This window comes from Anabrus simplex, chromosome 5 (assembly GCF_040414725.1).
Source record: "Anabrus simplex isolate iqAnaSimp1 chromosome 5, ASM4041472v1, whole genome shotgun sequence".
NCBI classification, from domain to species: Eukaryota; Metazoa; Arthropoda; class Insecta; order Orthoptera; family Tettigoniidae; genus Anabrus; species Anabrus simplex.
This window is the reverse complement of record NC_090269.1, coordinates 255,632,192-255,776,370: the sequence shown is the minus strand read 5'-3', so window position 1 is coordinate 255,776,370 and position 144,179 is coordinate 255,632,192. Positions and strand designations below refer to the sequence as shown.

The window sequence follows — 144,179 nt, the reverse complement described above, 5'->3', positions numbered from 1 at the left end:
GAGGGAAGGAAGCGGCCGTGGCCTTAAGTTAGGTACCATCCCGGCATTTGCCCGGAGGAGAAGTGGGAAACCACGGAAAACCACTTCCAGGATGGCTGAGGTGGGAATCGAACCCACCTCTACTCAGTTTACCTCTCGAGGCTGAGTGGACCCCGTTCCAGCCCTCGTACCACTTTTCAAATTTCGTGGCAGAGCCTGGAATCGAACCCGGGCCTCCGGGAGTGGCAGCTAATCACGCTAACCACTACACCACAGAGGCGGACGCATATTAAGTTTTTGACATATAATGTAGATATACCGGAACTCAGTTTAAAAATTCACCCGCTTTTCCAATTCTTTTCAGCCCCTTAATTGGATTTTTTGAAAACAAAAAAATACGTCTTTCAATTTTTTAAAGGAGATTCCAAATACCAGTTTTCATGTCGGTACGTTCGTAACACCTTCAGTTTTTGAGATAAATGTATTCTCATAAAATTAATTCAACTTCTTCACTTCTTTCCACCCCTCTCCCGCCTTAAGTGGACTTCCCGAAAACAAAAAATATAGTTTCTTTATTTCGAAAGGAAATTTAAAATACCAACTTTCACGTCTGTAACAGCTTCAGTTTTTAAGATAAAGTACTCTCTTAAACATATTTTAACTCCCTGTACTTATTTTCAACCCCACACCCCTTACGTCGATTTTCCGAGATAAACAAATGCTTGTTTCTTTATTTTGAAATGTGATTCCAAATACTAATTTTCACGTCTGAAACATCTTCAGTTTTTGAGAAATTCAACTCCTTTTTCATCCCCCTTCTTACCCGTTAAGTTGATTCCCTCCTCCCCAAAAGTGCGTGTTTCTTTATTTTTAAAGGAGATTCCAAATACCAATTTTCACGTCTTTAACATCTTTAGTTTTTGAGATATAAGTATCCTCACACAAAGAATTCAACTAATTTTCCAATCCATTCACCCCCCTTAAGTGGATTATCCGAAGACAAAAGAACATGTGTTTCTTTACTTTGAAATAAGATTCCAAATACAAATGTTCATGCCTCTAACACCTTCAGTTTATGAGATATAAGTATCATCATAAAAAGAATTCAACTCCTTTTTCACCCAAGCCCGTTAAGTTGATTACTACCCCCCTTCAAAAAATGCGGATTTATTTTTTAACGTGATTCCAAATACAAATTTTCAGGTGTGTAACCTGAAGTTTTTGAAATATAGGTTTCTCCACATAAATAATTAAAGTTTTTCACTTCCTTTCAACCTCCCCCTTAAGTGAATTTCCCGAAAACCGAAACACTTGTTTCTTTATTTGTAAAGGAGCTTCCAAATGCCAATTATCACGACTGTAACATATTCAGTTTTGAGATATATGTATCCTCATAAAATTAATTAAACTCCTTTTTCACCACCCCCGCCCCCAAGTTGATTCCCTCCCTCAAAAAACGTGTTTCTTTACTTTTGAAGGAGATTCCAAATACTAATTTTCACGTCAGTAACATATTTAGTTTTTGAGATATAAGTATCTTCATATATCGTATTCAAATAATTTTTCAATTAATTCACCCCCCTTAAGTGGATTTTCCAAAGACAAAAGATTCCGTGTTTCTTTACTTTGAAAGAAAATTCCAAATATAAGTATCCTCATGAAAAGAATTCAACTCCTTTTTCACTCCAACCCCCCCCCCCCCCCTTAAGTTGGTTTCCCCCACCCAAAAATGCATGTTTCTTTATTTTTAAAGGAGATTCCAAATATCAATTTCCACGTCTGTAACCAACAGTTTTGAGATATATGTATCCTCGTAAAAGGAATTCAACTCCGTTTTCATCCCCCCCCCTTCCAAGTTGATTCCCCATCAAACGCGTGTTTCTTTATTTTTAAAGGAGATTCTAAATACCAGTTTTCACGTTTGTAACATCTTTAGAATTTTTGGTATTCATATACATTCTCATACAAATAATTCAACTAATTTTTCAATTCTTTCAACCCCCCCCCCCCCCTTTAAGTTTTTTCCGGAAACCAAAGAATATGTGTTTCCTTTCTCTAAAGGAGATACCAAAGACCAAATTTCACGTCTGCAACATGTTCAGTTTTTGAGATATACTGTAGACACGCTAATTTAAAAAATTCACCCCCTTTTTCAGTTCCCCTAAAGCGGATTTTCCGAAAAAAATATTTGTGTTTCTTTACTTTTACAGGAAATTCCAAATACCTGTTTTCAAATGTGTAATATGTTACGTGTCTGAGATAATTTGCATAGTCTTTTTAAAAATTCACCCCGTTTGTCACTCCTCCCCTATTCATCGGATCATCCAAAAGCACACAAATTCGTGTTTCTTTATTTTCAAAGGAAATTCCTAATTTCAGTTTTCATGTCTGTAACAGCTTCCGTTTTTGAGATATAAGTCTCCTCATAAAAGGTGTTCAACCCCCTTTTTCATCTCTCCTTAATGGAAATTTCCGAAAACAAAAAAATACGTGTTTCTTTATTTTTAAAAGAGATTCAAAATACCAATGTTTACGCCTGTAAACTTTTAAGTTTTTAAGATGTAGATAACCTCATTTTAAAAATTCACTCCATTTTTCACCCCCTTAGCGACGGAATATCCGAAAATCCTCCCTTAGCGAGCACCTATATTTTAATATGAATGTATCCCCAAAATTTCATTTCTTTATGCCCAGTAGTTTTGGCTCGGCGATGATGAATCAGTCAGTCAGGACAAGTTATTTTATATATAGAGAGAGAGAGAGATTTGTGATAGTTCCGTTGGCCTTTCGCGGGTGAAAATCATGTACAAATAACATGAAACGATACCTGAAATAACGTAGAGGAAATATCCTTCCTTTATGCTTGCTAGGGACCCACCAACCGGTCCCTAGAAGCAGAGGTGAATTTATGATGTAAGGGGCCCATATCATCGAATCCTTTGGGGGTTCCTTGTCTTAAGAAACATCTGGAAATATGTGCTACAATTTTAAACGGCCTATAAATAATTTCATCATTATGAAACCATTTTATAATGTCTCTTTATGTAATCAAGTGAACGCATTATTTTATTCACTTGCAAACCCAGCATCATGATTACAATGACGTCCTTTTAGCTTTACCTGCAACAGAAGTGTCAACGACTAGAGCCCTGAGTGGATATGCAAAATATTATCCACATCCGCTCCGCATCCGTACATCCTTCACCCGCATCCGCGACGGTTATCCGCGGATATTGTAAATATTTAACTGCAGTATATTACACCCAAGTTATTGAAACGGATAGACCTATTAACATAATACAATAGGCCTGACACCTGGCGCCAGAATCCCTACAGTCACAGTTTTATGAGGGATTTTCTCTTGAGACAACTACCGACGTATTGACCTTTGTTCCTTCCTTCTATTCATTGCGGGCAGGAGCCAGTTAGGCTTAGATCAGATTTACAGCTTTATGGTTTCAAGACCCTTTATATATCACCATTCTCCCATACCACTGTCAAGGGTCGCCTAACTGCAAGCAAAAATAACGGTATGCCTAACTGAAAATCAATAACCGTCATTATTTAGGAATTATCAGCAAAATTATCCGCACTGCCGTACAGTTTGTATCCGCCAGAACACTATCCGTGCAGGGCTCTATCTATGACTTCATCATCTGACTTCATCTTTAGGAGTGTCCGGCTCCAAGGCTAAATTGTTAGCGTGCTGACCTTTGCTCCAGAGGGTCCCGGGTTCAATTTCCGGCCTGGTAGGGGATTTGAACATTCATTGGTTAGTTCAAATGGCTCGGGGGCTGGGTGTGTGTGCCGTCTTCATAATTAGAAATCATCATAGATACGGCATCATCCTCAGAAGACGCGCAGGTCGCCTATAAGACGTCAACTCGAAAGACCTGCACCAGGCCTTTTCGGAGGCCATACGCTACACGCCACTATCTTTAGGAGTAATAGCAAAAATCTGTAAGCGAAAATCAAGTAATTTATTGTTACTATGCCGATGTATTAATACATAATAGTACAGTGTTATTTTATGTGAGCAGTTACCAATGGCGGTTCTCGGATAAATGCAAGTATTGTTGGTGAATCCAAACTTAAAGTTACTTGCATCCTCATTTTCGGCAAATTCAGAAACGGCATAACATTCAAAAAATGTCATTAAATCATCCACTTTATCATGATATTTAAGAAAATGATTTAATTTATTTGAAGGATACACTGGCGGAAAATGAAATTCCAACGCCAAGAAGACATTAATTTAGAGGAATGCAATTTAGGCTTAGCAATTGGTTACTGCAACCATACCACTCACGCCATTGCCCCATAGAACCATACGACAGCATCATTGTCCACAAAATTTCGGGCTACCGCCATTTAGCACCATACGCCAAGGCATTCGATAGTATAGTATCTTTTCAGTCTAGAGTCAAATGCCACCTGATCTAGAAAGCGAAGAAAAATCAACTTCAAAGTGATGGGTGAACAAAAGCTCTTTCAACCGTGCAAGGATCAACTGCACTCCTCCGTTCCATAGAATCAAACCAACGGCCTCCCAGGGCCACGGTGCGTTCGCGGGATAAGATTTAAATACAACATTAAACTAACTTAAAGGCATAAATGAACGGAGGAAAAATTAGGATGCATTTTTACGGCAAAATGATAAGCAAAGAAAAGTTTTTAAACCTATTTATTACACCTTGATGCACACAAGATTAATTGAAATCAATCCTGAATAATTCTACAATATTAAAAACAAATATACAATGTTCGATGGACTAAATACAAATTTGGAGATGTCACTCCTTTCATTGAGAATTTTAACAATTCATTATACAGTAGGCCCTATTTGATCGTTTAATCAGTTGATCGATCATTTCCTTTTTGACATGACAATTAGTACACCTGTATAGTTATTAATTTTAATGCTTATTAAGTACAGAAATATCGTAGTAAATGCGACTGTTATCATTACAAGCTTTCTTCACTATTAGAAGGAGCACACTATCTATGCTAAAATTGGAGACAACTTGGAGCGGTTGACTAACTAATTAACTACACTACTAGTTGATAAAAAAGAATAAGCTAACACTAGTGGGCAAAATCACAAACAATCAACAAAATTAGACAGATGTCGGGTCCGGAATCGAACCCACGTCGCAATGACCCGATGATAAAATAACGAGACAGAACCCGCTCTCAAATTCATACATAAAACATTAAACACATCTCAAACAGCATATTCAAAAATTATGTACACACATTATCAACAGAAGTATAAGCAATAAACACATGCAACGGGCTGTACAACAAAAAATAAACTTGTATGTGACCAAAATCCAGGGTCTGCCTTGGACTTCGAACCGGTGGTCTCCAGGATGCCACCGACAAACGGGTCTCTAAAAATTCCCTATCTCAATTATTCATAAGATCAACAAACAATACAATACTGGCGTTCCAGCTATTTAATTTCTTTACAGAAATAAACATGAACGAGTTAAAAAGAAATCCTTTAAATGCAATCGCATTTATGTGAAACCTCAAACATTCAGTACTGATGGACGGGCTTGAACAATACTGTTGGCAGTGTCCCTTCTTACAAGGGAGTGCTAACGCACCCTTTTAAAATCATAAATCACACTACGCAGAACCACAGCTAGTAATGGCTGGCCGGAGATCACTCCTTTTAAATACATTCAAGGCGAAACGAAACGTCTCCCTGAGAAAAACATCGTGGTAAATATATATTTCAACTGATATCCTCTTATCTTATTCAATAGCTCAATTGGCTTATTAATTCTCTGCCCGCTTACAATTCTTTAACTGAAAATCAAGCCACTATTCATCTTTTCAGTGTCACATCCATAGACTTATAATATCCAGGTTCACATCCAGTTGATTGCATAGAATAAATCAGCCTATGTTTTCCTAAAGTTTGAAATCAGACAAAAATCTGAAATGGATTTAAACGTACTTGTTGACATAAAGGAAAGCAATATCCAAAACTGGGAGGGCGTCCGTTCGTGTCCAGGCTTGTCACAACTTACACAAATAATGAATACAGCCATCTCTATATTCTACTCATGCAAATTGATTTTAAAACAAGAGTGCCTTTCAATGCCCATGATTATTATGCCAATACTGGCATTTTGAAGACACTATCGCCATGCATTACCAAAACAGGTTGAATATTCCATGTTAAAAAATATACATTTTACGGTTTGAAATCATCAATAAAAAATCTATATTTTGCCCTCCTAATCTAAAGCACTCTCAACCTTTCTAATATTCCATCATCAAATCACACACATGCGTTACTTTAAATTTACATTTTATAGGCCCGAAAATTTAGCCTGTATTACAGAATTTCCGTTCCCATGTAAATAAATATATTTAAAACAATATGGAGACCACTCACAAGTCTCTCCCTAATTGAAAAATACATGCAATTTACATTACTAACCTAGCATATGTGATCTAGATGAAAATAACCGTGCAATTTACTCAGGTAATATTTCAATTTGATGTACTCATCGTCATGTCGAGAAATCCATGGTTCGGGCCTCAGAAAGGTCCTTGGCGTCGTTTAGCCTCTCATGGTGCTGACGTGGATCACAGGTTCGAATCCTCTTCTGGTCCTGCTGAGCACGTTCATAATCCTGAGGTCCTCTTCTTCACTGTAACAAGTCTAATGACGATGAATTACGTTGCGTCATTCACAAACACGGTTTTCGAAACTGTAACACAGTTCTCGCGGTCACGTTAGTTAACATTTTCAAACATATTCAATACTTTAACCGACAACTTGGATAAAATTTTTCACACCGCGTGTTGGCAAAATGTATATTGGCACTCCCGAATACAGGTAAGGCCAGAACACCAGCGAACCGTGTGTCTGCCTTCAATCTTTCGCGCCAAGTGAATAACTTCCTCAACATGGTGGGCCTTTATATAATTTCACCCCTACATGAACAATAGATGGCGAACACTCCCCACCACATTTTGCATATCAGTGGTTCTACGGGTTGTGTGACAACTGTAATGCGCTCAAATGTGTGACTCAGACTTTTAAGTAATCTTCTTATGTGCGAGAAACAAATCGATCGGCGGTTTATCTGAAGTTTATTATCAAAATGATGCCTTTTCGGGGATCCACCGTCCGGAGTCTGCGTAGTCTTCTGGCGTGGGTACGCTACTGGTGCTTCTATAATCACATGGTGGCGTAATATTCCATATGTTGAAATTTTATAAACAATTAGAATTTTGGCAGAGGTCTATTATAAAAACTTATGACATGCCGAGGTTTCCCTTACTAATTAATATGAATATCTCGAAATCTTACAATACAAATCAAGCTTGCACTTTGGCATGGTCGAGTTTCGGCCATTTCTAGTGGGCAGAGTTATTACTATAGATTTTCTTTCCTTGTCATTTTTAATAGTTCGCTCTCTTTCTGGGGATTCCTTCTGCTATGACGGACTCATGTTTATACCACCAAGTCGGAGGCGTTGTGCAAACTGATGCAACCTAATGCAACTTTACTCCAATATGGACAAGGGAGTTTGACAAAAGTTTCCACCGCCTAAATCAATTTTTAATTTATTATGTGTACGACCGATACGGTCACATAACGTAACATATTTATTTGATGAAAGTTTTCAGGTCGCAGGTTTTAGTACGCACGAGAAGTCATGTGACATCGTTGTACATTAACAACCGAAATAGTCGCCACAATTTTGAATGCAAACGTGCAAACGTGCATGCACTATGTCGTACAGGTCCCGTAGTCATTTTTTTGGGATGGAGACCCACGTCTGTTGCTATTGGTCGATCAAATCAACAACTATTAAAGACGGTACTGGATGACGCAGAATTTTTCATCGCATAATATCCCATAAGTGCTCAATGGGCGAAAGGTCTGCTGATCTTTCAGGCCATGGCAATTCGCCACACTCTGTAGAGCACGTTGGGTAACCGTATGAGGACGAACGTTATCTTATTGGAAAACATTCCCTTTAATACTGCGAATGAATGGCAACACAACTGGTTCAATTCACAGTCCGACGTAAAAATCTGCTCTCAAGGTTCTTGGGAAAGGAAATCGCTCCCCAGACCTTCATTCTTCGTGAAGATTCAGTGTGTCGACGCCGCGGACAGCATGGTTCCAAGCGCTCACCTGGCCTCCTTCTTGCCAACCTACGGTCGTCATTGTCACCAAGACAGAAACGGATCTCATCTGAAAACACAACAGATGTCCACTCCGCCCTCCAATGAGCTCTATCTTGTCACCAATGAAATCGCAGAAGCCAGTAATTCGAAGTTAGTGGCATGAACACCGCTAAACCGTTTTACAAAAGCCGAATAATACAAACAAAACATTGCCAATTGCAATTTCTCCCTCACATCCCAAGTATCTTGAAGGGATCTTGACAACTCTACTAGAACGCGTAGTCTTTGGGTGTCGAACTACATTTCCAGTAGGCTCCCCTGAAGCAGCAGCTATTTTCCTATCCAACAAGTCTACAGAAGATCGCTGTCCTCATTACAGACTTCTATTGGATACAGTATCTGTAGTGGTCTCAGAAGTTCTGCTTTAGATGTAAAACGTCTTACAGTTCTTACAGATCCAGAGAACAATTCCACAGGGGCCAGTCCAACCTCTTAGAAACATCTGACCTTACAAGGACGACTTTACCTGTCGTAAACAAAGGAGTTGATCGATAAGTTGGTCTTTTAGGTGCCAAAAGCCCCAGATAATCCTGCCGGAATTTCTTCTTTAATTCCATCCTTAGGATCATAAAATAACGATTACGTCGATTAAGGCTTCTAGCACCCATCCGATTCCTTGGTTGAATGGCCAACGTTTAGGCCTTCGGATCAGAGGGTTCCGGGGTCGATTCCCGGTCGTAAAGAGGATTTTAATCGTGGCTGATTGATTATTCTGGCTCTTTGACTGGGTGTTTGTGTTTTACCAACATTCTCCTCTTCATATTCAGACACACCACAGTACCAACCACCACAGAAACACGCATTAGTGATTACATCCCTCCAAGTAGGTATCCCGTTGTAAAACAGGACCAAATCCGCATTTACGACATGGTCGCACCACCCGCAATACCGTAGGTGCGGGAAAAGCGGTAAAAGAAGAAGGAGGTTTTTAGCATCCAATGCATCACATTCCCAAATTCCAGATTCTTGATTGTCTTTTCAGGAAGCAGGCATGGTTGAGTGGACTTACATCTTCACATCAATTCATAAGCTACGTTAGTGGCCTTGAGTTAATTGTGGCTTCTACACTGCAGTAGTGTGCGGCGACATTTTTCAGAGAGGAAAAGCTGTAAGGACACTGACATGACACCATCTGATAAATTCCATCGCCGTCGGACGTTAGTCTTGGTTTTCTAGACCGGAGCCGCTATCTCACCGTCAGACAGCTCCTCAATTCTAATCACGTAGGCTGATTGGACCTCGAACCAGCCTTCAGGCCAGGTAAAAATTCCTGACCTGGCCGGGAATCGAACCCGGGGCCCTCGGGTAAGAGACAGGCACGCTACCCCTACACCACGGGGCCAGCTTATATAACACATATGCAATGCTTATCTCTACAGGTGAGGTCTTGCTTTGAGGAGCCATTATTTCGAAATACCAGCATGACGTAACTCATTGTCTATTTCTAGAATCTCTGATTTATGACCTTTTTCTAATTCGGGGGGGGGCGAAGCCCGCTCCCCCCGCGTGACCATCGATTCAATCTACATGGCCTCCGACATGCTATTAGTTCTAAGAAGAGAAAGCAGGGAGGAGTGGGAGTGTGATACTACAGGAGTATCTGCCTGTCCCCATGCTCAGCATGCTACCAGGCCAGATGTGGTGTTAGGTATCAATAGTAGTGTAATCGGGTAATAAGGGTCAGGACAAAACCACATAGGCAGAAAAAGAAAGATGCCAACATGTAAAACCTGACAGTTTGTAGATAGCACATGCAAGGATGTGGTTCTGGAGAGGTCCAGGTAATTTCTTTAGTTCGGAATAGGAATCATGCACAAGTCATAAGCCTACTCCTCGCCAGTCCAGTTATTCAGGGGATCAGTCCTTCTGAGTACTGCTGTGGCTAGCGCGGGCCTTGCCGGTTGCCGAGCCATGCGGCAATGCACGGCCCGACTCCCTTGGGGTCCCCCGTACCCAGTCTCCGATCCCGGAGATTGAAGCCAAGCCCGCCGAACATGGTTGCGAAACATGGCGCCGGGCCTCCTTCCTCTCTACCCGCGCCATGGCCCGGTATACTGGGCAACTGCGATGGGACGCCGGGTGGCCCCCCGCGCAGTTGGCGCATACCGGCGCCTCTAAGTGCAGCGCAGGCCGTGTAATGATAATCACCACCACGGCGGTTGCACCTCACTTGGAGCCCACAGCTAACGTGACGGTGGCCCCACCTCAAACAGCGGAAATACTGCAAGAGCTGCTGAGGGGGAGGTTCTGTTCTCACCTGTCTGCCGCTGCACGTCGAGGTCCTCTCCTGATTGGCTCCCCGTTCGGCTGCCTTCACTTTAGCAGTCCTGGGTTGCGGCTGGTTGTCCCTCTCCTGGTGGACCGTTGTCGCTGTCGTCTTCTTCTTCCTCCAGATCCGCGGGCGGTGTCTGCTTCCTGGCGGTGGTGGTCTCTTCTCGCGGGGGAAGGGGACACGTCCTGGGAGCGTTCCTCCTCTTGGCCTGGTGACCGTGGTGTGACGGGTGTCCCAGCTGCAAGGGCCGTCTTCTCTCTCCTGTCTGGCGGCGGCGTCGCTCGTTGCTGGTATCTCTGTGCATTCCCTGTCCTGTAGAGCGCATAAGGATGTCTACATCGTGAACGAGGTGCTAGCAGGCCGGGCCTGGGTAGCGGCCTCTGAACGCCCTAAAGGGTCCGTGTCCGTGCCGCATTCCGCCGTCCGGGTCGCCTTCCTGGTCTGCGCCCGGGTGGTGGGCCTTCCCTGGGTGGCCCGGGAAGGTGGTGGACGTTCCTGGTTGGCGGACTTGTTGGTCTGTGTGTACTTCGTAAAGTACAGCAAATCAACCTGGGTCGCGCCAGCGCAGTGATCGGGAGCGCCGCCGTCGTCCTCGTTCCTCGGCTCCAGAGGAGCCAAGAAGCGTGGGTCCGTTCCCACCTGCTTGTGCCTCTGCCTCCTGGCTGTCTGCGTCCCGAGTGTAGACGTCCCCTGTGACTTCTGGGTGGCTGTTTCCTGGCTGCCTATGCCGGTGGGGCAGTTTCTCTGTCCTGGTATTCGGGTGACCCGAAAGTTAGCAGAAATGCTCCTCTCGTAGCGGCTGATCTGGCTGGGTCCGTGGGGCGTATGATTATCGCCCAGTTCTCGATGTTCTCTATGGCGTCGGTGGAGAGATCCTTCCGTGCGGCCCCCTCCAGCATAGTGAGGAGCTCGTTGATGAGGTAGGCCTCCCTGTAGGTGTCGTGCCCCGGTCGGTACTGTACCAACAGAGCAGGGAGCGCCTGGTTCAGTGGGATGGTCCTGTGGTCGACCCACAGAATAATCTCCCCTACTGCTTCCTTGAAGTTTTCTGGTAGGTCTTCTCGCAGTTCCATCATTCCTGTTGCTTCGTGAAATAAAAAACCTGAAAAAGAAATACCACTAAAAAGTGCTTATTGACAAAGCTCACTGCGTTCTTGATAGTACAGACAGTAGACAATGCTCTTTCGGAAGTGTACGAACAAGTACAGCTGCCTGATTAGTACTTAGAAAGTACAGATCGCCTGGCGAGGAGAGGGAGAGCGGAGCGAGAGGCGCGTACATCCGTCCGCTACCACAGTCAAGCTCGTCCTCGATTTATGACCTGTGTGACCGGCATCTTGAGGGGTTCATAATTTCGCAAACGTTCTACGAGTATGTTGGGGTCGTTCCAGTACCCTATCTATGATAGGATACAGGGATCTGGACGACAAGTAGGAATGACATAAAATGTTAGTATTGAACTGTAGAAGTATTGTAAAGAAAATAATAGAATTAAGGAATTTAATAGACATACGTGCAGATATTTCTTGTAGCAATAGAGAACTATGTGACAAACCACTATATATCAAAGTTTTAGTAAGTTATTTTCGAGAGCAAAGGGATACGATGTTTTTATAATTGGTAGCATGCCTTGTTCTTGTGAATGAATAGCCTTCCTTTGATAACAGACAAGACACGCGCCATCCGTGCCAAACTGGTTTCTGTTTACGAGCAAATGTACTACTGTAACAGCTGAACGCTACCTAAGCACTGCCACGGGATGTTACGTAACATACTTGTCAAACTGGTTTTATTTTTAAGTGCAACTGAACTACGATAACAGCTGAAGGCTGCTACTAGTGCATGCCACGTTACGTTACATTCTTGCCAGACTGATTTTGTTGTTAGTTTTTAGTTTCCGTCTTAGGGGCTTCAGACAACGCTGGTCATCGGTTTCGGACCCTGGAAATGCATCGAATTGTCAGCGTTAATACTGGTTCATTTGCTGTACGTCCTTTAGGGGATTATGAAATCTGTGGTCAACAGCCCCACGGTGTATTAAGTATGAAAATGACCTGAGAACCTGTGTCGGTGCGGGACCTGTACGAGCGTGTGACATAATTATCGGTTGGGATAGGTGCCCCGGGATGTGAATTACGGTCCGATCCCCGTTGTGCTTTGCGTAAAGGTAGAAGAAAGAAGGCAGTTCATTACGCCTACGAAAACATGCATGGGATAGGATATCCAAATGCGTAGCATAGGAATTGAATTATCGAAGCACATAGAACGCTTTGTTTCAAACGAATAATGGACATGTTATACAACTAAATAAATTAAACGTACCTACATTTCGTGCCTACTGCCGGATTGAGTAACTCAGACGGTTGAGGTGCCGGCCTTTTGACTTCAACTTCACAGGTTCGAACCTGGCGCAGTCCGGCGGTATTTGAAGGTGCTCAAATACTGTACGTCAGCCGCGTGTCGGTAGATTTCCTGGTACATAAAAACTCCTGCGGGACTAAATTCGGGCACCTCAGGATCCCAGAAAACCGTAAAAGTAGTTAGTGGGAAGTAAAGCACTCAATATTATTATTATTATTATTATTATTATTATTATTATTATTATTATTATTATTATTATTATTATTATTATTATTATTATTATTGTAGCGGGAGGTACACCCCAACTCCGCGCATTTAAATCTAGAGCCTAAAAGAACTCCTCTACTGGAGAAACCGCGAACTTGAAACTAGACCTACTTATAACTTTACTCAGAAGATGTCACCACAGAAATCTGATATAATTTTGTTATTGTGAAGTTTCCAGTACTGTGTGAATTTCTACTTGCTTTGTTTGCCCTTCATCAAGAAGTTTGTACATTCTTCCATAGGTGTCACTGCTGAAAAACTATGATCATGCACCCTGGTGCGAAGTGAAAGAACTTTTCATTTAAAGAAATTTTGAATTCATAAGGTTTTTTAATTGATGCTAATTTATTTTTGGGTTGGCAATATTTATATTTTCTTTCCGCCAGATTTGAATCTAGCCAATCCCAAATTTCTGTAATTAATGTTCAACCTATCACTGCCTCCTTCTTCGATTTTGACTGTAACTTTTAAATCAACCAACAAATTGAGAGGGTGTGGCTGGTTTATTCGTGAAAGGTCACGAACTTTCCCCGTGGGTTCATAAACTGCGGATTTTCACGTCTCTTGGCCAATTGATCGTCATCTAACCTAGTGTGTGTGTCAAATAGGAGGCGGGAGGCGCCTCTTTCATCAAGCAGCAGTACACCGACAAGATAATGGCCACTTAACATCTTTATTTCTTGCTAGTTCTGCAGTTTAACCCGAGGGAGAGGTCCGAAACTTTAACTATGTAACCTACATTTCTGAAAATGTAACTTCGGCCGGCCATGTAAAAACTTCATGAAATCTTTAACTGTAAATCGGTGATAGAGTGTGATGTACCCTCTCGAGCTCCCCTTCATATTGGTTTGAAGTGACTACACTTTGTAACTGGTTTTCTTCCTTTCCGTAATGTCTTAATTTATTCTTATACGAGTCACCTCCATAGTTTGGGAATAGACCCTGTTTCATCGGCCTAGTGCCCTTTAGGTTTTAAGAATTCATATGTAGGAGTGTAAGTACACGCCTCCATTCAATTTGTGTTTCGGGCCATTTACTTAATCTGTTCTTTTCCGCTAAGGCCCAATAGGTTGGGTACTAGGTACCCCTGTTACAAATTTTGTAAGTTGTGCCTTGGTGGCGAGTGATGGTAATTTTCTGATATTGCCTTGAATAGGCTTGGAAAACTGAGAGCACGTCTGCTCTTTTCTAGTGTTGTTAAAGAGCCTCTGGGAGGCTTGATATTTCGAGTTGGGAGCAAGCGCTTCATGTATTGAGGGATTTCTGCCCTTGTGTAAATTTGTGCTTTTGGTACATTTGAGTTAGGAGCTCAAGAATTGTAAACTGAGGGGCTTGAAGCCCAGTTTTTTAAAAAACAGTGACTAAATTTTTGATTTCTTGCCTTGTGTAGAATTCGTCAGTGAACCTGACATTGTATTGTTCTGAAAATTTTGTTATTTAAGGAAATATAACCTTCAGTTTGAGTTTTATATTTTTCTTGACGTTGTAGTTAGACCCATTCACCCCGGTACCTTCTTTCACCTCCGCGTTCCACGGGTAACCCCGGATCAATTATTATTATTATTATTATTATTATTATTATTATTATTATTATTATTATTATTATTATTATTATTATTATTATTATTGTACTAGGTTTATACCCGGTAGCTTTTATGGGAAGAAGCGGTGGGCCGAGGGAATGGGGCGTAAAGGCACATTAAGTCTGCCAGATAACAACTTATTTTATAAATGGAAGCTATTGCATTACTTCGGTACACAATTTTTCAAACAGCCAGGGACATGTCCCATTTCAAAACCCAATTTACAAAAATACTATAAACACATGTACCTAGCACAATTTACTAGTTAACATACTATTCGCTACTAACGGGGGCTTAGCCCTGAATGCACAGGACATCGCCTTCACGCAAACACCAAATTGTAGGGTCTCTTGGTATCCCAGATTTCCGGGATAGTACAAGATAGTTCTGGGTCACGCCAGAATAATCTTAGACTTAGCAATGTTACGCGAAAGCATATGCCTCGAAAGTAAACTCATTACTAGAAGTTTAAATACCGAAATATTCGCCCTATTTACCAAAACATTCTGGTACTTTCTCATACTCAGTAACTATACCCACTTACACAGATCCTTTAAACTTCTCAGAAGGAAGGACTTTGCCCAACTTTAAATTTACAAACCGCAATTAAAAGTGATCTGTCCATATTCAAGAGACAAAGTAGCTAAGCGAAACACAGGTCGTAAGACCATAATATAAATCTAACATCCATACCATGTTTAAGAGTGAAGTGTACACGGGCCGAGAAGCCTTTTAAAACTTCTCATTAACTGGGGCTTTAAACCTACTCAACATATACATAGCTTAAAGATTTTGATCCGCTTCCTCAAACTCCTCATAACACAAGGGGGAAAATCTCTAAGTCTTACCTCCACGTCTGGTGCATACTCGGTTCGAGGCTGTGGCAGGACCTGCCTACAAGTGTGGAGCGAGCGAGATAATCAGCCAGAATGACAACATGGTGAAGCGAGCGCTACGCTGCCCGGGGAGGGGAAAGGCACGCGCAAGGTGATCCGCCTCTGATTGGCGCACCAACAGGAGCGGGGAGTTTTTCACCAGAACGTGGAGCCAAGAGGAAAATAGCCAACTTAAGGCGGGTAAATACTCCAGGACGGGAGGAAACTTCCCTTTAACCTGAGTCCATAAGCGGATGAGGACAAGACTTTATTTAAGGAAGACAAGGGCAATCCAAAGAATACATTATACAATATGACACGTACAATTAAGAACACAATTAAAACACAGCTTGCAAGCACGATCGCAAACGAAGAACACATATGAAATAAGACGAAGTGGGAGGACAGATAACTTTCTTCACGGTACAGATCTCCCCCTCCTCAAAACTCCAAATACGGTTTTTAAAGTTCCATAGAAAACTTTGGTCTAAGGTGAAGTATTTTTCGTTCAGGACTAAGTTCCAAACAAACACAAGGTGGTCATTCTTGAGACGAGCACAACGACTCGCCAAGTGTAACACCTCCCAGGATAACGTTCCATTTGATGTTCCGAAGAAAGGTTGCCAGCAACCTGGAGAATATGTTCCTATGCCCAGCAGCGCCGAGCGATGTAATTGTGCTTAATACAATAGCACGGTTGCAGATTCCATCAGGATCCAAGGAGCCTCAGAGCCGACCAAAGCTCCATCTGAAGAACAATCCAGCAACCATAGTATCCCTGGGGCTCAATACATAAGGAAGTGTCCATCAGTAGCCGTATGAAACGGCTGCCGGAGATGTTGGAGCCGACAAGAGGCTCAACCGAGGGGCCCTCTCAGAGAGCAAACGGCGGGGCAGAATACTCCGGGCAACTGGAAAATAAATGCAGAGCCAACAGCATGTTTCACCAACATCCTAATTCAAGGCGAGGGACGGGCAGAGAGACGGGAGAGCGACCGCACAGGGTATTACCGAGCACAGACGTGGAGGTAACGACCATACAAAACGCAATGGGGAGGGGGATGGTGGTACAGGAAAGGATGAGGTAGCGGAGGCATAACGAATTCAAACAGCAACTAAACGCCCCATAAAAGTAAACACAGTTCTCATGAGCAATCTCAAGAAACCCTTCTCTATAATAAAGAAGCAAGGCAAATTCGTTCCACAGTAAACAGGAGGCATAACTAGGCAGGCTTAACCTGCAAGAGGTGGACCCTAAAAATTCTTCCGTCCGTGGGGCCCCTAAGAAGTAGAGTGACGGGAGTAAGAAAATTCACCACCGTACAGGGCCCCCGAAACCGAAAAGCTAATTTACCAGAGGGGTGAAATTCTTCACAAATACACTGTCGCCGGCGGCGATGCTTGAGGGGCTAAGGCCCTGATTATAACGCTCCACTTTCTTCAAACGGTAGATCATAAGATTATTCAAGGGACGCTTCCAGGTGGCCCTAAATTAGGAGGATCGATGTTCTCAGGCAATAATTCACTAATGCTCCACAAGTTGCATAAGGCAGAATTAGGGACAAACGAAAACACTAAGAGAAAGGCGTCATCTTATGGGCCTCGTGATTAGCGGTATTAAAAGCGAAAGCCAGCCAGGGAATCGAGGTATTCCACCTCAAAACATCTTCATGGTGAAACGCGATGAGGGTGGAACGTAGATTACGGTTGACCCTTTCAACGTACGAGGGTTGGGGATAGTACGCTGAGGTGGTAACATGTGATACGGAAAGGCTAAAACAGAACTTCCTGAATAGGTTCGAAGTAAAGGCCTTAGCGTTATCCGAAACTAAAACCTGGCAGGGACCAAAGACGGAAAAAATAGGTTTCAAGCATCTTACCGTGGTGTCAACGGTAGCGAGTTTAGTTGGGAACAGCCACGTAAAACGAGTAAACCGGTCAACACAAACTAAAACGAACCTATTCCCATCTCCCTTAAATTTAGGTAAGGGACCCACGAAATTGATGAAAATTCGTTCCATGGGGCACGTAGCTTAAATAGAGGAGAGAAACCCTACCTTCGCATCCAGTGCCGGCTTACTAACTCTACAGATTTTACATGCCTTAACCAATTCACGTACTTCACCATCTAAACCTTTCCAAATAAAATTTTCCCTGATTTTCTCCCTCGTTTTGAACACTCCCAGATGCCCCGCAAGTGAGTCTCATGATAATATTTAAATATCATAGGTACTAATATGGTCGTGCCTAGCGGGACAACAGAGGGCCCCATTTCTCAAAACATACGGAGGGAGTTCCCATTCTTCAAATCTTGTACGATAGGACCTAACACCGGATCTTCGCTTTGAAATTTGGCGATATCATGGTACAAAAGCGTAGTGTCAGACAAAATCGCGCCTGTAAGTGTCGGCGAACTATCGACAAGGGGAACGGAAGGGCCGTCATCTTGAACTTCCGGATGACCAAACATACGACTCAGCGAGTCAGCCAACATATTGTCGGCGTCCCGAATATGACGGACATCGAATTGGAACGCCGAAATTCGAATCGCCCACCGAGCTAATCGACAAGTTTTACTTGGCCTACCCAACACCTAGCTCAAGGCCTGGTTAGCAGTCTCGAGCTCGAATTTTACATGCTCCAAGTACATACGGAATTTTTCAAGGGCGAATAATACTTCCAATCCTTCCAGCTCAAATCGAGTACTTAGATTCAAGGGGCGAAAGCGTCCTAGACGCATAAGCAATCGGACGTCTCCCAAACTCTGACTCTTGCAACAACACAGTAGCCACCGCAGATGAAGAGACATCGGTTTGCACGATAAAGGTATTAGAAAATTCTGGCATCGCCAAGACCGGGGCATTCGCAATGGCTAACTTAAGGTCGTCGAAAGCCGCTTGTTGGGACGGACCCCACTCAAATTTCACCCCTTTACGACACAACAAATTAAGCGGAGCCGCACGCTTAGCCAAATCCGGGATAAACTTCCGACAGAAATTGATCATGCCCACAAATCGAGCAACTCCCTTCACATCTGTCGGAGGACGAAACTCACGAATCGCCTGCGTAAGAGACAAATACAAATCAACAGAAACGCCCTCAGCCGACACAATATGCCCAAGGAACGACATCTGCGGTTTCGCGAAGGAAACATTAGACAGCTTGACGGTCAAGCCGGCGTGGCGAAGACGGGTCACGACTTCAAATGCCGCAGAGTAAACAACCAAATAGAGGCACAGATATTTGAACTTGACATCCGAAAAGAGCTTTTCCGAAAGCCTCGTGAGCACCGCGGCACCCGCGGAAATCGCGAAAGGAAGGTGGCAAAATTCGTACAAATTCCAATCGGTGGCAAAGGCGGTCAAATGGCGCGATTATTCGGCGAGAGGAATTTGATAATACTCTTGATTTAAGTCTAATACAGTGAAATACTTGGTCTTCCTAAACCACGAAAAGCACGAGTGTAAATCCGGGAGAGGAACCGACTGTAATACAATCTTCTTATTCAAGACCCTGCCATCAACAACATGCCTAACCCCCACCCCCATGAGGTTTAGGGACGAGGAAAATAGGTGAAGAATAGCCAGAGGTAGAAGGCCGAATAATTCCCTCCCGAAGCATATTATTGTCAATCTCCTTCAAAGCCTTCATCTTAGGAGGGGAGAGACGATATTCCAAGATGTTAGTCATGCCTAATTTTTCCGTGAATACATCAGAAAAGGTATTACACATCTCCCTAACACTCTGCGCCTGATCCTCAGGTAGATGGCTAAGATCACACTCCATCTCACCCCGAGGGGACGTGACAGAAAATAGAGAAGCAGAATTAACGATAGTTAACGGAATATTCACCGTATCACAGAATCTGAACCAGCAGGAACGGTCCTGGAGGTTCAAAATTAAACCAGAATAGGAAAAGAAATTCTTTCTCAAAATAACAGGGCACGACAATATTTTTTTTGCAATATAGAAGGGAAATCTCCAAGTAAAATTGGAGACACGGACTTTACATTTGACCAAACTTAAACTCAACTTTAGAGGAATTGGCGGAAACACCAAGTAATGGAACTGGGTTCTAAACCGGAAACTTACAAATAGTTTTATGAGCAATATACCACTCCTCACTAACCAGGGAGACTACACTGCCAGAGTCCAAGAGCGCCGAAACGGGCTCGTTCCCAAGTTCGACCTTGATGAAAGGGACACATCCTCTAACATTAGCGGAAATCCGCGAACACTCCACCGGACACGTAATAGAGCGCTGATTTACCGGGACAAATTTACTGCGGTTATCCAAGGGGGTTCCATCGGTGAACGAATCCACGGCGGTCCCCTATCCTAGTTAACTAGAACTCGGGGTTCCGATACAACGTCTCGCCACATGTCCAGCGAGCCCACAGCGAAAACAAATAACATTACCCCTGCTGGTGGAAATGTTCGCATCCGTCGTCAAGCGAGGCGGTCGCGCGCCTGGCGAGAGAGAAGGACATCGGTTTCGTAAATGACCAGTGGACCCACAGCCATAACATTTCCTGGAAGGAACCGGCTTTGGTAACATAGGGGTACTAACAACATTAGCTGGCAGGGACTCACTCCCCATACGTAAAGAGTCCACATGGCGAACCCCTTCGGCCGAGGCGACCATAGCCTCTAATTCAACGAAGGTGTGAGAGTGAGCCACGAAACACAAACAAGACCGATAGATGAGTGAAATCCCCTCCATAATCGTAGCAACCATCTGCTCCTCCGAATAATCTAGAGCAAACACCCTCGCATAAAATCTAATATGTGAGATAAAGGCAGATAATGATTCCTCCGTACGTTGTACCCTAAAATAAAACTTCTGAATAAAAGAATTGAGAGCCCGTGCTGGAATGTTATGGGTCAATAGGTATGCGTGAAACTGCTGAAGGGACCTATATTTGGCAATAGCGCTGACGATTTTTGAGAAAGAACTTCATCCGTGTGTGGATATATAATTTGTAAAACATGATCATGCTATAACTCAAAGACTGATGCATGATCTTGAAATTCAACGAAAAATCGAAGAAAGGACACCGCGTCACTAGCCGAATTGACAGAATACCGGAGAGCCCCCTTCAACATTAATGTCAGAGGGTGGGGAATGCTAGAAAAGGCAGACACACAAGACGGTAAAGTAAGCCGTACGGATTGTTGTTCGGTAAACGCCACATTCCCCGTAGGTTTACTTAGCTCCTCTCCAAGTAAAATAGAACTGGGATGAACCGACTTACACTACCGCTCATTAATTTCAATACACCCAATAACTGACATCTAGTTTGCTATAGATAAGGTCTAATACCGCGGGTACGGTTGAGGAAGCAAGGGAATAGTACAACAGCTGTACACATGTCATGATTTTTGTTTGTGGTCATCGAGATACGGACGGTGTTATGCATGAATTGACCAAGCGCCAAATTGTCATTTCGAGATATTGACGTGGACGCGCTTGTTAGCATATAAATTCGACTCGTGAATGAATTGGCAGATTTCTTTCACCATAGAAGGACTAAGGTCAGTTCTATTTACAGACCAATCACCAACTGCATAGCAAGTCATTAAGTGTCTGATTTTCCATAAAATGTCGCTTAGTCAATTTTAAATTTCTGAAGTACCGTAATTCATTCTTTCTGTTTCGCATCAACTGACCAAGTGACAATTTTGTCGGTTGGTCATGTGATGCATATTAATGTTATGCTTTTACTTATGTTTTACATTGGGGATTGTTACTACGGAAGGGTAATAATCTAGGTAAACAGACGTATAAATAGTTTTATGAGTAATATTGAACAAAACTTTTGTTTATTATTCTACAATACCGTTATCATACATACAAAAAAACATATTATCCACACTATTACATACTGGCATTTTACAGATGGGTTTCACTTATGCCGGTCTATCTACTTGATATCACTAACAACAGAAATTGAAATAAACTTCAGAATGTTCAATCTGACACAGGAATGGGAAGTATCATCAGCTTCATCTAAGTTTCCTCTTCAACAATGAAATCAAGTTCCTGGCAATCGAATCCATCAATATCTTCTTCAATACCCGGATGACTGCAGAGTTTACGATAAAAATCAGTGGCATCTTTTGGAATAAGTGACATCAAAGAGCGTATGTCGCTGAGCTTCGCTTCTGAAATGGGTTTTCCATTCGGCCACAGAGGTGTTAACACATTACTAAAATAGTGGGTCACGCCATTTTGTGAAGGACGACCAACAGCCTTCTTCTTCTGAATGTTTATTTCAACTGACTGTCCTTTATATTCCTGCTTGAAGAAAATGCTAAATGGTTTGTCTTTATGTAACTCTATCTCTTTTACTTTAAGCCAGTTTATCTTCTCTCTCAAATTATTTGTCTTCCGGTTCACGATTTGTTTCTCAAGTAAATCTGTACTTTTAAAATCCTCAGACTTCATTCTGTGAACTACTAAGGGATTCCTCTTCCTACAAAATTTCATCACATTGATGTAGTCCTTTGCTCTATACAACCTTTGCTGAAGTTTCAGTGCACATTCTATGTCCCCGAAATCACTGTCATTGGGGAGAAAGCTGTGTCCTGGAACAAGGAAACGTTGAGTGATTTTTTTCACTGTGGGATGCTGTTCTAAGATAGCTTTTAACATCAAAACCTTTTTTATGTTTCGGTTCTGTCCTCCACAGGAATCTGACCACAAGATTACTTCTTCAACAGCTCGTAGCTCTTCCATTAAATATTTCATCAGGCATGAGGATACCTCCTGTGACCCTCGACCTGCCTCACCCTCTAACCAGACATAGCAGTGTCCTCTTTCATCCTTACCGCTGCGTATTCCTAAGTTATAAAGCCATAACTGCCTTTTATAAAAGACTGTATTTGTAGGAATTCTAGGCAATGGTAAGGTTTTCTCTAGGTCAAAACAAAGAACTTCCAGGGCGCCATCTTGTTTTGCCTTCGACATGTCCGATGATCTCATATCCTGCGCAATTCTGGCTTGTTCAAGATGATTTTCTTTTTTTGACTTAAAATTCTCGGCTTCGTATCCAGTTGTGTTTTGGATCTGAACTTCCAATGTGTCACACACATTGCATGTGTCCTTTTTCAGTGGTTTCCTTTTGATGTTGAACTTCGTGAGGAATATCTTCTTATAACTTGCTTTTGATACAGGATTTGAAACCTCGTCCTTGTACATATCATGCATGACATTGACAGTTATTTCTGGGGCAAGAAATTCTGCTTGTGTATCGCTTCTCCTATAGTGAGATTTGTAACGTGGAAACTTCTTTATGTGGTCTATGACTTCTCTTAGTTTATTTTCAGGAAGTTTATTTCTTCCACCAGCCAATCCACGACGATCCACAACGCCCCTTGGTGACTGTATCTTCTTAATTGCCAGATGAACCTTTCCACTGGAGATCCTAAATGTTTGCAAGAAGAAACTGTTGCATACTTTGACACCACGGATGGTGTAAGTTCTTGTGGCTGTTCTTTTGTTGGAGTCCTTCACTCTCTTCCGTTTGACATCTTTTGTTGTTACCATGGCACAAATAAGAGCTGTTTGTGCATCGTGTGATGTAGTACTATAGAAGTTTTTAAACACTTCTTTCACTGCATCAATTCCTATCTTGTTCAGACATTTACATGAACAAATGTATTCTCTAAATTCTTTGGATTCTTTAACATATCCCCGCTGTGTGATATAGGTTTCATTTTGAACACATTTCATCTTCCTAATTCTTCGATTCTGAAATGGATATTTTCTTTTTCGACCTTTTCTTGGTCTCCCTTCTCCCAGAGAATCATTATTTTGAGCTTCCAATATCTGAGATGCTTCATTCATCGGCTGAGGAGTTGAATAATGGGTCTGGCTAGCCGCATAATTAGAGATGCTGGAGTCTAAAACAACATGTTCATTAGTAGCATTACTATCATCGAAACTAACGTCTGTATGGGAATGAGAGAAGTGATGTTCGTCCAGTAATACAGGAACGGACTGCTGTTGATCTTCAGACCGTGTATTTACCTGTAAAACAGAAACACTATATTGTGGAGTAAGAATGTATTTCTTCCTAGAAAAACCTTACCCGACTCTAATCTACAGTATCTGCCTGGCAATGCTATTGGATATGATGGTGTTTCTCTTCCATTAACTAAATCGTACTTACCTTCAACAATGTTGTTGCAGCTATTCTTCCCTCAACAAAGTTTAAATCACTAGAGCATCTCAGTTTTAAATCTGAATAATCATCCCGAAGATTGCTAGTCGTGGCTGTATTACACCTCAGAACAGTACTTTGGGTAGCATGACAGCATTTCATTGGACTCAGCTCAGTCAGACTGCTGGAGAAAATGACATCTTTTGGAGATTCGTAAACGGGCGTCGCAATAGCTGGTGTCTGTGGATGTAAATCCGGCTCATCTTCCTGCGTAATGAGAAGAGGATATAGAATGGTGAAACTGTTTGAAAAACAATCCATAAATAACATGTATTTGTCATGACCAAGCGACCGCCAAATGTCGTTTAGTCAGGTGATGCAAAATTCAACTGCATGAGAGTTTCTTTGGTCAGTTGATGCAGAAATATCTTCAGGCGATATTTAGATTGGCGCATGGTCCTAATCGATTTATTTTCGATATAAATGATGTTCGAGAGTACGAATATTTTTTTCCATGTAGTTTGAAGCCTCGGCTACCAGGTGGTGTAGATATCTCGAAAATTGAGAATTGGCGCTTGGTCAAGTGATGTATAACACAGTCCATACAATAGTACCCAACAAACAATGTTATGTACATAAACGTTATGTACCTATCGGGTATGTTTGTATACCTATTTGACGACGGAGTCGCATTTGGTGCACCTGTGTTGTTCCCGGTAGTGATGTGATATCTGCAGCCAACGGCAAGCATTGCTACGATACATAACATGTGGTACCTGCATGTCAGTTCCTTCGTGACAGTTGAAGTGTGCACATCGCTAGTATGGCTCACGACTAGAGATATCCATAGCAAAACTTGCTACAATTATAGCACTTAGCCAAGCAGGTTTATCTATTCGCCAAAATGCGAACCAATGCAGTGTGTCTATAGGGGGAGTGCAATACACCCTTCACCGCCAGAAGACAACAGGTAGCAATAAGGACATACCACGACCAGGACGACCTCGTGAAACAACTAAAAGTGATGATAAATATATCAGAATTACCAGTAAGAGAAATAGATTCAAAACAGCTCCCCATATTCGTGCTAATTAGCTGAAAAGAACACGACAACAAGATCATTTGCAACAGTAAAACGTAGACTGATTGAAGCCGGCTTGAAAGGATGTGCCACAGCAAGAAAACCCCTCCTAAGGCCCATAAATAAACAGAAGAGACTTGAATGGGCTAGAAAGCATCGTATTGGACATCGGAAGAGTGGACGAAGGTGTTATTCACCGATGAATCGAGTTCGTGATTTTCGGAACCAAAAGGAGAAAATTCGTTCGCCGTTTTTTTAGGTGAAAGGGTAGCCCAGCAGTGTGTCCTACCTACAGTTAAACACGGTGGAGGTTCCATTATGGTTTGGGGATGTTTCGCCGGAGATAAAGTTGGCGACATTGTGAAAATAGAAGGATGTATGGATCAGAAGCTGTACCACCGCATACTTCAGTATCATGCAATCCCAAGTGGATTGCGCTTAATAGGGAAAGGGTTCACCTTACAAGAGGATAATGACCCAAACATCGGTCGGCATACTGTACGAACTATATTGCATCAAAGGAAAACAGAAAGTACTGAAAGATATGATATGGCCGTTCCAAAGGCCCGATTGTAATCCCATTGAAATGGTCTGCGATGAAGTGGACAGACGTATCAGGGAAGTTAATATATCCAACAAGGAACATCTCTAGTATGTAGTTAAGGATGAGTGGAATCATTTATAGATTTACGATACCTACAAAAACTCATTGACCGCATGCCTCGAGTTTGTGAGGCAGTCATGGAATCCAAAGGAGGATATTTTTATGAAAGTAAAATATAATGATTGTGATTGTATTTTATATGTGTAAGTTAATAGAATTTTTTGTGAAAAATAACGTTTGATTTGTGTTGAAAATCTGAAATACCAGGGTGTATTGAAATTAATGAGCGGTAGTGTATGTGTTTACACATTCCGCAACAATTGCTTTAAATCCATCCCACGCGCTGTTTACATTTTTATTTACCATTTTCCATTGATAATTACTTTTTTAAATTACCTGATTGCCGTGTTATCAGCCATATCGTATTGCCTAATAGTAGGCCTACTACTTTTACAACATTCCTTTATTATTTGTATTTATTTATTTTTAATTCTGACAAAGACAGCTTCATGATCACTTATACCACGTATTACTTCCGTTTCCCTATACAGCACAACTGATTTTAACAGTAACATGCCTAGAACAAGTCTAGAATACTTTTCTCTCTAGTTGGTCCCATCACTTTCTGATTCAGCTATCCTTCTCATTATAACTTATTCACCATTTGTTGGTCATGAATGCTTTCTGTCGTCCACATTCCCATCCCAGTTAACATTTGGCAAGTTCAGATCACCGGCTACAATAACGTTCCTTTCTGTGTCGCTCCCCACATAGCTGATTATCTAATAAAATATTTCTGCACCTGCGTCAGTGCCAGCCTCGCCAGGTTTGTATAATCCAAAAACATCAAGTTGCCTCTTATCTTTAGAGGTGAACCTTACACCTAGAATTTCGTGTTTGTCATATTTAACTTTCTCGTAGCTTATAAATTCTTATCCTATCATTCCTATCCCTTCTCTACGATAAACACCCCAGTTTCTGCATCCATTGTATCATTTCTCAACAATTATTGCTTGCATGTCTGGTAAGTACGGTATACAGAATGTTAGGGGTATACGTGCAGATATTTTGCTAGTCGGCAAAGAAAAATACAGCTCACAATATATGCTATGTACTTTTTACCTTGTCCTATTAGTTTTCCCATAACTAAGCAAAATATTTGAGGACCTAACGTGTTTTGAACGGCTGCAGCAGGATACGCCAGTTATGTCATTCTGTCCACGTGAAGTGGTAGTACAGTAGCAGAGTTGAACCTGTTTCTTATCGCAGGCCAACACATGTTGTTGTGCACTTCCTCTAAAGGCTTGGCAAGTAGGAGATGTTTACTCACGAGCCAGGCCACTTGCTGTACTCGAAAACCGGTCTAGGGTACTCTATGTGAAAAGTACACAGAATCCTTATAGTGACGTCAAAGATCCGTACCAACACATACATGCGAATGAAGTGTTGTGTAGTTGTGTGTTAATTATAAAACGTCAATGGCATTACTCAGTGATCTAAGCTGACAAAATGAAAGGAAATAGTTAATGAGTACATGCAAAATGGGCGCAACATTTCTGTGCTGTTATTGCGACAGTCTACGATGAATTTCTGACAATATACAATGCGAGTTATCTATGCTTATTCATAAAATGTTCAGGTCAATGAAAGGACGGTGGACACTGAAAGAAAAGGCTATACGTATTCAGTGAAATTGTTAATAATGAGAAATATAAAAACCGTAGTTGCATCCATGCGTGAACATTGCTCGAAGGAAAAGAGCTAATGTGTAATTGCCGCCCGGTGTTTGTAATAGAAGGCTTATTCTTCTTCTTAATCTGTTTACCTTCCAGAGTTGGATTTCTCTCGGACTTAGCGAGGGATCCCACATCTACCGCCTGAAGGGCGGTGTCCTGGAGCGTGAGACATTGGGTCGGGGATATAACTGGGGAGAATGACCAGTACCTCACCCAGGCGTCCTCACCTGCTATGCTGAACAGGGGCCTTGGTGAGGGATGGGAAGATTGGAAGGGATAGACAAGGAAGAGGGAAGGAAGCGGCTGTGGCCTTAAGTTAGGTACCATCCCGGCATTTGCCTGGAGGAGAAGTGGGAAACGACGGAAAACCACTTCCAGGATGGCTGAGGTGGGAATCGAACCCACCTCTACTCATTTGATTTCCCGAGGCTATCGTCCGAGCTACTCAGACCGGCATTAGAGCTTAGAGTAAGTTGGTCGTGCGGTTAGGGGAGCCCAGCTGCGAGCTTGCATTCTGGAGATAGTGGGTTCGAACTCCACTGTCGGCAGCCGAGAAGATGGTTTTCCGTGGTTTCCCATTTTCACATAAGGGACATGCTGGGACTGTACCTTTATTACGGTCTCGAACGCTTCCTTCCCACTTATATACGTTTTCTCTCCCTTCGTCACCGTAAGACCTATTTGTGTCGGCGCGATGTAAAACAATTCGGAGACATGTCCGCAATTATAAGATTAATAATAATTTGGAATTGTTGACAGTTCAATATTTTCTTTAGAGTTTTCTGACAGATTACGAGCTACGAAGTTTGACTGGGGCGACTAACTTTTATTTTCATAACACATTTATAACAATAATAATAATAATAATAATAATAATAATAATAATAATAATAATAATAATAATTGTACCGAGCGGTACACCTCCACGACGCAAGTTCATATCTCGCGCCAATTGAAACTCCTCTACAGGAGAAGCTCTGAACTTTACTACTGAACTAATTCTACGGTTTATCAGAAGATGTCACTGAGTGTTTTTGATTTGCTTTTGTTTTTCATGGATCAAGAAGTGTGGACATTCTCTAACAGATGTCTCTACCAAAAACTATGGTAATACACTCTGGTGTAATGGAATGTACTCTCCTGAAGAGATTTTGTATTCCTAAGTTTTGTTTTTACTAAATTTTGTTCTGTGGTTTGTGGGTGTGCAACATTAATCCTTTCTTTCCGCCTGTTTTGAATTTAACCAATCACTAATTTCTGTAACTAATTTTTGACCAATAGTGTCTTTCTTCTTCGATGTTGATGTATAACTTTTAGCGACACAATAAAATTGAGGGTGTGTGTCTACTCATTCTTGAAAGGTCTCGAATTCTCCACGAGGGTATAAAAACTGCTGACTTTCTTGTCTCGGGGCCACTAGTATAACATCTAACTCAGTGTGTGGATATGTAGCAGGGGGCGGGAAGCGCCTCTTTCTTCAAGCAGCAGCTCTTCAACAAGGTAGTGGCCGTTTAACAGCTTCATTTCTTGCTAGCTCAGCAGTTTAACTCTCGGGGAGGGTTCGAAACCTTTAGTATGTAACCTACATTTTAAAATGTAAATTCCTTTTCTGTCTATGTAAAATCTACAAATCTCTGTTACTGTAAAGCGGGGATAGAGAGTGCTTTACCCTCTCGAACTCCCCTTCATTTTGAAATTGAGATGAATACGTTTTTATAACCGTTTCTTCTCTTCCTTAATATATTAAAGTTTTCTTACACGGGTCACCTCCTTAGCTTGGGATTAGCCCCTGTGTTTCGGCCTCGCGCCACATAGGTTTTAAAATAAAAAACTTTAGTGTAGGAGTGCAAGTAATCGCATCCATTCAAGTTTGTATGTTGGGCCATTTATTTAACTCGTTTTGTTTTCCTTTCTGAGAAGGCCCAGTAGATTGGGTACGAGGTACCCCTGTACAATTGTATGTGTGCCTTGAGGGCAGTTAGGAGTGAAGATTGTTGTGGCCTTTGATAGGCTTGTAAAATTGAGAGCGGGTCTGCTCTTTCCTAAACTCGATCTCTGCGTGCCTCTAGGAGGCTTAACATTGTAATTAGGGGCAAGTGCTCCTTGGCATGATGGGGTTTTCTGCCCCTTTGTTCAATTTTGTACCTTGGTAAAATTGGGCTAATAGCTCAAGGATTGTAATTGTGGGGCTCAAAGCCCAGATCTTGTAATTATCCCCTAACACTTATAATTTCTTTGTACCTGATTCTGACTTGTTGTTGACTGGTTAAGTTTTCAAATTCTATGTCACCACTGTTAAGTTTTGAAAATATAACCTTTGTTGAAATTTTAATTCATCTTTCGAACTTGTAGTTCGACCCATTCCAGTCCGCACCTTCTTTCACCTCTGACTTCCACGGATAACTCCGTAAGAAGTGGTAGCAGAGCGTGGTTGAATGGGTCTCAATTTAGCCCCTTTTGACGGCTAAACTTGCTTTTAAACTCTAACAATTTTCTCAGTCGCTGGCATTTTTTTTCGATTTTTCCATATTTGTAAAGATTTGTCATCATGCCCGGCCCTCGCGATGTCCTCCATCCCGGCTATTTGCGCAAGGAGGAGTTGATCTATGAATTAACAATTAGAAATGTTCAATCTGGAGGCACGGTTGCGGCCGATACCTCGAAGCTTAAAGAGTCACCTGATTTGCCTATTTCCATCCCCACTTTGGGAGAGAAAGAGATTGACGACGCTCTCTCCACGATCACTGATAATACTACTGAGCTAGCATCTGTAGTTAGTTTTTTTAAGAAAATGATCCATCACCTAATCAACTTAAACGTGTGCAAGGTAGATTGTTTCATTTTTCTAATAGAGTTAACGATCTGTTGTCTCTAAAGTTGAATGACATTCAAAGGAAGGAAGCTAGTGATGTTCTCGAAAACATTTCTGATTTGTCCGGTAAGGTTGGCCTATTGTTAACTGGGGCAGTCCCTCCCAAAACCGACCAACCCGCTACGGTAAACGTAGTTAGCGAGGAAGATTCTTCTAAAGAAGAAGAAAATAGGAAATCAGTAGGAGTTCAACATACCTCGGCCCCATTAGACAATGAGTTTGAACGTCGTACCTCTTTGAATAATGCACTTTCTGAAACGGCTTCTCCGCCAATTAGGCATCTGCCTACTATGTCCCCTGGCTTCAGCAGTTTGCCCCATCCTTTAGCAATGTTGCTCAGAGATATTTCTAAGTTTTCTGTTAACTCTACCAGCGACGTTATTTCATTCCTAAGATTTTTCGTTTTATTTCAGGATCATGCACTTGTTTTTTCTCTTTCTCCGTGTCAAATCCTTCAAATTATTTACCCATATTCCATTGGTGTCCTCTCAGACAAAATAGTCAGGGCAATTGCCGAACAATCAACTATTGAAGAGTTTCATGCACACATTCTGGCTAACTTTATTCCGGCTCGAGCTAGGTCATCACTAATCCAGAAGTACTATTACCGTGTACAGCGGCTGGATGAAAATCTTGCCGACTTCATCCAAGACATCAAATTCTACACCAGGGTATTTGCTCTTCATTTTCCTGAAGACCAGATTGCTCAGGCTATAGTGGAAGGAATTTCACCCTCTTACAGGTCATACTTGTGTTTTGCGTCGCGTCCGCAAACCTTCGCCGAGTTGGAAGCTATGGCTGTCTCCGCGGAAGGAGTTAGGTACGCCGACACCTTACGTGTCACGAAAGAACCCCCTCCATCCTCTAGTAATTTTCGGCCTCCACCTCGCCGACCCGTCACACCCCGTAAATGTTACGCTTGCGGGTCGCCTGACCATCTCCGGAACAAGTGTCCTTTAATTAAATCTAGTGGGACAAATAATGGAGCAGGTTCATTCCAAGGCTGCTTTAAATGCGGCGCTTTTTCTCATATTGCCAAGAATTGCCCAAATTCAAATAGCACCCCCTCCTGCTCAACTTCTGGTGCAACTTCCACCAACGCCAATAATAAAAAGTGACTAGTGGCATCGGCTGAATCCGTGACTTCCTCTTCACAAGGCTCAGCCCCGGTTAAACCTGACGAAAATTCTGGGAAAAGTCAGAACTCTTCTATATTACCATAGGAATGTCCCAAAGAATGTCTTAGGATTGCGGCGGACACCCCCACACCTGTACCATTTCTCAAAATTGAATTGAATAATGAGCCTGTAACTGCTCTTTTAGATTCAGGCAGTGTTTGTTCCATTATTTCGGCTGAATGGTATTCCAAATTGAAATCTGTTTGCAAACTTCCTGAGTTTTGTTCGTCTTCGGTTCAATGCGTTTCGGCCAACTCCTCTCCATTAGAAATTTTAGGGTTTCTGTATGCCAAAATTAGAATTGCCAAATTTACTTGGAAATTTAAATTGTTTGTGGCTAAGCACTTGTCTTGCCCCATTATACTAGGAGCGGATTTCATGTCACACACCGGTCTGGTGCTCGACATTCAGAGCAAGTGGTGCACTTTCAAATTTGGTAGTAAATTCAGTATCCCTTTATTAAAGTGTAGTTCTGTGTCATCTGTTTCGCCTACCCAGGACGAGATGTTGTTAGATCTTAGACATCTACCTGAGGAGCAGGCTGATAGTATTCGCAGGTTGTGTCAGTCGTTTCCAGAAGTTTTTTCTGATACTCTTGGTGTTACTGACCTTATCGAATACAAGATTGAGGTTACGGATTCGATTCCAGTTCGGTTTCCGCCTTATAGGCTGTCTCCACCTAAGTTGAAAGCTTTGAAGGAAATCATAGATCAGATGTTGAAGGGTGGTATTATTCGGCCCTCTAAGTCGGCGTATTCTTCGCCTATTTTACTAGTCCCGAAACCCCAAAGTGGCTTCAGGCCTGTGATTGATTATAGGGCTCTCAATCGGAAGGTGGTGTTATAATCTGTGCCCCTTCCCGACCTTCATTCTTGTTTTTCATGGTTTCGTAAAGCTAAGTTCTTCACCTTATTAGACCTCAATCAGGCTTATAACCAGATACCGCTAGCAGAGGAATCTAAACACCTGACAGCTTTTGCCACAGATTGGAACTTGTACGAATACAACCGCGTGTCTTTCTCCTCACGGGAGCAGCTGTGCTTACGAGACTGCTAGATGGGTCTTCTCCGACATCAAATTTGAGTATTTATACCATTATCTTGATGATGTCGTCGTATTTTCTGAGACCTTTGGAGAACATCTAGATCATCTGAAAGAGGTCCTGAGTCGCCTTCGTAAGACAGGGTTACCGGTGAAGTTGTCCAAGGTTGCCTTCGCTAAACCTTCCATGTCATTCCTAGGGCATATTGTGTCGCCCGATGGTGTAGCAGTCGATCATTCTAGAACACAGGCCATCCGTGATTTCAAACCTCCCAAGGACATCAAAGGTATTGCCAGGTTCATAGGCATGGTGAACTTCCTCAGGAAATTCATTCCCAACTTTGCTAATAGAGCGGCGCACTTGAACCTTCTTCGTAGGAAAGGCATCAAATTTGAGTGGGGGCCTTCTCAACAAGCCGCTTTCGAAGACCTCAAATTAGCCCTTTGTAATGCCCCTGTCCTCGCTATGCCCGATTTCTCTAAGAAATTCATCGTCCAAACCGACGCGCCGTCGTCGTCTGTAGCTGCAGTTCTTCTTCAAGAGACTGAACTAGGGAGGCGACCCATCGCCTATGCATCTAGGACTCTATCGGCCCAAGAATCCAAGTATTCCATCTACGAACTTGAAGGTTTAGCAGTTTTGTTTGCTATAGAAATGTTCCGCCTCTATCTGGAACATGTCAAGTTCGACTTGGAGACTGACAACCAAGCCTTAGGTTGGGTCTTAGGTAGGCCGCGTCGTACTGGTCGTATAGCCCGGTGGGCCATCCGAATTTCTGCCTTCCAGTTTGACGTTAGGCACATTAGAGGTACTGAAAACGTGATTGCTGACGGACTAAGCCGTATGTTTTCTAATGATGTAGAGACCCCTGAACAGGTTGATAGTTCTTCACCTCCCGAGTGCATACTACCTGAGGTTAATTCCATTCTAACAGATGCTCCCATGTTGTTTAGGGATCTTGAGAAATATCAACGTGAAGATCCGACGCTGGCCCCTATCATGGAAACCCTTTCTTCTGGGGAACATGTTGTCCCTTATGTATTGAGGAATAGTGTTTTATGTTGCCCGTCGGGGCATGATAAGAAGATTAAAGTTGTGGTTCCAGCTGTCCTCGTGCCCACGATCTTCAAGTACTATCATGAGACCCCGTTAGGGGGGGGGGCATTTAGGTATCTTCAAAACTAGAGAAAAGATCCGAGAAATGTTCATTTGGAAGGGTATGGACGGAGAAATCCGTGAATTAGTAGAAGCTTGTAAATCTTGTTGGCTTAGTAAACCCACCATGTCCACTAAGCAAGGGCTTTTGTCTTTTCAAAAAGCGTCGCGCCCCATGGAACGTCTTTACATCGACTACGTAGGACCCTTTCCCCAGTCAAAGGGGAATGCCAACAAGTTCTTCCGTAAATTCTGTTTTGATTTGTCCATCTCTCATGTGACTACTTCTGCTTACTATCCACAACCATCTCTAGCTGAATGGGTCAATCGTAAACTGAGGTCGGCTCTTATTGCCTATCATCACGACGATCATTCTAGGTGGGACACGTCCCTGCATTGGTTAGCTTTTGCTTTGAATTCGGCGGTTCATGAATCCCATAAGTTTACTCCAGCTTCTTTGATGTTCAAGTTTGTTCCCAACACGCCGCTCTCTAACCTTTGGTCTCTGAGTGATATTCTACCTGAGACAATAGATCCTGATAACATTAAAGATCTTTGGAAGAAGGCTAAGGCCAATCTTAAAGTGTCTCATGAAAAGGTTAGGGAAAGATATGATCGTGGACGGAGGCCCACCAATTTAAAAGTAGGAGACCAAGTTATGGTTAAAAACTTTGTTCCCGCGGGCAAGCTTGCCCCCAGATTTCACGGGCCGTGCATAATTTTAGATTTTCCTACGCCGGTCACATTGTTAGTGAGCAATCCAGCCACAGAGAGGATATTTAGGGTCCACATTTCTCAAATCAAACCCGTGTAAAATTTTGGGTTAACTTTGTCGTTTACATTCTTCCTGAACCCGAAGGTTATGTTTTTCTCTAAATCTTAGGCCTTCTGCCCCTTGTTTTTACATTTGGGTTTTTTATTTAATCTGATCTGTATAAACATTGTAAACCCTTCTCCTAGGGTACTCTGCTGTCCTCCCCGTATGGCCATTACCAAGCTCCCGTCTCCTGCTAAACCACACCAGTGGCAAATAAAAATGAAAAAAAAGTTCCACGCCACTGGCCCCTCAGCCTCACCACAAAGACAGTACCCTAAAACATTATATTGCTACAAAAATTCTGCCGCCGAGATCTTACTGTTTCAGTGCACCCGCAGCCGTGCGGCGCCGTACCGCCACTGAGGTGGGGTACGGGCCCACTCCACCCCAGTGAGGTCGACCAGTGTACGGCGAGCCGGAGCCCTCCTTCCGGCCAAGGCTGATGTGTGGCGCACCACCCCCAAACTGCTCCTGGACTGTAAACAATCATCGCGTCTGCGGCGTGCTTCACCTCGACTACCCCTCTCATAGTAGAGGGAGAGAGGTATCTCAGGGTACTTGAGGGGTCCGAGCGGCCTCCTCTGGATACAGGCAGCGGCGGCTGGACTTGCTGTCAAAAGTAATCGGCAGCAATGTACTTCTTCTTCTACTTGGACACTTTATTTCTGCAATTAATAACTGCTTCAAATCGACCTTTGATGGACTTAGAAATTTTTTTCTTCCATAAATTAATGTTTTGTTTCGCAATTCTACAACTATAAAGGAATTCTAAAACTGGACTTAAGATAAGTCGCACCCATCTATATCAAACCAATTAAGAAACCTCCGACTACTGAAAAATTGCTTTTTCTCTGCTAAATTATTCTTCAACTCATCAATAACAAACTTGGACCTTGCCTTGAAAATGTTTTTGTTTTCTTCTGTGTCACCCCTTAGAAGGACTTTTCGGGGAGGGGGAGGTCTGTACCGGGCGGTACACCTCCACGACGCTAGTTCATATCTCGCGCCAATTGAAACTCCTCTACAGCAGAAGCTCTGAACTTTACTACTGAACTAATTCTACGGTTTATCAGAAGATGTCACTGAGTGTTTTTGATTTGCTTTTGTTTTTCATGGATCAAGAAGTGTGGACATTCTCTAACAGATGTCTCTACCAAAAACTATAGTAATACACTCTGGTGTAATGGAATGTACTCTCCTGAAGAGATTTTGAATTCCTAAGTTTTGTTTTTACTAAATTTTGTTCTGTGGTTTGTGGGTTGGCAACATTAATCCTTTCTTTCCGCCTGTTTTGAATTTAACCAATCACTAATTTCTGTAATTAATTTTTGACCAATAGTGTCTTTCTTCTTCGATGTTGATGTATAACTTTTAGCGACACAATAAAATTGAGGGTGTGTGTCTACTCATTCTTGAAAGGTCTCGAATTCTCCACGAGGGTATAAAAACTGCTGATTTTCTTGTCTCGGGGCCACTAGTATAACATCTAACTCAGTGTGTGGATATGTAGCAGGGGGCGGGAAGCGCCTCTTTCTTCAAGCAGCAGCTCTTCAACAAGGTAGTGGCCGTTTAACAGCTTCATTTCTTGCTAGCTCAGCAGTTTAACTCTCGGGGAGGGTTCGAAACCTTTAGTATGTAACCTACCTTTTAAAATGTAAATTCCTTTTCTGTCTATGTAAAATCTACAAATCTCTTTTACTGTAAAGCGGGGATAGAGTGTGCTTTACCCTCTCGAACTCCCCTTCATTTTGAAATTGAGATGAATACGTTTTTATAACCGTTTCTTCTCTTCCTTAATATATTAAAGTTTTCTTACACGGGTCACCTCCTTAGCTTGGGATTAGCCCCTGTGTTTCGGCCTCGCGCCACATAGGTTTTAAAATAAAAAACTTTAGTGTAGGAGTGCAAGTAATCGCATCCATTCAAATTTGTATTTTGGGCCATTTATTTAACTCGTTTTGTTTTCCTTTCTGAGAAGGTCCACTAGATTGGGTACGAGGTACCCCTGTACCATTATATGTGTGCCTTGAGGGCAGTTAGGAGTGAAGTTTGTTGTGGCCTTTGATAGGCTTGTAAAATTGAGAGCGGGTCTGCTCTTTCCTAAACTCGATCTCTGCGTGCCTCTAGGAGGCTTAACATTGTAATTAGGGGCAAGTGCTCCTTGGCATGATGGGGTTTTCTGCCCCTTTGTTCAATTTTGTACCTTGGTAAAATTGGGCTAATAGCTCAAGGATTGTAATTGTGGGGCTCGAAGCCCAGATCTTGAAATTATCCCCTAACACTTATAATTTCTTTGTACCTGATTCTGACTTGTTGTTGACTGGTTAAGTTTTCAAATTCTATGTCACCACTGTTAAGTTTTGAAAATATAACTTTTGTTGAAATTTTAATTCATCTTTCGAACTTGTAGTTAGACCCATTCCAGCCCGCACCTTTTTTCACCTCTGCTGATCCACCAAAACACGGTAATAATAATAATAATAATAATAATAATAATAATAATAATAATAATAATAATAATAATAATGGTTTTACGTCGCACCGACACAGATAGTCCTTATGGCGACGATGGGATAGGAAAGGCCTAGGAATCGGAAAGAAGCAGCCGTTGCCTTAATTTAAGGTACAGCCCCAGCATTTGACTGATGTGAATAAGGGAAACCAAGGAAATCCATCATCAGGGCTGCCGACATTGGGACTCGAACCCACTCTCTCCCGGATGCAAGCTCACAGCCGCGCGCTCCTAACCGCATGGCAACTCGCCCGGTAATAATAAAAATAATAATAATAATAATAATAATAATAATAATAATAATAATAATAATAATAATAATAATAATAATAATAATGTTTACGTCCTAATGGAGACGCGCGGTGTCGGCCTTTTGCCCACAGGTAGTTAACGTGCCTGTAAATCTACCGATCAGAAGCGGGCGTATTTGAGCACCTTCGAATACCACCGGACTGAGCCAGGATCGAACCTGCTAAGTTCATGAAACCAGTGCTTGAACCGTCTGAGCCACTCAGCCTGGCAACGTTTATTTTGATACTTTCAATAGGCACTGCAAAAGCAGCAGTAACCTAGAATGATTTAATTTATCATTAAACATGTTGTTTTCATTTGGAAGCACGAAAGGAAGGTGCGTTCAAATTATTTATTTTTTATACAATGTCCCTTATTGGTATGAAGCAAAACGTTCAATGTGCTTTGACAATTCAAGTCCGATGCTACTCCTTTGGACATTCTATCCCATGCATTCTGTCGTTGACGTAAGAAACTTTATTTACGTACACGTCAACACGCTTTTGTCTAGCAGACTAACCGTATATCCTATAGGTTTTGTGTTTGAGCTATATCGTGCGTCATAACTATAACAAAATAAAGAAATGAAGTGCGGGGTCTCCCAAAAATCCATGATAATGAAATCACACTGTGGGAGAATATTCAACGTAAGCAGTTCGACGAAAGCAATAGACGTGTCACGTGCCGGTTCGGTTGTCTGCTATTCCTAGCGACGGGGATGTGGCTGGACGGGTTCCCGTCCCTACATGAAACCGGACTAGAGGTATGAGCTACCTGCCTGACCTTCACCCGAATAACAGCTGTCCCAGAGGCGAATTATCGTCTGTACTAGTACGCGAGTTACTTCGTAGTAGTAGTAGTAGTAGCAGTAGTAGTAGTATTTGAATAATGCCAGTATATGAAAACCACGAATACCATGGTATGCTGGTAGTGTATCGTACGGCAGAACAGAATACGGGTCGCGCTCCATGAATCTATCGCGAAAGGCTTCCCAACAGACGGGTGCCAAATCCAGCAACGATACTTGCTGAACTGCAGCGTATTCGCGATACAGATTGTGTAATCCTGGACGCAAAAGAAGACATTCTGACAATAGTAAACGATGATCCGGGGCGCCGTACGCGTAGTAGGCCAATACCACGTGCCGTTGGTGTACCAACTTGGACCATACGTAGGACACTGCATGAAGATCGATTGCATCCTGACCACATTCAATGGGTGCAGTGTCTTTCACCACCTGATTACCATTTAAGTTGATGTACGTCGCCACGACACAGGCAGGTCTTACGGCGACGACGGGACAGGAAAGGGCTAGGATCGGGAAGAAGCAACCGTGGCCTTAATTAAGGTACAGCCCCATTATTAGCCTGGTGTGAACATGGAAAACCACGGAAAACCACCCTTAGGGATGCCGACAGACGGGGTTCGAACGCACTATATCCCACTCATGGGCTGTGGAACATCCCCATTCAGTAGGACAAGGCAATTTCCAGCACCGGTTCTGAATTAATATCTGAATGCATGCAGTAGGAGGTCGATAACGTGGACTAATCATCTTTTTATTAATGTTACCTTGCTCCTGTAGATACAGTGCGTCACTGGAGCTTTCAGAAGACGTGACGCTTCGACTACTCAGAACCACATGGATATTACACAATGGTGCAGACATTTCCTCAACGGTGGACAGGACGAGGAACTATCATTTGGCCAGCCAGACATCCAGACCTTATTCCAATGGATTTTAAGTCTGGGGGACATGAAACAAAAAGTATATCGAACTGAAGTAACCACTTCGGATGACCTCCGTGAACATATTGTTTAAGCAGAGGATGATATTCTGAACAACCCTGGTGTCTTGGCTCGAATGCGTCGCAACTGGATTCGGAGAATTGAAGCCTGCAGAGAAGCCCGGGGTGATCACTTTGAATAATTGCTACGGGTTTTACTTTGGAATGTCAGATGTTACGCCATTTCTGCAGCGTACTGACTTGGGAGTACAGTAGAGAATCGACATAGTATTTTGAGTCTCGATAGTTCAATATTCTCGTAAATCCGAGCAGAGAAATTGATGTACCGGTAACAAAAATTATAAATCGTGAGTTTCAGTGCGCGAAAGCTGAACACAACACAGAAGACGTGCTTGTTAAAACTCTAGACATTGACCTTGAAAGCAGTTCGGCAGTTCCTCAATCCTACCCTTCACATGGTTTGGGTTCATTACATGTGTTCGAGCAGTTTATATTTTGTTTCTTATTCACTACGAGTTAAAACGGAATGCACTTTGCGTTTTTAAGGGCCGATGACCTAGAGTGTTTTGTTAATTTACAAAATACAGTTTAAAATTTCTTTTAGTGTAAGGCAATCTCTTTTTTTTTTTAACTGTTGTACTGTAATGTTTAACATAGGTGCATTTTTGTACACATACGTTTTCGTGTACGTTCGTAAATCCACGCTTTTCTATTCGAAATAGTCTTGTTACCATCCACCTGGAATTACAGAGCCCCTACTCTATGTTAGTTCATTCTTTTCTACAACAGAGTGTTACTCTTGCGATTGTAATTCCTACGACCACGCCACTCTTATGTTTGTGTCACTAATGTGCGCCTTGTTCAGCTCTGTCCTGCTTGACTATGTGGCTCTCATTACCTTCTTCTTCTTCTTCTACTGGAGCCTTATGTCTTAACAGGTATACTGTATTCTACCGACATCATCTTAACGCGCAGTAGCGTAATCTGCTGCGATTTGTTTTAGCACCATCATAGTAAAATGAAGGATGTAGTTGTGGCAGAATCTTCTTAGAGACGTTAGACATCTGTGAACGAATTGTGTGTAATTTGATAACTCATCTTGTACTCATGAAAGCGACCTTCGGCCTGGCGTTCAGGTTAATAGCTACATGTCTCCAACGTGTAACCTTGTTTATGTGTCTCAGATTTGGTGATGTGTATGTTTGATGTTTATACACCACAATACGAGGTTACAGCCGACTCATCCCCACGAGCTTTAATTGGTTCTCGTCTTACGCATAGCAATCTTTAGTTAACTACTGCGACCGATGTTGCCTCACGTGACGAACATTTCATCTTGTTTCCTCCCAAACCACGCATATTTTACTATTTTTCCACGTATTTCAGCTCTTAATGACCTGATAATAATAATAATAATAATAATAATAATAATAATAATAATAATAATTGTACCGTGAAGAACGTTTTCTCACCTCCCACTTCGTCTTATTTTATGTGTGTTCTTCGTTTACGATCGTGCTTGCAAGCTGTGTATTAATAGTGTTCTTATTTGTACGTGTCATATTGTATAATGTATTCTTTGGATTGCCCTTGTCTTTCTTAAATAAAGTCTGGTCCTCATCCACTTATGGTCTCAGGTTAAAGGGAAGTTTCATCCCGTCCTGGGGTATTTACCCGCCTTAAGTTGGCTATTTTCCTCTTGGCTCCACGTTCTGGTGAGAAACTCCCCGCCCCTGTTGGTGCGCCAATCAGAGGCGGATCACCTTGCGCGTGCATTTCCCCTCCCCGGGCAGGGTAGCGCTCGCTTCACCGTGTTGTCTTTCTGGTTGATTATCTCGCTCGCTGCACACTTGCAGGCAGGTCCTGCCGCAGCCTCGAACCGAGTACTCACCAGACCTGGAGGTAAGACTTAGAGATTTTCTCCCTTGTGTAGCTCGTTATGAGGAGTTTGAGGAAGCGGATCAAAATCTTTAAGCTATGTATATGTTGAGTAGGTTTAAAGCCCCAGTTAATGAAAAGTTTTAAAAGGCTTCTCGGCCCGTGTGTTAGATTTATATTATGGTCTTACGACCTGTGTTTCGCTTAGCTACTTTGTCTCTTGAATATGGACAGATCACTTTTAATTGCGGTTTGTAAATTTAAAGTTGCGCAAAGTCCTTCCTTCTGAGAAGTTTAAAGGATCTGTGTAAGTGAGTATAGTTACTGAGTATGAGAAAGTACCAGAATGTTTTGGTAAATAGGGCGAATATTTCGGTATTTAAACTTCTAGTTGTAATGAGTTTACTTTCGAGGCATATGCTTTCGCGTACCATTGCTAAGTCTAAGATTATTCTGGCGTGACCCAGAAATATCTTGTACTAACCCGGAAATCTGGGATACCAAAAAGACCCTACAATTTGGTGTTTGCGTGAAGGCGATGTTCTGTGTTTTTAGGGCTAAGCCCCCGTTACTGGTGAATAGTATTATAAGTAGTAAATTGTGCTAGGCACATGTGTTTATAGTATTTTTGTAAATTGGATTTTGAAATGGGACATGTCCCTGGCTGTTTGAAAAATTTTGTATCGAAGTAATGGAATGGCTTCCATTTATAAAATGATTGTTACCTGGCAGACTTCATGTCCCTTTACGCCCCATTCCCAGTCCACCGCTTCTTCCCATAAAAGCTACCGGGTATAAACCCAGTACAAAATCTGGTAGCAGAGTGTGGGTTGAATAGGGCTGGCCTTACTTATACTTGTGTCAGTTAACCTTGTGTCGGTGTGGAGTCCGGAAGTTCCTTCGTCGGGGTATTTCTTTGAGTTTTGGCCTTCCTTACAATGTCTACTCGTGACGTTCCCTATCCGGGGGGCGCTCCGAAAGGAGGAGTTACTATATGAGCTAAAAATTCGTAATATTGAATCCAGAGGTACCGTGAAGGGTGACGAAGCGTTATTGAGGTCAAGCTTAGATAGAGCTATTTCTGTCCCTCAATGTACTGACGACGAGGTCGGGACTGCTGCCGCCCTGATTGACGCGAATCTTTCTGATATTCTTTCGGTAATTGATTTTCTAGAAAGTGATGTGGTCCCACATCAGCTTCGAAGAGTTCAAGGTCGCTTGACCCACTATGTCCATCGCATTGGAGACCTTCTGTCCTTGAAGTTAGGCGAGGAAGTAAGAAGCCAGGTTATGGAATTGAAGACTAAGGCGCTTAATGTGTTAGAGAAAATTGACCAATGGCTTTCTAATTTGGTAACTAAACCTACTGTATATTTATCGAGTCTTCTTAAATATGAGCGTATATAACGTAGAAGACCTACCTGCAATCCCAAAATTAGTAAGCCACATTCTGGAATGTTCAAGTACAAGGTCTTAGTCAATGCACAGCGGGTGCAAGTTTGCGAGGTTGCTTTTAGAGCTTCTTTGGTGATGTCAGTGCCAAACGCTTGCGGAGGCTCCAGAGTTTACTTCTTCAGGGGAAATCTCCACAAGATATGAGAGGAAAAGGAAATAAAAACAGAGCCCATGATGAAGATTCGTTGCGAGACCTTCATTATCATATAGCTTCATTCCCCGTAACGTGTTCACATTATTCATCGCGAGAGTACAGATTTCTTTCGTCCGATTTAAGTTGCCAGAAGATGTATGACCTTTTCAAGGAGAAATACCCTACTACCAATATAACGTGCAAGTTCTGTGTTAAGTACTTCAAACAGAATTTTGACCTGTCATTTGGCCCACCTCAAATTGACACATGCATTAAGTGTAAGAAGCTGACCATAAGAATCAAGAGTCCATTCCTGAATTTAAATGCCAGAAAGGCAGCTGAGGCTGAACTTGAAGTGCATAAACGCAGGAGCAAGAAGTATTTTTCAGTAATGAAGAAATCTGCATTAGAAATCAAGAGTAATCCCGAAATACTAGGACTGTGTTTTGATTATTGTCAGAACCTTCCCTTCCCCTGCCAAATATACCAGTGCAAGACATATTCTACATGCGACAGCTTTGGGTGAACACGTTCGGCTTTCACAATATGCAAACAAATTCGTCAGTGCTTTGTTTACCACGAAGGTAAAGCTCGTAAAGGTGCCAATTAAGTGTGTAGTTTTTTGTTAGACTATATACAAACATGTGTACGAAAGAGTGTAAAAGAACTTCGACTGTTCACTGATGGCGCTGTAGGCCAGAACAAAAATCATACAATGATCCGATTATGTGCAGCACTTGTTGACATGAAGTGATTTGAAACTATTCACCATTACTTCCCTATGCGAGGGCACTCATTCAGTGCCTGTCATTGAGATTTTGCTTACATTAAGCAAGCTGTTAAAAAATTGATCGAATTTGTGATGTGAAACAATATGGTGAAATCATCTTACGGGCACCTAAACGTCATGACAAGTTCACCATCATTCTGGTAAAAGCGAGTGATATTCTTAACTTTACTGCATGGTGGCCGAAATTTTATAAGAGGGGAGGATTGTCAGATGAACCTCGAGGAAGAGGAGTGCCTACCAACTTGAAAATTCGTTTCCAGCCAGCATCATTCATGTACTTTCTTTACTCTGCCAATGATCCGGGAACCGTACGGATAAAACAGTTCATCAATGGCCTTATAGAACACACCTTCCGTTTGCATCTAGAACGTTCAGCTTCCTAACGAACTAGCCTACGACGAACCAATTCCTATTGACAAGAATAAGATGAATGACCTAAAGCGTCTAGAATTGTACATTCCTGGAGAGTACAAAGAATTTTTCAACGAAATACTTTTATGGCCAACTGTTCGTGTGACTGACGATGATTGTGATTAATATTATTGTAGAACAACGACACAGTGTGTCTAAGTTATTCGAATAAACAAAGTGTTTTCACTCCAAAACTGATTCATTCGGCCATCATTGTAGAAATGGCATATATCCATTTTAACTGCCAATTACCATAAAGTCATTTGTCTTTATTCCATATTTTATAACGTAACCTACCCACAACTGTTAACACTAACGGACAAAATTCATACATTTAACGTAACTAGCAAGACTAGCTTTTAAATCAGTGTTTTGCTCCTGAAAAGTTGCATTTCTGGACATGTGCTCTTTTTAATTGACTGATTCATTTATAGGACAAGGAGTAAGGGAATGGAATAAATGATCAATGGAAATGTTTGCTACATTTCAATGGAAATATTCGATACATTTCCAAGTTCGTTGAAAATAATTAAGAAAATCTAGGTAAACAATTCTAAATAAATGTAAATATGAGGCAAACAATTGATAGGAAATTTGCCACCTGGGCGACACCCTAATTGCAGATTGATTGATTGATTGATTGATTGATTGATTGATTGATTGATTGATTGATTGATTGATTGAATATCAACATAATTCACTCGTCAGTGTCCTTACAATGACAAGGCATGCATGCGCACACCACACAAGCACCTTCATTGTCTTAAGGCAGGTCTCCACTGATTAACATTTAACAACAACATGTTAAATGTTAAAAATGTTAAATGTTAACTGGCGACACCATCAACATGTTCAATCTTAAATGTTGACTACTTTTTAATTTAACATTGTGTCCACACTTAATAAACATGTTAAACTTGACTTTCTTTGCTTATATATAGGCCCTAAGTAGTTCATCATATCGATTTGCGGTAATACATTTAGGTGGTGTCTAGTATTTTCAAATAAGGACAATGGACTCACATGAAGAGGATTTGGACCTTTGTTATTGCCACTGTTGCTTCTTGTTATGACTTAGAAATGTAGTTTTACTAGACACATTTCCTCCCCTCATCCTGCTCATTGCTTCAAAAGCATAAACTTCGTCCGCTCCCGCACCCGACTTCTGATTTTTTTTTTTTCAATACTCGACTGTACTGGGAGCGGAAGGACGCTAGGTTTTTTGCATTGCACTCGCGGGAACAATTATAGATAATTTAGAGTTCCTGGAAACTGTCGGCCTTCTTCGCTTTACATCTGTATTTCTTTGATGAGACATCCCATAAACAAGGCCTTTATATTATATCATTAATTAAGTCCAAAGTAATCTTGCTCCACTCCATTTCTGACTATAAATATTAGTATAGTGCAGAGAGAAGGACACACGTGCGCGTACCGGTACCGGTACTGTATTTGTAGCTTATAATAAAGAGAATGAGTGTTGCAGAATGTTGTAACTATAATCCTACTTCACGAGAAGCACGTCGTTTGACTATCTGTTAACATGGAAACGGCAAGGAAGTTGCCGAAGCTGGCCAACATCTCACGAACAACGAATTGACTTGACATGTTTTCCACTTGGAGCGGAAAACACGCCAACATGTTAAAAGTGTTAACCACAACATTCTGAGTTAACATGTAAAGTCAATTGGAAGACGCAATCACAATATACATGTCAATTGTAACATGTTAAATTTAACATGTTGGTGTTAAATGTTAATCAGTGGAGACCGGCCTTTATATCGTCATTTTGTAACTATACCCCATCAGCTACTGGTGCAAATCCTTCGAAAAATGAAGAATGAAGGTATCGGATAAGGAAACGAAAATGACATGAAAAGTGAACCTAATCTAATACATTAAGGTTTGGAGAAAATTAGTGGACTGAAGGAAGTTGATAGGAATGATGTAGGAAAGGAGACTGACAAAAGTAAGTTGAAGTTGAAACATTGTCACAGTTAGGTGGACTTAGTGGCCATGACTCTAGTGACTGTTGTTTGTCAGTCTGAGACATTAGTTGATTTATAATCCATAGATAACATACCGGTATCTTATAAAATAATAAATAAACAAAACAAACCCCGTGGCATTTGCTTCCATTATGGATCTTGTGGTAGATCCAAACAACGATAGGAGAGCTCTGACAACAAGGACGTGTGGATGTACGGTATTCGTGCAACTGATGCCCAATACCGAGTCAAATACCGATCAGATATTTTAAGGGTGGACCTCGCGCCAGTGGTACAACACTAAGATGCTGATGATGAGGAGGTTGATAACATCCTCCAATTGAGTTTTGCCTTTGATTCAATTTATAATGTAATATATAAAATAAGGGTTTTGTCTGTGCATTGATCAGAATTAAGAAAGAATGGCATATTTGTATCGATCGTGCCCGCAGTAACAAGGAAATGTCCTTTTTAATTTTCCATCATGTCTGTCTGTCTGTACGCGCATCATGAAAAAATGCTATTGCTGCGCATCCAGACGGGCTGCACATATTGGAGTTCCACGTCATCAGCGCGACAAAATCGTCAGCTCTATTGCTTGGATTACTTGACCGTCTTTTAAAGTGCCAAAATTATTCAAATAATTGAAAATAATTTATTCAAGTTCGATATTATATGCCTAATCATTAACCAATTTCATTATTTAAAAACTGAAAATCATGATAATGATTCAGAATAACATTTTGACAAATAATATTATGTGTAACATATGTTATTAACACTATCATGACATCATATCATAGTAAGAATAAGATCGTTGACGAGTGAAAAATGTGGGTCGAATTCTCTGTGACCAGAGATTTATGAGTTACTTTATACTGAACATTCAAGAACATTTGATGACACACATGAGATCGTGAGCAACATGATTTTGAATATTCCACCTGCATATCTTCATCTGTTGTAGCATGCACTATCTCTTTCAGAAACAGAAATGACGCAAGAAATAATTTACTGAGAGTGATTTAGGGGATTGGACATTGGTCACTTTTGACGGTATGAAGAATGTAAAAAATAGTTACATCGGATAGGAAGAAGGAACTCATGCTCCGTAGGACGTACCTCTGACTTGTTGATAGTGAATTATACAACGATGTTTGAAATCATGCCCTTAATATAGTCTCTATGGAATTTAATAATACAGTGTTGGTCAGCATGCCGCTGCTCCGTATTTCACTTGTTAATCAGCTGTTTGACGATCATAGTCTTATTCACATCACAGCTGTCAGAGTGAAGTTGACTGTATGGTAATCTCCTTGCTTCCGACATACACATTGCTATAGGTTAGGTATTGTCTCAAGTTTTGTATCGGATGAGATTAAACTTTATATACCTTGTGTTACTTCATATTACTTGTGTCAAGCATTACTTGAAGCGTGGACTATTGTTTATTCGCCATCTACTCGTAATTAGGGAAATGGAACAAAAAACGAAGAAAGTGTACAAAATTGTGTTAACTGGTGGTCCTTGCGGAGGGAAAACGACTGGACAATCCAGGCTATGCACATTCTTTGAAAATATGGGATGGAAAGTATTTCGTGTGCCAGAAACAGCAACAATTCTACTGAGTGGAGGAATCAAGTTTTCGGACCTATCAGTTGAGGAAGCTGTGAAATTTCAAGAAAATCTCCTTAAGACAATGATACAAATTGAAGACACGTTTTTTGCTCTTGGTGAGTCTTGTTCTCGAGACTGCTTGATAATCTGTGATAGAGGGGCCATGGACGCTTCTGCTTTTATAAGTCAAGAGACGTGGGAAAAGATGATGACTGCAAATGGTTGGAATAACGTTGAATTGCGTGATAACCGCTACAATCAAATTGTGCACATGGTATCTGCCGCTAATGGTGCTGAAATTTTCTATTCAACGGAGGATCATGTTTGTCGAAGCGAAGGGGTGGAAGTAGCACGAGAACTGGATTACAAAGCTGCTGCTGCCTGGGTAGGTCATCCATACTTCGATGTTATTGACAACTCTACAGATTTCGAAACTAAGATTTGTAGAATGATTGATAGTGTTTGTCAGAAACTAGGTATTGACACTGGTGATCGTTTGCGAACTAATTCAAGAAAACTGAAGTTCCTCATTGCTTGTCTTCCTCCTGATTCAGTCTTTCCTCCATTTCAAGATTTCGATGTAGTGCATAATTATCTGCAGACAAAGACGCCTGCCTTGCAAGCACGCTTACGAAAAAGAGGACAGAATGGACACTGGAGTTATATCCACACCATTCGAAAACCAAAAATTCACGATCAAGTTGTCGAAGTAAAGACTCAACTAACACGCCGAGACTACTTAAATATATTGTCTCAACGAGATGATTCACATTTTACAATATATAAGAAGAGGCGATGTTTCCTCGTCAATAACCAATATCTTCAACTAGACATCTATAAGCAGCCATGCCATCCAAGATGTAAAGGACTCATTCTTTTGGAGACATATACTAGTGCTGATCATCGCGACCTTCAGAAAATATTACCTAATTTTTTAACAATCGCTAAGGAAGTTACTGGAGATCCATCTTATTCTATGTTCAATCTTTCCCTTCGTGAAGATTGGGCCACTACAAAGAAATTCTCTGCTGGAGAGGAAAGTAAAGGTTATCAAGATAATCTGCCCTGTAATATGGAAGGAGAGATCCTGTCATGTACTAGGAAACCTCCTGAGTCCATAGAAGCTATCGGTAACAATTAAAGCCCCAAATAAAGGAAGACAACGTAGGCCCATGTGTGTTCTTTGTGTTCTAACTTTAGTCTCGACCCAAACATGGGTATTTCTCATTCGTAAACTTTCGAAAAGATGAAATACTGTAGGCCGAACACAGCAACATTGACATCTGTAGCACCGAAAAGAGCCTACTCATAAAATATTGCATTGGTAGCGACCAGCGTTGAAATTATTTATCAGATTGTTAAGAGAATGAGTTCGAAAGTGAGTATGGTCGTAAATCTGTAACTGATGTAATAAAATAAGCATTGTAAATTAAAAGAAATAAAGCTAGTCACACTGTATGTAGATTCGTATATATTTCTCCTTTATCCCAGCCTTATCCAGAGTAATACAAGGTCGGCGAGATTCTTATTATTCATGTACTACGTATTAAAAAAAGACTTGGGAGAAAGGAGACGAGCTGCTCGACTAAGTGGTATGTTCCGAGCTGTCAGTGGAGAGATGGCGTGGGAGGACATCAGTAGACGAATAAGTTTGGGTGGTGTCTTTAAAAGTAGGAAAGATCACAATATGAAGATAAAGTTGGAATTCAAGAGGACAAATTGGGGCAAATATTCGTTTATAGGAAGAGGAGTCAGGGATTGGAATGACTTACCAAGGAAGATGTTCAATACATTTCCAATTTCTTTGAAATCATTTAAGAAAAGGCTAGGAAAACAACAGATAGGGAATCTGCCACCTGGGCGACTGCCCTAAATGCAGATCAGTATTGATTGATTGATCGATCGGAACATAAGTCTTAAAAATTTGACAGTTCTTCAGCATTACAAAGACTACAAAACAAAATTTGCATAATTATTTTCTTATAATTAAATGGATAATCGTTAGTTTTATTATTATCTGCTCCGTTATTAATATCTACGAATCCACTTGCTGAATGTGAACGATCCATGATTTCAACTTAATAAGGAATCACGCGCTCTGTTGCTTTTTTTTTTTTCTTCTGTCTTCGTTACCTATCCAAAGTTACAATGTCTTTGGCCACCAGAAGCGAAAACAAAGATCATATGTTTATTTGAGGTTATGTCGTAACGTAATGGTTGTAAAATGTTAGTCTCTCTCTTGAAAAAGTCGAAATCGATTCTGGGGGTAGCTAAAACTGCAGAAAGTGATATTTCAAACATAGAACAGTCACCCGAAAATTCGAACTTGAACGATCATGATGGACAAATATGTGTTGATGGCGATTACCTTTCTACTAGTAACGACGAGTTGAAGGACACAATATATGGTAATAATGGTACACCTTAACATGATTCGTGTAGGCTATTTGCAAATGTTATAGATTTTCATAATTTACTATTGATAGCAATGAGATTTCTATAGTAGTATTTTCAGAATTAATCTGTATACGCATATTAACTTATAATTGTATGGTTAAGTTTCGTACTGTGCTTTGACTCAGGATGATAATGTTTATTATTCAGTTCAGGAGACTATTTTCATATACGAGAAACATAAAGTATTTATATACATCCTAGATATATCTGTGGTAACTTAACCATTTGCTTACGGTTTTGGGGAATGTCTTTATACTATTATATAGGAGCACCTAGGCGGTAGGCCTACCTATATGACAGCTGATGTAGCCTGTTGGGAATCCAAACAGCTTTCAGGTTGAGGACTGGGCGTACATGTGGCAAGTGAATTAGGCCTAAAGTGATTTTGGTACTTGAGAAATATATCAAGGTCATTCAATATTAGATGACATTAAGTCATACTTTCGAAATAATCAATTGAGTAGTACTATCAAAGGATAGAGAAAGGTCCACCTATAGTGCCAAGTGGGCAGCAGACAGACAACAAGCATGCGGGAGGAAGACACAGAAAGTTGTCAAGCAGCATGCAGAGACCTCAACAATCATGCGGTGCTCTGTGGAGAGAATCTTTGAAGGCACTGTAATAAGGATTTTTATCACATGGTGTAAGATCATTCACCATTGATCTGCATTTAGGGCAGTCTCACAGGAGGCATATCCCTTATCTGTTATTTGCCTAGTCTTTTCTGAAATAATTTCAAAGAATTTGGAAAAATTTCAAACATCTCCCAAATTATTCCAATCCGTAACTTCTCTTTTTGTAAATGAATATTTGCCCCAATTTGTTCTCTTAAATTCCAGCTTACATCTTCATACTGTAATCATTCCTACTTTTAAAAACGCTGGTCAAACTAATCTACTAATGTCATTCAATGCCATCTCTCCTTTGACAGCTCAGAATATACCACTTAGTCAAGCGGCTCGTCTCCTTTCTCTCAAGTCTTCCCAGCTGAAAGTTTGCAAAATTTTCATAATGTTATTCTGCTCTTCTTTCTATTTTTTTTTCAACCACGAAACCATGTCTAATGTAATCAGAAATAATGCTTTTCCAATGCTTACATGCTACACGTCAAGCTGACTGGCCTGTAATTTGCGGCTTTATGTTTATCACCTCCTTTCTTTCTACACAGGGACTACTATAGCAACTCTCCAGATATTTGATATAGCTCCTTCATGCAGAGAGTAATCAAATAAGTACTTCAGCTTATGGTACTATATCCCAACCCATTGCCTTCAGGACATCCCCAGAAATGTCCGGCTCCATGGCTAAATGGTTAACGTGCTGGCCTTTGGTCACAGGGGTCCCGGGTTCGATTCCCGGCAGGGTCGGGAATTTTAACCCCTGGCACGGGGACTTTGTGTAAGTGGCGTCTTCATCATCACTTCATCTTCATCACAACGCTCAAGTTGCCTATGGGTGTCAAATCAAAAGACCTGCACCTGGCGAGCCGAAGTCTTCGGACGCATCCCGCCACTAAAAGCCATACGCCATTTCCATTTTTTTTAATCCCCAGAAATACTATAAGTTCCAGCAGCTTTTCTACTTTACAACTTTGGTATCTTATAGGAAATGTCTTTATCGTATGCAAATTTCAATACTTCGTTAGTATTAGTCACCACCTTTACCTGGACATTATTCTTGCAACAAAGTATCATTACATACTGCTGACAGAATACTTCGACCTTGTGTAAATCCTTACATATACACTCCCCTTGTTCATTGATGATTCTTAGAATGCCCTTCTTGTAACTTGTTTCTGCTTTAAAGCACCTATACATACCCTTCCATTTTTCACTTAGCCATTTATTCTTGCCATCATGTTATCCTTACCTGACTTCTTCACTAGATTTAATTTCGTAACTTACTTCCACAACCATTTCTAACTATATTTCTTTCCAACCTGTACCTCCTTCTCAGTCTATTTTCTTCTCTGTTATAATATAGTGGATCTTTAATATTCCTTATGACCTTTAAAGGCACGTACCTGTTTTCATATTCCTCATCAATTGCTTTAAACCCGAATCCCACAAACTGCTTACATTTTTATTTACCACTATTCATTATTAATTTTTAAAAACTCCCTTATGTCTACCTTATAAATCATATGGTACTGTCTAGTAGTCCTAGTTTTATAACCTTCCTTTCTATCACATTTATTTTTAACTACAACAGAAACAGCTTCATTATTACTTATACAAACTATTTATTCAGTTTCTCTATAGACTCTTGTGATTTTACCAGCATCACGTCCAGAATATTCTTCTCTCTAGTTGGTTCCATTCAGCTGTCCTTCCCAGATCACATTTGTTGGGCATGCTTTCTGTTGTTCACTTTGCCTTCCCAGTTGACATTTGGTAAATTGAGATCACCCTCTACATGCGCATTCCTTTCATTGTTTTCTCACAGCGTCAATGCCATTATTTCCACTGTTTAATTTATTAAGAGATTTTATAATTGACGTCAATACAGAATGAAATATATTTTATGTAATGTATCTGCCCTTTCCAGGTCAATATGTTACCCTGAAAACATCAAGTTGCGTATTATCTTTAGAAATGAGCCTTACACCCAGAATTTCATGTTAACTTTGTCATAGCTTACAAATTCTTCTTTCGCCAGAATTAATACTTCCCCTCATACCGTTCCTATTCTGTCTACAATAAACACTTGAGTTCTGTGAGAAAATTTCTGCATCCATAATGTCACTTCTCGGGCATGATTCAGTTCCTAACACAATATCTAGTAAATATATATCGATTAAATTCTATTCCTTTCTTTACAGTACTTCTACAGTTGAACATTAACATTTTTATGTCATCCGATTTCCAGATTCACTGTACTCTTTATCACCGCTCCCTAGTCCACCCAGTTTTCCTGAATGTACCTCCCTTACGTTACGTTAGAAAAATCGTGCCTCAAAGTGTCAATTTTTCAAGGAGGAAACTACACAGCTTAGTTTTTTTGCAATAAATCTAATGGTTTTACATAGAATGTGACAGATATCACTTAACAATGTGCACAGAAAGAACAATGTCACTAAGACATTAGACTATAGTAAGATGTAATAAGTGTTACTTAGGTGTTATCTTTCTTTGGCCTTTTGGCTGCAATATATTCTTATTTACATAGAATTCTAACCATGATTATACTGGGTGGCCATAAACAACGTGAACTAGGTATGTGATCGTTAGAGATTTGGTCATCCTGATAAATAATTTAAAAAAAAAAGTAATTTGATATCCCAACAGTTGTCATTTTACCAGCTGCTGAAGTTAGGCAATCAGATTACTTCCCAGGCAAATTCAAATAAGCTATGCAGGAGGCTGTTGCTGTATCTGCACCTGGCTTAAGACCAGCTCAAGGCCATGCTGAGAAATCAGCATCAAACACAAACACACCATGGGTTTTAGCCGAACTCACTGTAACATACATGCTATGGCGCGGTCATGTCAGCTCGGAGGCAGGTGTTCAGAGCTCTCCCATGGCAAAGTTTCTTTTTTCATCGATTGGCGCTCTCAAGTCAGTTTTAAGCCATGTGCAGATTTAGCAAAAGTGCGTCACAAAACCCATTTGAATTCACCCGTGAAGCAATCTGATTGGCTAACTTCAAGCAGCTGATAATATGACAACAGCACGAAATATCAAATTATTTCAGTCAGAATTATTTATTAGTATGACCAATTCTCTAACGCTCATATACCTGGTTCACATTGTTTCTGACCATCCTGTATTGGTGATGTCACTCAGCTACAATGTCTTTTGAAAAGAATTCCAAATGCACTTTAGAGGTTTTCTGATAGAATAGATTTTGTATTTGTACTAAACTTACCGAGCTCGATAGCTGCAGTCGCTTAATTGCGGCCAGTATCCAGTATTCGGGAGATAGTAGGTTCAAACCCCACTATCAGCAGCCCCGAAAATGGTTTTCCGTGGTTTCCCATTTTCACACCAGGCAAATGCTGGGGCTGTACCTTAATTAAGGCCACGGCCGCTTCCTTCCCACTCCTAGCCATTTCCTGTCCTATCATCGCCATAAGACCTATCTGTGTCGGTGCGACGTAAAGCAACTAGCAAAAAAAAAAAAAAAAAAAAAGTACTAAACTTGCTAGTACCTTACCAATGCTTATTAGAATTTTAAGGATCTTAGAGCTGGACTTGGAGGGAAGCTTCTTGTAAGGCTAAGACATTGAACTAAAACTAGCTTATCCCTTCTATTGAACAAGTATTAAGATTTGTAAAATGTTGGTTCTAACACTTGCTTACAAGACAGTGTCATAGTATCAACAAATGGATCTTATGGCTTATATGGATCTTTATTTCGAAAAATACTTGTCTCTCAGCTATTCAACAAAAAGTAGGTTTCTGTGACATGGACTCTAGTCAAATTAGTTGACATTCCCACACAGTGAGTGGAGAATTCACACAATATTTGAATTCCAAGAGCTGTAACATTTTCAACACGTCTGACTAGAAATCCACTGCTATAAGTGAAGCAATTTCTTAAACACCTTGATGGTTGTTGCTATTCTTTCCATTCTCCTGCTTAAGTATCTGTACAATTACTGCTTTTATTTTACGAGAGAGTATTTTACTCAAATCCCAAGCCAGTCTTATTAATGAAGCATTTTATCTTTTCTCTGCTACAATACTTCACATTTCTAGCCCCATTAGTAAATATCAATTAAATATGTAATTATATATGTAATATTCATAAAATACTGGTATGTAATAGTATTAAAGCACTAAATTTACAAGAATGTTTGTACATTCCTTTTATTATGACTTATGGTTATCATGAGACAATAACCAAAACCAAAAACCATACCCCATGGCGGAACAGCCCCGAAGGATTATGGCCTGCCACGTGACAGCTGCTCTGCCCGAAGGCATACAGATTACGAGGTGTCATGTGGTGAGCACGACAGATTCTCTCCGCCGTTATTCTTGTCTTTCTAGACCGAGGCCGCTATCTCGTCAGATAGCTCCTCAATTTTAATCACGTAGGCTGAGTGGACCTCAAACCAGCCCTCAGACGCAAGCAAAAAATCCTGACCTGGCCAGGAATCGAACCTGGGGCCTCTGGGTAAGAGGCAGGCATGCTAGCCCTACACCGCAGGGCCGGCGTGAGACAGTAAAATGGTTTTAAAAACTTCCTTATTTTATGACAAAGTTATTGTTGCTTTAGATAATTTATATTGTCTACTTTCTAATTTTGACAGTATATTAAATAATCAAATTAAAGATATAATCAAAATATTTCATTTATTTAAAAATAATGTTATGCAGTGTAAATCGTGCAGTATATTACACAGTGTATTGTTGTAGCTAATTTCCTGTTGCCCTCATGCCCTGAACATGAAACAAATAAATATTACTAAATAAAGTTAATATAGAATCTGTCTTTAAACCCCTATTAAGTAACACAAATAATATGGCAACCTTTTTTATCGTGATGCGCTGTGTGTGACAGTACTTCTCCAGGATTTACATTGTGATTTTTTTGGTGCTGATCCGATAAAACTCTCTTGTTGGCTGAGAAAAACCATTCAACATTGCGGGAAATCACCCATTCATATTTTAAAAGATAAAAGTACGTGGGTGATCTTCTTGTTCGGCACTAATGATGTTACAAACAGATAGAAAGCTTGAATAACCTAGAATTTGTTTCAAGACTGCATGGAGTTTCTTGGAAAAAAATGAAATGGCATATGGCTTTTAGTGCCGGGAGTGTCCGAGGACAAGTTCTGCTTGCCAGATGCAGATCTTTTGATTTGACACCCGTAGGCGACCTGCGCATCTTGATGAGGATGAAATGATGATGAAAACAACACATACACCCAGCCCCCGTGCCAGAGAAATTAACCAATTGTGGTTAAAATTCCCGATCCTGCCGGGAATCGAACCCGGGACCCCTGTGACCAAAGGCCAGCATGCTAACCGTTTAGCCATGGAGCCGGGCAGTTTGTTGGAAAGTCTGACCTATAAAAGGCATCTAGCCATCCCAGATTCTGAGAAAGAATTAGTGCTGTTGTATGCAGTTGAGGCACTCGATCCCACTGTGTTGGGTTATAAATCCCAATTTTAAAGGAATTTTTAAGACAACTTTTGCATTTGAAATATATTCTAAATGTGATTAAGTTTGCCAATTATTTGACTAGGACTATAGTTAACAAATTGAATGAACTGACACAATTTTTTAATCTTTTGAATAATTACCTAGATGTGTACAAAAATTGCCTTTGCTGGCGAGACCTAGTATTTACAGAAGAACCTTTTTTATCGTGATGTGCAGTGTATGACCGAGTACTTCTCCAGGTTTTCCATTTTGATGTTTTGGCACTGTCATCTTAAATGGGCTAGAGCAATTTTGGTTACTTTCATTGATCTGTCTCAGTCTTTGGCTTTGACAAAATGAAAGTGACTGAGGAATGAGCGATGTTAATAATGCCATTCCTTATGCAGCCAGTTCCTCCCATGAATGGTGTTAAAATGTTGCTCATAGGGTCGATTGGTGCATGCATTTCAGTGGGCTTGGCAGACTGATGTGTAATAGCAATTTCTGACTCAATGAGGAAAGCAACAGGAAACTACCTCACTCATTTTCCTGGTACACCTGTTCAGTGATGCCTAGGCCATTTATGGCAGCTGATGGTGGAGCTGTTGAGGATCCAACCAGCCTACAGGCTGAGGACTCAACATATACATGTATAAAAATGTTACATTCTTTACATAATATGTAAAAATACGTACTATTGCCAAGAATATGTAAAAATATGTAAAATGAAATACAGGTATAACCATATCAGAACCACAGTTTGTCATACATGCTGTGGAAATATTCTGTTTAGGCATGAACGTGAATATCATGAGATCATGAGCAGATTTACTTACTATAATATTTTGAATCGTATTGTAAGGGAAAGTTTTTGCCAATCATATTTTGGAAGAATCAAGGAGGCGGGTAAACGAGGCACATATAATGGAAAATAGTGTTCTTGCAGGTGGTTCCGTCATTGACATTTCAGTCAGCTACGATGACAGTTAGCATAAGAGATGTTTTACTAGTATGGTAACTTTGGAGTTGGATGAGTGATTGACATTTTGACTGGTTTAGTGGTTGATTGGGAAGTTTTATCCAAGTACTGTCACTCGTGCACTGCCGGGAAGAGGGACTTGGGTGAAGAAATTCCAGATTTTTCATTTTCGGTATGTGGGTCGCCAGGCACACTGCGATCGAAGCTACAGTGAATCATCTCCGGGCATGGAAATGGAAGCTGCGGGGAGGTTATGGAAGTGCTCAGAAAAGCTAGTTTTCCGCTACACTATTCTGTTGTCTGATGGAGATTGCAAAACACACATTCACCTGCAGAAACTCAATGTTTATGGCAATTGTGAAGGAAGAGTGTGTGAATCATATTGCAAAACAACTTGGGACAAGATTAAGAAATGTGCTGAAGGAAAGTCGGGTACAAAACATGACTCGCGGTGGGAAAGCACATGGAAGTTTGAAGACCTGACTCATTATTGTTGACAATGCTCCAGATACTATGGCAATGAAGAGTGCAGTGTATGCAACACTGTACCACTGTATGAGCACTGATGAGAAACCACAACACATGAAGTATCCAAAAGACAAGAAATCTTGGTGTTTCTTTAATCGTGCCTTTGCCAAAGGAGAGCAACCAGAATCGCACAAAACTGATATCCAAACTGCTTTGAGACCATCTGTTGTTGTTAGGATGATATCAGTTTATCAGAAGCTGGCATCCGATACAATTCTCTCCAAATCCACTGTTGGAAAGACTCAAAATATAAATGAATGTCTCCATAGTATAATCTGGTCAAAGTGCCCAAAGGATGTATTTATATAATACCAATATAAATGGTCCGTTATTGAACATTTATATCCAAGAAAAAAGTTGAACTAGCTGTGACAGAAGGTGTTTCACAGTTCAATCAAGGGTGCTTTCTGACGGAAACAACTAGAACAGAAACCACTCCATTGTCAGCAAATAAGAAGCGAATAAGCGAAGTTAGAGACGGACGACGAAGGAAGCAAAAGGCAAAACAGTGTTTAGAATTTGAAAAAAAAGACGACATGCTTCCAGATTGACGACTATACACACTGAGGAAGCTAAAAATAGAAAAGAAGAAACAACATATAGCCCAGGTGGATTTTAGAGCAAGGATTGGTGGACAATTGTGTTGTGTAACTTTAACTGTGTTTGTCTTTACTTTGTGAAATTGAACATTTAAACGTAACTTTTTTGTAGTAAATGTTCTCCAAATCGGATGAATATTTTATAGATAACTCCTACTAACAGTGCTAACAGTCTTACAGAACATTTTTTTAAAAAATTTCGAAACAAAATATTGATAAATACATGTTTTAATTATTTCCATAAAAAGATTCAAAATTTTGAAAATGAATTTAAAGCTCACCACAAAAGATACCCAAAAATCCTTACACAAAACTGTTTGACTATATTATGAGATACAGTCTTCGATTTTTCAAACACATTAAAGTAAATATGCTATAAAAAGATGATTTTTGAAAGACCTTAAAACATATTTCTTGAACTGTTGGATCAGTTGAGTTGTAAGTTTTTATCTATGTTCAATAATACTCACAAATTATATGTTTAAAATTTGAGACCAATTGTGATAAATTAGGGAAAAAGTTTCATTTTTTACCAGACTATCCCTTTAACCTCAAACCACCCATAAAAACTTATTTCTAAGCCCCTTGTGTTTCAGTTTCTTTGTAAAGGGTTCAGTACATTATTATTGGGGAGGCTACAATTTCTATGTATCTGCTCGTATTATGGTTTCTTTGTAAATGTTTCCAAGGATGTGCCTTTCTTTTGGGAAATGCTGCAGTTTCTCTGCACCTGCTCTTTTTATGACTCTTTTGTCACTAATCGGGATGTGTGGATCGGAGAGAGGTCTGCTGAAATTTTTTTAATACCCAAGAGATGAAGCTCCTACATGGAAGGGACCATAATATTCTGTAAAATGTGCACACATTGCCTAGCAGTGAGACGTTGCTTAATTCTGTGCCACATTCTGGTCCCACAAGTCTTTTGTCTGCAGGCCCACTTTCTAACCTCCCTTTTGTTATTTTACTTGACCATGGGTCCAAGGGTCTGTCATGTCTTACGCATTGTATGAACTTGTATAATTTATTTTCCGTAGTAATATTCCTATTTCCATCTCTTATATTATTCAATAGCAATCACTGTTTAGTTTCTTCTTCTTTGTGAATGGGTCACCTAGGACCACGCGGAATCAACATTTTTAGGCCTTCCTTTTTGCCCAGTAGTTCATCTTCAATGATTGTGCACATCTCTGGTCCTCTGACCATGCCGATCGTGTGGGTTTCCTTTCTTGTTCCTCAAATCCCCGTGTTTGATGTTTTGGGTTTCCTTTCAATCTTGTAGATTTGGCGATCCTAATTCAGTGAGGTCTTTCTCTAATAATTTGTACCACTTTGGTCTAGTGGCCTTGTTTTGGAGAAATTTGTAAATTTGATGTGAAAGTCTGTTTGGGTTAATTCATTCCAAATGCCCTGCAAATTGGAGTTGTCACATTCGTATTGCATCTGTAATTTTGGAAATGTGCTTGTATATTTTGATAGCCTTTGGTGGAGCTGTGGAGGATCAAACCAGCCTTTGGGCTGAATACCCAACATACATACATACATACATACATACATACATACGTATATATATACATATTTCACTATTAGTTTTAGGATAATGAGTTCCATTTATGATTCTTGGTCCTAAGATTTTTCTCATGATTTTTCATTCTTTAATTTCTAATTGTCCCTTTAATCCCTTTTGTTGTAGGTTAAGAGTTTCTACAACGTAGAGTGCCTCATGTTTAACTACTGTAGTTTAGTTATGATTATTGAGCATTTTACTTTATTACTGTTAGGTTCTTCAGTGTGCCAAAACTAATTTTGAATAAATAAGGACTTTTTCAAGTATAATTCTGTTACCATATGTATTATTTTTCAGGTATTTCATAAATCTATTTATTCAGAATTTGTTTTGGCAGACTGAAGAACCTAACAGTTATAAATTAACTGAGTCAAAACTGAAAAGATATGCTTCAGATATCACAAATTATTGAGCATGTAGGTAAGACCAGTACAGGTTCATCATGCACTCCCGTATATTTTGTTTGGCAGTGTTGTAGTTTTGTAAAGTGCCTCCAAACATGCAGGCACTGTCAGCCAAGGTGGTAGTCGTGAATGCTAAATCATGAGTTCAGCCATTCGCATCTTTTGTCAAGAGTTCACGTCTTGGTAGGGTAAAATATTTTTGTTTATTTTTACTCCTGCAGTGACTTATGGTAGCAAGCCGCACAAGTCCCTTTGTTTTATCATACTATTATTGACTGTGAATGGGTTTATTTGTTGCTCTGAAAAAGGCCCTTGGGTGGCACCACTGTTGTGTATGACCTATTCAAGGCATGTGGCCAAGGAATCTGTTATGGCCACACTGACAACATCCCAGAGAACATTGTTGGTATTTGGCACGGGATCGAGCCAGGTCTCCGCCATTACTCTCTTCGTCTCTGCCCACAGGCTCTCGATGGGATTCATGTCTACCCCACAAGGAGGCCAGTTAATAAGTTCGACTTGACCTTGGCTTGCAATCAATTCCTGAACTAATCGGGATGTGTGGATCGGAGAGAGGTCTGCTGAAATTTTTTAATACCTGAGAGATGAAGCTCCTACATGGAAGGGACCATAATATTCTGTAAAATGTGCACATATTGCTGAGCAGTGAGACGTTGCTTAATTCTGTGCAACATTCCTGTCCCACAAGAGCTCGTCCAACCCCAACATGCAACATAACGCCGATGCTCAGTGCGAAACATGCACTTTCAACCACTCCTTCTGGGTGCTTAACTTTTTTGTCAGGCAATGTATAATTCCATATTTCAATAAAAATAAATGCATATGAGCATATTTTAGTACAAACAAATCCGCTCATGTCTTACAACTTCAGTGATCAGATGAGAACCGCTGTAATCGATGTGATTTGGCAAGCAGCTAGAATGCGGAAATGGGGATACTTTTGTGCTTAGGGAAAACTTAAAACCAAGACTGTTTAATTTGAATAGTCAGCCATACAGAAAGATCTCTTAAAAAGAAATGTGTAGGTTGATTATGACCCCGAATTATGGAGTAACTTTTAAGGATTATGAAGAACCATAGGTGCAAACATTGTTTTGTCAAGGGAATAATAGACTCCCTGTCAATACAATTTATCAAATCACTGTTTATGGAGGATATCACAGAAATAATCCATTATAAGAAGTCACATGATTTTTCGTACATTTATTTTCTGTGTCAGAAATATTGGACCTTAAGCAAGACAGACACCCTCTGCGCCAATGTTCAACATGCAAACATTCAATTTTCTACCTGAAGATGCACTCCAAATATAGAATTCAATAGAAGGATCTGGACTTTGTATTCAGACCGGCATTTTATACTTTTAACGTGCAATTTTAATCATCAATGTAGAAAATCAATGTGATACTATTCTTACAGTCTATTTGCAACATATGTAAACCTGAAATTTTTTATTTTTCATTGATCAACATAATTTTATCTATCAACATTTCATCCACTCCACCATTTTATATGTCTAATTTTTATTCCACAATGTAATTTTGTCTTAGGACTTCGGTAAATCAAAAGTGTATCTTATTTAGGCTGATGATGACCTACAGAGGGTCGAAACTAGGCCTTTGATAACATATTGTAAGGTATTTATAGATATTGCAATTATTGTACTGTATTGAGTAGGTGGAGTAAACTTTGTAAAATTATATGTAATCTTAATTCAATACGGAACCAATTATGAAATTCATAACCGTGAAGGATAAACAAGAAATTAAAAACAGAGCTCGATAGCTGCAGTCGCTTAAGTGCGGCCAGTATCCAGTATTCGGAAGATAGTAGGTTCGAACCCCACTGTCGGCAGCCCTGAAAATGGTTTTCCGTGGTTTCCCATTTTCACACCAGGCAAATGCTGGGGCTGTACCTTAAGGCCACAGCCGCTTCCTTCCCACTCCTAGCCCTTCCCTGTCCCATCATCGCCATAAGACCTGTATGTGTCAGTGCGATGTAAAGCAACTAGCAAAAAAAAAAAATGAAATTAAAATTCTTCCTTAGTCGCCTGACCTGAATGGACTTCTCTGATCTGTTGGAAAACCAGGGTTTGAAACAGATATTCTTCTCCAGTATTACTAAAGAAACTCAAGCTTCTGCCTGAAGAATAGTGTAATATTCCAGGAATTCTGTTATTTCATTTCCATGTGGATGTATTCTGATTGTAGTGTCTAATTGACCAATGTATTACCCATGAGGGCCCATGTTTTGAACAACAGAATACATGAGTCGTATTGAAGAGATTGTAGAAAAGAACAAGAAAATCAGAGAAGAAACAGCACCAGATTCTACAACAAGTTTGGCAGTTTTATGTGCCAGGATTAAAGCAGACCTTGTGGTTATAGAATTGGTCTCTTCAACCATCTGAGAACCTATAAATGGCAACCTTCATTCACTCAGAAGACCAACACATTATACTAACCAGCAAGTGAATGATGTTGCTAATCTTTTTATATTGATATAAATATGTTCTTTATGAGATATCTCCATTATTTTCTCTTCATCCTGGGTGTATCTGAATATAGCTTGGCTGAAATTGCTTCTCTGAAATTGCTGTTGTATTCCTTATGGAATCTGTATGCTTCAAGGAACTAGTTATGCTTATAGGTACAGTAAATCTCACTTTGAAATGTATGTACCAGTAAATAGTTCTGCAAGCTGGGCTGAGTGGCTCAGATGGTTGAGGCGCTGGTCTTCTGGCCCCAACTTGGCAGGTTCAATCCTAGCTCAGTCCGGTGGTATTTGAAAGTGCTCAAATATGTCAGCCTTGTGTCAGTAGATTTACTGGCACGTAAAAAGCACTCCTGCTGGACTAAATTCCGGCACCTCGGCGTCTTCGAAAACCGTAAACGTAGTTAGTGAGACATAAAGAAAAATATCAAATAACATCATCAAATAGTTCTGCATTTAAATCACTTGATTATAAAACACAATTTTGTATTAAATTTTTTATGAAGACAAATTATAACACTTGGTGAATGATAGGTTATATTTACAAAAGTTTAAAATATATGTTTTCAGACCTAATCCGGACAATCCGTGATCCAGAAAAGCCTGCTACGCTGGAAGATCTTAATGTGGTTTACGATGAAGGTGTTTTTGTAAGTAAAATGGAACTTTCAATGTATATGTTTTATTTACATTGAAATTTAAATAGAATTGGAACTACTATTGCTAGGTAAGATATAGATATCTTTAGTTAGTTTATTAATTCTGGGTTGAACCACTAAATTCTGAATATGTTCTTTTAGGTTGTACGGTAGGTTCCGGTATATCTATATCTAATGATTCCAAATAAATGATTCTGAGATTCACAATTTGAGCCTTGCATTAAAGTTGCACTCACTCGGGGACTGGGCCTTCATTTTCGTTTTTCATTATTTATTTCTTTGCCTGTTTATTTTTTCGGAGAATATACTTAAGTTTTCAAAGTGGTAAAAAGAAATGTTTCATTATCTCTACTAGGTACTTCAAATGTCTCTTTCTACTTCCCACTCTGTCATACATTTGTTGCTCATTTTTCATAACCAGGTGAATTGGCTCTGCGGTTCAGACCGTGTAACTGTTAGCTTGAATCAGGACATAGTTGGTTCAAACCCTGCTGTCAGTAGCCCTAAAGGTAGTTTTCTGTGGTTTCCCATTTTAACACCAGGCGAGTGTTGGTACCTTTTTTAAGGCTAAGGGACCTTCATTCCAAGTTGTAGCCTTGTAGAGTTGCCAACTTACAAGGACTGAAATTCAGGTAATTAATGAAAGAAAATGCTAAAATATTCTATTCAACATCAGACTCTTTATAATGTGATCAAAACCCTTGTTATGAGTTTGTTAACAACCAACAATTAAAATAGGTTACAACCTTTTTAATGTTACAAAAACAACACCAGGCATAATTCTTAATGTTACTCTGTGAATGATTACTGACTGGTCCCTTTACTTTTGTTTAAAACTTCCTTATCTATTTACAAATTTTAAGAAAAGTTTTTACATGACATATTCTGTTTTTATGAGTTCAGATCTCATCCTGTTTTTCCTCATCAATCCAGAGATATTTAATTTGTGAAAAAATATACACAACACTATTTTCTATTTTCTTCAAATTTGGGTGCATTACCATTAAAAGATCTCAAAACTTCATCCAGTCTTTCCTGGCAATTTATAGTCTTTCACTCAAGGAATAATTTCCTTAAGTAAGTAGTATTCTTGGTACAATTCACACTGCTATCTTTTTTTATTATTTACAATTGGCGTTACATCGCACCGACACAGATGGATTGTATGGCGACAATGGGCTAGAAGTGGAGAAGAAGCGGTCATGGCCTTATTAAAGGTACGGTCCCAGCATTTGCCTGGTGTGAAAATGGGAAACCACGGAAATCCATCATGAGGACTGCCGACAGTGGAGCTGCAATTGAATAGATGCTTCAGTATTGTGTAAACAGAATGATGCCTTCTAAAGTTTACCGAAGCATTATCAGCACAATAACTTCCTTAGGTTCAAGGTCATTTTGTTCAAAATATCCAGTTGCTTCTTTGGTATTGTTTCTGAAGTTTCATTGTAGTCACTGTAAAAATCTAGAAGTCTGTACCAGGTGTATGCGTAAATTTTTGCTGGTGTTTGTGGTAAAGAAAACGCATAATTTTGAAGGGAAATTCATTTTGTGTTTATTCAAAATGTTACCGTATTTTTGTGGTAGTTATGCATGAAAGAAGGTGCTGGGTGGTGAATAGGTCTCAAGCTACTAAAGTGAAATTAATTTTAAAATTTAACAAGGTTATATTTTCTTTTCAAAATTAGGTAACAACAAATAGAACAGGTACTTAGTAGCCGAAACACGATTGAAAAATACATTTACATAGGTACCCCATTTGGGGCTTCAAAAGTCAGAAACATAATTCTTGAGCCATGAGCCCAACCTTACAATGAACACCATACAACAAAGGGGCCGAAAACCCCCAAACATGCCAGAAACATTTGCTTCCAATTACACCCAAAAGCCTCCTTGAGGCAGAAACACAATTTTCAAGAAAGGGCAACTTCCCCCTAAAATACAAGCCTATCATAGGCCACTCCGAACTCCACCTTTAAGCTGTCCTCCAAGGACATATACACAGGGGTAAAATACCCAACCTACTGAGGTCTGTTAAATGACAAGAAGGTTAATGCATGACCTCTAAAATACAATTTGAGAGGAGGCGAACTTGCACTCCCAATACACTTTGCTTAAGACCTACTTGGCACTAGGCCGTTAATACAAGGGCTAATCCCATACTACAGAGGTGACTTAATAGCAATTTACATTACATTACGGAAGAATTGGTTGAGAAAAATAAGTTCACCTCAAGACGATGTGAGTGGGAGCTCGAGAGGGTTAAGCACTCTCTATCCCGATATGTCGTTTGAAAATAGAATAGATACCAGTTGTTTTTACATTTTAAAGGAAAGTTACATGGTGGAAGGCCTAGATCCCGCCCCGAGAGTTAAACTGCTGATCTAGCAACGAAAGAAGTTATTAATTGGCCATTACCTTGTGTTGAACGGCTGGAGAAGAAAGAGGCGCTTCCCGCCCCCTGCTGAGTACCTTACGCACTGAAAGATGGAACAGAAGTGGCCCGGAGACCCTAAAATCAGCAGTTTATATACCCTCGCGGAAGGTTCTAGTCGTTAGGGGAAAGAAAACACCCTCCCACAAATTCTTTATTGGGTAGGACCCCGCAACCGATACAAGTTGGGGGAAGATACACCAGATTGGTCAGAAATTAATAGAAGAATTTCGGGATTGGATACATTCATAACAAGGGGAAGAAAGGGGTAAATATTGCCAACTTAAACAATGACAGAAAGAAATTTAACAAAGAACAAACTCTTGAAATTAAATTTTCTCCAAAAAAATAGTTCTTTGACTCCGCACTAGGTTGCACTATTGTAGATCTTCAGTAGTGTCCTCTAGAAGAGAAAGTTCACACTTCTTACTTCAAGCGAAACAAAAACACATCAAAAATGACACAGTTCTAAAACTCCAAAATTTACAGGTAGTGACATCTTCTGAGAAGATAGAAAATTAATACCGTCAATAAAGTTCAGACTTCCTCCAGCAGAGGAGTTTCAACAGGCGCACATTTTAAATTAGCGGAGTGGAGGTGTACCGCCCGGTACAGACCTCCCCCCCCAAAAGTTCCTCCAGGGATGACACATGAAGTCAGTTTGAAACAAGTTCCAAGTTATGATGTGAATATGAAGATAGATTGCAGAAGCATTTATGAGATTTTCTTAATTTGGTTTGTTTCAGTTTCAAAATTTTGTTGTTGCAAGTGAAGTAAAGTCTTTCTGTTTGTAGTAGTTGAATTCTGAGGATAAACTTTTAATACTTAAAAGTGAAGGAAAATTTTGCAATGTCCACCAAATATTGCTGTTGAATTCCCATGAAACGGTATTAAGGTTGAACAGGAATGTCTATGTAGTTGATGTAGGCTAAGTTGGATGGCCAGACCGGCCGTTACAGCTTGCGTCCAAAGGAAGCCGCTCGGACCCCTCAAGTACCCTGAGATACCGCTCGCCCGCACTATGAGGTGAGCAGAGGTGTTGAAACACGCCGCGCCCGCGGTGAACATATACAGGCTGCGGGCAAGTAGCAGGTCGTGCGCCGCACATCAGCCTTGGCCGGGAGGAGAGCTCCGGCTCGCCGTGCACATGTCGTCCTCGCTGGGGCCGAGGGGGCCCGTCCTCGAACCCAGCCGCGGCACAGCGCCGCGCGGCTGCGGGGGCACTGAAACATTAAAGCTAGGCGGCAGAATTGTGTTGGACCATCATGTTTCTTTTGAGGGCACAGGCATGTAGAGAGATTGAGGGACCAGCGGCGTGTAGATATCCATGGCATTTCATCTAAGCCAGCCACTGTGTAAGGTGGAGCAGGAGACGGGAGCGTGGTAATGGCCGTGGCAAGGACAGGATGGCAGTTTAACGGATCGGGGCAGGTTTTACAAAAGGCTTACATCTAAAACCAAAATATTACAGAAGGGGCAGAATGCCTTAAAAGCGAAACTCAAAAAAAATATAACCTTCATATTCCTATCAAATTATATGAAGCAAGTTGACACAAAATTTACACCGGTTTCACCTGGGACAGGTGAACCCTAAATATCCTCTCGGTGGCTGGATTGCTTACTAACAATGTAACCGGCGTAAGAAAATCGAGAATGATGCATGGCCCATGAAATCTGGGGGCAAGCTTGCCCGCGGGAACAAAATTCTTGACCATCACCTGGTCACCTACCTTCAAAGGGGTGGGTCTCCGTCCACGATCATACTTTTCCCTAACCTTTTCATGAGACACTTTAAGATTGGCTTTAGCCTTCTTCCAAAGATCTTTAATATTGTCCGGATCTATTGTCTCGGGTAGAATGTCACTCAGAGACCAGAGGTTAGAGAGCGGCGAGTTGGGAACAAACTTGAACATCAAAGAAGCTGGAGTGAACTTATGAGATTCATGAACCGCCGAATTCAAGGCAAAAGCTAACCAATGCAGGGACGTGTCCCACCTGGAATGATCTTCATGATGATAGGCAATAAGTGCGGACCTGAGATTCCGGTTAACCCGTTCAGCCAGAGATGGTTGAGGGTAATAAGCCGAAGTAGTTACATGAGAGATGGACAAGTCAAAACAGAATTTACGAAATAAATTAGATGTAAAAGCCTTAGCATTATCAGATACAATATATTGGCACGGACCAAAAGAAGCAAAAATAGAATTTAAGCAAGTAATGGTAGACTGAGCGGTAGCCAGCTTAGTCGGAAATAACCAGGAAAATCTGGTAAAACCATCTACACATACAAGGATGAACTTGTTGGCATTACCCTTTGACTGGGGGAATGGTCCTACATAATCAATATACAGGCGTTCCATGGGGCGCGACGCTTGCTGAGAAGACAAGAGGCCTACCTTGGTGGACATGGTCGGTTTACTAAGCAAACAGGGTTTACAAGCCTTTACTAGTTCACGGATTTCACCGTCCATACCTTTCCAGATGAACATATCACGAATCTTTTCACGAGTTTTAAAGATACCAAGATGCCCTCCTAATGGGGTCTCATGATAATACTTGAAGATCATAGGTACAAGAACTGCTGGAACAACACCTTTCATCATCTTATCATGCCTCGAAGGGCAACATAGAACCCCATTCCTCAGAACATAAGGGACAACATGTTCCCCAGAAGAAAGGGTTTCCATTATCGGAGCCAGCGTCGGATCTTCACGTTGGTATTTCTCGATATCCCTAAAGAGCATGGGGGCATCCGTTAAGATGGCATTAACATCAGATAGCATGGACTCGGGAGGTGATAAACTGTCGACCGGTTCTTGGGTCTCGACGTCGTTTGAAAACATACGGCTGAGTCCATCAGCGACAATATTTTCGGTACCTCTGATATGTCTAACATCAAACTGGAAGGCAGAAATACGGATGGCCCAGCGGGCTATACGACCAGTACGACGCGGCCTACCTAAGACCCAGCTTAGGGCTTGATTATCTGTCTCCAGGTCGAATTTGACATGTTCCAGATAGAGACGGAACTTCTCTAAGGCGAATAAGACTGCCAAACCTTCGAGCTCATAGATGGAATACTTGGCTTCTTGAGCCGACAATGTCCTAGACGCATAGGCGATGGGGCGCCTCCCTAGTTCAGTCTCTTGAAGAAGGACTGCAGCTACCGCTGACGACGACGCGTCGGTTTGGACGATGAATTTTTTCGAGAAATCAGGCATAGCAAGTACAGGGGCATTACAAAGTGCTAATTTAAGGTCTTCAAAAGCGGCTTGTTGAGAAGGTCCCCACTCGAATTTGATGCCTTTCTTACGAAGAAGGTTTAAGGGCGCCGCTCTATTAGCGAAGTTAGGAATAAACTTCCTGAAGAAATTCACCATACCAATGAACCTGGCGATACCTTTAATGTCCTTGGGAGGTTTGAAATCACGGATGGCCTGGGTTCTAGAATGATCGACTGCTACACCATCAGGTGACACAATATGCCCTAGGAAGGACATAGAGGGCTTAGCGAAGGTAACCTTGGACAACTTAACAGTTAACCCAGCCTTACGAAACCGATCGAGAACTTCTCGCAGATGATCTAGATGTTCTTCAAAAGTCTCTGAAAATACGACGACATCATCCAAGTAGTGATATAAGTACTCAAATTTGATGTCGGAGAAGACCCTATCTAGTAGCCTAGTGAGTACAGCTGCTCCGGTGGGGAGCCCGAAAGGCACGCGGTTGTATTCGTATAAATTCCAGTCCGTGGCAAACGCTGTAAGATGTTTAGACTCTTCGGCAAGGGGAATTTGATTATAGGCCTGATTCAAGTCCAAGATAGTAAAGAACTTGGCCTTACGAAACCATGAAAAACAAGAATGAAGGTCGGGAAGGGGCACAGATTGTAACACCACCTTCCGATTGAGAGCCCTGTAATCAATGACAGGCCTGAAGCCTCCTTGGGGTTTCGGGACCAAAAAAATAGGCGAAGAATACGCTGACTTAGAGGGCCTAATAATACCGTCCTTCAACATCTGATCGATGATTTCTTTTAGAGCCTTCATTTTAGGTGGAGATAGCCTATAAGGTGGAAAACGGACAGGAATCGAATCCGTGACCTCAATTTTGTATTCAATAAGGTCAGTAACACCAAGAGTATCAGAGAACACCTCGGGAAACGACTGACACAGTTTGCGAATACTATCAGCCTGCTCCTCAGGTAGATGTCTAAGGTCTAACAACATCTCATCCTGGGTAGGCGAAATAGAAGAACATGACACAGAATTACACTTTAATAGTGGGATTTTACAATTAGAAGCAAATTTGAATGTGCACGACCTAGACTGGAGATCGAGCACAAGACCAGTGTGAGAAATAAAGTCAGCTCCCAATATAATGGGGCAAGACAATTGCTTGGCCACAAACAATTTAACTTTCCATGTAAACTTAAAAATACGAATTTTGACCAGTAAGGAACCTAGAATTTCTAATGGAGAGGAATTAGCCGATACGTATTGAACAGGAGAAGAGACATAGTCAGGAAGTTTACAAACCGTTTTCAATTTAGAATACCATTCAGCCGAAATAATCGAACAAACACTTCCTGAATCTAAGAGAGCTGTTATAGGCTTGTTATTTAACTCAATCTTAAGAAAAGGAACTGGTGCGGGGGTATCCGCCGCAATCCTAAGACATTCTTTAGGGCATTCAAAAGATGAATTTGAAGGCTGATCGTTCTCTGCATTTACAACCTGTTTACTAGGGGCTGAGTCTCGGGAAGATGGATTAGTCGACTCAGCCGAAGCCACTAGTCACTTTTTATTATTGGCATAGTTGGAATTTGCACCGGAAGTTGAGCAGGAGGGGGTGCTATTTGAGTTTGGGCAATTCTTGGCGATATGTGAGAAGGCCCCACACTTAAAACAGCCTTGTGATGACCCGGTTCCATTCCTTGTCCCACTTGACTTGATCAGAGGACACTTGTTGCGCAGATGGTCAGGCGACCCGCAAGCGTAACATTTACGGGGATTGACTGGTCGGCGAGGTGGAGGCCGAGTGTTACTAAAGGAAGGCGGGGGTTCTTTCGCGACACGCAAGGAATCGGCGTATCTAACTCCTTCCGCTGAGACGGCCAATGCTTCAAGTTCAGAGAAACTTTGCGGGCACGCCGCGAAACACAAATATGACCTATAGGGAGGTGAAATTCCCTCAACAATAGCCTGTACAATCTGATCTTCAGGAAAATGAAGGGCAAACACCCTAGTGTAAAACTTAATGTCCTGTATGAAATCAGCCAAGTTTTCATCCAAGCGCTGTACACGATAATAGTACTTCTGAATAAGGGAGGACCTGGCCTTAGCCGGGATGAAATTAGCTAGCAAATGGGCATGGAAATCCTCAATAGATGATTGCTCGGCAATGGCTCTTACGATTTTATCTGAGAGAATACCAATAGCATACGGATAAATAATTTGCAAAATTTGACATGGAGAAAGAGAGAACACAAGGGCATGATCCTGAAATTCAACTAGAAATCTTAAAAATGAAATTACATCACTGGTGGTATTAACAGAAAACTTAGAAATACCTCTGAGCAACATTGCCAATGGATGAGGCAAGCTGCTAAACCCAGGTGACATAGTAGGTAAAGGTTTCAATGGCAAGGAAGTTAATTCAGAACGGATGTTACTCAATGATGCACGACGTTCAGATTCGTTGTCCAATGGGGCAGGGATAGTTTGAGCAGCAACGGTTATCCTATTAACTTCTCCCTTGGGAGGCGCTTCCTCACTACCTGCATTCACTATGGTGGGTTGATCAGATTTGGGAGGAACTTCCCCAGTCAACAATAGAGTGACCTTACTAGATAATTCGGAAATATTTTCCAGGAGCATACTAGCTTCCTTCCTCTGAACGTCATTCAGTTTTAGAGACAACAGATCGTTAACCCTATTCGAAAAATGATATAGCCTGCCTTGCACACGCTTAATTTGATTAGGAGACGGATCATTTTCATCAAAAAAACTAACTACAGAAACTAGCCCAGTAATATTCTCGACGATCGTGGAAAGAGAGTCATCAATTTCTTTCTCTCCCAAATTGGGGATGGAAATGGGCAAATCTAGGGACTCTCTAAGCTTGTTAGTGTCTACTGCAACCGTGCCTCCAGATTGCACATTTCTGATAGTTAATTCATAGATCAACTCCTCTTTGCGCAAATAATTAAGATGGAGAACATCGCGAGGGCCTGGCATGATGACAGAACAATTTTGAAAAAGTCAAAAAATTCCAGCAACTGAGAAAATGGTTAGAGTTCGGATCAAAACAATGTGTAGCCGTCAAAAGGGGCTAAATTGAGACCCATTCAACCATGCTCTGCTACCACTTGTTACCGTGTTTTTGTGGTAGTTATGCATGAAAGAAGGTGCTGGGTGGTGAATAGGTCTCAAGCTACTAAAGTGAAATTAATTTTAAAATTTAACAAGGTTATATTTTCTTTTCAAAATTAGGTAACAACAAATAGAACAGGTACTTAGTAGCCGAAACACGATTGAAAAATACATTTACATAGGTACCCCATTTGGGGCTTCAAAAGTCAGAAACATAATTCTTGAGCCATGAGCCCAACCTTACAATGAACACCATACAACAAAGGGGCCGAAAACCCCCAAACATGCCAGAAACATTTGCTTCCAATTACACCCAAAAGCCTCCTTGAGGCAGAAACACAATTTTCAAGAAAGGGCAACTTCCCCCTAAAATACAAGCCTATCATAGGCCACTCCGAACTCCACCTTTAAGCTGTCCTCCAAGGACATATACACAGGGGTAAAATACCCAACCTACTGAGGTCTGTTAAATGACAAGAAGGTTAATGCATGACCTCTAAAATACAATTTGAGAGGAGGCGAACTTGCACTCCCAATACACTTTGCTTAAGACCTACTTGGCACTAGGCCGTTAATACAAGGGCTAATCCCATACTACAGAGGTGACTTAATAGCAATTTACATTACATTACGGAAGAATTGGTTGAGAAAAATAAGTTCACCTCAAGACGATGTGAGTGGGAGCTCGAGAGGGTTAAGCACTCTCTATCCCGATATGTCGTTTGAAAATAGAATAGATACCAGTTGTTTTTACATTTTAAAGGAAAGTTACATGGTGGAAGGCCTAGATCCCGCCCCGAGAGTTAAACTGCTGATCTAGCAACGAAAGAAGTTATTAATTGGCCATTACCTTGTGTTGAACGGCTGGAGAAGAAAGAGGCGCTTCCCGCCCCCTGCTGAGTACCTTACGCACTGAAAGATGGAACAGAAGTGGCCCGGAGACCCTAAAATCAGCAGTTTATATACCCTCGCGGAAGGTTCTAGTCGTTAGGGGAAAGAAAACACCCTCCCACAAATTCTTTATTGGGTAGGACCCCGCAACCGATACAAGTTGGGGGAAGATACCCCAGATTGGTCAGAAATTAATAGAAGAATTTCGGGATTGGATACATTCATAACAAGGGGAAGAAAGGGGTAAATATTGCCAACTTAAACAATGACAGAAAGAAATTTAACAAAGAACAAACTCTTGAAATTAAATTTTCTCCAAAAAAATAGTTCTTTGACTCTGCACTAGGTTGCACTATTGTAGATCTTCAGTAGTGTCCTCTAGAAGAGAAAGTTCACACTTCTTACTTCAAGCGAAACAAAAACACATCAAAAATGACACAGTTCTAAAACTCCAAAATTTACAGGTAGTGACATCTTCTGAGAAGATAGAAAATTAATACCGTCAATAAAGTTCAGACTTCCTCCAGCAGAGGAGTTTCAACAGGCGCACATTTTAAATTAGCGGAGTGGAGGTGTACCGCCCGGTACACAAAATATTGGCCATTGGCTTCTACACACTTCGCCCATCTTCCAGGTAGTTATGAAAACTGCTTGTCTTTTGCGGTAAACCGTTTGTTGAGCCATTTTCCAACTTCCTCGAAATTGCTGAAGTGCTGCTCTGCAAGCGCATACCCCATTGATACGAAGAGGTAATAGTGAGATGGCACCAGGTTGGGAAAGTACGGTGAGTGCGGAAGGATGTTCCATCCAAGCAATTGCGAGGTGTCTTTCACTGGTTTTACTGTGTGAGACAACGCATTGTCGCGTAACAAAATTACTTTGCCATGTCTTCTGGCCCATTCTGGTCGTCTTTCGATTAATGCGCGATTCTAATTAATAATTTGTTGATGATAGCGTTGTGCATTAATGGTTTTGCCGGGCTCAACAGTTCATAATACACAATACCGCTCTGGTCCCACCAGACACAAAGCATGGTCTTCTTGCCGGAGCAATTTAGCCTTGGTGTTGAAGGACCGGCTTCGCCAGGTGACAGCCACGATTTTCTCCACTTCGAGTTTTCAAAATAAATGCATTTTTTGTCACCCATCACAATTTGGTACAAAAATGATTTTCTTTCATGGTGTTGAAGCGGCATTTCACAAGTGACGTGATTTTCTATTTGCTGTTCATTCGTATCATGTGGGATCCATTTACCGAGTTTACTGGTCTTCCCCATAGCTCCTAAACATATGCTGATTGTTTTTTGTAACACATTTAACGCTTGTGCCAATTGCTGTTAAGTTTGAGTTGGATCATCATCAAGTAACGCCTGCAATTGCTCGTCTTTGCACTTTTGTGGTCTACCAGAGCACGCAGTCTTTCATATTGAAATCACCTCGTTTAAATTATTGAAACCGTGTCTCACATGTTCTAATCGATGGAACAGTGTGTTCACATAAGTTTCTACCAGCAAACGATGACTTTCCTTAGCCTTTTTCTTTTGATTAAGAAAAGCCATGCGTGCCGCAAATCTTTTTTTTTTTTTCAGGCACAAACGTCGACACACTCACTGAATGATACAAGACAAACGCTAGTGTTTGGCGGACTCAACTTGTGTGTGTTGGTAGGTTAATGTCAGATGAACAAACTGACGTATGTGTCAAATTCATACGCTGCGTACTGTTCGCTGGCCCCATCTCTTAGTGAAACCAGAAAAGACTTATGCATACACCTGGTATATTATTCCAGTAGTTCAAGAAACATACAGTTATGGGAAATAATTTAGTGTTTCCTTTATTTGATGCATCTGTAAAAATGGAGAATGATTTTTCTGTTTGGAGTTTGTCTACTACCATTTTCATTTTTCCACAATGAAACTTTTAACTACCTAATTTTGGAATCATGAAAAAGTGTGTTAGTACATGCTTGTGCTAAATAACTATGCTGACGCTGAACTCTGATATACTAATGAAAGTTCTACTGCTGATTTTTTGTCTTCTTCATTGGTCGAAGTAGTGTTCATAAATTAATTTTGCAGTTATTTTGACATTTTTTTATTGCATGTTTTTTGTTGTTGCTGCATTGGCATGTTTCTTCAGAGCAGATACATCATCTGTATGTTTAGTCCTCAGCCCGAAGGCTGGTTGGATCCTCAACAGCTCCGCCATCAGCTGTCATAAATGGCCTAGGCATCACTGAAGAGGCGTACTAGGGAAATGAGGAGTGAGGTGGTTTCCCGTTGCTTTCCTCACCGAGCTAGCCGTTGCTATTACATATCAGTCTGCCAAGCCCACTGAAATGCATGCACCAACTGACCCTATGAGCAACATTTTCACACCATTCATAGCAGGGACTGGCTGCATAAGGAATGGCATTACTAGCATCACTCATACCTCAGTCACTTTCATCTTGTCAAAGCCAAGGATAAAGCTGAGACAGATCAATGAAAGTAACAATATTGCTCTAGCCCATACCAGAAGACAGAGTGCACCGTAAACACAACGTCCTGCCAGCAAAGGCATATACATCATCTATTCTAACAAAAAAAAACTGCAATTGCATACTTTACACCATGCACTACTGGGATCACTTTAAGTTATGATCTTGTGTTATCCACTCATGATGTCCCTAATTAGGCAGAGTATAGCCTTATAGAAGGCCATATATAGAGCCTTATTGCACAGAGTACAGACAGAGAATAGAAAATCCTGGTTTAAAGAAGTTTTTACTTTCCACCACCTTTTAGTGAGGGTACAAAAGAAAAGAAAATCATTACTGGACTGAGTTCAAAATTAAAGCATCCTGAAAACAATTTCATTTGCAGCAATAATTTCCTGACAATTTGGAATAATCCTGGACTCTTGGTAGCCCTTCTCTGAGTCTGTGTGATATTTTCCATAACTTTCATTTGTATGCATGGTTTTCATCACAATTCAAAAAGTGGTGAAGATATTTACTTGGAATTTTCCAAGGTGGTGTTAAGAAACTAATTAGTATTACTATTGCAAATGTTAGAAAAATTCGTAGGAAATACAATGATAAGAAACAAACCTGTAAATATTCAATGAATTGTAGTACAAGGTGAGTCCCACAAGGATTGCCATCCTTCCTGCATGCTGCTTGTCATTAAATGAGATCACAGTCACCATCACATTGTTCCATATGCGTGTGGAAAACTCTTCAATTTAACGAGTGGATAATCGGACTGAAAAACAGATAGAAAAAGAATAAAATTTACCCTGTTGCAGTAAGTATTAAAATTGCTCTCCCTCAGCCTACAGATAGAGCCCTATATGGATGTACAAAATATTATCCGTATCCTCACTTCCTTCATCCGCATTCGTGAATACAGTATCTGCATATATTGCAACTATTTAACTATATTACATCGAAGGTATTAAAACGGATAGATCTGTTAACATATTACAACAGGCCTGATACCTGTCATCAGACCGTCTACAGTCACAGGTTTATGAGGGATTTTCGCTTGCGACAACTACCGATGTTTTGAATTGTTCCCTTTTGGAACCTTTGTTCCTACCTTCCACTAATTGTGAGCAGGAACCAGTTAGGCTTAGGTCAGATTTATGGCTATTTGGATTCCAGTTTATTTATATATCACCATTCTCCCATACCAGTGTCAAGTGTCGCCTAATCACAAGCAAAAATAAGGAATTATCACCAAATTAGGAATTACCAGCAAAATTATCTGCACAGCCCTACAGTCTCCATCCGCCAAGACACTAATTTTGTAGATATCTACATCCATGTCTATAGAAAGGCCTTGTAGTGTGTGATGATATTTTGGTTCATTCTCTGCAATTCAGCCCCATGAACCTTTGTTTTTTATATTCTATTAGGTACTATTTTTGGTAGAGGATGGTTTTGATACTGAGATAGGAAAGAACTGGTACTATGGAAAATTCACACTCGGATGGATGTAAAATATATTCTGAGTTGTTTAATACTGGATGAACAATGAAAGCCAGAAAATGTGGTTATAATGTTTTTCAAACATCTTAGTTTTTTGTCATTAGTTCCAGATTTCTTTTCTTCTTCAAGTGCCATAACCTTAGTGGACATTGGTGGTTAATCTGGTCCAGGCCTTCCTACTAACAGCTGCTCTAAATAAGCCAACTGAAGATGAATTGGACCACTGGCACCGGTTTCCCAACCAGGAAATGCGTTGTTATTTTTGCTTGAAGTATGTGTTGTTGAAGGTGGTATTTCTCATTACACATAATGTGGCCAAAGTCTGCAGATTTCCTTAACACTTGTAATTCCTCCAAGTCATACTCAAGTTTTTCCACACTTTCACTGCTTGTCCAGTGATACAGTCACTTCTCTGGGTTACATCAAGAGCCAGTTCTATTGGTTTTAACATACTTAAAATGTCTTAAGCATTTGTTTTTATTGGAAAGTCACTAACCTTTCTCTTAATGTTATCTTGGTTTCCCATTTTCACACCAGGCAAATGCTGGGGCTGTACCTTAATTAAGGCCACGGCCGCTTCCTTCCAACTCCTAGGCCTTTCCTATCCCATCGTTGCCATAAGACCTATCTGTGTCGGTGCGACGTAAAAGCCCCTAGCAAAAAAAAAAATGTTATCTTGAATCTTGTGTCTATTTTCTTCACAAATCTTCACAAATGGCCAGTTTTTATTGTAAGATTGAAGCCAGTCGGACAACTTATTCCACCAAGCTTCTTGAGGCAGGATAAATGATTGCCCTCCTTCACTCATAAATTTTGCATTGGGAAAATGATTATTGTGGAATTACTGTATTTCACAATTTGTCCAACTCATTGGCTGAATGGTCAGCATTGAGGCCTTCAGTTCAGAGGGTCCCGGGTTCGATTCACGGCCGGGTCAATGATTTTAATCGCCTCTGATTAATTCTTCTGGCCGGGGTACTAGGTGTTTGTAATTGTCCCAACACTTTCCTCTTCACATTCAGACAACTTACTACACTACCAACCACTACAGAAACTTGCAATAGTGATTACATCCTGCCATATAGGGTTGGCGTCAGGAATGGCATCTGACCATAAAACAGGGCCAAATCTAAATGTGCGACACAGTTCGGTCCTGTGATCCCACAGGTGTGGGGAAAAATCAGTTGTAAAGAAAAGAAGAATACTCTGTTTCACAATTTCTACTACATTGTTTTAAAATGTGTGATGTGTTCTTGGTAAGATCCTGAGAGAGAAGATTAAAAATAGAGCAGTGCAGCCATATGTAATTACATCAATATCTTCCATTTCTTTGAGAGCACTCCTCTTTTTTTGCCATATTGCTTGCATTGTCTATAATGAAGCTTCTCACATTACAATTTAATTTGCTCTCACAACTATTCACTGAATTTATTGCATGTTCAATTAAGTAGTCATGAGTGAAGATGCCCAGATGTATAAACTGTGTTGAACAGATATACAGTACGTCCCCGTTTTCACTGGTCACTGTAACACACACAATGGGCTCATTATGCACATTTGACCATCCATCTAAACTCATACAAACATGGTCAGGAACATGCTATACTAATTCATAACGTCTTGACACGAAGTCATATGACGAAGGTTGTTCTAATGTAACAAAGGCTTTTCAGTCTGTCAAACACACAGCAAATACAATGCAAATTATAATACTATAAACATACAGTATTGTTTACGTAGCGTAAACTTGTCAATGATAGAGAGTTTAGTGATAACATGAAACAGTAATGACAAAAATAAAAATATATACAAGTATTAATATAATGAAAACTTATGTACTCATCTAGACTGCCGATGTTAAGTCCGTTGTCACCAAACAAAGACAATGGGTTGGGATGTAGTACCATATCTGAAGTACTTATTTGATTATTGTTTGCATGAAGGAGCTATACCAAATGAATGGGGAGTTGCTATAGTAGCACCTGTGTATAAAGGAAAGGGTGATAGACATAAAGAATAAAGAAAAAATTCCCACTTCAAGGCATGAAAGCTAAATGCAAATAATGCGGTTTAGAAATTCAGGGATTACTTGCTAAAATGAAGTTACAGATTCAAAAATGTAACAGCACAAAAGATAATCAAGAAAAAAATGACACTGCAAAATCTGGCAATGAAGATCAAATTTCAGAGACAGATCCAATGGTTTCACCTTCAGCATCAAAACAAATGGGATCATTAGTTATGAATCAGCTATTCACTGAGGGATCATCTCTACAAATGAAGCAAAGTGATATTAAAATGGTGTCCAGCTAGTGACACCATGGGGTAAGCGTATCACAACAAGGAAGCAACAAAATCGAAATGCAACCAAAACACACAGTAAAATTAAAATAAATGTGGAAGAGTGAATATTTAGCACAAGGGACCCATTTCCCAAGGAACAAAGGGCGGGATCAACAAGGGGAACCAGAACAAGCATCTACAAGAAAATTTTGTACACCCTTTTCAAAAAACAATACTATAATTAATTCAAACATACTACAAACTATTACAAGCTTTAGCACCAAATAACTGGATGAAAAGAATTAAATTTGCCTAGTTAAAAAAAATATCTTAAGTTTCAAGTGAATGAAAATAAATACATAGTGCTAAGACATATCTACAATTCCTTTTTTCTTTTAAATAATTCTGATAAATTTTTGCTTTGTAAATAAGAAAAATATAATTTATAAATACTAAGGTGAGGTTTTTAACAATAAATATACTCTCTCTTAATATGAGTAAATAAGTAAATAAATAACTAATTTAAGTAAATAGTACGAAATCTACGAAAACATTAAAATTTTCTAGAATGAAATACTAACCCAAGCGACCTAACTGATAAAGGAGCTCCTTAAATAAACCTAAATATATCATTTTACCTGATATCTATATTTAAAATAAATTAATTTTCTGAGGACCATTATTAGTGGAAGGTTCACAACACCGAACGCATAGTAGAAAAAGCTAAATGCAAAACGTGTCGCCCGAATCAATCACAAGGACATCCCCGACAAAAAATATCAGTCACATAGCATATCCCAGAAATAGAACCGAATAACGTAGAAATTTTTGGCATCACCAACATAAAACCACAAACCGAAGGAAACGAAAAGTCATAGTTCATCTGCCGTACACTTCGAGAGAGAACCGGTCAGGTAATACAAATATTATTAATCACATACTCAAATACACACACGTAAGAGAGCAATAACAATAGGTCTTAACACAATGGCATTCAGAAGCAGACTCTCATGGCGATAAGATAGTAATAATAACAATAGTACAACGGTTACGTAACGACCGGACAAAGATAAGAACAGATAACCAACAATGACAACAGACACGGATTGAGGAGATAAGAGGACTCAACAAAGCAAGAATGATGAACGTATTAAGCCTTCCTTTAACAATGTCCTTACATACTGCAGAAACCCTACTCGTAAAATGAATAATAAGGAAATTGGTGTCACCAAATAGCCCAAAATATACTCATCTACCTTAACTTACACAATAATAATAATAATGATTGTTATTAGGGAAAATTAGTGCCAATAGAGCTTGCTCGGTACACAATTCAAAACATTCCCTTACAGAGGAGAAACGAACCCGTAATAACACAATGAAAATAAATAGAACAAAAAGTCACAATAAAACATAACGTCGCATACCGGCGGAATTTACAAGCACGGGCAGCAATAATTCAAATGAAAACACTAGCATGAAGGGAACGTCACGAGAAACACTCAAAATTGTTTGCAGAAATAAAATAAATAATATGCAAAATAAAATGGAAAAGACCCAAATGCACCAAAGGTATAATGGACATCACAATGTACATACTACGGCTCCAAAATACAAGTGCACATGACTAAAAGAACGGACAAAATTACGCCTCAGAAAAATAACTTGCAACCACGAGGCGCCTACCAAATTTTGCAAAACATATCCACAAATAAATAAGATGTAGTACTTACATGAATAACGAACACAATTACCTACTAATCCAAAAATGAACGGTGCACTGAGCAAGTACTATGTCACACGACGAAATTAATACCACCTTAAACACTACATCTTTTACAACAAATTAAATATAACTTATTTTTTATATGTATAATTAATCCCTGAAACGGGATGTACCACTACACTTTATCCGATTCCTGTAGCAACGAAATACATCTTGCAATATATCGTCGACATTACAAGGCGTCTTACTCCAGTAAATTCAAATAGCAGACAAGCAGACAGTCGTTTGCGAAGCGCTTGGCGCACAGCGGTCAGTTCAGAGAGTCAGGCGCTATCTATCTAACAGCGTTCAAACTCACCACAAGTTCCACAGCGCGCCGATAGGTAGCGTTAACGTACATTTATCAGGCAGTTGAATGCACTACGTTACCAACCTAGGAGTGTCAAATGTGCCATGCCAGTGGCGCAACAACACATACCAAAGGTCCAGATATATTATAGAGGAATACGAAGACATACACTGACAGACTCAAAGTTCATTCCCTAATTGTAACGCCACAGTGTCCCCTAGAGAAGGTTTGGGAAACCATGATTAAAAAGAGGCTTGGAAGCGAAATGTTAGAAATGGTGCAAGCAATGTACGACAACTGTGTTAGCAGGGTACTGACCCCAGTTGGAAAGACAGAATGGTTTAGGAATAAGACTGGACTAAGACAGGGAAATGTGCTGTCACCTCTTTTGTTTATTATGGTCATGGACAAAATTGTAAAGGAAACAAAAGGAAGCCTCTGGAGATAAGGGATGAAGATACTGCTGTTTGCAAATGTTGATGTGATTTGGGGAAAGAACAGCAAAGAAGTGCAACAACAACTAGATGTACTGAACGAAAAGTTGAGAAGTAGGCATGAAAATCAGTACAGATAAAATCAAGGCTATGGTGATGTCAAGAGGGGAAAGGCAAGGACAGGGCACTGTGAAAATTGGAAGTCAAGAGTCTGGAAATTGTGGACAGCTTTACATACCTAGGAAGTGATGCCATTGATGCTTTCATGGCCCGTAGACATGATACTGTATCGGCTTTTGGGCTTCTGATGACGCAGAGCACAGTTCTCTGCGAAACATAAAGAATTTCACCTTATTTTCTTGACACGGCATAAGCCCAAAAGCCTATATAGTATCATACCTAGGAAGTGAATTAATGCAAAATGCTAGGGTGGACATGGAAATTAGCAGGAGGGTACAGCAGGGCAATGCATTCTACTGAAGTGTAAGAAAATTTGTTTCGAGCAAAGAAGTGCCAAGAAAAAGTAAAGAGAGAATGTACAAAATGTACTATGTACCCATACTGATGTATACAGCTGAGACTTGGACTTTGACTAGCAGGTGAGAAAGTAGAATTCAGGCCAGTGAGACGAAATTCCTAAGAAGAATGATAGGAAAGACAGAGCGAGAAATGAAGATGTTAGGAAGAAAGTTGGGATAGGAAAGGTAAATGAGAGAATTGGAAAGAATAAACTAAGGTGGTTTGGACATGTAAAGAGGATGGAGGAGAATAGAATTCCAAGACAGATGCTGTAGGCAAAGTGCGAGAGCAAGAGGAAGGCCTAGAACAGGGTGGATTGAATCAATGAAGAGCGGCATAAGAAGACGAAATTTAGACTGGGACAAGATTGTGGAAGAAGAGAGGAAGATGGAGAAGTGCCATAAATACCCCGACCCAGCAGGAGTTGGATAAGGGGAAATGATGATGACCATTACATATTACAAAAAATGTCTAACCGAAATAAGTGTTGTAAGTTCTTAATTTTTCAGATCTATTCCTGAAAGTAGTTTTACCTTTCATATGATCTGAAGTCAATAATATCAAAATTAAGTTTACTTACAGGTAGTCAGTGCAATTTTGATTTGGTTGTTAAATTTATTAACTTTAAGTAGTGTTTTTATTGTTTTGTTTCCTAAAAAGTATGTAATATTCACAGTAATTTTGTGTGTTATTTTACAATATAATTTACACCATATTTAAAACTATCAATGTACTATATGAGTCATTCATGTTATATTTACTCAACATACAATAAATGATACAGTATCATTTTCAGTTGAAATATAAGTTAGGTGTACATTTTTTGACAGAAATTTAAAGTTCTTGCTAAAATATGTTAAGTTATTAAATTAGATGGTAATTCATTTGCAGTTTATCGTACTAATCACTTAAGTTGAATAGTATTTTATTAAATACTAATCATTATCAAATTATTGTAAGTTAAAAAATTAATAAGATGACATACGGATGGTTATGGGTACGATGGAGACCGATTAAAAGAAAAGACTCTACTCTCATTGAAAACTAGGCACAAATCTGCAAATTTGCAGAAATTTGTCAGGGAAATTTACTCTAGATTGTGAGTGGGAATCCTGATTATCTAATTATTCTTTAGAAACCATCAGAAAGGGTACATAAATAAAGATTGAATGAAATCAGTACTCTAGGTTGAATCCAGAAGTTTCTTAGATGATGAAACAGAAATAGAGTTAGGAATGGCTGTGCAAGTAAGGAGAAATTGAAGGAACTTACTAAACTTAATAGGAAATTGAATCTAGCAAAGAAGTCAGCTAAGGATAACATGATGGCAAGCATAATTGGTGGCCACACTAATTTTAGTGAAAAATGGAAGAGTATGTATAGGTATTTAAGGCAGAAACAGGTTCCAAGAAGGACATTCCAGGAATCATTAATGAACAAGGTTAGTGTGTATGCGAGGATCTTCAAAAGGCAGAAGTATTCAGTCAGCAGTATGTAAAGATTGTTGGTTACAAGGATAATGTCCAGATAGAGGAGGCGACTAATACTAAAGAAGTATTAAAATTTACCTATGACAGCAATGACATTTACAGTAAGATACAGAAGTTGAAAACTAGAAAACCAGCTGGAATTGATAAGGTTTCGGAGGATATACTAAAGACAATGGGTTGGGATATAGTACCATATCTGAAGTACTTGTTTGATTTTTGTTTGCATGAAGGAACTTTACCAAATGAATGGAGAGTTGCTATAGTAGCCCCTGTGTATAAAGGAAAGGGTGATAGGCATAAAGCTGAAAATTACAGGCCAGTCGGTTTAACGTGCATTGTTTGTAAGCTTTGGGAAAGCATTCTTTCTGATTATATAAGACATGTTTGCAAAATTAATAAATGGTTTGACAGAAGGCAGTTTGGGTTTAGGAAAGGTTATTCCACTGAAGCCCAACTTGTAGAATTCCAACAAGATATAGCAGATATCCTGGATTCAGGAGGTCAATTGGACTGTATTGCGATTGACTTAACTAAGGCATTTGATAGGGTAGATCATGGGAGACTACTGGCAAAAATGAGTGCAATTGGACTTGATAAAAGAGTGACTGAATGGGTGGATATGTTTCTAGAAAATAGAACTCAGAGAATTAGAGTAGGTGAAGCTTTATCTGTCCCTGTAAAAATTAAGAGGGGAATTCCTCAAGGCAGTATTATTGGACCTTTATGTTTTCTTATATATATCAATTATATGCGTAAAGAAGTGGAATCAGAGATGAGGCTTTTCGCAGATGTTACCTGTACAGAGTAATAAATAGGTTACAAGATTGTGAGCAACTGCAAAATGACCTCGATAATGTTGTGAGATGGACAGTAGTCAATGGTATGATGATAAACGGGGATAAAAGTCATGTTGTGAGTTTCACAAATAGGAAAAGTCCTCTCAGTTTTAATTACTGCATTGATGGGGTGAAACTTCCCTTTGGGGATCATTGTAAATACCTAGGTATAAATATAAGGAAAGATCTTCATTGGGGTAATCACATAAATATGATTGTAAATAAAGGGTACAGATCTCTGCACATGGTTATGAGAGTATTTAGGGGTTGTAGTAAGGATGTAAAGGAGAGAGCATATTTGGCTCTGGTGAGACCTCAACTTGAGTATGGTTCCAGTGTATGGGACCCTTACCAGGATTACTTGATTCAGGAACTGGAAGAAATCCAAAGAAAAGCAGCTCGATTTGTTCTGGGCGATTTCCGACAAAAGAGTAGCGTTACAAAAATGTTACAAATTTTGGGCTGGGAAGACTTGGGAGAAAGGAGACAAGCTGCTCGACTAAGTGGTATGTTGCAAGTGATAAAAATCATTGTTATCCGTATTGAAGATACTGAATGTAGGATGTTAAAAGGTATGTTTTTTTCACCTATTCAATACATATAAATTTTATAAATTAGGAATTTATTGTAGATTCCACTTGAGACATGTTTCGCCCTTCATTGAGGGCATCATCAGTCAAAATATCACCTCAAGGTAAAAAATCAGGTAACTGGTTAGTAGTAGACATGTACAAATTAATACATATTATTAACAACATATAAAAATTAAGTATGGGAAAAAATTTGCACAAAAGTGATGGTTGAACATGTAGGTTTAGATGAAAAGTCAGCACCAATGCCTAAAAATAACAAAGTAGAGTTCTGCAGTGGTGCTCTGGAGAAACAGTTGACGCAATCATATGAAAATAAAAAGTTTAAAAAATATTTACAATAAAACAATTAAGGGAGAAAAGGTGTAGTGTTTGGCATCAATGTTAGTAACCAAAAATTGATGTCAAAGGTTGGTAACTATACAGTATTTACATAGTTCAATTGAACAGTTGAGATAAAGTTTTTTAAAAATATTTACATTTAACATTCAGCGTAAATGTTTGTAATAAAAACTAATGTTAATGATTGGTAACTATATAGTAATTACATTATCTAATTGAAAGTTGAGAATTTACAATTATATACATATTTACACAAGAGCAGCTGGTGCGCAAGGATAAAAAAATTTTAGTACCAAGTGCGTCCTGATGTTTTAGAGGTTGGAAGAAAGAATTAGCATTGACATTTCAGAAATATGTAGAGCAGATTATTTTAGTTAAAAATCACCGGGGGTAGGGGAAATTTTTATAGCCAAATGAGGTTTTATAGGCATCAAGCTGAAAGTTTTCCAGTTGAAGCGCCGAGATCGGGACGGAGACTGGTCAGTGTGGCTGGAGATTCATGGGTAATCCGTGCGTTTGAACAGCAACAATGGTGACAGTTAAAGTGGGTAATTGCTAATTAGGAAAAATGTTGTGGGTTGAAACTTCTGCTTATTCTTTTAGTTGACTTCTGTAGCATCGATTGTGATGTGGAGACATCAGTGTGAAATGCCGGTGAGACGAAATGATATTGTTCCGTGGAATAAAATAAGGCGGACTACGGGATGAAGTTGTTGGTCTTTACTGGTCTGGTGAGATAGAATAGAGTTGCTTGTGTTGTGGACTGCTGTGGAGAGATTAGAAAGTATACGGCAACTGCGGAGTCAGAGCGTTAAAGCTGAGGTGAGGCATCTTCTTATTCTGACTGCGAAGAGGAGCCGTAGTGGCCCGCCATATTTGTGCCGATGTGCACTGGGTTCCGGTGAGTTGTTGAATGTTGTATTGTAAGAAGTGGAAGTTATCTGTAATTGAGACGTTAATAGTATTAGTTGGTGTGTAAGAAAGGTTTATGGTAAGTAATGAAGAGTGAATGTTATGTTACGTACCTGATGTGTCGCTGAGAGGTGATTGTTGATGAGTATTGGTGGACTAAGAAGGAGGCTATAAAAATTTCCCCTACCCCCGGTGATTTTTAACTAAAATAATCTGCTCTACATATTTCTGAAATGTCAATGCTAATTCTTTCTTCCAACCTCTAAAACATCAGGACGCACTTGGTACTAAAAAATTTTTTTATCCTTGCGCACCAGCTGCTCTTGTGTAAATATGTATATAATTGTAAATTCTCAACTTTCAATTAGATAATGTAATTACTATATAGTTACCAATCATTAACATTAGTTTTTATTACAAACATTTACGCTGAATGTTAAATGTAAATATTTTTAAAAAACTTTATCTCAACTGTTCAATTGAACTATGTAAATACTGTATAGTTACCAACCTTTGACATCAATTTTTGGTTACTAACATTGATGCCAAACACTACACCTTTTCTCCCTTAATTGTTTTATTGTAAATATTTTTTAAACTTTTTATTTTCATATGATTGCGTCAACTGTTTCTCCAGAGCACCACTGCAGAACTCTACTTTGTTATTTTTAGGCATTGGTGCTGACTTTTCATCTAAACCTACATGTTCAACCATCACTTTTGTGCAAATTTTTTCCCATACTTAATTTTTATATGTTGTTAATAATATGTATTAATTTGTACATGTCTACTACTAACCAGTTACCTGATTTTTTACCTTGAGGTGATATTTTGACTGATGATGCCCTCAATGAAGGGCGAAACATGTCTCAAGTGGAATCTACAATAAATTCCTAATTTATAAAATTTATATGTATTGAATAGGTGAAAAAAACATACCTTTTAACATCCTACATTAAGTGGTATGTTCCGAGCTGTCAGTGGAGAGATGGTGTGGGAGGACGCTCGACTAAGTGGTATGTTCCGAGCTGTCAGTGGAGAGATGGTGTGGGAGGACATCAGTAGACGAATAGGTTTGGATGGTGTTTTTAAAAATAGGAAAGATCACAATATTAAGATAAAGTTGGAATTCAAGAGGACAAATTGGGGCAAATATTTGTTTATAGGAAGGGGAGTTAGGGATTGGAATAACTTACCAAGGGAGATGTACAATAAATTTCCAATTTCTTTGCAATCATTTAAGAAAAGGCTAGGAAAACAACGGAGGAAATCTGCCACCTGGGCGACTGCCCTAAATGCAGATCAGTAGTAGTGATAGTAGTAGAACGACTTGAAGTACAATTCAGTTCCATGAAACAAACAAACCTGACATCACTACCTGAATGCGAGCATGGCAGACTTCGAGGAGTACACTGAGTAGTTACTACCATGAAACAACCTATAACATACTGTATTTCTCCATGCATAAACTTCTCTGGGAGATTAATTTCCTCATGCCAGAGCAAACAATGTTCGAGTGAGTACGACAAGATGTAATGAAAGTTAGGGAAAAGAGAGAACTCGTGGAATTCTAGTAAACTTTGATTATAGAATTTTAAAGCCCTTACTCTATGAACTGGTAGTAGAAAACATTATACATCATTGCCAGTTCCATGATTACCTTGCCAAAGATCACCCACAGGAAACAGAGAAGATACTAACACCCACCTCTAATTGATGAAGAAACAAAAATAAAGTCATAAACTAAATAACACATCTGTTAAAAAGTAGCTCCCAAAAGGTGACCACTAATATCAAAATCTCTCTCTTTTCTCTCACCTTGTTTTGCAGGGCCATGGCGAAGGAAAAATCCAGGTTGAACCAGTTCCCAGTTGTAGAATCACTGAGGGTTGCCTCTCCACCTCAGATAACCATAATAAGACATGGACTAACCAGAGTGAAGGAGGGCAGTGGTATTTATACTGTAAATGAAGGAATGAAAGAACCAAGAAGGTGAGAGGGGTGTTTGTCGAATGTTCTGGATAGAGGGGTTTGTTTAGAAGAGTTATAGGGAGGTACATTCAGGGAAACGGGGTGGATTGGAGATTTGTGATGATAGTATAGGAAGCATAAAGTTAAGTAAGGAAGACATAAAATTGTTAAACTGTCGAAGTATTGTAAAGAAAGGAATATAATTAACTGATATAATGGATACATATTTACCAGGTATTGTAATAGGAATTGAGTCATGGCTGACAAGTGATATTATGGATGCGGAAATTTTCTCACGGAACTGGAGTATTTATCATAAAGACAGATTAGGAATGATAGGAGGGGAGTATTCATATGATGAAAGATGAATTTGTAAACTGTGAAAACATTAAGGCTGAGAAACGTGAAATTCTACATGTGAGACTTATCTCTGAAGATACTAAGCAATTTGATGTTTTTGAGGTGTACAGACCTGGTAAGTCTGGTACTGATGCTGATGCGGAATTATTTGATAATATAATCAGCTATGTGGGAAACGGCACAGAAAGGAACATAAAGAGATTCAGTTCTTAAAAAGAATTTATTAAATAGATCTACCTATTCAATACCTGTCGTGCTAAATATATTAACAGTTCATTTAATATACTAGGACTTGTTTAAGCTTTTAATTTTGCCCATCTTCAGCTATAATCAAAATTATCATAAATGCTTTAAAAAGTGAAACATCGTTTACAAAGATACTCTATTAAAAACATACGTAGTAAAAAACACTTGTTAATGTTATAATAAAATGTGGGTCCACTTTGTTTAGACGTTGCTCAATGGTTTGTGGGTTTGAGAACGTTCTGGTAATTTCTTCATTAAAAGCAAATAAAACTATGTAAAGACCATTTCTGACGTGTTATGGTGAATGCCGGTTATATATAACTGGAAGCATTACACTTGTTTTGAATGTAGACACTTACATATAGAACTAAGTTTGATTATGCTGTCAATTCAGACTTCGATGACATGTTGTTAAACTGGGCAAACTTCTGAAAGTCTCCTTAAGTCTTATCAAAATCTAGAAAGAAAAGAGAAACAGAAGATGAAAATTCTAAAATATCTATGACGGCTAGTGTGTATTCGAAAATACGTGAAAAGATAAATGTAAGCACTTGTTTCTTGTCTTCAGCCTTTGATGTTGTTATTGTCAAGTGAGATGGTCGTCTAAGCGAATGCATAGTAATTGTCAACAGATGAAAAGAATATTTGCAGCACGCATTAAACAAGCAACTTCCTCTACTCAGGTTGCTCCTACCTCCTCTTCACACATGCTTCCTCTCACCGGTAATAGCTCAAGGCAAATAACAGTGCGCACTTGCTTAGATTTATCTCCTTATGTATTCTCAAATTCACATTAGCCAAATTAGGAGGGATGATTAGAAAATAATAAAGGTAGGAATGGTTGCAGGAGTAAGGAGAGATTGAAGGAGCTTACTAGAAAATTAAATTTAATGAAAAAGTCAGGTAAGGATATCATTATGGTAAACATAATTGGCAGCTATATGAATTGGAAGGATATGTGTAGATACTTTAAAGCAGAAACAGGTTCCAAGAAGGACATTACAGGAATCATTAATGAAAAGGGGAATGTATATGTATGTGACAACTTTCATAAGGATGAAGCATTCAATCATCAGTACATACAAATATTTGGATAGAAGGATAATGTCCAGATAGAGGAGGTGACTGGTGAATTACTGAAATTTACCTGTGGTAATCAGTGTTCTCCCTAGGACCTTTTTAATGGGTGTACTGCCGATTTTACAGACTGCCCAGCTAACACAACCTAGATATGTGCTACTTACATATTATTAATACATATTTGCGTCATAACGAGTTCCAAAGAAAAATGTAAACACTGTAAAACTGTTTATTTAAATGATAAATATTCGTTATTGTCAGTATAATTGCATCAATTGCATTGGAGTTTCAATGTTTAGCTTGATTATTATGTAATGTCGTGCGTGAGCGGTGTCTGAATTAGCGTGGAATCGCATACGAGCACCTGATTCTGTCCGACGTCTTAAACCCCTATGACACTCTACAGCAACCGAATGGTTAAGCCCCAGTGTTGCGTGAGTGAAAGAGCAGTAGAACACTAGGAGTTGAAAATACTCCTTTATAGGTGTTTGTGATAATAACACTGAAATAATTCCGTTCACTATTTTTACGTAGTATTCCCCACCCGGCTATTCATTTCTGCCTCCCAGCTGACGAAAATTTCTTGGGAGAACACTGATAATGAAGACAAATACAAAAAGATACAAAAGTTGAAAGCTAGAAAAGCAGCTGGGATTGATAAGATTTCTAGGTTATGGATTGGGGTATAATGCACTATCTAAAATACTAATTTGATTACTGTTTCCATGAAGGAGTGATATCAAATAAATGGAGAGTTGCTATAGTAGCCCCAGTGTACAAAGGAAAGGGTGATAAACATAAAGCGAATTGTTACAAGCCAGTCAGCCTGACATGTGTCGTTTGTAAGCTCTGAGAAAGCATGCTGTTTGATTATAATATATATATTTGCAAAATTACTAACTGGTTTGATAGAAGGCAGTTCGGGTTGAGGAAGTGTTATTCCAGTGAAGTTCAAGTTGTAGGATTCAGTAAGGTATTGCAGATATTTTGGTTTCAGGTGGTCAAATGGACTGTATCACTATTGACCTCTCCAAGGCTCTTGAGGGGCTAGATTATAGGAGATGACTGACAAAAATCAGGGCTATTGGACTAGACAAAATAGTGGTTGAATGGATAGCTAAATTTCTACAAAATAGAACTCAGAAAATTAGAGTAGGTGAAGTGTTATGTAATCCTGTAATTATTAAGAAGGGGGGTCCCACAGGGCAGTATTATTTGACCTTGAAGTTTTCTTATATATATAAATGAAATGAATTAAGATCTGGAATCACAGATTGATGCAAGTGTGATAAACTGATATAACTTGAAAACAATATTCTCTCACCCATGAGTAAATAATACAAGTATCGAGCTTGAATTATTATTATTAATATTATTATTTTTATTATTATTATTATTTACATAGTTGAATGATAGCAGTGTTTATGGGGTTATGTCATGAAACATGTATTGTATATAGACATTTATATGAGTTAAGTTAATGTAAGAACCTGTATATAATTTATTATTACCTGTATATGTGATTTGTAATCCGCTACAGAATTGTGTAACACACTGTACAACGATGGTGGAATATTCTGTACATTATAACCATGTTCTTAGGCATGTGAGAATTTACGAGAAGGTATTTTTGTAACGTATCTTTATTGAAGCCTGGCCAGGCACCTATTTAAAGAGGTGGTCTTGATGGTAGAGATGAGTTATTGTTTAGTAAGAGTCATGGTTTAACAGGAGTTCTGATCAGACGTGCATCGTGCTAATGAGTGTTTGAAGTATGTGAATTGGTTTAGTAAAGTTGGTAGTTGACATGCTGTGGTTGCAGTCTCCATGTTGAAGTGATAGGCAGTTGTTAAAATGGTGTCTTGTTGATGTTCTCGGAGTGAAGTGTTTTGTTTGTGGTACAGTGATTAAGGTTATATGTGTTTAATTTGTTAATAATTGTCAATAAATCCATTTATGCAAGTTGACAACATTTTGTGTGTGTCATTGTGGTTACATTAAGATAAGGCTATTTGCAAATAATGTTATACTGTATCGAGTAATATGAGTTACAGGATTGTGAGCGACTGCAGGGGGACCTAGACAATGGTGTGAGATGGACAGAGGACAATGGCATGATGGTGAATGGGATGAAAAGTCAGGTTGTAAGTTTTACCAAGAGGAAAAGTCCTCTCAGTTTTAATTACTGTGTTGATGGGGTGATAGTAGCTCATGGGGATTACTCTAAGTACCTAGGTGGTAATATAACTAATGATCTTCAGTGGTGTAATCATATTAATGAGGTTGTTTACATGGTTATGAGAGTATTTAGGTGTTCTAGTGAGGAAGTAAAGGAGAGGGTATATAAGTCTCTTGTAAGAGTATGGTTCCAGTGTATAAGACCTACACCAGGACTACTTGATACGAGAACCAAAAAAGATCCGAAGGAAAGCAGCATGGGTGGTATGAATAAAACGTGAGTACTTACTCAAATTATATACTCATAAGCATGAGCATTACCTGCTGCCATTTCTTGATGGATACAGTACTTTTGTATCCATCCCTTGGCACAGGCCAGAGTAAAGTGTAGCTTTCACCGAAGTCCCAGTCTCATCCATGGCTGTGACAATATGGAAGCTGCTTGCTGGGGTATGGGTGGTGCTGAGTATTAACATTCAGAGCACAACTAGTGCATCTGAGTGTTATGAAAGGTGTTGCTCGTAGGGTCAGTCGCGCTGCAATAGTACTTTCTGACCCAGTGAGGAAAGCAATGGCAAACTACCTCACTCCTCGTGTTGCCTAGTACGCCTCATTTTGGTGCTGCCATTGGTTTTTGCGATTTCCTTATAACCGCATAACCTTTGGTGGTGCTATTTGAGGATCCAACCAGCCTCTGGGCTGATGACCTAACAGACAGACAAGCATGAGCATTTAGTAGAAGTATATTCTCAGCCCAAGTAGTATGTACTCCATGATTTGTTCTGTGTAATTTCTGACAAAGGAGTAGTTGCAAAGTTTAGGCTGGAAAGACTTGGGGGTAAGTGGTATGTTCCGAGCTGTCAGCGGAGAGTTGGCGTGGATTGACACTAGTAGACAAATAAGCTTGAGTGGAGCTTTTAAATGTAGGAGAGTCCATAATATGAAGATAAAGTTGGTATTCAAGAGGACAAATTGGGACAAATGTTAATTTATAGGATGAGTGGTAAGGGATTGGAGTAATTTTAGAAAAAAATTTCAAAGTCCTTTGAAAACGTTTAAGAAAAGGCTACAGAAACGCCTGATAGGGAATCTGCCACCTGGCCAACAGCCCTAAATGCAAGTCATTGATTGATTGATTGATTGATTGATTGATTGATTGATTGATTGACAGTGGTTTTGCACATCACAGGCGATGACGTAGCATGATAGCATAGAGATGACTTCCCAGAGTTAGTCATTTGTGGACCAGTTTGCAAGGATGAATTGTCCCATGCGTAAGCTTGTCACAGTGAGGTGTAGCTCTTCCGGATGCAGATGGAGTTGCATGTGGGTGAAGGTAAGCCACGTTGTCACAATGCTTTGTCCATAATGGTAGTCATTTTGTATACTACACAAAACTGGTGACTTTCCTCCCCATATACTATATGTACCATTAACAGGTAATACATTTGAATAATTTCTTGTACATAATAGTTTACTTTCCTGATATGTTATTGCCATTAATAATATCAGTATTGAATTGTACCTCAGGAGTATAAAGAAATTCTGTTAAGACCAGATTCTTTAACTTCCGTGTACAATGGATACTAAACATAACCCTCTTTTTTTTGTTAAGAATGAAGCCATGTTTTCCAGTGTTGACTTAGTTAAATGTAACAAAGGCTTTTCAGTCTGTCAAACACACAGCAAATACAATGTAAATTATAACGCTATAAACATACCTGTAAAAAACATACTAACATACAAAGAATGACATGTTTCGTTCTACAAGAACATCCTCAGATTCTATCAAATCACTTTAAAAACAATCTTATATATGTACAGTATTGTTTACGTAGCGTAAACTTGTCAATGATAGTTAGTTTAGTGATAACATGAAACAGTAATGACAAAAATAAAAATATATACAAGTATTAATATAATGAAAACTTATGTACTTATCTAGACTGCCGTTGTTAAGTCCGGACTTGTATATATTTTTATTTTTGTCATTACTGTTTCATGTTATCACTAAACTATCTATCATTGACAAGTTTACGCTACGTAAACAATACTGTACATATATAAGATTGTTTTTAAAGTGATTTGATAGAATCTGAGGATGTTCTTGTAGAACGAAACATGTCATTCTTTGTATGTTAGTATGTTTTTTACAGGTATGTTTATAGCGTTATAATTTACATTGTATTTGCTGTGTGTTTGACAGACTGAAAAGCCTTTGTTACATTATTTCTTTGTAACCTTCCCTTCTTTGTTTGCATTGTATTACCCTACCATTTTAGTTAAATCATGTATGTACAGTATGTTCAGTCTTCAGGCCTAAGGCTGGTTGGATCCTCAATAGCTCTGCCATCAGCTGTGATACATGGCCTAGGCATCACTGAAGAGGCATACTAGGGAAATGAGGAACGAGGTAGTTTCCCCGTTGCTTTTCTCTCTGAGCCAGAGGTTGCTATTGCATATCAGTCTGCCAAGCCCACTGAAATGCATGCTCAACTGACTCTATGAGCAACATTTTCACACCATTCATAGCAGGGACTGGTTGCAGAAGGAATGGCATTACAGTACTGGCATCGCTCATACCTCAGTCACTTTCATATTGTCAAAGCCAAGGATAAGACAGAGACAGATCAATGAAAGTAACAAAATTGCTCTAGCCCACACCAGGCGACATAGTGCATTGTAAACACTAGGTCCTGCCAGCAAAGGCTAAATCTAATATCAACTTGTGAATGACCTATTCTGATTTCATCTGGCTTATGATGTCTTATAATGAAGTCAGTGTTCTTCCCAGAAAGTTTTGTTTAGCTGGATAGGGAATACTACATAAAAAATGAATAATATAGCATTTCAATTTATTTTCCCCAGGATATTATCAGACAGCTAAACATTAACTGTGCAAAATTGAACTCTTTTTTTTGTGTTAATATCATGAACAAGACATAACAGAGTATATCACGCAGCAGGCAATCGCTCTCAAAGTAGGGTGATTACCCGCTTGATAATCAGCAGCCCTAGTAAACATTGTATTACAAGGAATAAAATCGAACATATATTATGGGATAGAGTGAATTGGGCAGTGATGTATTTTTAGAAAATTATACAGTTTTATTTACTAGTAGTGAAAATTATAGCAGCATTTTAAAAAAATTTCACGTGAGAGTGATGACGCGTTTGAAAGTGACAATGATAATGAAGTCCATCCAGCCTACAAAAAGACAAAGGAAGATGGCTGGGAATGTAATAAAACTGGTGATAAACCATCCATATATGATTTTATATGAAATTCTGCAATAAAACCAATTATCATACTTGCCAAGTATTCCAGTTTTTCCATAAAGTGTACGGATTTTGAGTGTGTTTTACGGTTGAACCCCGGCCCCGCGGTGTAGGGGTAGCGTGCCTGCCTCTTACCCGGAGGCCCCAGGTTTGATTCCCGGCCAGTTCAGGGATTTTTACCTGAATCTGAGAGCTGGTTCGAGGTCCACTCAGCCTACGTGATTACAATTGAGGAGCTATCTGATGGTGAGATGGCGGCCCCAGTCTAGAAAGCCAGCAATAACGGCCGAGAGATTCTTCGTGCTGACCACACACCACCTCGTAATCTGCAAGCCTTCGGGCTGAGTAACAGTCGCTTGGTAGGCCATGGCCCTTCGGAGCTGTTGCGCTGTGGATATATATATATATATATATTTTTTTTTTTTTTTTTTACAGTTGTATGGATGAACAACGTTACTGACGGATTTTGAATATCCGTGCTTGGTTTCGCTTTCTGCGGTCAAATCGGATTTGTTTGACTTTTGATAGTAGTTGGTAATACGAGATGCAGCGTTTGAAATTTGACCAGTAAATGTATCGATAATCACATTGCTTTTGTCACCTGTTCAACCTCAACTGCTACTTCATTCACCGAGATGTTCCCAGACAAGTAGCAGGCTGTGATTTTGAAGAAAAGAAATCCGTGAAAAGTAGCAGGCTGTGAATTTATATATAACAACTTTAGTAATTGTGTTGTGCTTCGTAGCAGCTGTGAAAGGCTTTATTTGTGTGTGGGTGTGAGTAACATTGGCAGTAGTTCTGAAGCTCGTGGAATTGTGTGACAAATTTGGAAGTGATTTAGTATTTTCAGTGGTTTTCGTAATGAGTTCAACTAAGAAATATTAGTCTTTAAGGAGGCATATTGTGCTTAATTTCCTTGCTTTATACAATTATGCAAAAGTGTTCCCAGTGTTAAGTGGAAACAGGTGAGCACTCATCAAGATGTAACTTTGTGTAAGTGTTTAATTTCAGGGGTGATCATAACATATATTTGCCTTGTATTAGTATTGCTTATAATCTCCCACCTTGCCATCCCTTTTCATTATGTCTCTAGACTTTGTGACGCATGCGCGTAGTCTTTAAAAAAAAATTCTGCTTTAGAATCTTCCAGATTTCTCTTTTTTGACAGTTGGCAGGCATGCTCATCATAAACAGGACCCTCCCTCCAGATCCCTACCCTACCGAGCTCGATAGCTGCAGTCGCTTAAGTGCGGCCAGTATCCAGTATTCGGGAGATAGTAGGTTCGAACCCCACTGTCGGCAGCCCTGAAAATGGTTTTCCGTGGTTTCCCATTTTCACACCAGGCAAATGCTGGGGCTGTACCTTAATTAAGGCCACGGCTGATTCCTTCCCACTCCTAGCCCTTCCCTGTCCCATCGTCGCCATAAGACCTATCTGTGTCGGTGCGACGTAAAGCAACTAGAAAAAAAATAGATCCCTACCCTCTATACATTTCTCACATGTGATTCACGACTTTTTATGGGGTGAGATAAGAACTGAAAGAAACAGTTTTGCCAATCAGTTATTCACAGAAAAAAATCCCAACTCACCCTGTATGAGATCACTGGGAACATTACACAAGGCTCATAACCCTAAACCATGCCATAAATGTTGAATGCAAGACAAGCAAGAAAAGTGTAACGAGATAGCATTATCGATTATCACCGTGCTTTTGTCACCTGTTCAACCTCAACTGCTACTTCATTCACTGAGATGTTTCCAGACAAGTAGCAGGCTGTGATTTTGAAGAAAAGAAATCCATGAAAGTATTTGGTGGCTTTGCATTTCCTGTTGTGTTTTAGGGTGTTTCACACCATTAAAATTACACCAGTTGTTCTTTTGGGTGCTGCACTTCATCACATCAAACAAGAGTATGATTAAAATTCAGTGTGTTGCGGATTACATGTATAAATCTTAGTAGCGTAAAACTGTATCTTATACATGAAAATATTGTATACATGCGCATGCTCGGTACATTAACCCGCGAGTGGTCGCTAGCCGAAATGTAACGTGAGTGGTCGCGCGTGAGACTTTCTCTCACATTAAAATAAATATAATACTTTTCACAGTTTTGTGGGGCGTAAGGCTGAAATTTACTACTGAAATGAAACGCATGTTCTACATCATATTTTTTGGATAATAATGAAATGATTAGTGTAAGAGAGAGAGAGAGAGAGAGATGGCTTTTAACACGGGGAGTGTCCGAGGACAAGTACGGCTCGCCAGATGCAGGTCTTTTGATTTGATGTCCGTAGGTGACCTGCGCGTCATGATGGGGGATTAAATTATGATGAAGACGACACATACACCCGCCCCCGTGTCAGCGAAATTAACCAATTAAGGTTAAAATTCCTGACCCCGCCGGGAATCAAACCACGGACTTCTATGACCAAAGGCCAGCACGCTAACCATTTAGCCATGAACCGGACATGATTAGCTGTTTATTAAGGACACAAATTACTACTTAAAATAACGTATGCAATGTTAACTTCCATCCTGAAGTTGTAAAAAGTAAAATGTCACATATGCATTATGTCTAGTAATATTTATGTACAAAGCAGGGTTCTGAACACAATAACATTTTCAAAAAAAGAAGTGCTCATTATACAAATACTAACGCGTACAACAGGAGTAAGTTTCCTGCTCCACTTCAAAATAGCACCGTCATTAGTCGCGCGATGAGAGAAACTCTCAGGCAGCACGCACGGTCACATAGGAACCTTTTTTCTGACTAGGGGAGGGGGTGCTTACCCTTCAAATGTGAATCACTGTACTCACGACAGTTATAAACTCAGCTAGAAGAAGGAACAGTCACCTCCCTTTCATCACTGTGAAGTAATATCACAATAAAAAATAATGTGAGAGAAAATCTCATACAGCGACCACTCACGGGTTAAAATTAGTATGTCAATGGGTAAAGGAGTCAGACCCTCACCCAACACTCAGCGTTGAGTTGCTCTTTGAATGGTATGCTCCATTTCAAAACAGGCAATCCTGGCCATACGTATAACCCTAACTTGTAAAAGGAGCCATTAATCACCTGTTTTAATTCAGCAAGGTGTGCAATATTGTATTGAATATTTTCCTGCTATAACCACATTACATGCCTGTACACTTTATTTACAATCCCATTTATGTGATTACCCCAAAGAAGATCTTTCCTTATATTAACACCTAGATACTTACAATGTTCCCCAAAAGGACTTTCACCCCATCAATGCAGTAATTAAAACTCAGGACTTTTCCTATTTGTGAAACTCACAACCTGACTTTCAACCCTGTTTATCAACGTACCATTGCCTCCTGTCCACCTCACAACATTTTCGAGGTCACGTTGCAGTTGCTCACAATCTTGTAATTTATTACTCTATAGAGAGTAACATCATCTGCAAAAAGCCTTACCTCTGATTCCACCACTTTACTCATATCATTTATATATATATATATGTGTGTGTGTGTGTGTGTGTGTGTGTGTGTGTGTGTGTGTGTGTGTGTGTGTGTGTGTGTGTGTGTGTGTGTGTGTGTGTGTGTGTGTGTGTGTGTGTGTGTGTGTGTGTGTGTGTGTGTGTGTGTGTGTGTGTGTGTGTGTGTGTGTGTGTGTGTGTGTGTGTGTGTGTGTGTGTGTGTGTGTGTGTGTGTGTGTGTGTGTGTGTGTGTGTGTGTGTGTGTGTGTGAACATAAAGGTCCAATAATACTGTCTTGAGGAATTCCCCTCTTAATTATTACAGGGTCAGATAAAGCTTTGCCTCCTCTAATTTTCTGAGATCTATTTTCTAGAAATATAGCAACCCATTCAGTCACTCTTTTGTCTTGTCCAATTGCACTCATTTTTGCCAGTAGCCTCCCATGATCCACCCTATCAAATGCTTTAGACAGGTCAATCATGATACAGTCCATTTGACCTCCTGAATCAAAGATAATCTGCTATATCTTGCTGGAATCCTACAAGTTGAGCTTCAGTAGAATAACCTTTCCTAAAACCAAACTGCCTTCTATCGAACCAGTTATTAATTTCGCAAACATGTCTAATATAATCAGAAAGAATGCCTTCCCAAAGCTTACATACTGGCCTGTAATTTTCAGCTTTATGTCTATCACCCGTTCCTTTATACACAGGGGCTACTATAGCAACTCTCCATTCATTTGGTACCGAGCTCGATAGCTGCAGTTGCTTAAGTGCGGCCAGTATCCAGTATTCAGGAGATAGTAGGTTCGAACCCCACTGTCGGCAGCCCTGAAAATGGTTTTCCGTGGTTTCCCATTTTCACACCAGGCAAATGCTGGGGTTTTACCTTAATTAAGGCCACGGCCGCTTCCTTCCCACTCTTAGGCCTCTCCCATCCCATCGTCACCATAAGACCTATCTGTGTCGGTGCGACGTAAGGCAACTAGCATTCATTTGGTATAGCTCCTTCATGCAAACAATTATCAGATAAGTACTTCAGGTATGGTACTATATCCCAACCCATTGCCTTTAGTAAATCCCCAGAAATCTTATCATTTCCAGCTGCTTTTCTAGTTTTCAACTTTTGTATCTTATTGTAAATGTCTTTGTTATCATATGCAAATGTTAATACTTCTTTAGCATTAGTCTCTTCCTCTATCTGGACATTATCCTTGTAACCAACAATCTTTACATACTGCTGACTGAATACTTCTGCCTTTTGAAGATCCTCATATACACACTCCCCTTGTTCATTAATTCCTGGAATGTCCTTCTTGGAACCTGTTTCTGCCTTAAAATACCTATAATCGTCGCCATAAGACCTGTCTGTGTCAGTGCAACGTAAAGCCCCTAGCAAAAAAAAAAAAAAAAAGATACCTATACATACCCTTCCATTTTTCACTAAAATTTGTATGACTGCCAATTATGCTTGCAATCATGTTATCCTTAGCTGCCTTCTTTGCTAGACTCAATTTTCTAGTAAGTTCCTTCATTTTCTTGATATTGGATAATGAACTAAGGCATTCCTTTAAATATTTACGAAAATATGTTTATTCACCTTGGTCAAATAATCCAAGTTGGAGATCTTAATGAAATGTCTGAAAACCTAACATATTTTTGATGAAATAACATTTTTAAGAAGCAGGATATTAATTTTTCCATAGATAATAACACACAAACATTTCCTAGCTCTACTCTTGCCTTGCCCATACTAGTGTCTCCCTCTGCCTCCCCTCAACAAGGCTACTCCACAGCAACCACAGTTACTAGTCGGTTGAGCTCAGGTGCAGCAGTAAAACACAGCATTTCCGATGGGGCCGGCAGGGAGTAAGTAGTTCATTTACACATTGTTTAAGTTTGGATTTTATTTTTCCTTTTTGGTTGCCATTTCATTTTAGGTTTTTTTCTTGTTTCCTTTTTACACTTCTCTTTTATGTCTGGTGGAATATCACTTTTACAATTTGCCAGTGTCAAGTTTTTTTCAGGACTTGGTTCCTTCAGTCCATAGCTACGTTAAGATTCGTCCAGAATGCAGTCATTCACTATCACTTTAAAAGAGGTGTTTCCCAGTATATTGGATGCCATCAATGTGACTTGTTTACCACCTATATCTTAAAAGTTTTTATACCAATCACAGATGCTCAAGGTGACATTGTTCAGCACCCCTGTATATTCCTCCAGATATCAAACATTTAAGTCTTTAATGCATTTCTCATTATTTTACGCATTTCTTGTGACTGTTGTATTTTTAAGCGGCATCTTTGTTCACGCATATTTATTTAGTGCACCTAAGATGATGGATGGATTTTTTGACAAATTTTCCACTTTGATTTTAATGTTACATAGTGCATTTCTTTATTCATATGTGTATATTTTTATTGTTGAAGTTACATGTAGCTGGAGATGTCCCCAAAGGGGGACAAAACACGTCCTACATTTTAACATGACTTGTTATCCGTGGTGATTTTATGTACATCACGATTTGTAATGAAAAGGTGGAACTAACACGTTTCTTAAAAAGTAACTATCTAAATTAGAGTGAACATATCACACGTACCTGTAAAAGAATATATGTTTCACTCCATCCTCTGAAAAACCATCAAAACCTAGTGCCACCACATAGGAAAATCAGGCTTATAAAAACGTAAGTTCTTCGAATATTCTATTTCTGGGATGTGGTATCATTGATGCAACTTAAAGAGAATTTTAGGAGGATACAACAACCGAGTGAGTTGGCCGTGCTGTTAGGTTCACGCAGCTGTGAGCTTGCATTTGGGAGATAGTGGGTTTAAACCCCACTGTCGGCAGCCCTGAAGATGGCTTTCCATGGTTTCCAATTTTCACGAGACAAATGCTGGCGCTGTACCTTCATTAAGACCACGGCTGCTTCCTCCCTACTCTTGCATCAGATTCATATATGGAAGACGTTATACCCAGTTAAAGGCGTCTTTATCTTCTGAAATTTGAAGAACTCTGAAAATATTCGTGTAGCCATTTTGAGATGTGTAATATGCCTTGCATCTTACTTAAATGTTGTTAAATAGGAGATTTATGCATCTCAGAATTGTAGAAAGAAAAAAGTGTTGATCAAGATTTAAAAGGATTTTAAATGTTGAAGTTGTATGAAATGATTATGCATTTTAGTTCCTATAGAAGAAAATCATATGTGATGATTATTTTTTCTCCCACAGATAAAACCAGCCACGCAAGGTGCTGTATGTGTTGTGCGTGTTGAATTCAACCCCACAGTACCTCACTGTTCTCTGGCGACTCTCATTGGACTCTGCATAAGAATTAAGCTGCTCAGGCATATTATGGATAAATACAAGTTGGATATTTATATAAAGAAAGGAGCCCACTCCACTGAAGATGAAAGTAAGAATGCCTTATTTTTTTATAATGAACCTTTCATGTCCTAATTATGTAACCAATATTGTGAAAAAAATGACCATTACTTCATCTACCGTATCAATATTGTGCAGGACTTACTGAATTCTGCCGCTTCAGTTACTACTACTACTACTTCTTCTGCACACTCTCTCTCTCTCTGACTCTCTGTTAGGTAGGGTAATGCAAGGTTAATAGAGAACAGTAAGGTTAGTCATTCCGCGTTACGGGCTGCCATTGGTTGTCGCTGTGACGTCACCATGGAACATCGCCGGTAGCCGCTGACGGCAGACTGTATTAGCGCGCGGGTAATGTTTCACATTTTAATAATATACCGAAGTGATATTTTAGAATTTTTGAACGTCATACAATATATTCTATAGAAACATACATTCTGTACAAGATAACGTATAACATCTGGTCATGGGGGATTCCATCGTTAGACACGTGGGGAAAGTGTGTGGAGGAAAGGGAACCAGGGTAGAATGTTATCCAGGAATTAGGTTGAGGCAGATGTTGAGGAAAGTAGAAGAGAGGGAGGAGGGGAAGGAGAAGGTGGTAGTGTTTCACGTTGGTACCAACAACGTAAGGCAAGCTGATATAAGTACCAACATAGTTGGAGATGTGTGGGATCTGGCAAATGCAGCACGGGTGAAGTTTAAGAAAGCGGAGATTGTTATTAGTGGAATATTGTGTAGGAGGGATACTGACTGGAGGGTGATTGGGGATTTAAATGAGACTATGGAGTGGGTATGTGGGAAACTGGGAGTGAAATTTCTAGATCCTAATGGGTGGGTAGGAGATAGGGATCTGCGCTCGGGTGGCCTTCATTTAAACCGCAGTGGTACATATAAGTTAGGAAATTTGTTTGGAAGGGTAATAGGGAGGTACATTCAGGGAAACGGGATGGCCTAGGGAGCGGTGATAAGGGAACAGGGAACTGGAAATCAAGTAGGGGTGACATAAAATTGTTAGTGTTGAACTGTAGAAGTATTGTAAAGAAAGGAATAGAATTAATTTAATAGATATATATTTACCAGATATTGTAATAGAAGTTGAATCATGGCTGAGAAATGATATAATGGATGCAGAAATTTTCTCACGGCACTGGAGTGTGTATCGTAGAGATAGGATAGGAATGGTGGGAGGGGGAGTGTTCATTCTGGTGAAAGAAGAATTTGTAAGCTACGAAAAAGTTAAAGATGAGACACATGAAATTCTAGGTGTAAGGCTCATTTCTAAAGATAATAGGCAACTTGATATATTTGGAGTGTACAGATCGGGAAAGGGTAGCACTGATGCGGATTCGGAATTATTTGATAGGATAGTCAGCTATGTGGGAAACGACATGGAAAGAAATGTGATTGTAGCGGGAGATCTGAATTTGCCAGGTGTAAATTGGGAAGGAAATGCGAACGACAGGAAGCATGACCAACAAATGGCAAATAAGTTAATATGGGAAGGACAGCTGATTCAGAAAGTGATGGAACCAACCAGAGGGAAAAATACCCTGGATGTCGTGCTGATCAAACCAGATGAGCTCTATAGGGAAACTGAAGTAATAGATGGTATTAGTGATCATGAAGCTGTTTTTGTGGTAGTTAAAAATAAATGTGATAGAAAGGAAGGTCTTAAAAGTAGGACTGTTAGGCAGTACCAAATGGCTGATAAAGCAGGCATGAGGCAGTTTCTAAAAAGTAACTACGATCGGTGGAAAACGGTAAATAAAAATGTAAACAGACTCTGGGATGGGTTTAAAGAAATTGTTGAGGAATGCGAAAACAGGTTTGTACCTTTAAGGGTGGTAAGGAATGGTAAGGACCCACCTTATTATAATAGAGAAATAAAGAGACTAAGAAGGAGGTGCAGACTGGAAAGAAATAGAGTTAGAAATGGCTGTGGAAGTAAGGAGAAATTGAAGGAACTTACTAGAAAATTGAATCTAGCAAAGAAGGCAGCTAAGGATAACATGATGGCAAGCATAATTGGCAGTCATACAAATTTTAGTGAAAAATGGAAGGGTATGTATAGGTATTTTAAGGCAGAAACAGGTTCCAAGAAGGACATTCCAGGAATAATTAATGAACAAGGGGAGTGTGTATGTGAGGATCTTCAAAAGGGAGAAGTATTCAGTCAGCAGTATGTAAAGATTGTTGGTTACAAGGATAATGTCGAGATAGAGGAGGAGACTAAGGCCAAAGAAGCAATAAAATTTACATATGATAACAATGACATTTACAATAAGATACAAAAGTTGAAAACTAGAAAAGTGGCTGGAATTGATCAGATTTCTGGGGATATACTAAAGACAATGGGTTGGGATATAGTACCATATCTGAAGTACTTATTTGATTATTGTTTGGTCGAAGGAGCTATACCAGATGAATGGAGAGTTGCTATAGTAGCCCCTGTGTATAAAGGAAAGGGTGATAGACATAAAGCTGAAAATTACAGGCCAGTAAGTTTGACATGCATTGTATGTAAGCTTTGGGAAGGCATTCTTTCTGATTACATTAGACATGTTTGTGAAATTAATAACTGGTTTGATAGAAGGCAATTCGGTTTTAGGAAAGGTTATTCCACTGAAGCTCAACTTGTAGGATTCCAGCAAGATATAGCAGATATCTTGGATTCTGGAGGTCAAATGGACTGTATCACGATTGACCTGTCTAAAGCATTTGATAGGGTAGATCATGGGAAACTACTGGCAAAAATGAGTGCAATTGGACTAGACAAAAGAGTGACTGAATGGGTTACTATATTTCTAGAAAATAGATCTCAGAGAGTTAGAGTAGGTGAAGCTTTGTCTGACCCTGTAATAGTTGAGAGGGGAGTTCCTCAGGGCAGTGTTATCGGACCTTTATGTTTTCTTATATATATAAATGATATGAGTAAAGGAGTGGAATCGGAGGTAAGGCTTTTTGCGGATGATGTTATTCTCTATAGAGTGATAAATAAGTTACAAGATTGTGAGCAACTGCAACGTGACCTCGAAAATGTTGAGATGGACAGCAGGCAATGGTATGTTGATAAACGGGCCTAAAGGTCAGGTTGTGAGTTTCACAAATAGGAAAGGTCCTCTCAGGTTTAATTACTGCGTTGATGGGGTGAAAGTTCCTTTTGGGGATCATTGTAAGTATCTAGGTGTTAATATAAGGAAAGATCTTCACTGGGGTAATCACATAAATGGGATTGTAAATAAAGGGTACCGATCTCTGCACATGGTTATGAGGGTGTTTAGGGGTTGTAGTAAGGATGTAAAGGAGAGTGCATATAAGTCTCTGGTAAGACCCCAACTAGAGTATGGTTCCAGTGTATGGGACCCTCACCAGGATTACCTGATTCAAGAACTGGAAAAAATCCAAAGAAAAGCAGCTCGATTTGTTCTGAGTGATTTCCGACAAAAGAGTAGCGTTACAAAAATGTTGCAATTTTTGGGTTGGGAAGAATTGAGAGAAAGAAGAAGAGCTGCTCGACTAAGTGGTATGTTCCGAGCTGTCAGCGGAGAGATGGCATGGAATGACATTAGTAGACGAATAAGTTTGAATGGCGTTTATAAAAGTAGGAAAGATCACAATATGAAGATAAAGTTGGAATTCAAGAGGACAAACTGGGGCAAATATTCATTTATAGGAAGGGGAGTTAGGGATTGGAATAACTTACCAAGGGAGATGTTCAATAAATTTCCAATTTCTTTGAAATCATTTCGGAAAAGGCTAGGAAAGCAACAGATACGGAATCTGCCATCTGGGCGACTGCCCTAAATGCAGATCAGTATTGATTGATTGATTGATTGATTGATTGATTGATTGATTGATTGATTGATTGATTGTAGCGCTACAAAATAAGAGGTACTTAGAAGTGCGCGATATGTTAGGTTTAAATCAACAGATTCGGGACAAATAAGACTATTTTTATTTACTGTTATTCACTCTTACCTCAGTGAAGATGATGTTGACGAAATGCATGGAATCTGCACCTCACTCTGACTAACAGATGGGTTTTGTTTTATATCACAAACACTGTTAATTTGTTCAACACTTCACAGTGATAACTTACATTGCGATATGTAATAACTTCAAGTCTTGGAACACTAGCACCAAATAAACGGTTTGTCTTTCTTTCCATTAACATGTCTAGAAGAGTATTACAGTCTAGTATATTCACTATCTATCCGATTTTCATCAAAAGGGCTACAGTTCGAATCGTAGTCAATGAAAGCGAGACAGGGTATGAAATAAGTTCTTTTCCGAGTTCTCCGCATAAGGTAAAGTTCCCGTGGCTTTGCACACGAAGTTTAAAACAACAAATACAACGGTAACGAACATTTCTTGACATTTACTTTGTTGATAAATGCCACATTCTCGTTTTCGCTTACGGGCAGCCTCTTTGCCGGCTGAGTGGCTCAGACGTTTGAGGCGCTGACCTTCTGACCCCTACTTGGCAGGTTCGATCCTGGCTCAGTCCGGTAGTATTTGAAGGTGTTCAAATACGTCAGCCTCGTGTCGGAAGATTTACTGGCACGTAAAAGAACTCCTGAGGGACAAAATTCCGGCACCTCGGCGTCTCCGAAAACCATAAAAGTAGTTAGTGGGACGTAAAGCAAATAACATTAATTAATTAATTAATTATTACGGGAAGCCTCTATTTTTTTTATTTCTGTTTTGCAGCCAACCAATGCAAACGGAGTAAGGTTCGGATCTTAGCACATGATTTCAAGACTTGTGGATCGACGTCAGGAAAACGGCTTTTCAACTTCACAAACATATTATTCACAACTTCTGTTTCCTTGTTCAAATCTGTTTGTCCGTGAACTTCAGCAAATATCAGTTCGAATTTAGTGATAATTTCCATAAAACTATCGGAAGGGGCGAGCAAACCTCCCCGAAACAGCACGTGTACCCACCCCAGACTTGGGTCATCAGGTGGTATCAACAACTCTCCTGTAGGCGTGCCCAGGGACCTGTCAAATTTTTCGGCAGCGATATGCGATGAACCCTGCAACGTATTTGAATCCCTCCACACTACAGTCAGTATTTTCCTGTAAGGATAGATCATCACTATCAACAGCTGGCAATTCAATGTCATTAATATCTTTGTCACCCTCAGTCATCGCCAGAGCTTGTCATATCCGGGAGAATGTTGCCAAACATAGCCGATGTAACAAATTCTCCTCCTTCGGCAGGAGCTACAGGTGACTCATTGGCATGAGGAATATCGCTGGAATTGGCTCCTAACAACAACAGTCTGATGCTATTTTTTACATCAGGTGGAGATGGATGATCGTAAAAATGCCCAAGACCTCTTAGGCGCGAAAAGAAATTTTCCAGGCATTCTTGATTCAAACTTGCTGTGAGAATGTATTTAATATAATTAATGTTATTTGTTTTACGTCCCACTAACTACTCTTTTACGGTTTTCGGAGACGCCGAGGTGCCGGTATTTAGTCCCGCAGGAGTTCTTTTACGTGCCAGTAAATCTACCGACACGAGGCTGACGTATTTGAGCACCTTCAAATACCACCGGACTGAGCCAAGATTGAACCTGCCAAGTTGGGGGAGAATGTATTTAACGCCGAAAGATTCCATGTATTTGAACAGCACAAACGAAAAAAGAAACTAGGTCCTCTGACACTCTTTTAAACACCCACGCACTTTAAAGGTAAACAAATACATCCCATACATGTGATAACTGAAGAATTTGCCTCGATCTACCCTGGTCCCACGTGGCTAGCTGTTCCACCGTGACGTCATGCGCTAAGCGAGGAAAATGCAACACCTTCTGCGCACGGCTGAGTGCACCCCCCTGGGGTAATGGACATGTGCCTATTCTTCCACCATTCTTTTCTAAACACTTGGGGCCAGTTTGCCACAGGGGCTCATAACTTGAGAGTGTGAGCTGGTGACCACGGGATCCTTGGCTGATTCCTGGCATTGCTTCCACTTGTGCCAGGCTCCTCACTTTCATCTATCCTATCATACCTCCCTTGGCCAATCATTGTTTTTTCTGACCCCAATGGTATTAGCTTTGCGAGCCCTAGGGAATCTTTCATTTTCATGCCCTTCATGGCCCTTGTCTTTCTTTGACCAATACCTTTGTTTTTCAAAGTGTCGGACCCTTTTTTTTCCTCCCTCCAATTAGGGATGGTTGCCCAGTTTTACTTAAAACAATATAATCTCCTCTACCACCATAATCAGGGCCAGTTCACACCTCTACTCTCCATCGCTTCGTCTGCTTTGGTTACCCACGTTTTCTTTGGCTGGGAGTTAGTGGGTTCAAACCCAACCGTCAGCAGCCCTGAAGATAGTTTTCCATGGTTTCCCATTTTCACACCAGGCATATGCTGAGGCTGCACCTTAGTTACGGCCATAGCTGCTTCCTTTCCACTCCTAGTCCTTTCCTATCCCATCGTCGCCATAAAACCTATCTGTGTCGGTGTGACATAAAGCAATTTTTAGAAACATAATCTTCCTTGGTTTCTCCCTTGGACTTACGCCAGTCATCTTCCATCCCATGATTACTCTGGGGTTCGTTCTATTTCTTTCCAGCCAACGTGGCCAAACAACATCAGTCTACTGGTACCTATTCTATTTTATAACTTCTCTATGTCCAGCCTTTCCCCTATCTCTGCATTCCTTATTTCGATCATACTTCCAAGGAACTTAATTTCTAATCCCTGGACCCTGCCCGTCTCTGTGTTTCTGCTTCAGATGTCAGAACAGGGGAAAAAATAGGTCTTATATAACACCTGTTTGCATCATTGTGACATATTTTCATTCCAGACCATATCTGTTGTGCTCTGGTAAATCTTCCTGCCATATGAATCCTATTACCGATCTCTTGTGTTAACAGTCCCGTCTTATGACACTACACATCCCAAGTACTTGAAGGTGTCAACTATGTCCAGAGGCTCATTATTTAACTTTATTTTGCCTCTCCCAGTCCTCTGTCTCCATGTCATTACCATTGTTTTACTCTTGTCTTTACTTATTTTCATACCCCATTCTTCTGTTACTTCAAGAATTTATCTAAATTTGTTCTGTATGTTACTACAATGGTCTGCAATATCAGGGTGAACAATTTTCAGGATTGCATCTCAATAACGCAGAATTTCCATGGCACAAAACTTCTTGATGTCTCCTAAAGTCTACAGTAATTGAAAGGACAAATTACAAAATGCCCTGCCACCTGTAGCTTGTTGCCTGTGGGAGGAGAGTGCTTCCTAAGGATGCAGTGTTTTTTTGTTTTTGTTTTTTCTCTTATAATTTCAAGGGGGTCTGGAAGATCTTCTGAAACTGCTTAAGAGCAGGTCTACAATACGGAATGTTGATGTTTGAAATGATTTTAAGCATTGGTTTACTATTTTAAGATAGTTTTTCCTCAATACATTATGGTTCCTCCTTGTTTAAAGGAGAAATAATATTGAACACGTCATACATAATAAGCCATGGTATAGGCAACAGAACAAATTTGTTATATTTCCTTTTTCCATTCATAAACTTAAATTTATAAAATTGAATAATAATAATAATAATAATAATAATAATAATAATAATAATAATAATAATAATAATAATAATAATAATATGGCTTCAGCTACTGCAAACAGGCATTTTTGACACTGTTTAGGCTGCATGCTTGTCAATTGATGTTTCCATTTTACTTTGCCAGTTGCCACAAAAACAGATCTGTTTGGCAATCTGTGGCTTAATTTTAATTTTATCAGGTAAACACCAAATGTATCGCGAGATATCTTTTACATGCCAACATCGACATAGAGTGCCAAACATACTTTCGTCTGCCCTTAAAACATCCGACAACCTCTGCTGGATTTGAACCTGTGATCTTGGGATCCAGAGGCCAACATTCTACCTGTGACTCATGAAGGGAATACCAGATTATTTGTACAATTAAAATTCACACTATGGAATATAGAATATTATTGCACAGAATAGTATTCTTACTTTACAGTTTGACAAATATTAAAGATGTACTGCTATTCTAATTGTATCATAATTGACTTACAGGTTACCTTTGTCTATAGTGCAGAACTAATACACACACATATTTACTCTAAAATAAAATGCCCTCTACTGCAAGACCCTCCAAGGTTTGAGAGAAAATTTTAGAAAAATAAATGTGTGTGAATGTTTGACCCATAAATGTACATATTGGACAGGCTCTAATTCTAAGAAAAACTTTTTTTTTTTTCCCCGAATTTTGTTGTTAGTGTATGGAGGGTTGCCCCAGTTAAAACAGCGCATGTGCCGCACCTGGAAGCAGTTGCATGTTGTTTTTTTTGCTCTGTCTGTTCAGTGTGATTTAGAGAAGTGCCATGAGCAGTCATATCATACCATTGTTGCCCCATGGGCTGCCAAATTGCAGATAAATGGCAAGGCTACATTGTTGGCCTTTCTGATGCTAATTTCTCATTATCAATGATTGTCCAAGAGTGTAAAATGAAAGGTTTCAACAATAGTAAGTCCTCTGTAGGCACTGTGATAAAATTACATCAGAATAGTTTCCTGCCAGAAACAACTTCAAGAAAACTGCCACGGAAGAGTTCAACCCTCCAGGACTCCTGACATTATTAAGAAGGTAAAGGCTGCTGTCCTGAAGAAAAATCCACCAACTCAAAGATACCTTACAAGCATATCTGAAGGCACAGTCTACTGTATAATTAAGATGATCTGAACGTGGTAAAGCGGCATAAGGCACGTGGACGAGAGAATTATATGAAAACTAGCTAGCAGGCAATACATGGCAGTCGGTTTGTACCATGGATGAAGCTTTAGTTTATTTGGATGACACCAACAAGCCCTGGGGAATGTACTGTCGCTCAAAAGGCCAAAAGGGGCACACATACTTCGTCAAGGTAAACAAAGAAAAGTTTACTAGGGGGTTCATGGTAGTGGCAGGATAATGTGCTGTAGGTAGACCCAGAATCCTCAAAAGTGCCAAAAAATGTGTAGATCAATGCTACCTACTTCCAGAAGAATGTCATGGACTCATATTTCGACAAAGATATCCCTCACTTGTACGGCGAGGATGCTTCAAATGTCGGGATCCTCATGAATAAGGATTCATTCATACTGCCAGATCATCAGACACCTATTACAAGAGAAGAGCAGCACAGACAGGTATCTGTGTCACACCATTTAGTGACATACCTGTCAAATCCCCGGTGCCTCGCCAATTGATTTCTGTGCCTTTGGTCTCCTGAAAAAAGGGATTTTTTCTAGATGTCTGAGCACTATTAAGTGTCTTTGGAAAGTGTGCAAGGAGGGTATGGGACAATATTCCTCTTCCTGTATTCCGTCGGAAGTCTTCTATAGTGGAAATTGAGATGTAAGGCAATAGTCCTTGACCGCAGCTATCACATCAAGCACAGCCGGGTCTTAACTGGGGTAACCCTCTGCATCCCCCCCCCCCCCCCCCCCCCCCTTTAGGTGTTCGTGAAAGAATGTCATTGGCAGGTAGGGAATGGAAATTTGACATTCACACAGTAGCAGCTTCTAACTTTCTGCTTGCTACCTGCTTATTCTTACTAGCAAAAAAGCAAGTCCTGTGGTCAGAATGTTTCTTTATTTTTCCATATTTGTCAATGTTACCGTACCAGTAAAATTAATTCACTGTAGAGTTTAATCCAGATGTTTGGACATGGTTTGTTACTGGAGAAATTAAAGAGATAAACTTAAAGCTGCAAAAAAATAAAGAGAGAGGGAGAGAACTTGATCTAAATTCTTGAGGCTTTCATTACTGTTTCCAGACATACTGGTATCTGTGAACTTGAACAGAGCCATGAAATTGAATATACTGTAATATTTAGTATACTTATTTTGACTTTCATTTTCTGAAATATCAATTTGTAAGACCCACCATGAATGTAGAACAAGACATAATGTTAAAAAATAGGGTCTTATTTTCTAGTAAATATTGTAATGTATGAATATATGAATGTATGTTTTATACACACACACACACACATATTTTCTTATCAATAATTGAGACCTGTTTATATCTATTAACATGCAGAATGTCTCACAAGGAGACAAGATAATCTTTTTTATAGAGCTGTATATTAATAAAAATAAGATACGTAACAAAGTTATCAGATAAATTTGGGAAATAAACCATTCTAATATTTGTTGTTTTGTCAGTTAACAAGCAGATAAATGATAAAGAGAGAATTGCTGCTGCCATGGAGAATCCTAATCTGCGGGAGTTGGTAGAAAACTGCATCAAGGAAGAGGACTGAATTGGTGTACTATTTATTTTGTTAGAGAATTATATTTGTATTATATTTTTTGAACTCATTGTGGTATTTATAATAAATCAAACTGAAGAATTCACTTTAGCAATTATTTCTTGAATGCCTAAGTAGAATTCACACCTTAAAGATTTCTGTATATATATAATATGATTTTTTTGTTTCTTAACAAGGAAGCCATTCTTTATCGTTGTGGACTCAATTAATATAATTTATAAGTTTCAGTCTGTCAAAACACAAAATATAACACTTAGAACATTATAACATACCTGTGAAAAACTAACAGTTATAATTACAGGATACAATGACGAATCAGGTATAAGAAGTACTTGTTGCATCAGTAGGCAGATAGCCTGAATATTCCAATATTGTTTCCAGAATGACTATGATCATTCAATGTTTGAAACACTCGCAGCTGGGTACAATCTCAGACACAATTTACTCCCTACTACTACGACATGGTACCGTAAAAGTAATTTTTCAGTATATGTGCTCATTATGACATTCCCGTCTGACTTTGTGGTTTCTCTATAACCTTTGATGGTGCTGTTTGAGGATACAACCAACCTGTGGACTAAAGACACCTTCTGCAGGGTTTTAGACATTTCCACTTTGTGAGCAGTGGTATTGGACAATGCTCCAACATTTGCCTCTACAGTGAGATGCAATTTTTTATTAATTGCTGGTTCAATTTTTCTTCTTACACATCACGGATGTACTAAGAATGACTATGTATACCGAAAAGATTAGTTTTATGGTACCATGTGGTGGTAGTGAGTAAATTATGTTTAAGATTGTATGCAGCTGTGGGTGTTTTAAACAGCAAGTCATTCTGTAAACATGATTAGGATATTCAGGATGTCTGCCTACCAATGAGGTGAGTGCTTCTTATACCTAAATTGTCATTGTATCCTGTAGATTATTTCTATCCTGCTTATAATTATTAATTTTTTACAGCTATGTTAGAGTGTTCTTTCTTTCTTTCTTTCTTTCTTTCTTTCTTTCTTTCTTTCTTTCTTTCTTTCTTTCTTCCTTCCTTTCTTAATGTTGACACTCCAGGGTTGGTTTTTCCCTTGGACTCAGCGAGGGATCCCATCTCTACCACCTTAAAGGCAGTGTCCTGGAGCTTGAGACTTTGGGTTGAGAGATACAATGGGGGAGGAGGACCAGTACCTTGCCCAGGCGGCCTCACCTGCTATGCTGAACAGGGGCCTTGTGCAGGGATGGGAAGATTGGAAGGGATAGACAAGGAAGAGGGAAGGAAGCGGTCGTGGCCTTAGGTTAGGTACCATCCCAGCATTTACCTGGAGGAGAAGTGGGAAACCACAGAAAATCACTTCAGGGATGGCTGAGGTGGGAATCCAACCCCCTTCTCTACTCAGTTGACCTCCCGAGGCTGAGTGGACCCCGTCCCAGCCCTCGTACCACTTTTCAAATTTTATGGCAGAGCTGGGAATTGAACCTGGGCCCCCAGGGTTGACAGCTAATTACTCTAACCACTACACCACAGAGGAAGATGTTATAGTGTTCTACGTGTTATAATTCATGTTTCAACAGACTGAAAAGTTTATGAGTTACGTAAAAATATGAGCAAGACTCATCTCTTCAAAAATATATTACAGCAAGACCCGCCCACAGCTCCATCGAGACAACATATACTTTCATTAACCCTCAGTGATTGCCCTCAGTTTTTATTCTTTTATGCTACCTCTTCTGAAGGTTGGTACAGTATTGATTTTAAACTTTGTATATTCAAGTATTGTTTTCCTGTAGTCTGTGAACAGCTATCAGTTGTCACGGTTATCAGCAGGACCCAGATTTTGATGACATCTTTTAAGTGGTGCATCATAGAAGACATTGTTCTTCAGCTTCTCCCAGCTATCACTGGAGCCACCTGGCTCATTTTTGGTTTTTGTCTAGAAATTGAATGGGTGCTTGCAAAAACGGGCTAACCAACAAATTTGGAAAAAATGAGTTATGTGCTGCCATCAATTGCGGAAGGTTCAAAGTATCTTCTGTGAGTTGGGCTAACATGAGGCAATCCTGTGTGATGAGATACAACGCTTTGAATTTTATGCCATTTTATTTAGGCCAATTTTGTTATTGCAAAATGGGGCTAACAGACGTTTACGGAGGAGGCCGTAAAGATGGCGTTGCTGTATATGTAGGTTAGCAAACTTTATCCCCATGTATACTAGAGGCTGTGGGTGTTTCTTGTGTTTTTGTGCCAGATGAATGGAAGGATTTAGTAAAAAGAGCTAGAGTAAAAAAGCCATTTCAAGTAGTAAAAATGACAAGTGATAAGTTTGTGAGCACTCAACCTTTGCTAGAAAAATTAACCAAGAGAATGGTATCTGTAAATAAGCAAAGAGTACTAATTAGTAAAGTTTCAGGCATACTATTTATGAAAGATGTACAGTTTAAGTATTTTTAAAATGTTTATATGGTATTGTTGAGGAATATGATTGTGTTGACCTTCACAAAAGGAACAGTAATGATGGTCGGCCATCACTTGCTAGTGTTCAGCTGTCACCAAAGTAGTGTTACAAGGCCAATAAAGCCAGCAAAGCTTAAGGACTTGCTTGAGCTACTTATATGACCCTGCAATATATCACCAGTATTACCGAGAACTGACAGCTGGCAATGGCCAAGAGGTGACTAGGAATCATTTTTCAATGCATTAGAATATGACCCATATGACTGATGATTGTCCCATGAGGGAAAGTTATGTCATACTTCAAAAGTCTGAAGCATCTTTATGTCTAAAAAAACCTACGGCACTTATACCCTTGGAAGGGCTCTGGCCTGCCCAGCGACCGCCACTCAGCCCGAAGGCCTACAGATTACGAGGGGTCGTGTGGTCAGCACGAGGCATCCTCTTGGCCGTTATTCTGGGTTTTCAAGACCGGGGCCGCCATCTCACCGTCAGATAGCTCCTCAATTCTAATCACATAGGCTGAGTGGACCTCGAATCAGCCCTCAGGTTAAGAGAAAAATCCCTGACCTGGCCGGAAATCGAACCCGGGGCCTCCGGGCGAGAGGCAGGCACGCTACCCCTACACCACGGGGTAAATTACAATATGTAATGTAGTTTACTGTATAGAACACTTTTTCTTGTATTGTATGATCATAAAATAAAGTTTAGTTACGAATCTAAGGTAAACTATTAACTATAGCTAGGTCAACACGAGTCAATTTTCTTCCATTATATTCCTATTTTTACAAGCACTTTTCATTTTTAATACAGTACCAATATATGGTATTGATAATTTAAAGGTAAAATAATATAAAGATAAAATAATGAAACAAATATTATTTTGATGGTATAATTTTTGTTTTTTGACATTTGCAAAAGTTTATTTATCTCTGTTCTGACAAAATGTTGGTTAGCCCGTTTTTGTGAGCACCCGTTCAATTTAAAGTTGGTTGCCCTTCCTGACATGTGATTTTTCAGGTGAAAATTCCAACCCGTGATCGACCAGGATTCAAATATCTCTGGGTGGAAAGCTAGCAGCTAAACCACTATACTAATCATGCTTCCCATCATAGACATTGCTAATTCATGTATAACTCCTGATCATGGCTCTCGGATTACAGAAATATGTATTTATTAAGTTATTTTTGCCATTATTTTAAGGATTTTAAGATTAATTTTGCATCATTTATTGTTGTTTATCATGATAAACTGGGTTAGTGTGCACAAAACCACGTATGTAAACACATTGTTCAACTGGGCAAAGAAGGCAATCATTCCACCGAGACTTATGCAATTATGGTAATCCTTATTGGCAGCAAACCAAATCACATAATATAAATCATTAATCAGATACCACCCAGTCCAATTAGTAGACTGGCATCTAATAACATCAAGGGGATATCACGACAAATGGCCAATAGTGCACACGGAAGATTTTAAACCACGAGCATACAAGAGCACAAACTTTTGTTTTAATGAGAACATTTTAACATTCATAACATCATTCTTACTTCGATTTTAAATGTTTTTAACTACAATATGTAATGTCAATTTTAGCAATCTACTGAAGATGATCCAATTAGAATTGAAACCTGTATAGTTGTGACGAATGTGAAATGCAAGTTTCTTTAATTCACCATAAGGAGGATACTGTTCAATAATAAATCTTGGTTATAGTAATTTAAAGAATTAGCTATCAATACAGAAACATGAAATTTATATTTTGTGGTTTGAGGGAAAGCTTGATGAAATAAGAGCTCTCTTGGAAAGAACTCCAACAAAATCCCTGTTGCGTCTAGATGTACAAGCTAACGTACGTTATCTACTGCCCACAAAGCAACCAAATTGTTAAAAGCCAAATTGTACAAACCCACCACTGCCCAGCATTTAAGAGGACCAGACAGGTATTGTAACTTACTGCTTCAGTCAGTTCATGATGGGTATGTTGACCCAGAAATTTTATTTTTTAGTGATGGAGCATGGCTTACTCTTATGTGGCTAAGTAAATAGTCAAAATATTCGCTACTGGAGTGCAGAAAATTTGCACCAGCTGTATGTCTATCAACTTCACGATGTGACGATAGGAATTTGGTGCGCAATTAGTGTTCACAGAATTATGGGGCCTATATTTTTTCCATGAAAAAATAAATGTTGACCAATTTATAGACCTCATTTGCAGGTCATTCTTTCAATAGCTTGCAGAAGAAGAAAGGAGTAATGGTTCCTTCATGCAAGGTAATGCAACGGCACACACTGCTAATCGGTCTATGGAGATGATGGTATAGATATTGATTCCCATAGCAAACCTGAAATATTTGTTCTGAATGAATAAATTCATTATTCCAGTGTAAATGGTCCGTTATTGGACATTATAAATTTTCCAGCTAACTCATTCTTGGTTGCCAGTGTTTTACCACAGTGTGCCAATTTGGGCTCATCAGTTTGTAACTAGCATACGTAAGAAAGACGCATGGCTAGTGCATATAGTGGAGGCTACTTGGAACCACAGGCAGTGCAAATGCACCATGAGGTACTTTGTCTCTTTTACATGAATTGATGCCTGCTAGGCCATCAGATGATATAGATATTGATTCCCATAGCGAACCTGAAATATTTCTCCTGAATGAGTAAATTCAGAATTCCAATATAAATTGTCCATTATTGGACATTATACATTTTCCAGTTAACTCATTCTTGGTTGCCAGCGTTTTGCCCCATTTTGCCGATTTGGGCTCATCGGTTGGTAACTAGCATACCTAACGAGACGCATGGCTAGTGCATATAGTGGAGGCTACTTGGAAGCACAGGCAGTGCCAATGCACTATGAGATACTTGATATCTTTTACAAAAATTGATGCCTGCTAGACCATCAGATGATATTCCCATAGGAATATATAATGATCAATAACGGACCATTTTTATTGGATATATGAATTTACTCATTCAGGACAAATATTTCAAGTTCCCTATGGAAATAAATATCTATATCATCTGATGGCCTAGTAGGCATTAATCTTTGTAAAAGAGACCAAGTCTCTCATACTGCAATCAGCACTGTCTGTGGCTCCAAATAGCCTATGCACTAGTCTCCACTATATGCACTAGCCATGTGCCTTGATAGGTGTGCTAGTTACCAACTGATGAGCTCAAATTGGTACACTGGAACAAAACACTGGCAACCAAGAATGAGGTAGCTAGAAAATGTATAATGTCCCATAACAAGACCATTTATATTGGAACTATGGTGATAATACGAAGGTTGTATGGTTAATTGTCCTGCTAGATCTCCTGATATGCCTTTGCTGGCAGGACCTAGTGTTTACAGTGCACTATGTCTTCTGGTATGGGCTAGAGCAATTTTGTTACTTTCATTGATCTGTCTCTGTCTTATCCCTGGCTTTGACAATATGAAAGTGACTGAGGTATGAACGATGCTAGTAATGCCATTCCTTCTGCAGCCAGTCCCTGCTATGAATGGTGTGAAAATGTTGCTCATAGGGTCGGTTGGTGCATGCATTTCAGTGGGCTTGGCAGACTGATATGTAATAGCAACTTCTGGCTCGGTGACGAAAGCAACGGGAAACTACCTCACTCCTCATTTCCCTAGTACACCTCTTCAGTGATGCCTAGGCCATCTATGACAGCTGATGGCAGAGCTGTTGAGGATCCAACCAGCCTTAGGGCTGAAGACTGTACATACATACATACATACAGATCTCTTGATTTTTAAATCCCTGTGATTATTACCTGTGGGGGATGCTGAAGAAAAAATTATATGTGAACAACCGTCACACATGGGAAGAATTAAAAGAGAACATTGCACAAGTTATTTCGAATATTACAGGGCTGAGATTCGCCAAGTGTCTGCAAACCTTTTTGCGGGGCGTCAGGCTTGTTTAACAGCTGAGGGATAGGATTTTTTTATCAATTGATAAAATTGGTAGATCAATTCAATCGCAGGGATGGTAACTGCAAAATGACTAATAAACAATTGAAGGCAGATTAAGTATCAACATAAAAAAAAAAAACATTCTTAATGGTAGAGTTTCTGAACACTATACAGCACTATAAAATTGATAATGGGAACATCTAGTCCCAAAAGATAAAACTTCTGCAATATGATAGTTCAGTCAGTAGAGCATAGATAATCATCACAGTAGGAAATCAGCGGCAGTTTCAAACACACGGGCAGGCTTAACTCATGGCTCACTATATCTGACAAAAGTTCTCTTGAAAGTTTCTATGCCCATCTGTTATCATAATTTATACCTTCTAAAGCTCTCTCTTCTTTAGTACAAAAGTACCATTTCAGAGTGCCATGCTTAGATGAGAACTTACCATTTTCACATAAGATATTAGACACTATGCTAGGGTTTTTGCTCTTAGGCATTCTGAAGGCCAGGTGGTTTCTACTATAAAAGGAGGCATTTCACCTGCCTATAGGTCATGTCAATGTTTCTCATCTCGTCCTCGTATATTTAGCGAATTAGAAGCTATATTTGTGTCAGCTGAAGGTGTAAAATATGCAGATACTCTTAGAATTTTGCATGAACCACCTCCTCCTAATTCTGTACCTCGCCCCATTTATCGAAGTGGGGATCAATAATGAGCCCTTCATGATTCAGAGAGTGTTTTGTCTTTCGTCAGTGAAGAAGGGTATTCGAGAACGAAGTCTGCGTGCAAATTTTCGGATTGTTCTCCCTTTGTTAAACTGTATTTCGACTAACTATTCCCTCGTGTAGGACTGTTCCTTCCCTCAAATGCTTTTCTTGTGGATCGTGTGGTCATTTCAGAAACAACCCCTCTAGTATTGTCTAGCAAATTAATTCTAAACCCCAGCAAGGGGAAACTTCTGCTCCAGCTGGCTGTTTTAAATGTGGATCCCTCTAGCATTTGGCTAGAAAATGTAATACATACTGTGCCCTACAGCCTTCAGTTTCTATCAAGCAAAAGCTGAGAACAAAAACTGGAAATGCTGTAGTTGATAAAATACTCACCTAAATGGTTCATAATCCCTGGCACATAGCTTACCTTAATTCCCGACCACCTCTTCTACAGCTTCAGACTACACAACCGACGAGTACGGTGGATTAAATAAGGGCGTCGATAAATTAAATAGAAGAGGAACAGGACATTTTGGGGTTGAACTACTTTAAGTTGACCTAAATAATGTGAGTTGCAGATTAAGATGTCATAATCAAATAACAAATTTCATTTAACAAAGAAGAGATGTGAAGTGCAAATAGTGTTGAGTGATTACTGAATTTAATAAATTTACAAGAAACATTTTTATACATATAGGCCTACCGCCATGATATCGCTTCTTCATATATCAGATTTCCAGCAAGGAAGTCCGGTTTAGTCTTCATTATCGTAATTTTCTGAGTGATTTCCTTACTGCTTACTCACAGTGCTGACAGATTCTAAGTGTAACGGTGTTTGCTTAAATAAAAATGAATAATGAGTTAGACATGAATAACTTCTCTTTATTGGGAGATATTTACGTTACACTACAGGACCTCAACCTATGAGACAAGTACTTAAAAGTAAACATGCAAATCTCGTCGCTTACTATTCTGGAAATGAACCCACAACCCGTCTTGGATCCATGCAATACCTCAAAATAAATATAAAAGCAAGTACAATACAATGACACCGCAGAGAGTAGTCAGGATATCAACATATTCTTAAATAAATAACACAAGGGCATGCGTTTTTCTTTCAGCTATCAAAGCGTGGCTTCGACCTTGTTAAGAATGTGACTGCAGATGGCGATGACCTTGCCTTCACTAGGGGACAGGAAACCCAAACAAATGACGTCTGAAACTGATCCCCACAACACAACTCCAGACTTACCGTAGCAGAGAGGGATTTGCAGCGGCCATCCTGGATTCCACACTTGATTTATTGGCCCACACAGCTGACGGCTGAATGGATTCGAACTACTGCGAGTTTTATTTCACTCATTACATGCCCACAAATAATAAACTGAATTAGCTGGCCCTTTCATAATTCTATCAATCGTGAAACCGTAAATCTTACATTTATTTCCGTGCATATATCCGCACGCAACATTGCTCATCCACAGAGCCATTTAATATCTCATCGTACGCTTAGACTTGCGTATCTACACAAATTAGGGCTCATTTTATCGCAGCATCTCTAGGCTGATTAAACTATCTACCTCACCTGGGACTTATTCCTCTGCATTGAATAGTCTGCCGTTCGAATCATTAAACTTATATATCTCGCCTGGGCCTTATTTCTCAGCATTGAATAGTCTGCCATTCGAATCCCACGCTTAGTCCAGGAGAGAGTTGGAAGGAGCTGTTACAAAGATCTTAAAATTTAAGACGCTGATCACTAATATGAAATTGTATCTCTAAGGCATGCACATGTAGTTATCTAGCTAGTTCACCTAAGAAACAAGGTCTGCCTATCGCATTTACCAGATCGCGCAGATCCTTCTATTGATTACTTTACAGAAAAATCCCTCCTTCAATAGACTGACAAATATATGTACACAAACAAAGAAACAACTACGACTGACCAATAAAGAATAGCACACCCATACATAAACTACACTTCCAAATACATGCTTGTCCTGAACGAAAAACTTTATTTACATAATCGCCTGAAGGGAAAAAGAGTTTTTATTTACAATATTAGCGAAGCTATCCTAACTCTATCTCATGCTTCAATGCTAGGATCTGTCTGACCTTAATTCGTTGCTCATCTTAACGATCCTCCATGGCGAACTGCAGCTTTTAGCAGTTCATGCTACTGCCATTGATACAGGGCAGCATTCCTAGGTTCGACGGCAGCAACATTACCATGGTCTTCTGTCTTCTTAACTGGAACACTCGGTATTGATGTCGCGTACGGACCGTGAAGACCCAACGCTGAACGATTATGGAACTTCTTCTCCCAGCAGCTACTGATGTCTCGATCGGACCGTGATGACCCAATGCAGCACAATTATGGATCTTCTTCTCCCTGCTGCTACTGAAGTCTCCCTTCAACTTCTCGAACAGCTGGACACACGCCGTGATCTACTAGCACCTGTGGGCGAGCGTTTTTACAATTTAATGCAACTGAAAGGAACTGCAGTGTTCACATTTGTATCTGTTAAATCCATATTCCCTTATTTCGCATATCCGTGCTGTCGTGAGGTTTATTTGCCTAAAGATTGAAAATGTCAATTACGTGAGATCACACACGGACTTTACTCCTAATACTACGTACAAATAAAATTCTTTGCTACTTCCTCCTTTCGCCTAGGCCTCACTAATTAATGTATTTACAGTTTATGGCGTTTCGTTGAGATAACCGTCTAATGTTTCGGTAGATTAATTTCTGTCCATTTGTAAATGTTCCATTTTAACGCAGTTATAATATATTGTTCCGTTCGAGTCTACACCGACTTAGGAATCAGCGTTCAGACTACACTAGATTTCGATTTACTCGAAGAATAAGTGTACCGGTAGTGAATACATATTGTTTCTAACAAGTATCATCTTAATCGGCTTTCGGCTCAGTTTATGACAGTCGATTACTGAATTTGCTGTACGCTTAATTTCACAGACCAAAGGAAAGTTCTCCAACTGAAAATTACAAAAATTGCTTTGTTCTATCTAAGCGCGAACGACACACGAAACGCATCTCACGGTCTGAGTTGTATGTAGAGAGAGTGACCTCCGCATCCTCTCAGCTCAATATTTATTGGAGTGACTATCCCAAGCCACGCTAAGTTTTCCCCCGCTTTGGCCACTTGAGATCCTTGTTTGGCTCTGGCTTGTTTCCCACGGTACTCAAGATGAAGATCAATTAATTCGAGATGATAATTAGCTTAATGTGGCATATCAAATCGCTCAGGAAATTACTCTCACTATTGTGTATGTATGTTTAGTCCTCAGCCCGAAGGCTGGTTGAATCCTCAACAGCTCCGCCATCAGCTGTCATAGATGGCCTAGGCATCACTGAAGAGGCGTACTAGGAAAATGAGGAGTGATGTAGTTTCCCGTTGCTTTCCTCACCGAGCCAGAAGCTGCTATTACATATCAGTCTGCCTAGCCCACTGAAATGCATGCACCAACCGACCCTATGAGCAATATCTTCACACCATTCATAGCAGGGACTGGCTGCAGAAGGAATGGCATTACTAGCATCACTCATACCTCAGTTACTTTCATTTTGTCAAAGCCAAGGATAAAGCTGAGACAGATCAATGAAAGTAACAAAATTGCTCTAGCCCATACCAGAAGACATAGTGCACTGTAAACACTAGGTCCCGCCAGCAAAGGCATACTCTCACTATTACTATCGTTTTATATTTTCTAGATTCCATCCGCGAACGGAGATACTTCTCAGGTTTTATTTCTGACAAGCCTGGATTCTCCCGCTTTTCCTCTCTCACATCTTGGCATCAAAAACTCCCCGAGTTGAAGTGAATGGCTGGGCTTATCTTCCTCCTTGTTCGGCAGGGAACCACACCCCAAGCGAAGCAATGATGCTCTCAAAAGCGCGCACTTTTGCGTCATATTACACCACATTACACCATCCCTCTGTGGTCTCATTTACTTATGACAATTGCATAAATACTACTTCCAATTGTCCATGAACCGACGGATTCATAGTCCCTTGACGACGACAAAAAAATATTTTTTTTTGAAAATTTTATTTTTTTCCAACTATATGAGACCACCAAATACAAATGTTTACCATTATTAATCAACGTTCATCTCTCCACTGCTTTCCTTCTCTCTGAGTTTACTTAACAGATCCTCATTCTCATTTCTTTGGTGATAATAAACATCCAGAAAAGCTAAAAACTTGCGATGGTTACTGTCACATCCTGGACAATCAACTTCATTTTGGTTCTCTCTCTCTCTCTCTCTCTCTCTCTCTCTCTCTCTCTTCGCGTCGAACTCTGTTTGGGAGGATAATATTTACCAGTACTGCCTCTTTACCGGTATCTTTTTTCTTTTAATTCTTTGTTGCATGCTTTAAGTAACCTCATTATGACATGTAACGATCTGTATGCTTTCCCAACAATGTCATCAACATGACCCTTCCAGTGCAAATTACTTTGAAATCTCACACCTACGTATTTGCACTTGCCATCTTTTGGGATAACTACCTCATCCAAAGTATATTCAAATTCAGTTTTAAAGCTCCTGTTTGTAAATGTTGTAACAGTTGATTTGCTTCCATAAACCTTCATATTAATTTCTTCAACCCACTGTTGGATACTTTCAAGGTCCCTTTGTAATTCTGAACAATCCTCAATGTTATTTATTTCCCTATAAACAATTATATCATCTGCATACAATCTTATTTTTGATGTTATATTGTTCCCTAAATCATTTGCGCATATTAAGAAAAGTAACTACCGATTATACTACTCTGTGCGATTCCCTTCCAAACTTCCTCTTTCTGTGATATATTATTTCCTACTTTGACTTTCTGAACCCTTGAATTTAGAAATGTTTTATCCAACGTATAACCCTTACGTCCACTCCTATTCCCTCCAATTTCTTTAATAATATTCCATGTTCCACTCTATCAAAGGCTTTGGAAAGATCTATGGCTATGCAATCTAACTGGCCTCCTGAATCCAACTGATCTGACATGTCCTGCTGAAATCCCACCAGTTGTGCCTCACAAGAAAATTTCTTTCTAAATCCATACTGGCTCCTCATGAACCAATTTTTATCATCACATATCCCTCTGATGTACTTTGCTATTTAAACTCTCCAGTATTTTACAAACTATGCTGGTCAGGCTGATTGGTCTGTAGTTCTCTGGTTTCCTTTTATCACCGTTTCCTTTATAAATTGGTATTATTATAGATTCCTTCCATTCTTTTGGTATTACACTATTATTTATGACATAGTCAAAGAGAAATTTTAAATAAGGCACTATATACCACCCCATTGTCTTTAATACCTCCCCAGTAATTTGATCACTACCTGCTGCTTTTCCTTGCTGAAGCAGTTGGATTTCTCTGAAAATATTTTCATTTGTGAATGAGAAGCTTCTTGTTTCCCTGTGTGTCTCTCCCTCTCTATCTTCTGTTACTGTTTCCAACTCCTGACAATCTTCTACTGAATCTCTGAATTCCCTACTAAATAGATTTGCTTTCTCACTATCTGTTGAATAGTGTTCACCCCCTTCTCCCACCATTGTAGGAATTTGGATTCCATTTCCTTTTTGATTCCTAATATATGAATACATCTTTTTCCATTTCCCTTTGTGGTCATTACCCTCTTGAAGTATGCCATTCATATATTTCTATTTTGCTTCCTTTTTCACACTATTCAGTTCCCTCATGAGCTATTTTCTAGTTTCTCTATTCTCCCTACCCTCTTTGATTTTCCTGTTTACTATTCTACATTTTCTTTTTAATTTCCTTATTTCCCTTGTATAATAAACAGGGTCTGAGGTCATTTCACCCTTCTTAACAGGTACAAATCTCTTCTCTCCTTCCCAAATGATTCCTTTAAATTTAGCCCAAAGTGTATCCACATTACTCCCTTCACTTATCCAACAACTGAATTGTGATTTAAGGTAAGTCCCAAATTCATCAACTTTAGTTTTTCTGTATAATTTCTTGTCTTGTGTGACCCTCTTATTAAGCATTTTTGGTACAAGTCCTACATCCATTATTACAGCCTTATGGTCACCTATTCCTACAATTACCTCAGTTTTATCAACAATTTCCCATGGTTTAACCAAGAATACATCTAGCAAGTTGTTGAGACGAGTCGGTTCTTGTACTACTTGTGTAAATCCTCCCTCCCAAATTAACTTATTTGCCAGTTTCTGTTCATGGGCTTCACATGCAGCTCCATTCCATTCAACTTCAGGCAAGTTTAGATCTCCCCCAATTATTACCACATCATTATTATTGTTTTTATGAGTATAATCTATTATTTTCTCAAATATTTCCATGTCTCTTTCCTCTCTTCCAGGCCTATATGTTCCTATAATTCCCACCTCCTTCATATTATCACAAACTAATTTTATCCCTAATATTTCATCCCTTTCATCGGTAAACCATTCATGTGAACAATAAGATTCCTTCACCAGAATAAACAACCCCGCCTCTCTTTTTATCTCCTCGGTCTCTACGATAGACTGTATACCCTTCTGGAAATACTTCTCTATTACCCACCCCTTCTCTTAACCATGATTCTACTCCTATCACCACATCAGTCTCATAAGATTCCATCAATGTACCGGTACTGAATTTTATTTGTTTATTTACTACACTCTGACAGTTTACCAAGAGCAATCTCAGACCCCCTTCCTCCCTAAAATTTGACTGTTGTAATTGGGTAACATTTGACTCATGAGTTGAGAACGTCCCTGGAACCCAGATCTTTGTATATAGATCTTGATTTAAGGATCTGGGTTTTCTGGCAAGTTTCCCCGTATATGCCAATTTAGTGGTATAGGTTTTCTTAAGTACAGATTAGTTTGCAAATCTCTGTCGATAATTGTAGCAATTTGTCTACAGAGTGTTGCTTTTCCATTACCATTCAGATGTAACCCATGCCTAGTGAACTGCCAAGACCTAAAGCATCTATCACATAGACATTTCTAAAACTCTTACTCAATCTCTTGATTTTTATATTTACATCATGTACAGCTTTGTTCACACACGAGTCTTCTATAAGGGCATACCTGGGTGGCACATTAACTACAATTACTTTTGAGTCAGATAGTTTCGAAATCATACCTCTGAGGGTCGTAATTAGTTCCTCACCTTCATTTGCAGCAATGCCATTTGTACCACTCACGATCACCACGTAGTTGTCCTTCTCTAACACAGGATCACAACTTGAAAGGACGTCTTCAGTTTTGGCACCTAGTTTTATTAGTCCTAAAACCTCCGTTTCTGGATTATGCAGCTTATCCTTGATACCTTCTGCCATACCCCGCCCTTGACTGTCTGCGTAGAGATGAATTTTTGGCGATCTTGATTTCCGGTTGGTTTTCTTCGTCTGTAGGTTACCTCCACTGGATTTAAAATTATTCGGAAAACTTGATGTGTCTTCTTCTGGAACTTGTTGCAATGACTGAAATCTATTCTGGCACAGCAAAGAGTTTTTTCCCGGTTTTAAGTTGTACGTAGTTTCTCCCATATGTTTAACATTAGGCCTAAAATGGCTACGCGTCACTTCCGTCCACGGCGATCTTTCTTCTCCACGGTCTTCTTTATCTTCCAGTTTCTTTATTCTGTCCTTTAAGCTTTCATTTTCAATTTTCAGAGCACATAAATCTTCTTGTAGCACTCCTAAAATCTTAAGCATAGATTCGTCTCTCTTTCTTGTTGTTCTACCTTACTATCAGTTTGTTTACACTCGGGACCCAGCCACACACTTTCTTCAATATCAGACTTATTTACAATATTTGCACAACGAAAATGGTACCATTCATCATACGACACAGAATCCCATTTTAACTACTTTTCTGCATTTGCCACATTTTTCACTGCATCTTACACCATTATCCACCACGGATATCACAGACTCACACACAGTAGTCGCCATCTTGAAACTTCTTTTCCTTTTATCTCTGTCTGCCTCTACGGGATTTTCATCATTTTGGTATGCTCCTGGAGGGAAATAAACTTTTAGATTTTCTGCGTTAAAAGTTTTTTTGATCGTCCCATCTAAGCTCTGAACTTTGGAAGAATTGTTCTCGTAGCTTTGAATGATACGGTAGTAAGACCAATTCATTGACCCTTAAAGTACGGTGAAATCTCTTCCTTCGGGTCCTTCGGGTCCTTCGGAGACGTCTTTCAGCCTGTGCTTTCAAGTGCTAAGCTAAGTTTCTGACACACATTTCCGGTAACAATCGTGGAACGCTAGGACATGGTAGGGCTCTCTAAAGACTAGGTATGCTTGCCCGCCATTTTGGTTCATTCCTGCACTACGTTGGTAAGGCAGCCTTGTACATCCCTATTTTTTACTGTTCTTTTACTGTTAAACTAACATACTGTAAAAATACTCATTCTCAATATTACTCAAACGGTTCATCATCATCTGTTTACCCTCCAGGGTCGGCTTTTCCCTCGGACACAGCGAGGGATCCCACCTCTACCGCCTCAAGGGCAGTGTCCTGGAGCTTCAGAATCTTGGTCAGGGATACAACTGGGGAGAATGACCAGTACCTCGCCCAGGCGGCCTCACCTGCTATGTTGAACAGAGGCCTTGTGGAGTGATGGGAAGATTGGAAGGGATAGGCAAGGAAGAGGAAAGGAAGCGGCCGTGGCCTTATGTTAGGTACCATCCCGGCATTCGCCTGGAGAAGAAGTGGGAAACCACGGAAAACCACTTCCAGGATGGCTGAGGTGGGAATCGAACCTACCTCTACTCAGTTGACCTCCCGAGGCTGAGTGGACCCCGTTCCAGCCCTCATACCACTTTTCAAATTTCGTGGCAGAGCCGGGAATCGAACCCGGGCCTCCTGGGGTGGCAGCTAATCACGCTAACCACTACACCACAGAGGTGGACACTCAAACGGTTACTCAACATAAATAGTAGTATATTTCGTACACCCTTGTGTAATTTTTACTCGAGACGGTGATTGTAATAGCAAGGTCGTTGATAATTTGCCTTTTAACAAACAAACAAACAAACTAGGCATGTACTCTAAGTTGAGAAATATTAGAAAAAAACTTACTAATAAATCGGATTTTGATAAGTAGAATAGGCTGTTCGTAAGCTATGCGCCGCGGTAGCGTCAAACGAAATTGGGGACACCGTGGTATCGATATAGGCTACTGCCATTCTTAAATCGAGGAATTTGACGTGGTAATCGGTCAGTGTCAAAGATATATAAATTGTGATAGAAGATTTTGATATCAAATGATCTCAGTCGGCATTTCATATTTGCGTGAAATTGATTTAACACTATTTTCAATATTGTCGAAATAATAAGAAAAATATTCTTCGAACAAAAATAACGCTGAAATGTGATGTACGAAGATGAACACACCCAAGTAACTGGGATTCTTTAAGTTTATTTCTTTCTTATAAAATGAGTCCCTTTTCTTATTTACCAGTATTTTAAAAAAATACATTTTGTGTGAAAAATAAACTTACTTCTTGGTGAGTGCTATGAATCTCATTAATTTATGCAGTTGTAATGAACAGATGGATTTAATTTATTCAACCGAACATTCCTGAAACAAATGTTATTTTATTATAAATTACATTCGGGAAGAAAATAGGAATAGAGTAACTAATTCTATAGCTGAATCTTCTCTCCCAACCTGAAGTATTGCACTGATAATCAGTTGCCAGTGACTTGTAAAGGAAGAGACCCACGAGCTGTGGAGAATATTAAAAATTTTTGACTTTGGCAAAGTCATCAGTACTTTTTTGTTTACAGAGATTCCTGTGTTTTGAGAAGAAGTAGTATGATTTCGCAACACGACTCACCTTATTAAACTTCAAAGGGTTGCAACATTGGTTAACTTGCTCTGGCAGTACATTTCATTTTAAAAAATATATTTAAGTAGTATTTTACAAATTTACTGTCTCCTTTTATTACATTATTTACAAAACAATAACATTCCATTCCTTGTTTACATTTTTTTCTCTTATTTTCCGAAACAGTCCCATACATTTTATATCGTTTCCGTACATTCTTGTTAAAGTCCACAACAGCATAGGATCGAATTTTGAAAAAGTGTCTAAAACCTTTTTCTTTTATATTACAGCACGTTGGAGAACATGTACCGGTACATTTATCATTCAAAATTTTCTCCATTACAAGACTTGCACCATTTTTCATTATATAATGCTTATAGTCCTTATAGATGATCTCACAGTTACAAATCAATTTCATAACTTCACAGTTTGGTTTCTTTAGACCACCCAAATTTAAAAAAATACGAATGTTTCCGAGCTTGAGTCAGAAAGCTCATAGTTTAAAACCTGTTTGCATATAGACCTACCACGGGTCTTGGTTTTCAATAATGCATTTGCTGTACTACCACCAATGTTAAGCAAATTATGTCTGTCATATGAAGTTAGTTTTGACAGATATTGTAACTGTGGTGTTTGGATGTTGAAGTCCTGTTCCCGGACTTTGGGGGCAGAATAGAATACTGTATAGAATGATCAATGTGACTGAAGTAAGGGGTGTGGTAATGTCAGTGGAAGCTGGATGCAGGTTTAAGTCAGCAGTTGAAGTAGAAGGTGTACCAGAGGCAGAGGAGGCAAAACGCAGATCAGCAGGGAATCTAAACAACCTACATCCCGCAGTAGAGACTTTACTACAATTAGGCGCAGAACAACCCAACATTATGTAATAAATACCCACACAAATATAGCACTATTCTGTCCAACAATCTGAATCCCGCAGTAGAGACATTACTACAATTAGGTGCAGAACAACCCACCATTATGTAATAAATACCCACACAAATATACCACTATTCTGTCCAACAATCTGTATCCCGCAGTAGAGACATTACTACAATTAGGTGCAGAACAACCCACCATTATGTAATAAATATCCACACAAATATAGCACTGTTCTGTCCAACAATCTGTATCCCGCAGTAGAGACATTACTACAATTAGGTGCAGAACAACCCACCATTATGTAATAAATATCCACACAAATATAGCACTGTTCTGTCCATGCACGCGGTGATTAAAGCAATACGTTCAATGTGACGAAGCGAGCGCTTGTAGGAGAAACTAGAGTTTAATCACATGGCCCATTGAGCATGTATGAACCAAAATGGCGGCTAAGCATACCCATCTTATAGAGCCTTAGGACATGGGATGACGTCATGCCACGGGCGTCTCGGGTACTGATTGTGGTGAGCAACGGACGGGATTTGTCCAGTTGACTCGTGCTTGGTTGTGTTAGTGCACTCCATTATTATTTGCACTACGCTCAACCATTTATAGTGTTCTCTAGGGCAATAAACTCTGCAGTATTTTTCTATTTCTCTCATTATGCGTTCACTTGGGTTTAATTCCGGGTGCCTAATGCTTGATAAAACGTGCTTGATTTCTAAGCGTTCAAGCTCTCGCTTGAATACAGCTGCTGTAAATGGCCTACCATGAAATGAAACGTCGTATGGCTTTTAGTGCCGGGATATCCCAGGACGAGTTCGGCTCGCCAGGTGCAGGTCTTTCGATTTGACCCCTGTAGGCGACCTGCGCGTCGTGATGAGGATGAAAATGATGATGAAGACAACACCCAGCCCCCGTGCCATTGGAATTAACCAATTAAGGTTAAAATCCCCGACCCGGCTGGAAATCGAACCCGGGACCCTCGGAACCGAAGGCCAGTACGCTGACCGTTCAGCCATCGAGTCGGACGACTACCATGATCACTTAACAAACTCTCCGGCTTTCCCATGGTTGGGACGACTTTATTTTTCAGTTGGTTAATTACTGCTCGTATATTCGTTTTTGGACTGGGCATAGTGTCACAAATTTACTAAACACATCCATACACACAAGGATGAACCGGAGGCCTCTTATAGCACGAGGTAAAGGGCCGTAAAAATCTATTGAGAAGCGTTTACGGGGTTCTATGGGTATTAGAGGTCGTTAAACTTGCTTCAGTAGATGAGGGTTTGGCTTGATTCTCTGACAAACCTCGCAAGTACGAAGTACCTTCTGTACTAAAGGTCGAAGTTTCGGCCATACAAAAGTCTACTGTAGTACAGACAGTACCCTGTCCATGCCTGAGTGACCTGTAGAATGATTTGCTACCCAGATTAGGTCCACTTGTAAATTGGGAGGTACCCCTATCCTAAATTTCGTATGGTCCTCATTTATTAATTTGTGTAGAATGTTGTTAAAGCAGTGATCATTAACGGCCTTTTTCTCTGCCTCTCTAAACTGTGGTGTGCCTGGCTGCAATTTTTTCTTAAAGAAATCAATCATGGGGCGGGTATTCGAAAAAATCATTTGTTCTTCCTGGATGTTTCGGAGTTCTTCAAGTATGTCCTGATTAAAACTGTCAAGTTGAAAGACACTTCTTCTGTGTCAAGTTTGCGACTCAGAGCATCAGCTAATATATTCATTCTCACCGGGCAAAGTTCCACTAACAGGTCAAATCGCTGTACATATAGCGCCAAACGACTCACACATGCACTCGCCATATCTACCTTAAGAATGAAAGTGAGTGCCTTATGGTCAGTCCTAATGACTATAGGAAACCCATACACATATTTCCTCCAATGGCTCAATGCGGTAACAATAGCTAACATTTCTAACTCTGTAGTCGTGTACTTGAGTTCATGTGGTCGTAATTTCCTGCTCATAAAAGCTAGATATGTAATCTTGTTAACTTTCGCGGGTGTTTCTTGGTAGAGTACGGCTCCAATTTCTACCTCAGAAGCATCTGTCTGAATGATAAATCTCCTATCGAACATAGGGTAGCCTAATTTTCCAGAATTTGCTAAGAGCTTCTTTGTGTTCTGAAATGCTATTTCATGTTGCTCACTCCACTTCCAGCGATTGTTTGTCTTGGGTAATTCCTGGAGAGGCGCTACTGTGTCAGTTTAGATATATGTTCCTTCTACGCCCTGTTCCAGTTACAGGATGCTCGGGTGCATTAGGGTTCAAGTTACTTCGTCCTTGCCTGGCCCCACTCCCTGGGTGTTCTCGGCTCACCGCGCCTTGGGAGTTGGCTTCGGCTTGTGAGAAAACTACATCTTTCCAGGTCTCTTGTCTTCTACTTCTTCCTGTTATCTGCAAAGTAGCCATGTGCCATTTTCCTTTGGCTTCCTCGTTTACGTTTCGATTGCTCCACGTAGTGTCTAGGTTTCAATACTCGCCCATCTTTCATGTCTTCTCTCTGGTTCACAGGTTGTAACTTCAAACCTCCGATAATCAGTTTTCTCCACCTTATATATGTTCTAGTCTGACTAGAAAACCATCCATACTTAGATCGGTATTTTCTGTGACGTAGTCATTTTTGATAACGATTTGATGATCCTTTCCTCTTCTCATCCCGTTGCTGACTAATTCAATCAATCAATCAATCAATCAATACTGATCTGCATTTAGGGCAGTCGCCCAGGTGGCAGATTCCCTATCTGTTGCTTTCCTAGCCTTTTCCGAAATGATTTCAAAGAAATTGGAAATTTATTGAACATCTCCCTTGGTAAGTTATTCCAATCCCTAACTCCCCTTCCTATAAATGAATATTTGCCCCAGTTTGTCCTCTTGAATTCCAACTTTATCTTCATATTGTGATCTTTCCTACTTTTATAGACGCCATTCAAACCTATTCGTCTACTAATGTCATTCCACGCCATCTCTCCGCTGACAGCTCGGAACATACCACTTAGTCGAGCAGCTCTTCTTCTTTCTCTCAATTCTTCCCAACCCAAACATTGCAACATTTTTGTAACGCTACTCTTTTGTCGGAAATCACCCAGAAAAAAATCGAGCTGCTTTTCTTTGGATTTTTTCCAGTTCTTGAATCAGGTAATCCTGGTGAGGGTCCCATACACTGGAACCATACTCTAGTTGGGGTCTTACCAGAGACTTATATGCACTCTCCTTTACATCCTTACTACAACCCCTAAACACCCTCATAACCATGTGCAGAGATCGGTACCCTTTATTTACAATCCCATTTATGTGATTACCCCAGTGAAGATCTTTCCTTATATTAACACCTAGATACTTACAATGATCCCCAAAAGGAACTTTCACCCCATCAACGCAGTAATTAAAACTGAGAGGACTTTTCCTATTTGTAAAACTCACAACCTGACTTTTAGCCCCATTTATCAACATACCATTGCCTGCTGTCCATCTCACAATATTTTCGAGGTCACGTTGCAGTTGCTCACAATCTTGTAACTTATTTATCACTCTATAGAGAATAACATCATCCGCAAAAAGCCTTAGCTCCGATTCCACTCCTTTACTCATATCATTTATATATATAAAAAAACATAAAGGTCCGATAACACTGCCCTGAGGAACTCCCCTCTCAACTATTACAGGGTCAGACAAAGCTTCACCTACTCTAACTCTCTGAGATCTATTTTCTAGAAATATAGCAACCCATTCAGTCACTCTTTTGTCTAGTCCAATTGCACTCATTTTTGCCAGTAGTCTCCCATGATCCACCCTATCAAATGCTTTAGACATGTCAATCGCGATACAGTCCATTTGACCTCCAGAATCCAAGATATCTGCTATATCTTGCTGGAATCCTACTAGTTGAGCTTCAGTGGAATAACCTTTCCTAAAACCGAATTGCCTTCTATCGAACCAGTTATTAATTTCACAAACATGTCTAATATAATCAGAAAGAATGCCTTCCCAAAGCTTACATACAATGCATGTCAAACTTACTGGCCTGTAATTTTCAGCTTTATGTCTATCACCCTTTCCTTTATACACAGGGGCTACTATAGCAACTCTCCATTCATCTGGTATAGCTCCTTCGGCCAAACAATAATCAAATAAGTACTTCAGATATGGTATTATATCCCAACCCATTGTCTTTAGTATATCCTCAGAAATCTGATCAATTCCAGCCGCTTTTTTAGTTTTCAAATTTTGTATCTTATTGTAAATGACATTGTTATCATACGTAAATTTTATTGCTTCTTTGGCCTTAGTCTCTTCCTCTATCTCGACATTATCCTTGTAACCAACAATCTTTACATACTGCTGACTGAATACTTCTGCCTTTTAAAGATCATCACATACACACTCCCCTTGTTCATTAATTATTCCTGGAATGTCCTTCTTGGAACCTGTTTCTGCCTTAAAATACCTATACATACCCTTCCATTTTTCACTAAAATTTGTATGACTGCCAATTATGCTTGCCATCATGTTATCCTTAGCTGCCTTCTTTGCTAGATTCAATTTTCTAGTAAGTTCCTTCAATTTCTCCTTACTTCCACAGCCATTTCTAACTCTATTTCTTTCCAGTCTGCACCTCCTTCTTAGTCTCTTTATTTCTCTATTATAATAAGGTGGGTCTTTACCATTCCTTACCACCCTTAAAGGTACAAACCTGTTTTCGCATTCCTCAACAATTTCTTTAAACCCATCCCAGAGTCTGTTTACATTTTTATTTACCGTTTTCCACCGATCATAGTTACTTTTTAGAAACTGCCTCATACCTGCTTTATCAGCCATATGGTACTGCCTAACAGTCCTACTTTTAAGACCTTCCTTTCTATCACATTTATTTTTAACTACCACAAAAACAGCTTCATGATCACTAATACCATCTATTACTTCAGTTTCCCTATAGAGCTCATCTGGTTTTATCAGAACCACATCCAAAATATTTTTCCCTCTGGTTGGTTCCATCACTTTCTGAATCAGCTGTCCTTCCCATATTAACTTATTTGCCATTTGTTGGTCATGCTTCCTGTCGTTCGCATTTCCTCCCGAATTGACATCTGGCAAATTCAGATCTCCCGCTACAATCACATTTCTTTCCATGTCGTTTCCCACATAGCTGACTATCCTATCAAATAATTCCGAATCCGCATCAGTGCTACCCTTTCCCGATCTGTACACTCCAAATATATCAAGTTGCCTATTATCTTTAGAAATGAGCCTTACACCTAGAATTTCATGTGTCTCATCTTTAACTTTTTCGTAGCTTACAAATTCTTCTTTCACCAGAATGAAAACTCCCCCTCCCACCTTTCCTATCCTATCTCTACGATACACACTCCAGTGCCGTGAGAAAATTTCTGCATCCATTATATCATTTCTCAGCCATGATTCAACTCCTATTACAATATCTGGTAAATATATATCTATTAAATAACTTAATTCTATTCCTTTCTTTACAATACTTCTACAGTTCAACACTAACAATTTTATGTCATCCCTACTTGATTTCCAGTTCCCTGTTCCCTTATCACCGCTCCCTAGGCCATCCCGTTTCCCTGAATGTACCTCCCTATTACCCTTCCAAACAAATTTCCTAACTTATACGTACCACTGCGGTTTAAATGAAGGCCATCCGAGCGCAGATCCCTTTCTCCTACCCACCCATTAGGATCTAGAAATTTCACTCCCAGTTTCCCACATACCCACTCCATAGTCTCATTTAAATCCCCAATCACCCTCCAGTCAGTATCCCTCCTACACAGTATTCCACTAATAACAATCTCCGCTTTCTTAAACTTCACCCGTGCTGCATTTACCAGATCCCACACATCTCCAACTATGTTGGTACTTATATCAGCTTGCCTTACGTTGTTGGTACCAACGTGAAACACTACCACCTTCTCCTTCCCCTCCTCCCTCTCTTCTACTTTCCTCAACATCTGCCTCAACCTAATTCCTGGATAACATTCTACTCTGGTTCCCTTTCCTCCACACACTTTCCCCACGTGTCTAACGATGGAATCCCCCATGACCAGAGCCTCAACCCTACCCACCTCATTTGATCCCCTCCCCTCCTGGTCAGCCCTATCTTTCCTGATAGCTGCAGAAGCTACTTCCTCCTCCCTTTTCTCCTTCCCATGACCCTGTTCCACCTGTCTTTTCCTATCCTCTACTCTACATTTCCCTTTCCTACCTTTTCCCTTCCTCCTACTTCCACGCACCTCAGCAACAGTTCCCTGTCCCTCATCTTCCCTCTGTTGTTCTACCTGGAGTGACTCGTACCGATTTCGCACTGACACCTGTCCTGAATTCTGATCCTGAATAGACCCCTTGGCCTGCAATCTCCTTCCCCTTAGAACATTAGACCACCTATCTTCTACAACTCCTCCCTCTCCTTCCCCTCCTACTGTAACCTGTACATTGTTTGGGGGAGTCCTATCTTCCTTCCCGTCTTCTGTGAGAATCCTAATTATCTCCCTCAAACTTTCCAACTCCTCCCTCATACCCCTCAATGCCTCTCCACACCCACAATAAGTACACTCGCGCTCCTTAGCCATTCTTTACGGGGGGAAATTTTAAATTAAAAAAATAAAATAACTTATTTGCAAAAAAAAATAAATGAACGAAGGGATATATTGTCTGGGATAGTACACAACAATAAGGTAATTAATATACGACTACACTACAATACTACTTAGTCGTGCTCTATTTTTTTTAATCCTACAACCCCTAACAGGATAAAAGCTGCTGTTAATTACTGAATATCGAAAGTAATACACAAGAACTACACAATTCCAAACTGCAATTAAGCCTATCCTAATTTCAACAATATTTTAGTAAGAGTTTCTACGGATACCTCTACCACACCAGTACTACACAAATATTTTACAATAATAAAATAAGCACACTAAATTCTAATAGGATATTACTCGTATACTACTGTACAGTACACTACAGTAATTTTTAAACTACTTTCAGACGTATCGTAATTACGATACCGGTACCGTAACGTATGTCACTACTAAGCACAACAGAAATGAAATTTGCAAGAACTACTGTACTCAAAGATTACCAACGAAGCTAAATGGTTAGACAAATTATTATTAGTATTACGGTCTAATAGATATACACGAAAGATAACACACGGATATAGCAAGCAAGATACGGCACTATCTAAATGTACTGTATCTATACTACAATGTACCTACACTACACTACACTGCGTTTGGTTAAAAGCTTAAGTATCAAAAGGATTGCCGTACACGAAGAAAAAAACACGAATATAACTGGCAAGATACTATCTAATATATTATACCTTATCTTCACTACAATTCTACTGAAATGTGGTTATGTGATTATTACAGCTGGTGGATTACTATTATTTTCCCTACTCCACGGGACGGAGAAAAAAATGTCCTTAATTAGGCCTACTGAAAAATACGAGGTTGTCTACAATAATTTCTCAAATATTTCTATCAAAACTACTACGGTACTACTACTACTACTCCAGGGACTTGAACTGCAATTACTGGGATATATGAACTTTATTATTATTAGCTAACCGCTCATAAATACTGAAAGATCGAGGGAGCGAAATATAAATTACGGATACTAACTACCTACTCAGAAGTACAAATGAATGGAATACAAGGTCAGCTGATTTTTATTTATATTTACTTGACTACACTACACCCTTTGTTTACGACTGTAGCCAACAATGCAATATTTGAATATGAGGAGCAACAATAATCAATAACAATACGACTGTTAACTATTACCGTGTAATCTCTTTAACTTCTTTTTAAATGGAAGTTTACAGGCGTATCGTGTCTTTTAATGTAGTAAATTATTACCTTCGCGATAGTTTGAATGTATATCTATACGAAATACTGGAAAAGTTGCTGCAGAAGTTACGGTACTATTCCTTATGATAATCTGCCTTTGTAAGTACAACCAACGAATCTACAGATATTTACAAATATTTTTAAAGTTAATATTGTTACCTAAAGTATTACCTAAACCTAAATTCGAAACAAGGTGCACCTAGCTAGCCTACTTAACCTAGAAAACGTAATTTACTGAAGACCAACTGAATTACTTGTTACAAAATTTAAATAATTATTACTACTCCCAATTTCTACCAACAAGCACTAAACACCACTATATAAACAGCACTAAATGAATCAGATATACACAAAATTAAGCTATTTCACTAGGTTTTCACTACTCACTACAATAATGCAAGAGCTCTCTCAACAGCCAACCGTTCTCAAGCGCATCCAACAATGAATATCTGTAAATTTCCCCTCTATCCTCACGTGTAATCTTAGTCTGGGACCCTTTTTCTGCTTTCTCTCCACTAACAGTTTGGGACACGCCGAACAAATCTCGTCCCTTCCTAGCCGCCTGAAGATTTATGGGTTCTATCATCTGTTGCCGCCGCTCTCCAGTTCATTCCGTCCCTAGCTGCCATGCATTGTGCTAGATTTCCTCGTTTTAGATCCATGTACTTCTCTACGACTTCCATATCTTCCCTATGTGTATCTGTTTCTCCTGTCAGTATTTTCCGTGTAGACTGATTAGCTACTACTAACTATTCTAATGGTGTACTGGTGTGTTCCCTGAGCTCGGTTATTTGACTTGACATTCGCTTTTCCATCCTAGACAGCTGTTCAGACATGTGCCTTTCCGTGCTAGATAACTGTTCTGTCAATTTATTAGACCACTGCCCAGACACGCGCTGTACGCTATTAGACAGCTGTTCGCACACGCGCGGTACGCTAGCGGTCATGGCCTTTGACATTCACTCCTCAAGGGTAGTTAAATGTTCTGCCATACGTTGCTCATTGTTGGCGAAAAGTTCTACCATACGTTCCTCACTGTGGCTACTTGTTCCTTAACACCAACAATGTCTTCTCGGATTCTTCTAAACTGCTCCTATATTCGCAGCATAAACTCTTCCATTGCCATCGACATACCTACTCTTCTATTCATAAAGTCCTACTGGAGGATCGTCAGCACGAAAATATTCCCAGCAAACTCCTATAAATAAATTCATCTGTCCATGCAGCTACTACTAATCACATTATTCATTTAATTTAGGAAATTCGGTTATTAAATCAAGCGTTTAAAAGCTGCATAATTTAGAACATTCCTCCTTATGTTATATTTCACATATATTACCCTCAACATCTAAACGCAATTTAGACATGAGAGTTAAGTCAGCCCGTAAACATTTACAACCAACATTTCCTAGCAACTCCTATTATGGGCTCGAAAAATAGACTGCAATATTCCGTCCAGGTCAAGTATCACTCTCACTATTTTCAACCCGTTCCAGCTTATCAACTATTGTCCAGCTAGCCACGCATCGTCAACATTGACAGTAATCCTTGCCACTCCTTCCTTAGTGAGATCGAGGTCATCTTACCTTATCCGGTAAAATATATATTGAGCCCAATTGGCTCATAGCATTGTCTTTAGAATATTATAATTTTATATGGCATACAAGGAAATGAAACACAGTTACATTATACGCCGGATGTGTGGCGCCATTTCGCTTACACAAGTTTAAAGACAAGTTCCACGTGTCAGGGTCAGTTGATAATGAAACGGGAAGTACTGGAATATTCCATGAGACGTGTGACCAAGGTCACAAATTTTAAGTTGGCAACACTTTCAGGCAGCGAATAGCAGCATAGCAAGTTTTGGAATGATGGGGGTAAATTAAAGATGGATGCTGTCTAAATGACCTTTAAAAATAATTAAATCCACCAGGGGATAAGGTGAAAATAATATTGAACTATTTTGAGAATAATAATTAAAGACGGCATATTTGTAACAACTTATTGGAATAAATAATTGCAGGCATATGTGACGGGACGTTACATCATTGTTGATGGGGTTCCCCGAGCTCCCTATCTAGGATCCGGCGTGCCTGAAGAGGACGCGTGCCGCTAAGAAGAGTCACTCTGCTACGGAAATTTGAACGGGTCGGACGCATCGTATATGTGGTTCATGAGGAACCCTAATCTGGAGCATTCTTTAGTCCGCTAATTGGTAGTCGATAGCATACTACGGGTAAAATAGACTACGTTGTTAATTCAATAACGACCAAATCTGGTAAAACTCAAGAAAGTGATTTTTACGATATTAACCGAAATAGGATCGGAGCGAGGTCGATGCGAGGACGCTTTTCAGTGCCACGTGAAACTCGCGGAACAGAGCAGAGATAAAGTGTTTACTACAATTGTGAATAAGTGTTTGTGTGTTAGAATAATTTAATTATATCTGTGTTTTTTTTCATATGTGTTTTAGTGTATTCAGAAGTGAAGTTGTGTAAAGTCATTTAAGTTACAAATGAAGACCATGGTGATGAAGAATGGTATTAGTTCAGGTATTCAGGCCGTTAGAATGATGGCTTAAGCACATCATGGGGCCGACCTGAAACCATGAGGCCGTGGAGCTGAGTATGGAGCGTCGCCGAGTCGATAAGTACCCTGATTCATTATATCTGGCATGTGCATGATTAGCTGTTAATGTGTAAATATATTAATGCATGATTATTCGTTTATTTCCTTTTTAGTACTGTAGCAAGGATAGTTAGATTTTAGGTAAATTTATACTGATGCCTAGGGGGGAATAAATCTTGTGATATTACAGCGTGTGTTGAAATGGTCTTCGCGAGTGAGGAAATAATGTGTGTAAATAATGATCTTCTGTTACGTGTGTGAAATAATGAGTTTCCTTAGTGCGCGATCTTCTAATAAATATTAACGTGCGTGTGTGTGTGTAAATATTTAACGTAAGTTAGGAGGCATCAGTAAGATATTAGTCAGAGGGAGTAGATAGTTTAATTGGTATGTCGCATGAAAAGTTCGTCAAGAAAATTTTCACTGACCCAAGATTCGAACCCGGGATTTATGGCACATTACAGTGGGATTTTGGAAAATATATGTCATCAGTAAGTAACGTGTACCGTTAATCAATGAGTAAAATTTGTGCTGTAGGGAATAAATGTCATCCTAAAATTTATCCGAGAGGTAGTTAGCTAGTGTTGAAGTAGGGGCCTCTAAGACACAAAATGCCAACCGCAAGAGTCGAACCAATGATTGTGTAGCGCCATATATGTGTAAATACCGGCATAATGATATACGTGTTCCTGATAATGGAGTGAAAAATGTAGAATAATACGTGAAATACGAAATGAATAAAACATATTGAGAGTGTTATATGTAATTAGTAACTGTTCGCACAGACGCATGATATTGTGGAGGAACATATGGCTTCATTTAGAGTAGAGAGAGAGAGAATTTAAGTGGGTGCGGACAAGTTAAATGCCGTGTTAACGAAATGAGCCGGGGCGTGAGATAAGGCTACAGACCGGGTCGGCGCGTTGTGTAATAGAGGGAGCCTTGTAACGTTGGTAGGGTCTTATAAGTAACAAAATATCGCATTCATCCGTAAGAAAAATTCTGTTTGTGGAACTCAGGACAGCACAATTAGATTAAATAATGATAGCTAGACTTCGTGACAGATCATTGCGGCGAGTGTAGTGATAGGTCACTGTAATGATGCCATGTTGAGGGTCGGAGTTCGTTGCCCGCCCGAGTCAGTGGATAAGGATTTCCCCTGTGACTATATGATTGAATTATGTTGTGCTTGTTATGTTATATGTTCTTCAGTGTATGAGCAATGTAAATTCTGTTTTGCAGTTGCAATATATATATATTTTTTTGATGTTGAATTCAGTTCATGAGGTTGTATGTACTTGTGACAGTGAGGTTCTAACCCTTGTCTGTAAATTCAGTGTAGGTTAAGGTGCATTATCATTGTAGTGTAGGTCTTGCTACAGGGTAGGATATGTTTTTGTGTCAATAAACAGCTAATTAAGCATATGCGAGATATTTTTAATTTTAGATGAATCGGTGAATTAACTTAATTTAGTTATGTCAGGGTTACTATCGATTTCGTGCGTACGTTCCATATTATCGGCATTCATATGAGTGGAGGATGGTATTGAGAAAGAATAAGTAAATAGTTTCGGACTCAAATAATAATAGGGATTGTTTTATATAAATTTTTGTGATGAATAATTTTATGATATATCAAAATATTGATTAATTTAACAAATCTTACAAACGTAACTGGATAAAATTTTGATTTTAGAGGTAACAAATTCTACTGACGTGATGGTCACGAATTTAGTGAATAAAAATGAATTTAATGAATTTAATTAATTCAAATGACAAGTTCATGGATTACACGGCGGATGTTGTGCTTAATGAATTTACATAACCTCATGCATTTTTAAATGGAAGGCTATAATCAAGTAGATAATTTGGTAATTAGTAATTGCAATTACAAGGTTTATAGTAGTGATGTTGTAATTTGAAGGTCGAGAGAGAGTAATTGAATTTGTTTACTCAGAGAATAAATGAAGAAGTCTGGTTGTATATTAATATTTTAAAGGTCACTCTGACGAATTCACGAAAATACGATGGTAAATTATTATAATGATTATTTGTTTTTATTATTGAAAATTTGAAATATGGTGATAACCAAATGTGAGCAGAATGGAATTGAGTTAAATTTTGAGGCCTTAGAGTAGAGTTGGTAAATAAGATAAAAGGAAATAGTAATCAAATTTGAATAATGTCATTTGGAAGAGGATTGATAATTTATGAGTCATGATGTTAAAATTTATTGTCGGAGTTGACAAAAGGTTATAAACAATATTTGGTCCGAAGAGTTTATTGATTTGTACAGAAATATTTTGCTTTGCCAAAGTCTAGTTTAATAAATTTTGTGTTCGTAAAGGTTCTCATTCAGATTTTATTTAATCATTTTTTCTTCTCTTTTTATCCTTCCTGTGTAATTAATTTAAGATTAGTTTTATAATATTCGAAGAGGTTTCTGTGGGTAGTACCCAGTCAGCGACCCTGTGATGACTCATGCCGGTGCCCCATTTTAAAGGCAGGTAGGGTAGAGGGTTGAATATAAAACCCATACATTATCACGTCATGGCCTCATTCATGAATTTAAGTTCTCATGGAAATTACACTCACTACCTCTTTAATTAGGAAGACATTCCATTGTTCCTAACATCCATCGGATGCACTTGATAAATAACGAAGCCTGACTACATTACACCGTACAGATCGTTTACCAATTACTGGTTCCTCTGTTTAAATGTATAATTTCGCAAATCGCTCTACCAAGGCTTACTTATGCATAACCATACGACAATATTTCCTTGGCCTGCCCTTTACACAAAAATATCGGGCCACGTTCGGAGCTCAATCAAATATTCACGACAGTGGGTATGACATTTGGCTTGCCCATTTTTACGGTAATATCCGGCCACTAGTGTCGGCGCCAAAACAACTATTCACGACAGTGAATATAAAATTTGACTGGCCCTCTTTACGTTAATATCGAGCACCACGTTGGCCGTGCCAAAATTACCTCTCCGCCCTATAGCCTTCAGTTTCTATCAAGCAAAGGCTGAGAAAAATTGGAAATGCTATAGTTGATAAAATACCCAACTGAAAGCTTCGTAAACCCTGGCACATAGCTTACCTTAATTCCTGACCTCCTCTTCTACAGCTCCAGACTACACAGTCGGTGGTTACGGTGGTTTCAATAACGGCGTCGATGAATTAAATAGAAGAGGAACAGGATATTTCAGGGCTAAAATACTTTAAAATGATCTAAATAATGTGAGTTGCAGATTAAGAGGTCATAATCAAATAACAAATTTTATTTAACAAAGAAGAGATATGGAGTGCAAAATAATGTTTTAATGATTACGGTGTTTAATAAATTTACAAGAAACATTTGTATACATATACTGACATGATATGGCTTCTTCAAATATCAGATTTCCAGCAAGGAAGTCCGGTTTAGTCTTCATTATCGTAATTTGCTGAGTGATTTCCTTACTGCTTTATCATGGTGGAGACAGATTCTATGTGTAGCGGTGTTTGCTTAAATAAAAATGAATAATGAGTTAGAGATGAATAACTTCACTTGATTTTTAACCTAACAACTTCCCTGTATTGAGAGATATTTACGTTACACTAAAAGTCCTTAA

The 144,179-nt window shown here is 39.6% G+C and overlaps 2 protein-coding genes across 3 annotated transcripts; both read left to right on the top strand.

The window, feature by feature from the left end:
- The first annotated feature begins 46,893 nt into the window (after positions 1-46,893).
- On the top strand, positions 46,894-48,174 carry LOC136874478 (TRPL translocation defect protein 14-like). Its single transcript, XM_067148106.2, has one exon. The coding sequence runs from the start codon at positions 46,894-46,896 to the stop codon at positions 48,172-48,174; it is 1,281 nt and encodes a 426-aa protein (XP_067004207.2).
- Positions 48,175-49,171: 997 nt separating this feature from the next.
- galla-1 (cytosolic iron-sulfur assembly component galla-1) lies at positions 49,172-112,317 on the top strand. Of its 2 annotated transcripts, XM_067148487.2 has the most exons (5): positions 49,172-49,441; positions 62,744-62,823; positions 91,693-91,782; positions 101,772-101,955; positions 112,128-112,317. In XM_067148487.2, exons 1-5 carry the CDS (start codon positions 49,258-49,260, stop codon positions 112,223-112,225), a joined length of 636 nt encoding a protein of 211 aa, XP_067004588.1. In that variant the 5' UTR covers positions 49,172-49,257; the 3' UTR covers positions 112,226-112,317. The 2 variants fall into 2 exon arrangements, with proteins under 2 accessions (XP_067004588.1, XP_067004589.1); XM_067148488.2 differs by lacking the exon at positions 91,693-91,782.
- The last annotated feature ends 31,862 nt before the right edge of the window (positions 112,318-144,179 follow it).

What these genes read in the sequence shown, in the direction of transcription:
- galla-1 (XM_067148487.2), top strand. Translation starts at nt 49,258, where the DNA reads ATGTTAGTCTCTCTCTTGAAAAAGTCGAAATCGATTCTGGGGGTAGCT. An exon ending in TTTACGATGAAGGTGTTTTT is followed by an intron (nt 62,824 to 91,692) that starts GTAAGTAAAATG and finishes TATGAGTTACAG; the next exon opens with GATTGTGAGCGACTGCAGGG. An exon ending in ATGGGATGAAAAGTCAGGTT is followed by an intron (nt 91,783 to 101,771) that starts GTAAGTTTTACC and finishes TTTCTCCCACAG; the next exon opens with ATAAAACCAGCCACGCAAGG.
- LOC136874478 (XM_067148106.2), top strand. Translation starts at nt 46,894, where the DNA reads ATGGAACAAAAAACGAAGAAAGTGTACAAAATTGTGTTAACTGGTGGT.